At 56.2% G+C, this 139,036-nt stretch overlaps 5 protein-coding genes across 8 annotated transcripts in view; 1 reads left to right on the forward strand and 4 right to left on the reverse strand.

Moving 5' to 3' along the window:
- Positions 1-8,213: 8,213 nt before the first annotated feature.
- Positions 8,214-31,494, reverse strand: ATP8B3 (ATPase phospholipid transporting 8B3). 2 transcript variants are annotated; one of them, XM_071578017.1, is made up of 28 exons: positions 31,418-31,494; positions 27,460-27,528; positions 26,783-26,874; positions 26,042-26,155; positions 25,018-25,116; positions 24,536-24,597; positions 23,687-23,759; positions 23,529-23,599; positions 22,611-22,693; positions 21,772-21,930; positions 21,223-21,311; positions 20,672-20,865; positions 19,820-20,028; positions 18,553-18,587; positions 17,992-18,139; positions 17,112-17,300; positions 16,380-16,492; positions 15,829-15,993; positions 15,365-15,476; positions 14,870-14,945; positions 14,338-14,479; positions 13,627-13,894; positions 12,916-13,139; positions 11,581-11,664; positions 11,056-11,295; positions 10,712-10,850; positions 10,303-10,433; positions 8,214-9,679 (listed from the first exon to the last, which is right to left on the reverse strand). In XM_071578017.1, the coding sequence occupies exons 2-28, from the start codon at positions 27,506-27,508 to the stop codon at positions 9,404-9,406; spliced, it is 3,636 nt and encodes a 1,211-aa protein (XP_071434118.1). In that variant the 5' UTR covers positions 27,509-27,528; positions 31,418-31,494; the 3' UTR covers positions 8,214-9,403. The 2 variants fall into 2 exon arrangements, with proteins under 2 accessions (XP_071434118.1, XP_071434117.1); XM_071578016.1 differs by lacking the exon at positions 31,418-31,494 and adding an exon at positions 30,907-31,042.
- Positions 31,495-37,487: 5,993 nt separating this feature from the next.
- Positions 37,488-85,333, reverse strand: REXO1 (RNA exonuclease 1 homolog). 3 transcript variants are annotated; one of them, XM_071577918.1, is made up of 16 exons: positions 85,031-85,333; positions 67,132-68,921; positions 63,721-63,822; positions 61,158-61,362; positions 60,071-60,234; positions 57,850-57,987; positions 55,336-55,459; positions 54,194-54,307; positions 52,187-52,324; positions 49,919-50,032; positions 49,263-49,336; positions 44,757-44,867; positions 44,224-44,339; positions 43,933-44,071; positions 40,993-41,113; positions 37,488-40,085 (listed from the first exon to the last, which is right to left on the reverse strand). In XM_071577918.1, exons 1-16 carry the CDS (start codon positions 85,209-85,211, stop codon positions 39,997-39,999), a joined length of 3,720 nt encoding a protein of 1,239 aa, XP_071434019.1. In that variant the 5' UTR covers positions 85,212-85,333; the 3' UTR covers positions 37,488-39,996. The 3 variants fall into 3 exon arrangements, with proteins under 3 accessions (XP_071434019.1, XP_071434021.1, XP_071434022.1); XM_071577920.1 differs by lacking the exon at positions 85,031-85,333 and adding an exon at positions 77,329-77,432; XM_071577921.1 differs by lacking the exon at positions 57,850-57,987.
- Positions 85,334-95,216: 9,883 nt separating this feature from the next.
- On the reverse strand, positions 95,217-102,968 carry ABHD17A (abhydrolase domain containing 17A, depalmitoylase). The gene is made up of 5 exons (XM_071577944.1): positions 102,880-102,968; positions 100,210-100,708; positions 97,870-98,064; positions 96,998-97,177; positions 95,217-96,134 (listed from the first exon to the last, which is right to left on the reverse strand). The coding sequence occupies exons 2-5, from the start codon at positions 100,518-100,520 to the stop codon at positions 95,909-95,911; spliced, it is 912 nt and encodes a 303-aa protein (XP_071434045.1). The 5' UTR covers positions 100,521-100,708; positions 102,880-102,968; the 3' UTR covers positions 95,217-95,908.
- A 1,835-nt stretch (positions 102,969-104,803) lies between these two features.
- On the reverse strand, positions 104,804-114,331 carry LOC139683243 (AN1-type zinc finger protein 5-like). The gene is made up of 7 exons (XM_071578185.1): positions 114,184-114,331; positions 113,589-113,782; positions 112,545-112,718; positions 111,484-111,565; positions 110,567-110,685; positions 109,008-109,118; positions 104,804-107,316 (listed from the first exon to the last, which is right to left on the reverse strand). Exons 3-7 carry the CDS (start codon positions 112,693-112,695, stop codon positions 107,168-107,170), a joined length of 612 nt encoding a protein of 203 aa, XP_071434286.1. The 5' UTR covers positions 112,696-112,718; positions 113,589-113,782; positions 114,184-114,331; the 3' UTR covers positions 104,804-107,167.
- Positions 114,332-133,930: 19,599 nt separating this feature from the next.
- LOC139683221 (nuclear receptor ROR-beta-like) overlaps positions 133,931-139,036 on the forward strand; it is a 17,034-nt gene continuing 11,928 nt past the window's right edge. Inside the window, exon 1 of the mRNA XM_071578130.1 lies at positions 133,931-134,316. Coding sequence (XP_071434231.1) covers positions 134,028-134,316 — 289 coding nt within the window. The 5' untranslated portion in view covers positions 133,931-134,027. The remainder of the gene's footprint in view (positions 134,317-139,036) is intronic.

A 139,036-nucleotide genomic window follows, 5' to 3' on the forward strand; every position in this document is an offset into this window, starting at 1 on the left:
GGAGGAGAGACTTGGAGCAAAGGATCTGGTCTTTCCCGGTGTTTGGCTCCACTTCTCACCGCTGGATTTCTGGTTGTGGTTGAGGAAAGGACACAGACAAGGCAGATCTGCTGGCTTTGTGTCTCTCCCCATCCACCCCTCGACACACACTATTGCCCCTTCCTGCCCCCCTTCTTCATCTCTGTTACCAAAGAAATTACAAAACCAAAAACCCAGCAACAGCAAAACCAAATTTTCCTCCTGGGAACCAACATTGGTGTATGGTGGGAAACTTAAAATCCAATGGATCTGGTGGCGAAATCCAGCCCTGGGTGTGAGAAGGGAGAAAACTCCCCCAACAAGACCCAAAGGGAAGAAAGACAATACCTCCCACCCCCCCCAAAAAAAAAAAAAAGGAAAACCAACAGAAACCACAACCAAACAAGCTCAACTGCAAAGACTGGCAACTTACCAAAAAGACACCAGATTTTTTTTTTTTTGTGCCAATTAACAACCTGCCTTAAAATGCGAATTTCTGGAGCAATGGTACTTAAGCTTCAAAGGGATCGTTTCCTCCGAGCTCTCGATGGTGACTTGTGCCATATAAAAAAGCAATCACGTGGCCAAACCTTTACAATCAGCCTTGTCCCAGCCCCGCGGGCTCCTCGCCAGAGTGGGATGTCCTCGGGAGGAGCAGGAGGTGCCGCTGGGGACAGGGAAGGGCTGGGAGAGGCTTGGGGATGGATGGGGAGGAAAGATCCCCTCCTTCTCCCAACAGTTGGGGAGAAAAAAGAATCCTCCAAAACCAACCATCAACCGAAAAAAAAAAGGGACACTCTTGAATTTATGCGGGTAAAACAGTCCCATCTGTGTTCTAACGCTACAGTTTCTTCGATTCACTTTATTTTGCGAGTGATCAGTTGTGTCACAGGAAGGCACCTTGTTGAAAAGAAGAAAAAAAAAAGAAAATGAAAGGGAATGTGTTCACCAAAAAAAAGAAAAAAAACAAACGAAAACCCAAATAAAGCACCCCAAAAACAGAGGAAAGAAAGGACAAAAGAATGAAGAGAGAAAGAAAAAACCCTGCACATGGAGCCCAGAGGACACCCAAAAGCAAAGAGCTCCTGGGGTAGGTGGGCGGTGCAGGGGCTGGGGGTGTCACAGTGGACTCGGGCACACCAAACTAAACCAATGGATTGCTGGAAAGAGAGGGTGGGAGAGAGGGCTGGAGAGAGGGAGACACGGGAAGGGGCAGTGCCACAGTGGGGTTTGCCACCCACATCCCAAACACTGCTGGCAAAGCGACTCTCATCCCCCAGGATCCCGCTCCCACCACTCAGTTTTTCCCCTAATGTTGTTTCTTCTTGTCTTGTCGTGACGTGGTGATGATGGTGGTGGATTCCTGAACCCCATCGAGTAGTATTCAAGGGCTGAAAAGCCAGGAAGGGGGCCTTGGTTTGGGAAGTGAAAAAAACACACAGGAAAAATAAAATAAAAATAAAATGGGAAAAAAAGGAAAAGAAAGAAAATGAAAAAAAAAGAAAAGAAAAATAAAAAAAGAGTAAATGCCACAGGCCCTCAAGGATGCAAAGACATTTCTAGTGAGAACCCAAGACTAAAGGCTACCTCACTTGAGTTTTCAATTTTTGTGATTTGAAAATCACGTCTGATACCAAAGATTTTGTTGCCTTGTCTGGTCTGTGCTGGAAACGCCACTTTCCCTGCTCCCCCCCTGGCCAAGAGCCCCCTGCCAGCCCCACCCCAGCCCCAGCCCAGCCCTGAGGGTCCCCAGAGAGCGAGGGAGAAGGCGAGCGAGCGGCTCCGGGATGGCAGCATGGGAGATGAGTGCCTTTTTCTTGTACCAAAGGTGTGTGGCCATTTCTTTGCTCCTCTGCTTTGACCCTGAAGACTCACTATTACCTCAGCTCTCCGAAGGGACAGAGTCCGACAGCTCTTGTAGTCTTTGGGTGTTGGGATGAAGGAAAGAAACCCAACCTTTGTCCTAATTGAAGAGAAAACATCCCCCTCGCCGCCCGCTGTGGGAAAGGTGCTGGTTCCCAGCATGTCCCCCCTCTCAGATGTCCCTGTGTCCCCAACTAGGGTGCCTCCATCCAGCCCCTCTCACCCCCAGAGCACTGATCTGGTGTCTGGGGACACTGATCCCAGGGAAAGGCTTTGCTTCATGGCCAACTCCAGCCCAGCTCTGCGCTGGGACCCTCATGAGGTGACAACATGAGGAGTTTCTTCACAGGGTGTTTCTTCCTTTCTCAGCTCAGACCTGGGCTTTGGTTTCCCTTTTTGGTAGCACAGGAAGGGTTTGTGGCATTTCTGTTTGGAAAGACAAAGGCAGGAGCAGTGGAAAGCCTCACCTTCCTTAGGGAATGGTCTGGAGCTGTGAAATCCTTTAGTACGAACCTTTTCCGTGTCTGCAAAGGGGCGTTTTTGGCTCCTTGGGGAAGATCAGAGCAGCCAGGTCTGCTTGCTTTGCCTCTTGGCTTTATCCAGAGGCAATAGAAGGACCTGCTGGAGAAGATGCTCTTCCACAGCAAACTCCAGGATGCCCAGTTAGGGAAAACTTGGGTTGAATTGCACCCACCTGGTTCAGGCTCCTTTTGACTTGGACCAAACTTGCCCAGGGCCAACCCTGGTGTGATTCTTGGGGTTGTCCTGGTCAGGGCCAGGAGCTGGACTTGGTGATGCTTCTGGGTCACTTCCAACCCTGGAGATTCTATAATTCTATGATTCTAAACCCCCTGGTGAGAGCAAGCCCATGTGGGACCCCCACAGGGTGCTCTGTCCCACTGGGCAACCTGAGAGGGCAGGGCAGAGCCCCCCCAGCCCCATCACCTCCCTGGCCTCCCTGGCCCCTCCACACTATTGCCTTGGCTATGCCACCCCTCTTCTACCCCATCCCCACATGGCTTGTGATACCAAAGACGTTCTCTATGCAGGAGAAAGCCTTCTTTTCCACCCAGCACAGACCTTACAAGCCTTTGACAATGTTCTCTGAAATACCTCAAAATATTTAATGTATAGTTTATGTGATAAAAAAAAATTACTTAGCTAGTTTTTGGAATTTGTGACTTGAAGCTTTATACTGTTAAATTATAATTTTGCAAAAGACGGCATGTTCTTATTTCTTTGATGCGTTCAATGGGAGACATATTGAATGTTAAGGAAATGAAAGCTGGATAGTTTCACGATTTAAAAAAGAGAGAGAGAAAGAGAGAGAGAAAGAGAGAGAGAAAGATTAAAAAAAAAGGACCCTTGGAGTTTACAGATTTCATATTTAAACAAGTCCTTTAAAAAAAAAAAAAGAAAAACAAATAATGATGAGGATACCTTTGCGTTCAGATGTGTTACTTTTCTCTGAGTCATGTCGTACAAGAGTATTTATTATATGTGTTCTGTGCTCAAATGTAATTTAAAGAAGACAAAAAAAAGACAAAAAAAAGAAGACAAGATGAGAATTTGATTTATGCATGAAAAAAATATACTCTTTCTTGAAGTAATGTAATAATTATTCGGGGAGGGGTGGTTGGGTGGGAGCGGGAGGGGATGAACTGTGCTTTTCTTTGTCCACGAGTTTTTGGTTGATGAAGATTTCTCTGCATGGATCATGGTTCTTTTCCAACTCTCAACCACGGGAAAGTCGTTCTTTAACCCCTTTGGTTTCTTGTTCACCTCTTTTCCTCCTCTCCTCTCCCTGACAGTCGCTGGCAGCGTGGGGGAGGCAGGGGCTGCCCAGGCACCCCAGGGAGGGTGAGGCACATGGTATGGCATCATGCCCAGCAAACAGGGTAAGGGTCTCTGGGACCCACCCCCTGCCTCCCCCTGGGGTCTGGCTCCTCACTGTGCTTTGTCTTTGACGGTTTTTGGTTGGTTTGGTTTTGGGGTTTTTTTCACTTTATCCAGCTCTGTGGGTCAAATCCCAAGTGCAGAGGAGAGGAGGAGAGACAATCAGCCTCCACGACCTGAGCTGGCAAAGCCATGGGTCATCCTGTGTGCTCTGAGACAAGGGAAACAGCCGCTGGCACCCCAAACCTTCCCTCAGGTCTGGGACCTCTCCAGGGCATTCCCCCAAGTGTCTGTCCTTTGGGGCAGCCTCACAGACCTTCTCTGCCCTTGCCCTGCCTGACAAGAGGTGCTGCTGCAACGCCCACCAGGACCCAGGGATGGGCTGCAGTGACCCATTCCTGAGATTTTTCTCCCCAAGAATGTGGTTTGGGTCAGAGACACCCCCAGCAGTGTCTGCCCCTGCCAGGCTTTCCTGTGCCACCCAGCCTGACTCTCACCCTGCATGGAGGCACCTGCTCTGGCTGAAGAAGGGGAAGGGTCCAGCCAGTGGAAGAGGTCCTGGAGGACCCCAGCCCATTGGCAGGGGACTTTGGAAGGTCTTTGGAGCTTTCTGCAAGTGTCCAGAGTCCATGCCCTGAATGGTTGCACTCACTGTTCCTTCCTCCCGCTGCTCTTCCTCCTTTCCTTGCCTAAGGACATGAGAAGAGCAGCAGGAGTCACATCTCTGGAGGTCAGAAAGGTGCTGGGGGCCAGAGGAGGCAGTGGTACCCACTTCTTTCACTTTCCTGCCATTCCCAAGGCATTTACCTGAAAATGCTGGTTCCTCAGCCCTCTCCAGCCTCTTCATCGCTCCGTCCTTCACCTCCATTACTAGAGATGGACCCAAAGCTCAGCCCACTGTGAGGAAAGAGATCTCAGCTTCTTTGGGCCCCACCAAAGTGGCCCTCAAAAAGCAAGGAGAGTTTTTCTCCACCTGCATCTCTTGACTAATGCCCTGTCCCTGCAGCCTTTGCCTTCCTGAGCAGCACCAAGATGCTCATGTGCTGGTGGGAGACATGGACACACTGACTGAGGACCTGGGTTTTAGGAAGAGATGATGTTGATTCCATTCATCTACTGACCAACCCTCCTGTCCTCCAGAGGGCTTTGCATCCTCTCCATGTCCCATTTCCTCCTGCAGAACCTTTCCCAGCATAAGAAGCTTTGGTGCTTGGAGGTCAAGACCTCGATTCTAACTGCAAGAAGGTCTCACCAGGCTTGGATACATCTCACAGTCACAACTCCTCAGACCTTACAGAGACCAGTTGGTTTCCATCATGGCTTGGGAGACCCCAGAGAAGAAGATCTGAGCTCTGTCCCCTGTCCTTGAGCCCACCAGGACCCACTGGGTCAGCTGAGCCCTGCCCACGCCGGGTCCGGCCATGCCTGCTGCCCACAGCAACCAAAATGCCTTGAGGAGCAACTTGCCACGATACCAAAGATTTTTTTCCCTCTGCAGGTAATGACAATCCAAGCTCTGTCCTAAAGACAATTCTCTTGACCAGGGTTGCAGCCAAAGGGTTTTTTTGTGCTGTGGGAAGCAGGATCAAAACCAGGGCCCAGGGACACTCCCACAGGTGATGGAGGATGAGGAAGAGGAGACCTGGGATCTCCTATTGAGACCTGCTGATTCAGCCTGGCCACTGTCTCCTATTTCAGTTGTGGAAGTTTTCAGGGATTTGGGTCATTTCATTACCTCTGAGAACTCACAGTCTCTCCATCTCTACCTTGGGGGGAAGTTTTCCATTGATGGCTTTCATACTTCCAGCAGTGGGGCAGCACCATCCTGCCCTGAGCAGGAGGAATGTGGGCTCTTGGGCCTGCCCAGCTGGGTTTTAACCATTAAGACCCCACTGGGGCACATCCAGAGCTGAGCTTTTCCTGCTCTAAGAACATCAGCACAGAGAGGTTTTGGAGCTGAGAAACGGCTTCACAAAAAACCTCGCTCCTTTTTCTGAACATCCAAAGTCTGGGTAGGGAGGATGATCAGGTCCTTGTGACCTCTCTCCTCAGCCTGTTTTGGGCACAGTTGGGTGTTCCCCAGCCCCACCATACACCCCCAGCACCGAGGCTGCTCCTTTCCCTTCTCTCAGGGGACTCCCAGCAATGGAGTTGGACCTGTGGGTGCTGCCACGTGGAATGCGGCTCCTCTTGTGTCTTTCTTTGGGGTTTTTAGGGAGAGGAAATTAAAAATGCAAAGAACAAAATTTGGGTTTGGCTTGGTTTATCCTCCCCCTCCACCATTTTCAATTTCTAAAGGAAAGAAAGAAGTCAGAAGGCCAGAAAGAACCCCCAGCCTCGAGTCTGCCAGCCCAGCCCCCTCCAGAAAACATTGCTCATTTTTCTGTATAGCAATAGGTGACACTTGCCCTCATCCCACACAGTCCAAGGGCCACATCTCTGAGTTTTTCAATGACTTTTTTCTTCTATTTCAATTAATTTATTTTTTTTCTGCTGCTTCATTGTTACTCTCATGGGATAAATTTTACTCTACAGCGAAATGCAATTGTTACTCCTCTGTGTCTTGCAACTATATTTGTTTAAGCTATTTACAAACGTGAAAAAAAGAAAAAAAATAAAATAAAAAAGAGTCTTATGTGTCAGGCACTTTATCCAAACTGTGCTGTGTGCTCTGGAGTTTGTTCCTTGTTCTTTGCAATGACTCATGCAGGGATAGTTATCAGGAAACTTAACTCTATCCTGTCAACAGGTTTTAAAAGAGAGAAAAAGAAAAAATCTCTATTTGTTCATCCTCTACTGGTCATGACTGTGTTGTATTTCTGCAGCTTTCTGTTTCTTCAATAAATTATTTTCTAGTCATTCACCCTGGTGTGTGTGTCCCACAGGGGTGGGGGTCAGTTCCCTCCCCATACCCCATTTCTACCACCTCAGTGCCCCTCCCTAAACCTGCACTGGCAGCACCAGGAGGCAGATTTGGGGATCATGCCCCACCAGCTGGGAAATGTTTCTCCCATTTTTCCACCTGGTAGTTGTAGGGGGAAGACTGTTCCTAGAGGACAGACTTTTATTTCTTGGCACCATCCAGACCCTCCTGGCCAGAGCCCAAAGAAAACACTTAAATTCTCCCAACCTCAGAGCAGACGAGGCCAAAGCACTTGTTAAACAATCCTATGGAGTCGTGTGAAGCTGCAGGCAGGGCCAAACCCCTGGAGCTGATTTAATTCTGTCTCTTTTTACCCAAATATCTTGTGCTCCTGTTCATTTTGCCACAACACAGGTGCTGGTGGCACACACAGAGGGGCCACAGGACCTTTCATAGAATCATAGAATCCATTGGGTTGGAAAAGACCTCTGAGATCATCAAGTCCAACCCTTGGTCCAACTCCAGTCCCTTTACCAGATCATGGCACTCAGTGCCACGGCCAAGCTCAGGTTAAAAACCTCCAGGGATGGGGAATCCACCCCCTCTCTGGGCAGCCCATTCCAATCCCTGAGCACTCTCTCTGCAAAGAATTTCTTTCTGATCTCCAAGTTCAATTTCCCCTGGCAGAGCTTGAGCCCATCGTGCCCCCTTGTCCTATTGCTGAGTGCCTGGGAGAAGAGACCAACCCCCACCTGGCCAGAACTTCCCTTCAGGGAGTTCCAGACAGTGCTGAGGTCACCTCTGAGCCTCCTCTTCTCCAGGCTGAACACCCCCAGCTCCCTCAGCCTCTCCCCACAGCACTTGTGCTCCAGTCCCTTCTCCAGCCTCGTTGCTCTTCTCTGGCCCCACTCCAGCCCCTCAAGATCTTTCCTGAACTGAGGGGCCCAGAACTGAACACAACACTCAAGGTGTGGCCTCCCCAAGGCAGAGTCCAGGGGAAGGGTCACTGTCCTGGGCCTGCTGGCCCCGCTATTTTTGATCCAGGCCAGGATCCCATTGGCCTTCTTGGCCACCTGGGCACACTGTTGGCTCCTGTTGAGCTTCCTGTCCCTCAGTCCCCCCCAGGTCCCTCTGCCTGGCTGCTCTCCAGCCACTCTGTGCCCAGCCTGGAGCACTGCAGGGGTTGTTGTGGCCAAAGGGCAGGACCTGCACTTGGCCTTATTGAACTTCATCCCATTGGAATCAGCCCATCCCTCAAGTCTCTCCAGATCCCTCTGCAGAGCCCTCCTGCCTTCCAGCAGGTCGACACTCCCTCCCAACTTGGTGTCATCAGCAAACTTGCTGATGATGGACTCAATCCCCTCATCTAAATCATCAATAAAGATGTTAAACAGGACCTGACCCAACACTGACCCCTGGGGAACACCACTGGTGACCGGCCCCAGTTGGACACAGCCCCGTTCACCAGCACTCTCTGGGCCCGGCCCTCCAGCCAGCTCCTGACCCAGCAGTGGGTTTCTGTACAGCTTTCACCCCTCATGGCATATTTATAGAGATTTACAGGAGAGGAGAGGAAAGCTAAAATCCTTTTAAATTAAAAAATAAGAACAATTAAAAGGGTGACCCAGTCACCAGTCAGTTGTTCACACACAACTTCTCCAGCAGGTACAGAATGTGTAGGAATGTGCCAGGCAGAGCTGATCCACGGCCCCTCAGTGCTTCAACTTCCCCCAGAAGTACTTTTTGGGGCTTTGCAGAAGACAACCTGTGGCAAAATGTTGACCCCAAAGGGACCCCAGTCCTGGAGGAATGGTGTGGAGGTGGCACACAGTGGACACCCTGCACCTTGTGCAGGGATGACAAAGGTGAGGAGGTGGGAATGGTGGGAGGGATGAGCAGAGCCTGCAGGAGCCAGACTGGTGTGGCTGGAGGATAAAATCCTGCAGGTGACCAACAAATCCCATGTGGATCCTCCTCCAGAAATTAGGAGGAATTTTGAAATTACACCGCTCAAGTCTGAGCAACCTGGTCTAGTGGAAGGTGCCCATGGCAGGGGGAAAGAGATGAATTTTAAGCCCTTCCAACCCAAACCACTCTGGGATTCTGGGATTGTGTGATCTGTTGGGATGATGCAGGTGAAAGCCACAGGGAAGAAACCAGCCCTGTGTGGGGAACACAAGACAAAGGTCTTGGTGCAGCCACTGCAGCTCAGCCCACGGTGTGGGTGGGATGAGCAGAGTGGGATGAGCAGGGTGGGGGGCTGCACCCACCCCCAGCCCCCAGTGGGCTCTGTCAGGGTGGTTCATTAATTCAGAGTGGGGGGATAATGACTGTGGGGAGCAGCCAGGCTCCCAGCCTGTAGCAGGGGCAGCCTCAGGCAGGAGGGAGCCCCAGCTCTGAGACTGTCTGGGATGCCAGCCAGGGGCCCACAGGGCAAGGGCACCAGCCTGGCAGCAGCAGTCAGTGGCTTCCATGGCTTTGCAGGCTTCGGCACACACACACACACACCATGTGGGGGTGATGTCCAAAGGTCCCTTCCCCCTCTGAGTGAATGATCCTGTGGTTCTGTGGGATGGAGCCACTGCAGGACACACCCCAGGGCTCAGCACCCACAGCTGCAGCTGGGCCAGCCCCTCCTGCAGCCACGAGGGCTGTAAACCCACCAAATTAGACTAAAAGGTAGCCCATAAGAGGAGGGAACCAGTCAGATGTGTGCCTTTGGTGTTCCTGCCCTGTCCCAGCACGGTGGGAGGTGGGTGCCAGCTATGCCAAGGGGCTGTGGTGGGGGGACACAGCTGGGGTCCCCTCTGGGATAGTGCTGTGGGTGGCCTTGGCTTGCAGGCTGTCCCTGTGGGTGGCCATGGCTCTCACGCTATCCCTGGGGGTGGCTCTCAGGCTGGCCCCGCGGGTGATGAGCCCAGCATAGCCCTCCTGGTGGGAGAAGGCGTAGCTGGAGTGGCGGCGAAAGGAGCCATAGGGGGCATGGGCCCTCAGCTCCACCGAGGGCTCTGGCTCCTTCCTGGCCTTCAGCTGGATCTTCTGCAAGGAAATGGGGAGATCAGGACTGTGGACACCTCCCAGGAGAGCCCTCACCCCAAGGGGGGACATGCAGGAAGCGTAGGGGCACCTCCACAGGGACAGTTTGGCTCCCAGTTTCAGAGCACAACCCGATTTTCTGTGGTGGGATGAGGAATGTGGGGACCCTCTTAGGCATCTGCAAAGCTCTTGGAGTTCTGGAGCACCATCTCACCCCCTGCTCCCACCTGAGACTTTTGTACCACCACAAAAGTGTAACCCACAACCCAGATGGGAATAAGCTCTACCAAGGCTGGGGTGGTACCAAGACCTGCACCAGACTCCAATGCCTCCTTGGGGGTCCAGGGGCCAGTTCCTCACTGTAGCCCAAGCAGACCCTCCTCGAGAGCTGGAGCAAGTCTCTTGGCCCATGGCCTCCTGCTGGGCCATGGAACAATTTGGGAAGAAGGCCCTCGGGTCAGAATTGGGCACCAATGTCATGAAAGACCATCATGAGTGGTGCCACCAAGGAGAGGTGACATATCCCACCATTACACTCCTGGCTTCCTGCGCATCCTCACCCTTCCCAGACACCAAAACCAGTGGGTGGCAATCCCCCCACCAATGCCAGCCCTCCCAGCCCTCACCTGCTGGATGGTGGGTTTGCCCACGATGGCACGGAACGAGTGGACAGTGAGAGAGGGGATGGTGTTCACCACCAGGGACAGCAGGACCACGAGCAGGACGTAGGGGTCAGTCAGGGCATTCCAGCTGGCATCTGTCACCATGAGAATGTGGGAAGTAATGTTAAAGTAGGGAAGGTGGAGAGGACAGAGGGAACAACTGCTGGGGGACAGGTCCCCACCCAGGAAGGCGTTGACGGGTGTAAAGAGGAGATGGCACCTAAACTGGAGTCAAAAATCCAGCCAGCAAGATGGGGAAGTGGCAAATGGGAGATGATCCACAAGGTGGGAAACAGCTTCATAGCACCAAGGCCAGGCTGGGCTTTCCTGGCTGGGGAAGGGAAGGACCATGGGGATCCCCATAGCATCTCACCTGGGAAGGAGAAGATGGCAGGGGCTATCCTGAAAGCATCAATGCTTTGGGTCAGGAAAGAGAAGAGGCAGAAGAACAGCAGGCTGGCTGTGACCATCAGAAAGGACAATGCTGTCCAGAACTTGGTGTCCAGGATGATCTGCAGGGACAAGGGCAGAGCACACTGTGTCTCACGGGGGCTGTGGTGACCCTCTTCCATTCAGCCACTTGTCCCACATTCCTCCTCCATCCCAGGGTGATCATCCCCCAGCCATGAAGTCTCTGGGGATGGTGGCAGAGCCCAGGGCTGCAGACCCTACACATCTGCTGTGGGGTGAGAATGGGGAAGGGCAGGTGGTGCTCACCTCCACGAGGACTGACAGCAATGCTGACACAGCCACTGTGACAGAGAAGGACTCATAGTCCCCAACAGCTTTGCTGCCAACATGGTCCTTGAAGGCCCAGAGGGCGATGTAGAAGCTGGTGAGTGAAGTGCCAACCCCGTGCAGGAGGGTGACACCAAAAATGCGGTAGTTGAAGAGCTTGTCCTGCTGCCCAATCACGTAGAGCTCAGGGAACTCCAGGCTCTTCTTGGCACTCACATCCTGCCAGGAGCATCACAGAGGGATACAGGGACTGGGGGACCAGGATGGGGCCACCCCACCCAACACACCCTCTGAGAGAGCTGCAGAACATTCCCTTGCCCAGTGGCTCTGGGGTAACCAGGAACAGTCACCCAGGACCTGTGGTGAGCTCCAAATGACCATTGAGCTGCTTGGTACCAGCACAAAGGGCTGTGCAGATGGGGGGCAGGGTTTGCCAGGTTCATTCCCACCCTCCAGGGATGCAGCCTCCAGGCACAGGGTGGGATGAGCCCCATGCGGCCATACCTGCTCCAGAAGGCCCACGGACAGCACAGGGTAGGAGGTGTAGAAAATGTTGTAGAGTGCAAGGAACCAGCCCTCAAACAGAGGCTGGAAGGGAAGAGGAAGCAGCTGTGAGCTCAGAGGTGCTTTGGAAAGTCAGAAAGGATGCCCAGGCCCCAAGGCTGAGTCCAAGGGACTCACAACCAAACATGGACATTGCCATGAACTTGCTCTGGGCTCTGCATCAGCCCCACTTTGTGTGTGGGGCTGTGCTACAAATGAAAACAGGGCTGGAGCCCTGCAGTGCTGGCCAAGTCACACTCCTGGCCCTTGGGATAAAAGCTCCTATTTTGGAGGAAACCACGTGGGATCTTTCCCTGCATCTGTCCAAGACTGAGCTGCAGCTCACAATGACACCTCGAATCGCCCCAGGGGGATTCTCCCAATCCAGCCAGATAAAAAGCAGACACCAGTTGCATCCCAGCCAGGCAACCCCAAAAAACTGGACATAGCAAGGGACAAAGGTGACCAGGGAGGTGAAGTGGACGCATGACCACCAGGCACAACCCCTGCAGGGGATCCTGGGCAGGGGTGGTTTGTAACACAGGTGTGACCCCTCTGTCTTGAGTTGAGCTGGCAAAATGCCAACTGCCCAATACAGAGTGTCAGCCTCCCTCCCCCTGCTGAGAAAAGGGAGAAAGGAAAAAAACCTAGAAACTTCAACTAGGTTTATGCTTCAACTAATCATATATATTTATATAGAAAGGAGAAAATTAAAAGAAAACTACAATATAATACACACTTACACAAGTTAGATATAACAATTTTATACCTCCCACCAAAACAAGATATCATTACTTTAGATTCATAAAGAACCCCAAAAGACATCCAGCAAAGAACAGGAAGAAAGACAATAAAATGTTTCTACTTCTCTGAACTAAAACAAAATGGGAAGTAGCAGCCAAGGCCCAGTACAGCAGGACAGAGCAGTGTGTCCTGTCTCCACTGCAGACATGATGGAACTGAGAGAACACTTCTACTCTACTGTATTCATATCTCAGGTTTGTGTCATCAGGTATGAAATATTTCTTTGGTTACTTAAGTCACACAGAATCACAGACTATTCTGAGTTGGAAGGGACGCACAAGGACCATTGAGTCCAACTCTTAAGTCAATGGCCCACACAGGGGATTGAACTCATGACCTTGGCATTATTACAACCAAGTTTTAACCAACTGAGCTCATCTCAGGTGACACCTGTCTCTCCTAATCTACGTGGATTCTCTGACCCTGCTAAACTGAAGGGTAGTTAAAACTAAAGCCAAAACTACCCCCCCTCCAAACCCCTGCACCCCTCACCTGAGCTGTGAATCCGCTGTGGAAAGCGAACCACACCTGGGCCATGAGGCCAGCGAAGGTCTTGTAGAAGAAGCAGCGGAGGAACTTGCAGATGCGCAGGTAAGCCCAGCGCCCGTGCACCAGGAGCAGCCGCTGCAGGTGGCAGAACTGTGCCAGGGCGTAGTCGCTGCACTGCACCGCCTGCAGCCCCTCCAGCCCGCTGATGCCCACCCCGATGTCTGCGGCTGAGAGGACAACAGGGTGGGAAACACACCTGGGGAGGTTTGGGGTTGGATTTCCCCATGGGTTGTTCCCGGGTTTGCGGGCAGAGGGTGAGCTCAGGAGTGATGGGCAGAGGGAAGAAGGGCCCTGTATCCCATGGGGATTGGCATTCCAGGCGTGGCTGGGTGTGCAAAGAGCACAGCCCCACATCAGGGCTGCTGGGGAGGGGCAGGGGCATCTCTGCCATCTGCCCATGTTGGGGCTTGAAGTTTCCTTGAGGTTCGTCCCTGATGTCCAAAGCAAGTGGTCCACCCTGCCCTTGTCTGGGCTGGTCTCTGTCCTGTGCCTCTCACTCCCCTCCCAGCACAGCAACGTGGGGAACTGGTGTGGGGATTCCCCTCCCCTCAAATGGGAGAGTGAAGTGATGGACATGGCAGACTGGGGTACCACCACTCCCCACCGGTGGGATGCCCCAGCCAACCCCACCCTTCCCGCTGTCTGAAGACTCACTTTTGATCATGTTGACATCGTTGGCCCCGTCCCCAATGGCCAATGTGACTGCATTCTTGTGCTTCTTCACCAGCTGCACAATGAGGGCCTTCTGCTTGGGGGTCACCCTGCAGCAGATGACTGCCTGGCAGCTGGTGGCTAAGTCCACGAAGGCCTTCTCCACCTGGCCCCCCTGCTCCTGTGACCCCTCAGTGCTGCCACAGGACAGCCACCGCCATGGCCACCCCTTCTGCTCCTTCAGCATCTCTCCCGTCTGCAGGATTTTGTCCTTAGGGGAGAGCACAGGTGGTTGGGACCTCACCCACAGCCTCAGAGTGTGAGACCCCTCAGCTCCTCAAGGATGCTCTTAAATCTTGTAAACACTACAAAAAAGGTGACTCCAGTTTTCTCCAAGTTCACCACACAGCAGCACTGTGACCATGAGGCCAGTATATCCCAGTATGACCAGAAGAGCATGTGATGACCACCTGGCCTGTGTCACTTGGTTGGGCAGATGTGGTCAAAGCCACCCAACACCAAATGACCAGTGACAGGTTGTTCCCTTCTCCAGTCTTCCCAAGCCCAAATGGGATTTTCCCACCCCTTGGGCAGGAGGGGCATCACATCCTCCACGTGTTGGTGCCACCCAGGACTTTGATATCAACCACAGAAGGCACAACCATCTGCCAGCACAGCCAGGGAACAGGGAAGACCACCCAGGTGCCACTTTACCAGGAAGTCCCCGCTGATGATGATGGCTCTCCTCTCGTGGCACGAAGCCTCTGGGTGCTGCTGGGAGAGGTGGCTGCTGCCTGTGGCCTCCCCGTGGCCACTGAAGTTGTTGTTGCTCGCCCAGAAAGCCTGGAGGATCTCTCTGTGTGAGGATGGGGTGATTGGAACTGAGTTGAGGACACTGGGCACACTGCCTGGCTTAAACTGAGATCTACAGTGAGCCAGGGAGGTGGGACTGGTACCCAGTGGTGGGAACAGGGGAGACTGAGAGGCCACCCCAAGGCTCACTGGTGTCAGAAATCAGCCTCTCTCCCTGTGGTTTAGAGGCTGGAGAGAAGTTTAAAGCTTTCTGCTGAGGAGGAGCCTGCTGTGAAACAGATGGGGAGGCCTGGAAAAGGACCTGCAGGACCACAGACACACAGGGACAGGGGAGGAGGAGCCTCTCTGGCTGAGCTGAGCTCTGTCCGCCCTGCCCTCAGGTGTCCTCAGCAGGGACAGCAAAGTCCTGAACCAGAAGGTCACGGTCCCTCACCTGATCTCCTTCTCCTCCAGGATCTCCATGTCATCTGTCAGCAGTTTACAGGCGTAGCCAATGTTCATGGCAGTCTCTGCAACACAAAGGTGTCAAAGGTTCTGCTCTCCCTCCCTGACCCCAGGGCACCCCCAGCCCTCTGTCCAACAGCCCTGGTGGGCAGCAGCTGCTGGGGCTCTGCTCCAGCTCCAGCCATCTCAGAGGTGGCTTCCCCTGCCTCAGTTTTCCATGGGTGGCCTGGTCTGTGGGACATGCTGCTGTTGTCAAGGGTCCCACTCCCAGGGTCCCTTCTCTCTGGCCACAGAATCACAGAATCACAAAGGTGGGAAAAGATGTCTGTGACCATCAAGTCCAACCTTTGATTTAACACCACACTGTCAACTAGACCATGGCACTGAGTGCCACATCCAATATTTTCTTAAACACCTCCAGGAGTGGTCCTGGGAAGGGAGAAGCTGAAATGGGTCTGTGGGGTCTGTGGCTCCCTCCACTGACCTTGTTTGTCTCCTGTCAGGACCCACACTTTGATGTTGCCCAGTTTCAGCAGCTGGATGGTCTCAGGGACTCCATCCTGCAATTTGTCCTCAATGGCCGTGGCCCCGAGCAGCTGGAAGGAGAGGGAATGGGGGGCATGGCATGGGGTAGGGCAAGACATGGAGATGGGAATTACCCCTGGATTAGGAGGGAGAATGGGTGGCATGGCACGGGGCAGGACAAACTAAAGAGCTGGGAATCAACCGCTGGATCCAACCAGCAGCTCTCGCTGTGTGTGGACATGACCTGACAGGGATCTACCACAGTGTCTATGGACATGTCACCAAGTCACATGTGGGGGTGAACCCCACCTGTCCTCCCACCCAGGGGATGGGTGTTGGGTTGAACACCTCACCCCCTCATCCTGGAGAGCCAAACCCCACTCTCCTGCCCTCAGTTCCTCCCAACCCCTGTCCCCCTCCCACCTGCAGGTTCTGCTCCATCTCCTCGTACAGCCTGTCCAGCTCCTGGGCACGGTCCTGCAGCAGCACAGTGGCCTCGTGGTGCCTCCTGCCCCACTCCTGGTACTCAGCCTCGCTCACCTCCTTGCTGGCCATACACAACGTCCTCAGAGTCTCCTCTGCAAAGAGCTGCAAGGATGAGACATCAGGACTCCCCTCCCTCACCATCTCACTCTCACAGTGACCAGGGCATGAGAACAGCCATCATGGTCAGGGCCAGGGACACTCCAGGACTGGAGAGTCTCTCTCAGGGCTCTGACTCCCTCCCCCATCTTACACCAACCCCATGAGTATCCCTGCACTGCAGCTGGTTCATGCAGAACACCAAAGATGGGTTTGATGCCCTCTTACCCCCTGTCCCACATGCAGATGAGGCTCCCAGAGCAGAAGGAAGAAAGGACCAAAGAAATCCTGAAGCAGAGGGAGAAAGAGCAGCAGGGAGACTCCAGGACACCCAGCCCAGAGCCAGCAGGAGAGAGGACAGTCCTTTCCTGCCCTGGCTGGTGTGGACTCACATCCAGCGCCCTCTCGGTGAAGGCCTCGCTGGGGCCCCGTCCCTGCAGCCTCTCCAGGATCATGGTGTCAGCACCCTTGGTGTAGAGCCGGATGGTGCCCTGGGGGTCTCGCACTGGAGGGAGGGGCAGCACAGCTCAGGACCCCTCAGGCACAGCTCCCACCCACCAACCCTCACAATGGCCCTGCTGGCCCCTGTTGGCCCCCAGAAGGCACCGCAGGGCTCGCTGGCACTTTTCCACCCGTGGCCATAGGAAGCACAGGGATTTCCTTGGATCTGCCCAAGGACTGACAGTTCCTCACACACCTCCCCTGAGCCCCAGATTTACTTGCTCTCTCTTGGCTGCTCAAACCCTCCTCAGATGCCTTCACCGAGGTATCAGGGTGAGCAAAACCGCAGGGATGATCCAGGTGATCCTTAGGAGCCCCTGTGCCAGTTTTGGTCACAGAATCACAGAATCACAAAGGTTGGAAAAGCCCTCTGAGATCATTGAGTCCAACTTGTGACCAAACACCACCTCATCACCCAGACCATGGCACTGAGTGCCATGTCCAGTTGTTTCTTAAACCCCTCCAGGGACAGTGACTCCACCAACTCCCTGGACAGCCCCTTCCAGTGCCCAGTCACCCCAATGGTCAGTCACATCCATCCCGGTGCCACCCCTTGCAGGGCTGAGTACAGAAGGGACCCTCCACCTTCCTGGAGGGGCTCCCTGAGCTGCCCCACCCCTCACCCAGGACAGACATCCTCTTGCGCTCGCTGTTGAAGTCCAGCATGGCCAGCACTTGGTACATCCTGGTCCTGCCCAGCTCACTGATGGTGATGGTGTCCTGTGTCCGGGCCAGAAACACATACCCCAAGCTCCTGGCTGCCAACACCAGAGCCTCCTCATCTGGGGAGGCTGCCTGGTACACCAGCTGGTCTGCAACAGGAAAGGAGGTTGGACATGGAGAACCACAGCCAGGCAAGGCTTGGGCAGCTGGAACACCCTGTTCCTGCCCAGCTCCAGCATTAGGTGTGGACGCAGCAAAGTCTAAGCTCACAGGCTGGGGAAACTTGGCCTTACTTACTTCTTCTGGGGGGGAACTTCAGTCAAGGGATGGAGGGACAGGACAAGAGGAATGGTTTCCACTGCCAGAGGGCAGGGTGAAATGGGATATTGGGAAGAACTTGTCCCTGTGGGGGTGGGGAGGCCCTGGCACAGGTTGGGCAGAGAAGCTGTGGCTGTCCCATCCCTGAGAGTGTCCAAGGTAAGGTTGGACAGGGTTTGGAGCAACCTGTTTTAGTGGAAGGTGTCCCTGCCCATGGCAGGGAATGGAATGAAATCAACCCAAACCATTCTACGATTCCCTGATCCTTTTGACTCATTGTCCCAGACAGGGCAAGTTTTCTCACAAGGCTGGATTGTCCCCCTGTGCTTCTGTTCCCACTGGTGAGCTTTAAAACAAACCCAAATGCCTGTGTCCATGACAAAGGGACAGTGGCAGAGCCACTCCCGGGCTCTCACACCCCCTGCTCCCCACAGTTGAGCTTACTGGGAGATGCCAGAACCCACCACAGCCCCAATGCCTCGAGGGGCAGCTCAACCCCCCTCCCTGAGCATGCCAACCCACCTCCCCTCTGCTCCACCATGACGGTGTGGCACAGGGCCAGCAGCCTCAGGAACTCCCTCAGCACGGGGTCACTGTCCCTCTGGGCAGCTTCCAGCAGCATCACATCCACCTCCTGCTCCCCAGGGTGGTCCCAGGCCAGCCCCAACCCCTGCAGAGGCACAGGCAGGTGGGGATGGAGATGGAGATGATGGAGATGAGATGATGGAGATGATGGAGATGAGATGATGGAGATGATGGAGATGATGGAGATGATGGAGATGGAGCACAGGGGAGGTGACACAGCAAGGCTGAGCTGGCCCAGACCCAGGTCAGAGCCTGAGCCCACACCAAGGGGCTGAGTGTGAAAAGGGTGGAAGAGCAAAACCAAACAACCAGAACTGTGTTTTTTCTAAATCCCAATTCCCTGTCCTTCCCTGGCAGCTGAGGATGGGCAAACTCTGCAGCCTGAGGGAGCACAGGCCACTCTTGGAGCCTGGGACACATGAGGCTGTGGTGACACTTGGTGACACTTGGTCACACCTGGTGTCCCTTTATGTTCCAGGGGAGGGGGGAGTTACTCACTGGTGGCTGTTTGTTCTCATGGCCTGTGCCTGGACCTGCCAAAATAAAAATACTTCAGTTAACAGGGAGTGGCACCAGTGGGACGTGGAGCAGCTTCTCTGGAGCTCCTGTGGGCCAAAGGATGGGCAAAAAGGCCCCAGTTCAGCATCAGTGCCAACTCCACTAGGATATCCGTGTCTAATTATTTTGGCTTTTGGACTGTTCACACTTTCAACATGCATTTAATGTTAAAAATTCAGCTCTACTTTCCCCAGCATTTCCTGGGGCATTGGCCAGAGGCTGCTGGGATTGCAGCACAAGGTGCTGCTCCACAAGGTGAAAGGACAGGCAGGGGAAAACTGGGTTATTTCTGCTTTAAAACTTTGCTAGACTTTTTTTCCACCTTCCTTTTTGCTTTTATCACTGTCCATTTGTCTCAAGCACCTGATAGTTATCTTGAGATAACAAGAGCTCCATGCTAAAGCTCTGGCTCACTCTGCCCACTACATTTCACTAATTAAGATCCCAAAAGACAGCCAAAAGCTCGAGTCTGTTTAGTGAGAAGAACAGAAGGAACTTGACAATTTTCAAGTTTTTAAGGGGAAACCAAGCAGAATCATTAAAACTAATAATAATTTTTTAAAAAATTAAAATAAGAACAAAGTGCAATTATACACATTCACTCTAATTAAATAACTTAAGAGGAATGATTATTTCTTTGCCTCTTCCACAGGTCACCTGAAAGCCTCAAAGTGCCCAGATTTGGAAGCCAAGCTGGAGATTCAGCAGGAAACACAAAGAAAAGCAACAGCTCCTTTTTATCTATGAGACCTTAACAGAAAATAAAAATCCATGGTCTTCTCTGTCCCCTCTCCCACCTCTGTCTGGGCCAGCATCAGCTGATGGTTCCAGGTGGGACCCACCTCACTCAGACTCTGTGTTTGCCACAGAGCTGTGCTGGGCTCCTACCCCAGGGTCCCTCTTTTCATCAGGGAGAACCATCCTGATCTCAGCTGAGTCTGAGCCATGAAACCTCTCCATTGTGGGGGGCAGAACTGTGTCCTGATTCCATGTGCTGGGAACACCAGAGCAGTGTGACCTCAAGCATGGTGGCCCCACAAAGCACCAATAACGTAGGAGATGAGAACAAGCTGAACTCCTACAGCTCCATGCTGGACCACTAAGACCCATCCACACTCCCTGAGCTTCCTGGCAATCCAGGAGGAGCTGAAAAAACCAGCTCCAGGCTCACATGAGCCCCTACAAATGTGCTTCCACCAAGTGTTACCGTAGATGGTGCCGTTGACGCAGCATTTCTTGAAGCTCATGATGTTCTGGGTCAGGGTGCCAGTCTTGTCCGAGAAGATGTACTCGATCTGGCCAAGCTGGTCATTGAGGCTGGTACTTCTGGCTTTGGCTGGAATGTCCTTCACAGCATAATACATCTCCAGGTCCCAGTTGATAAAGAAGCTGTTCACCAAGTAGATGAATTCCAGCCTTGGGAGAAGAAAACAGGGAGAAGGAGATTGTGGTCCGCACATCCCAGGGGCACTTGGGGACCTCACCTGGGAAGAAAGGGCAGGGGGGAACTCCCCACCTGGATCCCATTGCTCTGGGCTAGGGGAGACAAGAGGGGGTTTGCTCCTTATGACAGGTTTCCAGAAGGTTCATCACCCACCCAGGCACTGGGGCTCCCCTCTGGAATTCTGGCCCTTGAAAAAATTCATAGATCTGAAAATGCAGTGAAGGGCCAGAAAGTTTTGAAACTGATTTTTCCAACAAAATTGTAATTATTTCCTGCTCACAGCAACTGTGCCCTTCTCTTTCTCACCCTGGGAAGCACCACCTTCACCAGCCTCACCCTCAGCCTGCCCACGACTTCCAGCATCAGAACAGGTCTTGGATCTCTCCTCTGGTTTTTCCCTGGGAAGATCTCAAAGCACATCCTCAATTTTTGTAGGACGCACCCCACCCATCCTTCCCCTCTCCTGGCAGAGGGACCACATGGGAATGACTTGGTCCAGGTCACAGGATCTTCAGTGCCCCCCAGTTTGGGGCTGTGACCCAAGTGCCACATGATGGGTGAGGGCAGGGGAGGAGGTGCTGAGCCCTCACCACTTCCAAGCTCTGTGGTCCTTACGTTATATACATGGACATGGGAATGATGATGCTCAGGAGGATGGTGAAGCCCCAGAAGTTGAAGAAGGCCTGCTGGGTAGGGGTTGTGTTCCTGTAGACAGCAGCCAGGTAGCTGTGCTTCTCCTGGAATGCCCTGGCCCAGAACCCAGAGGCAACGGCAAGGCACAACGACGTGACCAGCAGCAGCAGGAAGATCTGGGGAGGGAAGCCAGGATGGGAATGTCCCAGAATGGGAATGTCCCAGGATGGGAGCATCCCATCACAGAGCCCACCAGACTCTTTTCTAGGATCAATGTTCCTTTGAGCAACCTGGTCTGATGGAAGGTGTCCCTGCCCACAGCAGGAGGTTGGAATGAGATGGGATTTAAGGTCCCTTTCCAACCCAAACCATTCTCTGATTCTATGAATATGTTAAACTCAAGATATTTTGGGGAAAATACTGCAAGCTTAAAAAAATCAGCATCACCCCAAGCAAGCAGCTTGTCATGAGGAGCCTTGTGAGCAGCCCCAGGGACTGGTGGAGCAGGGCAGAAGTGTTGGCACCACACTCACCACAATCACCAGCCGGTCCATCATGTGATCCAGCTTGGTTTTCTTCCTCTTGATCTTCCCACAATTCCTCATAATTTTGGAATCAAATCCTGGAGAAGAAATATTTTAAAAGTGAAAATGCAAGTCCACAGACCCCAGAAGGTTGATTTCTGATGATGGTTTCCTCCGTAACAACCTCTCCCCTCCTCTGAAGGCTTTGGAGGACCTCATTCCTTCCCCAGCAGCATACTCAGAGCAGTGCTGCTCATACTCGATCTTCCCTCTACCCATGGCCAAGCCCTCTGCACTGAGCCCCAAAGGGAGAGGATCCAGACATGGTGCAGGTGGGATATACTCTGGGATGGGTAGAGATTTGATGCCACCACATCATGTCCCTGCCAGCGAGCCCAGCACCAGCAAGGCTCAGGACAAACATCTGTGGGCTTGGCTGGGGTAGCAGGTCCTCCACATTGTGTCAGGTGCCAACAGGACCTGCCAGTGCCAGAAGTGCTTGGGCAGCTTAGAATCCTGGGTGTTTTCTGCTCCCCCTGGGCTGGGCATGGCTCTCACCTGCATAGATCACGAGGCCGTAGCAGAGGTCGGTGTTGCGGATCCTACAGCCCCTGAGCAGGATCCTCTCGCTGTCCAGGGAGTGGGTCTGGCCCCTCCACTCCAAGGTGCCTGTGAAGCTGTGCATGCGGCTGTTGGGCTCCTCACACGTCACTGTCCCTGCAGGGGGAGGCACAGCTCAGGGGGGAGCCACAGGACCTTCCTCAGCCCCTCCAAAGATGGATGCTGGGGCTCCTCGAGGACATTCGGGCTCTATCAGGGCATCTCTGGATGCAGATGGGGTTTGGGGCTCCTCAAGGACGTTCAGGATCTGTCAGGGCATCTCTGGGTGCATCTCTGGGGTTTGGGGCTCCTCGAGGACATTCAGACTCTGTCAGGGCATCTCTGGGGTTTGGAGGCTCAATTTCAGGCTAAGCTGAAGGTGCTGGGAGGTTGGTCAGTCCAGAAACTGCACAGGGACATAAACTGTAGAAGGTACAAACACAGCACCCTTCATGCCCAAAGCCCCTGAGAGGGGACACGGAATCCTGTGGAGAAGGAGAGGGCAAAAAAATCCAAGGTCCAAGCTCAGGTTTGGGAACCAATATATTGATTCCATTGGGAAAATCAGGATCCAGACCAGGGGGAAGGTGCACAACCCTGATGGACCCATCACAGAGCCACTTGGCTGGGGAAGCATCTCCACTCAAGGTCTTTGGCACCTGGCAGGTGGGAGCAATTGATGCTTGGACTGATGGGGACAGAGGGGACAGAGGGGACAAAGGGGAGAGAGGCTTCCAAGGTTGAAACCATCCCATCCCAGCAAGATGGCCCCATTCTCACCCATCCTGGAGACCCACCATCAAAGGCAGCCATGCTCTCCTCGCTCCCCAGCTCCTGGTGGGTGACCAGAAGGGCTTGTCTGAACTTCAGGTTTGTTTCCCTGTGAGTAAGAACCAGGGAAAGAGAAATAAAACAACCCTGTTAATTCTGCTGTCAGACCCGTGGGACAGAGGTGGCCATTAATTATCAGGTGATTACAGGAGTGGTGGCAGTGAAATGCCAGAGAGGAACTCATTGTGACAGACTTGTGCAGGAATAGCCCTGGCCCAGGGCCCCTGCCTTTAAATCACCTGCAGATGGAGGTAGGAGGACAGGCAGGGACTGTCCTCTGCTGGGCTGGGAGGGACTGAGAGATGGAGAGACAGCCACAAGCTGCTCTGAGGAAACCTCAGGAGAGCTTTTGGACTCTCATTTTCAAAACCGGGGGCTCAAATCCAATTTCTAGGTTTGGGGTTGGGAGGATGCTCCACATCCCGTGGTTTCTGCTGAGCCCTCTCAGGGCTCCTGACCCTCCCTGGGGGGTCCCCAAGATGGGAGTCTTCAGCCTCTGCCCCTCTTCCCCTGTGGCCATGGGGGTCCTGTGGCCCCTCCTCCCTCCATGGCCATGGGGGTTTCCTGTCCCTCCTCCCTCCATGGCCATGGGGGTTTCCTGTCCCTCCTCCCTCCATGGCCATGGGGGTTTCCTGTCCCTGCTCACTCCATGGCCATGGGGGTTTCCTGTCCCTCCTCCCTCCATGGCCATGGGGGTTTCCTGTCCCTCCTCCCTCCATGGCCATGGGGGTCCCCTGTCCCTGCTCAATCCATGGCCATGGGGGTCCCCTGTCCCTCCTCCCTCCATGGCCATGGGGGTCCCCTGTCCCTCCTCCCTCCATGGCCGTGGGGGTTTCCTGTCCCTGCTCACTCCATGGCCACAGGAGTCCCCTGTCCCTCCTCACCCATCGATGTCAGCTGTCTCCACGTAGCACAGGCTGCTGGGCTCGGAGCTGCACAGCAAGAGCATGTCAGCCTTGAGGAGCAAACAGGGGGAGAGCAGCAGGGTGAGCCCCTCGCTCCTCACCAACCCACCCTGGTGCCCAGCCAGCCCCGCACTCACCGGCACGAAGCTCTCCTTGTGCAGCCGGACGATGTCCCCGACGCGGATGTCACACCACCTCTGCCGCTGGAAGCTGCGGGAGAATTTGGGGACACATTTTGGGCCTTGCAGAGGAGAGGGAATGAGGGTGTGGGTGTTTCTGCCCATGTCTGTCCCAGATTCCTGGAGGAATGGGGTCTCCAGGTGCCTGTGCCACCGCAGTGACCTCCCAGCTGCAGGACTGAAGGGTGGCTGAGCACTGAGGGTGGCACAGGAGCCACCTGTCACATCCATAGCTCAGGAGACAGGGACCTCCCAGCACATCACAGCAAAGGGGGCTTTTTGGGAGCTGTTGTCCATGGCTGGAGCATGATCATCCCTACAGGGGAATAGCTGGACCTGCAGCAGGTCTGGGGGTGATGGGTGTGCAGAGCAGGGACAGTCCCACCAAACCCCTCCTCAGCTCCTCAAGGGTTCTCAGCACTTCAGATGAAGGGAAGGGAAGTTCTGGCCAGGTGGGGGTTGGTCTCTTCTCCCAGGCACTCAGCAATAGGACAAGGGGGCATGATGGGCTCAAGCTCTGCCAGGGGAAATTTAAGTTGGAGATCAGAAGAAAATTCTGTGCAGAGAGAGTGCTCAGGCATTGGAATGGGCTGCCCAGAGAGGGGGTGGATTCCCCATCCCTGGAGGTTTTTAAACTGAGCTTGGCCGTGGCACTGAGTGCCATGATCTGGTAAAGGGACTGGAGTTGGACCAAGGGTTGGACTTGATGATCTCGGAGGTCTTTTCCAACCCAGTCTGTTCTGTGATTCTCAGATCCATTGATCCACAATGTGGCAAACACAGGTACAGCTTCCCAAAGCTCCTCACCTCCTCCCAGACAGGATGTCACAGGGTCTGCTGTTGATGTTCCTGTCACTTTGGTGACGGCCCTGCACAGAGGGGACAAAAAGGGGCCAAAGGAAAGGGGTGGCACATGTCAGACTCCTCTGTCCCACCAACACGCCCCCCTGAATGCCACCACCTGCCCCCTCAGCCTCCTCAGCCCTAGGGGAGTGATCAGAAGATGTGGTTCTGATGAACAGAGACTCTGAATTCCCCTCAGGTGACTCTGGGGACCTGACTGGCAATAAAATCAATGGTTAAGGTTTTAAAGATGCCACACATGGTGGTCTGGACCCCGAGGAAAGCACTCAGGGGGTCACATCCTTCCCAAGGGAAAATACACAGGTGATTTGGATGTCGTGGAGTTGGTGATGCCTCAGGAATGATGAATGTTGGTGACTCCTGAGCTCCTCAGTGCAGCTTAGAGCCAGGACCCCCTCCAGGCCCCACATCCCCCCCAAACTCACGATGTCATCAATGAGGTCCCGCAGGCCCCGGATGAGCAGGAGGCAGCCCAGGGGGAACAGCAGAGTGTACCAGGGCAGTGTGGAGATCTCAGGGAAGGTCTAGAGAGGGACAATTTGACACCATGACACGACTTTCATCCCACCTTGGGACACCTGAGGTGACTGAGCAACTCCACCTCTCTCCCCATCCAGCACCTGAGGGTGGCAGGAACCATCTCAGGAGCATCAAATCAACATCTCTGTCTACAAAGAACTGGTTCATTTTGACTTCCACCTCTTTTTGAAAGGGAATGTGTGAAATGTATGGTGGGTCTCTGAGTCTGGAGAGCTGGATTTCTATCTTGGTGATCTAAATGAATTTCATGGAATCCCAGACTGGTTTGGGTTGGGAGGGACCTTAAAACCCATTCAGTGCCACCCCCTGCCCTGGGCAGGTACACCTTGCACTAAACCAGGCTGCTGCAAGCCCTGTCCAACCTGGCCTTGGACACTCCCAGGGATGGGCCAGCCACAGCTTCTCTGGGCACCCTGTGCCAGGGCCTGCCCACCCTCATAGGGAAGAATTTCTTCCCAATATCCAATCTATCCCTGCCCTCTGGCAGTGGGAAGCCATTCCCCTTGTCCTGTCCCTCCATCCCTTGTTCCAGGTCCCTCTCCAGCTCTCCTGGAGCCCCTTTAGGCACTGGAAGGGGCTCTCAGGTCTCCCTGGAGCCTTCCCTTCTCCAGCTGAACACCCCCAGCTCTCCCACCCTGGCTCTAGAGCAGAGGGGAGTCCAGCCCTGGGATCATCTCCGTGGCCTCCTCTGGACTCTTCAGCAGCTCCACGTACTTCTGCTGCTGGGAAACTTTAATAACCAAATTTAACGTAGGTTAAACCCCTCCCAGTTCATGAAAGGGACTGAAAACCACGGAAAAGCAACATCCTCAGAAATATTTTAGCCCCAAGTTCCGTTTCTGAGCTCCAGAGAACCCTCCTTTGCAGACACCCCTCTGTCACTCACCCTTCCCTTGGTTTCCATCTCACCTGCAAGAGGATGACAAAGACAAAGTAGATGTTGGCCATCCTGTGAAACTGCTCATAGAGGTTCAGGGGCAGGAAGGTGAGGAGGTTGTACTTGGCTGTTTTGATGGCATTGCCCTGCAGAGGAAAGGCAGGTCACAGCCTCAGCAGGGACTGGCCACAGGACATCAAGGATCTGCTCTATAAATCCTAAAGTGTTCTGATGTTTCTGGGACTTTTCGTTTCTAGGACTTTCCATTTCTAAGAATTTTCATTTCTAGGACTTTTCATTTCTAGGACTTCTCATGGCATAAGAGATGCCTTTAACAATGACTAAAGCTATGGTGGAAAAGGGATTTATTAGAGCAAAGGGCCACAGAAAATTGAAATAAAATATTTTGCTTCTGATCATCTAAAGCCCAACCAACTGACCTCAACTAGATGGTCATCATTTAGCTGCAAAACAAAGAGATCTGGTTTTATTTAATCAGAACTCTGAAAAGTCTTTTTATTGGACTGTCAGACTAAAGAAGTTTTCTTCACACAGTTGTGCTCCTTGTCTGGGAGTTCTGGGGGGCACTGGGGGGCACTGGGGGCACCAGGCACAAGGGAGCAGGCCCTTTCCTCACTGAGGCTGTGGATGTGACTCCCCACCCCACTGGAGACCCCTCTGGAGCATCCCTGCCGTGACCACCCCAACCACCACGGGCTCAGGACTGGGGGGCTGGGGAAGGGAGTGGCCCAGGCTGGCCTGGGTGGGCTCACCCTGTACTTCTTCTTGTTCAGACAGAAGGTAAATCTCCTCTTGGACTGTGTGTGGAACCGCTGGTCGTTGGCCCTCACCTCCCATGTGAAAGCTGGAGAAGCAAAGGGACACCACCAGCTCCACCAGAGCCAGGCCCTGCCAGGAGCTCCTGAGGGCACCAGGACTGCTGATGGTGCCACTGGGCTCACAGTGACCCAGGGGTGGGGTGGGATTTCCAGTTTGGGATGTGCTGCTGGAGGCTCATCTGGGACAGAGCTGGACCTTGGGGTCAGCTGAGTGACAGAGCAGGAGACCAGAACCTTCCAGAGATGTGGCACCACTGCCCACGCTCCCCATGGAGCCTCAGGCTCACCCTTTGGGCTCAAGGTTTGGTGTGGAGGTACTCAGGCCAGGTGCAGGATGAGTCCCCCAAGCGCAGCCTTTGCTGCTCTGAAGTCCTGCTCATTCCTATCCTCATTTCACTTTTGCTATCCCAGATCTTGCTCTCCCAATATTTTGCAGATCCTGCCAAGCAGGGAACACCCAGCAATGACCCCAACACCTGCCCCCCAGGTGCCATTCCATCCTCCCCCCAGATCTGCTTCTTCCCCACCTCACAACCCTCTCCCACATTCAACTTTCTCTTAAACAGCCTAAAAAAAGGAGAACCCCCCAAACCACACCAGGGCACACTGACCTGGCAGCTGCTTCTCCCCACATGGGCAGCCGGGGTCCTGCTCAGCCATGGTGGCCCCACTGCCAGGATCTGGGAACAAGGACAACCACATATGTCTGAACTGCTGAGCAACCACAGTGGGATCCCACTGGGATGCTGTGGCCTCCCAAAGCTGGGCAGGGCAGGGAAGGGACACTCTTCCAAGCAGCCTCTGCCCAATCTCAGCTGCCTGTGACAACTCCAAGACATTCTTCCCCTCTGAGGAAGTCCTGGGAAATCATTTGAAGTGGTGGTGAGGAGCTGGAGCTCTCCCTGTGCCCTTCAATCAGTGACAACATTTCCCTTACTCTTGGTGGCTCCTGACCTTCCTGCAGGGATGGGGGGGACATTAATTAATGTTTGTGAAGTGCTTTGTGATCCTTACATGAAAGGAAGCAGTGAGGGATAAAGCATTAATTAACTTATTATTAAATAATCCCACCAGAAATCTGTCCCTGCCATTATTTCTTATCTCACTTCTTTGATCATGGCTTTTTTCCCATCCTTTTACTGAAGTATCTCCCTCTCTCTTGCTCCTCATGGATATTGGTTTTCTCCAACATGGGCTGCTGCCCCAAGAAGCTTACAGATGCCACTAGCTGGGCACCCATCCTCGTCCCAGGTCACCTCATCCTGGGTCACTTCATCCTGGCTCATATCCCAGGTCAGAGATCCTGAACTCCACCTGGGGCAGCACCTGGGCCCCTGCAGCCAAGAAAAACCTTTGATCCACAACATCATCGCTCTTCACCCCCAAGGACTTGGCCTTTGCCACTGTCCTTGGATCCTACGTGGCACCAGAGCTCACACAGAGACTGGTTTGGGTTGGAAGGGATCTCAAAGCCCATCCAGTCCCACCCCCTGCCAAGGGCAGGGACACCTCCCACCAGCCCAGGTTGTTCCAAGCCCCATCCAGCCTGGCCTTGGACACTTCCAGGGATGGATCAGCCACAGCAAGGTTGGCAAGGCTGCCCCACAATATTTGGGACCCAGGTCTGAGGAGGAAGGGAGGGTTGCAGGAGCTGCTGTGTGTGGTGGGACACCCGTATTGCATGTCATGGCTCCCACTGTCACCTGTCTCACAAGTGACAGGGAGTGGGAAGCACAGGGACACCTGGAGGGGTGAGATTTCTTCTGTACAGAGAGGCCACAGAGGTCCCTGGTCCCCACACTGGCCCTTCCCACATTCCTTAGGCAAAATAGGATTTGACACAGGAATGCCAATCTCCGCATCTTCCCTCTGCTGTGACCCCACTCGTGTCCTTGTCCTGGGGACCTTTCCCTGCAGACACACAGTCCTGGGCTGGATCTGGTTGGAGAGGGACAAAGCAGGGACACCAAACCCCTCCATGCCCAGCTCCTGGCAGGCACATTTCCCTGCCTTCTCCTGGCAGACGGATGAGCTCCCCTGACCACACAGGTCCCTTCATCCTCAGGGACCACAAACAGGCCAAGGGATCCAGGCTCATTGGAGGCACCTGCTCCAAGGGGAAAATCCAGCAGGAGACAAGACAAACCTCAGGGTATCCAGAATGGAGAACACTGAACCATCTGCTCCCATCCCTCCCAGCCAGTGCCCCTTGGTTTGTACTGGGGAGGTGACAATCCCTGCCCTGAGCCCATCCCTGCAAGTGTCCAAGGCCAGGTTGGACAAGGCTTGGAGGAACCTGGGCTGGTGGAAGGTGTCCCTGCCCATGGCAGGGGTGGGATGAGATGGGCCTTAAGGTTCCTCCCACCCCAAACCATTCCAAGGTTCTACCCATGAACACTCAGGGTAGAGCCAGGGATGGCAGCAGGAGTCAGTCCTGAGCCTCCACCTCCAGCCAAGCTTGTGGTGATGAGGCAGGTCCAGATTCAAGCCTGGAAGTCCATGGTCAGGATGACAAAGGGGACAAAGGCCAAGATGAGGCATAGCTTGTCCTCTGGGACAAGACAGCCCCAAGCCAGGGGTAGAGGACTTGGCACAGGTGTGTGGCCAAGCTGGAGACAGACCCACCTACTTGGGGGCTTGATCTAGAACTGCCCTAAGGGCTGATCTTCCTGGGTGATGGGTGAGGTCCCAGTGGGGCTGCTCAGGGCATTAATGGCTGTTTGTGCCCTCAGGGCCCTGGCCCTTGGCTCAAAGCACCTTCTGACCTTGCTCCTTACTCCAGGACACCAGCAGTAAAGGTGAGGCTGCCAGTGAGGGTGCCAGGGTGTTTTCCTGGGCTCTCTCCTTCCAGACCAGCAATGGCAGGATCAGCTCAGACAAAGGGTCAGATCCTGCCCTGAGTCCCACCAAGATATGTGGTAAGACCTGGATTTGTCTGTGGTTGTCCTGGTCCCTCTTGTGCTCAGGATCAGGCCTGAAGGTGATGATCCATCATGTCCCCACCATGCCTGGCATCCCTGAGCCCCACTGTACCCAGTAAGGCTCAGTGGCTCCAAAGTGTCCCTGTTCCCAAACAGTGCCAAAAAAACCCACGGCTTATTGGGCACTTGCACTTGGCAGATGTGGGACACTCCATGCACAAGCAGTTGGGAAAGCTCCTCTTGTGGGGCCCAGAGCAGGGTGAGAGGGGGAAAAAGGTGATTCAAAGCAGTTGAAAATTAATTGCAAGGAGGTATCCAAGAAACCCGAGTTCCAAGAAAGCTCTCAACAAACCACACTCATCGCCTCAATAATTAGAAATAAACCCTGTGCTTCGGGGAGGCAGGAACAGGCTGGGAGTGGGTGCCAGGGCTCCCTGCCAGCCCCAGCCATATGGGCTGGTAGCCAGACCCTGCACTGGCCCCAGCCTGGAGCTCCCTGGGGCCAGGGAGGGTGCAGGACACCCTCTGACCACTGCCCCAACCTCAGCGAGCCCTGCAGTGATTTCATAACCCTCCAACTCAACCTTCCAACTCAGTGCCAGGACAAACCAGCTGGTCCATCCAGCCTGGCAGGGATTGTCCCATCCCTCTGGTCCTTGAGGCCTCTGCTTACAAAGAGCCTCAAGGTGCTGCCAGGTGCTAACGAGACCCAAAGCAGGGCTTCCTCACTACAAAAACGTCATTCTGGGCTATTGCAGGTTTGTGAGGCTCAGCAAAAGTCGGTTTTAAGCAGGGCTGGGCTCTGCGCCATGAGGGTTTGGCCCGGGATGGTGCAACACGTGGAGATTTATGTCCCTGCTGATCCCACCCGCGGCCACGGGGCTTGTGGGGCCGTTTTGTTCCTGAAAGCACCGGATCAGTGTGGGGCTGTTGCTCAGCGCAGGAATTAGTGCGAGCCGTGCTGGGCACCCTGGGGAGATCGGGCACAGGCAGTGCCGCACCGGGGGATCCCGGTCAGCCTCCTGCCCTCCCGCTGCTTCCCACACAAAAACCAGGAGCGACGGGACCAGCCTGGCCCTCCGTTCCTTCCTCGGTGTTGGCACCGTGACCATCCCCCTGGGCGCTGCTGTTGTTTACCTGATCCCAAAGTCTCTGATCCCCAGGCTGGGGACTCCCCCACCGCCAGTCCCGGGTCTGCCCGTGACATCCATCGCGACAGCCGACAGTGGCAGCGACACAGGGCAGGCCGAGCAGGTGGGTAGGTGCCTCCTGCTGCCCCGTCACTCCGGAAACGCCCCCGCGCTGGTGCATCACGGCTCATTAAAAGCCTCTCGGGGTTTATTTCCCCACTGCAGGGACGTGCCCGAGCCATGAGTTTCCCTCCTGTCGCCCTGTTTTTTTCACCCTCTTTGATGTGGTTTCAGGTGAAAAGGCGGCTCGGCCAGTCCCAAAACTTGGCAGTGCCCAGCATCCCACGGCAGCATCCTCAGGGGGGGCTGCCCAGGGTACCACCCTCCTCCCCGGGGCAGCTTCCCGGGGAGCCCCAGACCTGCCAGCCACGACCCCCCGCAGCACTCGCAGCACCCGCTGCCCCAGGGTGGGTGGGTGGGTGGTCGGTGCCACCCGGCTGTCCCCGCGGTCCCTGTACCTGCGCCGGTCCCCGTCTCCGGCCAGCGCCGCGCTCCTGCCACCTCGTCCCGGGCGGGACTGCTGCCACCCGCCCTGCCCCACGCGGGGACAGCCCCTGCCACACCTCCAGCCCCGGCTCCGCAGGGACCTGCTCGCTCTCCCCTCCTCCCTGTCCCTGCCCGTGCCCGCACACCCCGGCCGGGCACCCCCGGCTGCCTCTCTCGCTGCCCGGATTGATTGTCGGGGCTTAAAACAACCCGAGCCGTTCCCGTGGGATCCGCCACACGTGGTGTCACGGTCAGGGGGTCCTGCTGGGCAGGCAGGGGGTCCCAAACTGGGTGCCAGGGGCAGCAGATGGGCACGAGCATCCCCAGGGCAGAGACCAGCAGGTCTGGGCAGCTGAACTGGTCTCACTGGGGAGCACTGGTATCCCCTGCGCTCCCGGGCTCTGGCAGCAGCTCGACGGGGCTCGGGCCGTGCCTTGAATGCCCTGGAAAGTGGGAGAAGGGGCAGAAGGAAAAGGCTCGGGACCTCCAGGCAGTGTCGGCAGTGGGAGAGTGAACCGGGCTGGGGACAGAAGCTACCCCGGCTGGGGACAGAAGAGACCCCGGCTGGTGCAGAGGCGAACTCGGCTGGGAACAGAGGCTAACTCGGCTGGGACAGAGGCGAACTCGACTGGGGACAGAGGCCACCCCGGCTGGGGACAGAGGCCACCCCGGCTGGGACAGAGGCCACCCCGGCTGGGACAGAGGCGAACTGGGCTGGGGTCAGAGGCGAACTCGACTGGGGACAGAGGCCACCCCGGCTGGGGACAGAGGCCACCCGATCAGCGACGGCCCCACAGCCGGCCCGGTGCCTGCCCCGTGTCCCGCACTCCTCCCGCACCTCCGCAGTGCTCCCGCCTTCCCCAGTGCTGCATTAATTGCTGCCTGTAATTAACGGTGGGGACCCGGAGGCGATTGCCCAGCGCCGGCCCCACGGTCCGTAAGGCTTTTACTGTGCGGGCAGGAACGACTCCCTCGAGCTCCATGAACAGCACCCACTGTGTCCCCATGTCCCCACGTCCCCATACATGTTCTTATGTCCCTGTGTTCTCATACATGTCCTTGTACCCCCATGTCCCCATACGTGTCCCCGTGTCTCTGTGTCCTCCTGTCTGCACACATGTTCCTGTGTTCCCCTGTCCCCATGTCCCTATTCATGTCATGTTCCCATGTCCCCATATGTTTCCCCATGTCCCTGGGTCATAATATATGTCCCCATGTCCCCTGTCCCAATGTCCCCATGTGTGTCCTTATGTTTCCATAAGTGTCCCCACATGCCCATATGTCTCCCCATGTCCCTATGTCCCCTTGTCCCCATTCATATCCCCATTATCCCTGTAAGTGTCTCCATGTCCCCATACACGGCCCCATGTCCCCATGTCCCGATATGTCATCATGTCCCCACGCTCCCATGTCCCCAGACATATTCACACATCTGTCTCCCCATGTCCCCACGCATGTTCCTATGTCCCCATAAGTGTCCCCATACTTCTCCTTGTGTCCGTGTCTCCGTGTCCCCATACATATCCTCACCATGTCCCCATACATATCCTCACCATGTCCCCATATGTGTCCCCATGTCCCCATATGTGTCCCTGTGTCCTTATGTCTGCAAACATGTTCCCACGGCCCCCTGTCCCCATGTCCCTGTTCATGTCCTCATGTTCCCATAAGTGTTCCCATGTTGCCACATGTCCCTCTATTTCCCCATACATGTCCCCATGTCCCCTTGTCTCCATATCCCTGTAAGTGTCCCTGTTCCCATATGTGTTCTCATGTCCATGTGTCCTCATGTCCCCAGATATGTCCTCATGTCCCCATAAGTGTCCCCATACATATCACTATGGCCCCATGGCCCCATATGTCATCAAGCCCCCATGCTCTCATGTCCCCATACATATTCATGTCTGTGCCCCCATGTCCCCACACATGTTCCCATGTCCCCACACATGTTCTCATGTCCCCATAAGTGTCCCCATACATCTCCCCATGTCCCTGTGTCTCCCTGTACCCACAGATATCCCCACCATGTCCCCATACGTGTCCCCATGTCCCCACAGTGCTTGGGTGACAGTGGCAGCACCTGATCTGTGCCAATGGGGGCAGATTTGGGCGCATCCCCACCCTGAGTTGCTCCTCACCTCCTGAAAAAGGAGGGAAAAGCCTCTCCCAGGCCTTGCCCAAGGGGCTGGTTCCGTAATGAGCCAAATATACAAATTGTTGTTCACTGTCACAGGAGGCTGGTGATGGTGACACATAACCACAGTGGCTTCTGAGAGGGGTACAGCTCGAGGTGTGGAGCAGGATGGGACATTTGGGATGGTCTGAGAGAAAGCCAGTGGAGAGAACAGGCATGGCCAGAGTGGGGCTGGACTGGGGAGTCCTGAAATCAGGAGTTGGGAGGGACCTTAAAGCCCATCTCATTCCACCCCCTGCCATGGGCAGGGACACTTCCCACTGTTCCAGGTTGCTCCAAGCTCCTTCTCCCTCCCCTCCCTGAGCCCATCACCTGCCTGTCATCCCTGCTCTCTCCCACAGCGATCTCTGGTGGATCCAGGAGGAAGAATCTCTGGCCCTGGAGCAGCATTCACAAGGAAATTCAATGTTCTGGCCCTGATCTGCCGTGTCCCACCCTCTGCTCCCTCTGTGCCGGCGGCACGAGCAGCACCAGGTCCTGCCAACCCCTCAGTGGGCACTGGCACCGTTGGGAAGGGCCAGTGGCCCCCTGGGCACAGCAGGGACAGGCCCCAAACCACTCGCTGCTTCCGGCAGCAACGGGCCGGATTTGGAGGAAGGAAAGGGATTGCCACATCCCACCCCTGTGCCCCCCTGGTTTTGGGCACCCAAGAACCCACAATGCCAGCAGAGAGCGGCCGAGGTCACCCTGGTGATGGGGGCAGTGACATTTCACCAATCAATCGCCCCCTGCAATTAGTGACACACACCCCTCCCCGTGCAATTAAGTGAGCACTGGGAGGCCAGGGCAGGAGATGCTCCTGGAGCACCCCCGTGGCTGTCCCAGATTGTCCCCTCTCCTGCAACCACAATAACTGTTCCAGCTCATCCCCTATCCTGTCACTCCAGTGGCTGTCTCAGCTTGTCCCCTCTCCTGCAACCACAATGGCTGCACCATCTTGTCCCCTCTTCTGCAACCACAATGGCTGTACCATCTTGTCACCTCTCCTGCCACCCAATGGCTGTCCCAGTTGTCCCCTCTCCTGTTCCCCAGTGGCTGTCCCAGTTGTCCCCTCTCCTGTTCCCCAGTGGCTGTCCCAGTGCATCCATCCCCTCTCCTGTCACCCCAGTGACTGTCCCAGTGCGTCCATCCCCACCCCAGTGTCTGTCTCAGCACATCCATCCTCCCCCCAGTGGCTGTCCCAGTGCACCCACCTCTGTCCTGCCACCCCAGTGGTGCAGAAGCCCCTGGTGGGAGCTGCCTCTGGCAGACCCTGCTCTCACAGGGAAGAGTTAAACCTTCAGTGGCCTTTCCCACTCCTTGAGCAGCTCCAGGTGCCTGTTCCAAGTGGCCGAGCAGCTACAAAGCCCCACTTGTTTGGGGAAAATAATAATAACAATTTAGGAGCATTTCCCTGCAGGACAGGGGTTGTTTCTCAGCCTGGAGCAGCTTCAGCCTCCAGCTGGCCCCTCCCAGACTCCCCGTTGTGTCCCAAACTTGGGTCCGGAGGTGGTGGCAGAAGTGAGTGGTGCCCTCAGCACTCACCTCCAGCACCCAAAAACTCCCCTCCCAAAACCTGCACAACCAGTTGCCGATGCCCTTCCTCCTGCTCTTTGCACCCTCCTCTTCCACCTCCTCCCCTGTTCCAGCTACCCCTCAGCCCCCACAGACCAGGGCAGGGCACAGGGCTGGGCACTGATACTGCCCCTGTCTCCTGCCCACCACCAGCCTCTGCTCCCCAGTCTGGCCAGTTCCCCCCTCTCACTGGTGGCTGGAGGGTGCAGGTGGACTCTGGTCACTGTAGTGACATGAGTGTCACTCACCTCCCCCTGGGGCAGGTTTAGGGCTGGGGACAAGGACTGCCATGTCTGGGCAGAGCCACAGCCCCCCTGCACTGCACTGTGGGGGCACAGGGACAGAGAGGGGACACAGGGACAGTGAGGGGGCACAGGAACAAGGAGGGGGCGGAGGGACAAGGAGGGGACAGAGGGACAAGGAGGGGGCACAGGGCTATGGAGGGGGCACAGAGACAGGGAGGGGGCACAGAGACAGGGAGGGGGCACAGAGACAGGGAGGGGGCACAGAGACAGGGAGGGGGCACAGGTTGCTCCAAGCCCCATAAAGCCTGGCCTTGTGTCCATCTGTCCCGTCCGCATGTCTTGGCTGCTCCTCAGGGATCAGGGCTCTCCTAATCCTAAAAACCCCACCTGCCTCCACCCTCTACCCAGAGGAGACTCAGAGGGTCCCTGTCACCCTGCAGGCTCCAAAGCAGCACCGAAGCAAAGTGCTTTGGGCACCACACGTGTCCCCTGGTGTCACCTCCGGGTGTCAGTGCCCTTCCAGCACCCCTCCATGGCAGCAGGTGACCTGCAAAGGGGGGACACGGTGGGAGGACACGGTGGGAGGACAAGGCCCAGCCACCCGTAGGGGATGAGGTGGCACTGGGGGCTAATGCTGGAGCACCCAGTGCCCCAAAGGCTGGAGGAAGTGGCCGAGAACACGAGTCAGGTGTGACTTTCACAGCATCCTGAGCACCCCCTGCCACGGCGGAGCCATCAGCGGCCCGTTAAATAAAACACATTGCCAGTGAGGTCATCTAATGGGCCATTATTTCTTTATTTGAACTTTTTACCTTCACCTCTTCCTCTGTGCTGAATCAGCTCCTTCGCTTGGCACGTTAATTCCTGCCCCATTTGGCAGATTGATACGGGCTTTAGGGGAGCCTGGGCAGGGGGGGACGCTGAGGTTCCACTCCAGCTCCAGGACAGAGGCAGGAGGAGCCAGGACCCAGGAAGGGCTTGCAGGGCCAGGGCCCCCCTGGCACCCCCTCCTCGTGTCCTCCAGGGGTTGGGATGGGCCTTTGCAGCTGCCACTGGCACCAGTTCCCACCTTTTCCTCACGCTCCTCTGCTCCCCTGACTGCTGTTGGGGCACAGACCAGAGAGCTGGGAAAGGTGTGGGATCTGTGCAGAGCCCCTGGGGGGACCAGGAGGGATTAACAGCAGATACAAGTTGATCATGGAACAGTTTGAGTTGGAAGGAACCATAAAGCTCATCCAGTGCCACCCCCTGTCATGGGTAGGGACACCTTCCACCAGCCCAGGTTGCTCCAAGCCCTGTCCAACCTGGCCTTGGACACTCCCAGGGATGGGGCAGCCACAGCTGCTCTGGGCAACCTGTGCCAGGGCCTGCCCACCCTCTTGGCAAAGAATATTTCCCCAATATCCAGTCTATCCCTGCCCTCTGGCAGAGGAAGCCATTCCCTGTGTTCTGTCTCTCCATCTCTTGTCCCAAGTCCCTCTCCAGCTCTCCTGAAGCCCCTTTAGGCACTGGAAGGGGCTCTCAGGTCTCCCCAAAGCCTTGTCCAGGTGAACACCCCCAGCTCTCCCTGCCTGGCTCCAGAGCAGAGGGGAGTCCAGCCCTGGGATCATCTCTGTGGCCTCCTCTGGACTCTCCAGCAGCTCCATGTCCTCCTGCTGTTGTTCCCCAGAGCTGGAGGCAGCTCTGCAGGTGGGGTCTCACCTGAGGGGGGCAGAGGGGCAGAATCCCTCCTCCCCTAGTGACCCTGCTGTGGGGTCAGCCCAGGGCACAAGGGTTTTTGGGTGCCAACACGTGGCCAGGGCATGTGGAGCTTCTCATCCACCAACACCCCCAAGTCCTTCTCCCCAGGGCTGCCCTCCATGAGTTCATCTCCCAGTCTTTGCTCATGCCTGGGGCTGCCCAAATCCAGGTGCACTTGGACACGATGAACTCCCTCCTCCAGCTCGGGGTGTTCTAGGTAAGGCTGTCCAGGCCCTCCCAGCTCCAGGATGGCTCCAGCACTCCCCGATCCCGACCCAGCCACAGGCAGAGCAGTCCCAGACTCAGGAATGTGCATCTAGTCAACACCCTTTTATTAAAAACAATTACAAAAAGTTACAGGTTACAATCATTCTGTACAACCCAAACAGCTCCTGCCCCACCAAAGCCCTGGCTCTGCAGTGCCCTGGGGTGCCCAGAGGGCAGGGGGGGCAGGGGCAGGACTGGCTCTGACCACACCAGTGGTGTGGGCTGGACGTGGCTCTGCTTTCCCACAGACATTCCAGGAAACAGGGAACCTCCCTATACACCCCCCACTCCAAAAACCTCATTTTAGGGGGTCCTGGACTGTGGGGAAAGGAAGGGGAAGTGCTTGGAGGTCCCATGGCCTGGCAGGATTCCTGCCTGAAGGAATGTCCTGCCTCCCTCAGGCCCAGGGGGTGAGATCAAGCCAAGCAAGCAGCTCCCCTAGCAGGACACTGGGCCCATGTTGGGATGCTCCAGCTTTTCCTGGGAAGGAGCTGCTGAGGGAGGGCTGGAGAGCAGGGGCTGCCTGTCAAGGAACAGGGAACCCTCAGGGCAAGAGCCAGCCCTGAAACCTGCCATGGCTGCTGCAGGGACATTCCATGGCTGCAGCCAGGGCTGAAAATAAATGGGGCATAAACATGGGACAGGAGGCAGAGGCAGAACAAACCTTTCCTCCCCCGTGAGGAAGCACTGAACTATGTCTCTCCCACAGCCTGGGCAGGACCAGCACCATTCCCAGCAGGCCACGGGAGAGGGGGACAGGCCAAGGTGTCCCGAGGCTGCCTGGGGTGCAAACTCCATGGCAGGGGAAGGAGGGGCTGTAGAGCTGGATGTGGAGCACTGAGGGAGTGGCAGGGATTGCATTCCCAAAACCTGGGGCAAGAACAGGAACACAGACGGGCTCAGCAGGAACAGGAGCCTTTGCAGCCCCCACTTCTGGTGGCCCCAGGACAGCCTGCCAGAGAAGACACCTCCGAGGGCAGCAGAGGGATGGGGAGACCCTGCTAGATGTGCACAGAACAGCAGGACACCCCTGCCCGTGGCACAGAGCCCAGGCCATGCCCCCCACGGGGTGGGACAGGCCAGAGGACAAGCTGGGCACACACTGCACATCCCCAAACCCTGAGCCCAGTGCAGGTACAAAGGAGTGAGCAGGACATGGGTCCAGCAGCAACCAAAGCCCAACAGCTCTCTGGCCCCTCTGCCCCTCAGTGACACAGCCAGCCCATGCCAGGGCCACAGCAGCCACCACGGGACACAATTCCAGTGCCAGCAGGGAGGGTGAGGGGGTCACTGCTCTACAAGGGGGAGAAGCTGCTGCCTGAGCTCAGCTGAGAGACCCCCTCGATGGGGACTGTCCCACTCAGCTCTGCTGGCCCCTGACAGCACCAGTCTGGGTGGAGGGACAACCAGTGCCACCCAGTCTGCCAGAGCTTCTGCCCAGTCACACCAGTGTGACAGTCACACACAGCTGCTTTTCTTCAGGGGCCACACAGGCCACGACTGGGTCCTCTGCTCTTCTGAAACATTTAACATGTAAACCAGTTTAAAAGAAGAATTTTTACCTATTGCTTTAGCTCTTGCCTGCACTGAGTCCTTGCATGAGGAACAGGCTGGTGGGGAGCCCTTGGGTACAATCTCAGCTGCACCCCAGTCTCCCCAAACCCCTGATCCCTACACACAAGCTCACTGGGGACCTGCTGGAAGCTCAGGGTTGAGGAAGGACAGCCTGTCCTGCCCTGCAGTGCCAGAGTGCCTGCTCTGCTCCCCTGGCACCTGCAGGTGCTGCCTGGCTCTGGGAGCTTTGTCCCTTCCTCGCTGTCCCTGCATCACCACGTGGCTCCCTGAGGTCTGGGCAAGGTGTGACACCCATGGTTTCCCTGCAGAAACAGGTGCCAGCCAGCCCCCAGTGAGGAGATCACCTGGGTCACAGCAGGTGGCAACTCCCCAGTCCCACTTCATTCCTCTCCCAGCTCCCTCTCCAGCAGCTCTGCAGAGGGACTGCACCAGGATCTCTGCTCAGGTCCTCAGTCCTTGGCTCTTGCTCCCCAGTCACACACCAATTATGCAATCCACTCACTTACAGCTTCCTGTTCAACCTTCTTCCATCTTCCCCATCTCCAAACATTGCAGGAATCAACCAGCTTTGGAGTAGAGGCAATTGAAGTTTCACTTGGAAAAAAAAAGTACAAGATCTACCTTTAACTGAACCAAAATGATCCTTCTGCACATATCCAACCTACCTCTACAAGCTTCTCCTAGGAACCAAGAGGTTCTCTCTGGCTGTGCTACTCAAAACCACCTTGCTAGGCCCACAGGACCAGAGAATCCCTCAGGTGGAGCACAAGGATCCAAGAGCCCCTGCCTGGGCACAGGGACCTGCAGGTGTGAGCTGGGGCAGTGAGCTGTCCCCGCAGCAGTGCAGGAGTGCCCTGGGCACTGGGAGAGCTGGGGATGGTGAGCATGCTGCTGTGCATGGGTGGACAGTGTGACTCTGGGCATTTATTGCATTGCTTCATGAGGTGCAGGAGGAACAGGAGGGACACAGCGCCAGTCACCGCTTCACTTTGGCGTCCTCCTTGATCTTCCACACCATCAGCTCCATGCAGGCCCTGGCGTCCTCACTGGAGTCGTGTCCTTCCACTGGGGACACAAACACAAAGGTGGCCATGACCCCTCTGCTGCACATGGAATCACAACATCATTTAGGCTGGAAAAGCCCTCCAAGACCATCAGGCCCAACCTCCCACAGAACCTCACTGTGGCTACCAATCCCTATGACACAGGGCCACCTCTGCTGCTTTCATGAACACTGCCAAGGATGGTGATTGCACCACTGCCCTGGGGAGTCTGTACCAGTGCCTGACCACTCCCTCAGTGAAGAAATTTTTCCCAATATCCAACCTGAGTCTGCCCTGGCGCCTCAAGGTTTGAATCCATTTCCCCTTGTCCTGTCCCTGTTCACTGGAGCAGAGCCTGACCTACCCTGGCTCCCCCCTCCTGTCAGGAAGTTTGGAAGAGCAAGAAGGTCCCCCCTGAACCTCCTTTTCTCCAGGCTGAGCCCCCCCCAGCTCCCTCAGCTGCTTCTGGTGCTCCAGCCCGTTCCCCAGCTCCATTCCCTCCTCTGGACACACTTCAGCCCCTCAAGTCTTTCTGGTCAGCAGGAGCCCAGAACTGACCCCAGGATTTGAGGTGGGACCTCAGCAGTGCCCAGCACAGGGGGACAGTCCCTGCCCTGGTCAGGGAAGGCAGGAAGGAACTGGCCACACTTCACAGGAAAGTCAATCTCAGGTGACCACAGAAAGAAGGGAGGGCAGGACCTGGCCTGGGCAGAGCCACCCCTGCCCTTCTCACTCCATTTCCTTGGTCCCTACTTGGCACAGGGAAGGAATCAGCGAGCACTGCACCCTCAAAACAGGGGTCACCCTATAACTGTGTGTGGCAGAGAGTCCGTATGCTGCAATATTCCCAGCTTCTGCCCGGGCAAAACAGCTTAGGAGCAGGAGGAAGAGAGCAGAGGAAGGCAGAGCCAGGGACCCCTGGTGCTCACCGTTGTCCTGGATGATGCGCTTGAGGTAGTCGGCCATGAGTGTGCGCAGGGCCCGCTTGTAGGGCAGCCCCAGGCGGTGGGGGAACACAATGGCCGTGTCCACCACGGTGCTGTGGATCAGCTGCAGGCAGGAGGGGACACCAGGGTTACTGCCCCACAGGGTTATTGTCCACAGGGTTATTGCCCCACAGGGTTAATGCCCCACAGAGGTACTGCCCCACAGGGTTATTGCCCCATTCCTACACGGATTGACCAACCCTCCGGTCAGGGCTGTCGGCAACTTCCAACCCAACCAGTCTGGCAAGAGGCTGTGGCTGGGAGAAGGGTGACTTCCCCTTGGAGGGTACCCTGCCAGCCACACACCTGCCCCCAAAGCCCTGCCCGTCCCACATTCAAGGCAGCAGATTCAGGGCTGACTCACTTCATGTAACTCAGCAGGACAGGTCAATCCTTAACACCCCAGCCTGGAGAAGCTGGAATAACTGAGTCTCTCACAATTAAGAACTTAAACTGGGGAACCAGTTGCCTTCACAAGCTTGTAACAGCCTTTCAACTGCTCCTCAAGAAGCAGCAGCTTGATCTAGTGAGTGGCACCTCGCCCAGTGAGGGGCATCCTTGCCTATGGCAGGGGGTTGGAACTGATGATCTTTAAGGTCCCTTCCAACCCAAACCATCCTGAGACTCTGGGATTCTTAGATGTGGACAGAAGTGGAGAGGATGTGCAAGACTAAACTGCAGCTGACTCAGTACACACCACCTGCTGCTGCAGAACAGGCCCAATCTTCAGGGTGCAAAGCTCCCAAAATCCTCCCATCCCTTAGCAGTGAGTCAACAGGAGGCTTTTAATGAGCACTGCCTTAGCCAGGATGAGCTGGGACAGGGAGATCCCATCACTGAATCACAGAGAGTGCTTTGAGTTGGAAGGGATTTCCAACCTTCTGCCATGGGCAGGGACACCTTCCACCAGCCCAGGGTGCTCCAAGCCCCGTCCAACCTGGCCATGGACACTCCCAGGGATGGGGCAGCCACAGCTGCTCTGGGCAACCTGTGCCAGGGCCTGCCCACCCTCACAGGAAAGAATCACTTCCCAATATCCAATCTATCCCTGCCCTCTGGCAGTGGGAAGGCATTCCCTGTGTCCTGTCCTTCCATCCCTTGTTCCAAGTCCCTCTCCAGCTCTCCTGGAGCCCCTTTAGGCACTGGAAGGGACTCAAAGGTGTCCCTGGACCCTTCTCTTCCCAGCATTCCCAGCCTGGCTCCTTGGCAGAGGGACTCCAGCCCCCTAGTCTAATACTCCAGCCATGAAGTGACATCATGCTGGAGGAACTGGGGATGCTGACCAGAACCCTGCACCAGCGGGGTCTGGGCATGGCCAGGAAGCACCACCTGCCCAGGTCCATAATCACAGGGTAGGCTGACATTTTTTAACACTAATTTCTTACTCTCAGGCCAAGACAAGATTAATTCTTTGCTGTCAAGCACTTGTTCAGGGAGAGCTAAAGGAATGTGGATGAAGGCAATCCTACATCTTGAGTACAGGAGTAAAATGCAGAGTCTAAAAGACCAACCTGTGTGCCAGACCAAGAGAGAGCTCTGCACGTCTCAACACAGGATGGCTCTGACAGGACCCTGATAATCCCATCTCCTTGCCTGCCTCAACTCTTCTGGGGCACCAGCTAATATTGCAGGACAACCTGTAACTCCATCATTAACAGTTCCACAGCCCAGCTCCAAAAGTGCCCTGGAACAGCTGCACCTGAACAGAAACAACCTGCCACGCTCTTCAGAGTGTGAAACTGCCAACGTTAAGGATAATCTCTTCTGGGCTGCAGTCAGCTTTGGCACCACCCCAGGCACAATGGTAATTACTTATGTAGATCAGGAAGACTGAGGAAACAGGATAATAAAGCTTTAAATAAAACTTGAAGTGCTATCACCATTTGGAGCTGGCCAGGGCCATTAGCGAGATGTCAACTTTACTGCCACAGCCCTGAGCCATTAAAGCCTGACATCCACTGCCTGTCAGGCTCTGCTGGATGGCTCTGGCTCCTTCCCTTGGCACTGCCTGCAGTGCTGGGAGAAAATCAAGCCTCTCAGAGGCCAAGGCAGTCATCTCGAGCTGATAAAACTGTGAATGATGTTTTTGTGATGATGAAGCCTCTCCTGGGCTGGGAAAAAAGGGTGCCACGGAGAGGTAAAGCATTTCACAGGCATTTAAAGCCTCCTCTCTCTAGGCAGGGCTGTGGGCTGGCAGCCACAGCTGCTGCTGAAGGGGCTGTGGGATGAAGGATGGCTGGAGGAGGTTCTGGCTGTGAGCACAGAGCAAGGACTCATTCCTGTCTCCACCACAGTCTCTTAGTGGTCCTGGACAAGCCCCTGGGGTCCATGTGCAGAGGACAAGGGGAGGGGACAGACCTTCCTGGCAGGACAGCAGAGATGGCTGAGGGATGTGCAGACCAGATTGATGAGGGCCAGGCAGGAAAGAGAGAAAAAGGGTCAGAAAAGCTTGACCAAAGTAACACCACAAATCCCAGCAAAGCAGGCAGAGAACAGGACAACCATGGCAGGGGCGAAAGGGAAATGATTTGAGGTCAGTCACAGAATCATGGAATGGTTTGGGTGGGAAAGGACCTTAAAACTCATCTCATTCCTCCCTCTGTCATGGGCAGGAACACCTTCCACCAGAGCAGGGTGTTCAGACCCCCGTTCACCCCTGTCACCTCTAGACAGGTTTGTCACCCTGGGCAGCTACAGGCACTACAAGCTGGGGTGACACCATGAGTGACACATGAACTCACTACTGCACCACAGACAAGACCCCACCAGCTCAGAGATCAGATCTCCTGTGTCCTCCTGGTTCTTGGAAATAAACACTTCCTAAATTGCAAGGAGACACATAATCCAGAGGGAGATGTGAAGCCTACACACCAAGTGTCTTACCTTTAGTGCAAATAAGTCGCTTTCCAGGCTGTGCCCTATCAATATGGTGTCTGCACTGAACATGTTCAGGAGCACGGCCTGGACATCCCTCAGGGTGATGCTTGTGTTCTCCAGGTCCTCCTCTGTCACTCCTGAGAACCTGCAGGGCAAGAGGAGAGAGGTGGGTGTCCCTCACTGAGGGAACACCTCGAGGGCCCCGTGCACTGGTGGTCAGTGGAGTCTCAGCAAGCACTCCCAGCCATCCCTCCAAGCCCCTCCCAATAACACCCTCACTGGTGTCCTGGTCCTCACCTGGTGTTATAATCCACCACCTTGGAGTCTGGTTTGACGAAGGTGTCGTACACCACCTTCAGGTCCGAGTTGATCACAGTGACTCTTGTCAGCTCCAGCCCCTGCTTGGTGTAGCACTGCAAGGGACAGGGCAGGAGTGAGGAGGGGCACACACCAGCCAAGCCTGGCAGCCCCCTGGCTGTCCTGGCACCCTGCCTGCTCCAAACTGAGGTTTAAAGATAAGAAAGGCAAGGCAGAGGCTGGCACTGCCTTTTTGCCCACTGACATGGCTTAGGGTCAGATAGAGCCCTTCAGCCAAGAGCTGCAGCTCCCAAAATGCAGCACAGCTGGTGCAGAGAGGCCAGGCAGCAACACAGCTCAGGCTGTCCCCACATCAAATACAGCAAGCAGTAACAGCTAATTGGCATGAACAGGACCAATCTGATTTAGAATCCAGAGGAGAACAGAAAGGAGGAGGTCAGGAAGCAGAGCTTTCCTTCAGCCACTTGCATCCACACCCACAGCCTTCCCCAAAAAGCTTTGTTTTGACCCACCATTTCACAGTCTAAGGCATAGATCCCAGGGTACCCATCAGTTGTAGGCAGCTTCTCAAAAGTCTTCACAAAGCCATCCAGGCTCTCCTTTCTCCCATCATGAACGTGTTGCTTAAAGAAAAAAAGAAGTGGATGATTGTCAATGATAAGAACAACAATCCAAGAAGTCCACTTCAGTGAACCTCCACTTGAATAAAAAAAATATTTATCATTTCTAAATGTTAATGAGGAATAAGTTTTGCCTACAGTGGGCCTGAAAAGTTCACCACACCAGCAAACACAGCCATGTGCAACCCTAATTCCAAGGCCAAGCTGAGGTTTGGGTGGCATCATACTGACAGTGCAAGGAGGAGCAGGACATCACTGGGGACAAAGAGCTTTCAGTCTGGAGCAGAATTAGTCAGGAAGGGTCACACTGAGGTCTCACACTGATCTCACTGCAGCTCCTGGTTCCTGTGGCTGAGACATGCCCAGTGCAGGATTCCAATTCCAGGCATCCCTGTGTGGGCACCAGCACCAGGTGGAGATGCCACAAGAAACTGGTGTAACCGAGTACCAGAGCATGTCAAAGTGGGCATAAAATAAAAGGCACTGCATTCCAAATCCAGCCAGTTCAGACAAACAGGAGCTACAGCCCACAGCACATGAGGCAAGAGAGGGTATTTCCAACCACTTCTTATTCCCAGCTAAAGCTCTAAAGGTCAACAAGATCCAGCAGGAATACTCAGGGAGTGGTTTCACAAGTGGCTTAAGCCAATGCAAAGCTGAGCTGCTGTTGCAACAGGCACTCCCACGCTGCTCCACAGATCCCACCCCTGGTGATCCTGAGAGTTTTCCTTGCAGCAGGAGCTCTGAACTGGATGAAGTTTAAAGCGGAAGCAGGAACAGGTAATCAAGGGCAAGGCAGAGGCTGGGACTGCCCTTTTGCCCACTAACATGGTTTTGGGCCAGATTAACCTGCAGCACCACACTCAGGTGCCAGTCTCCCTCCCTTATGCCCCAGTGGCTTTTTGTTGTGTTTAAGTTTTGTCTGCCCCTAAATCTAAATGTAGTTTTGCACAACCACAGCAGCCTGGACACAGCCTCCTGCACCACGCTCAGAATCATGGAATCACAGAATCCTTGAGGCTGGAAAAGGCCTCCAAGACCCCAAAGATTATCAAGCCAACCCAGCACCACCACTAAAACATGTCCCCAAGTGCCACATCCACATGTTTGTTAAACACCTTCAGGAATGGTCATTCCACCACTGTCTGGGCAGCCTCTTCCAATGTTTTACAGTCCTTTCTGTGAAGAAATTTTTCCCAATATTCAACCTGAACCTTCCCTGGCACAACTTGAGGCCTTTTCCTCTTGTCCTGTCCCTGTTCCCTGGAGCAGAGCCCAACCCTCACCTGGCTCCCCCCTCCTGTCAGGGATTGCAGAGAGCAAGAAGGTCCCCCTTGAGCCTCTTTTTCTCCAGGCTGAGCCCCCCAGCTTCCTCAGCCACTCCTGCTGCTCCAGCCCCTTCCCCAGCTCCGTTCCCTTCTCTGGACACGCTCCAGCCTCTCAATGTCCTTCTGGTCATGAGGGGCTCAGAATTGACCCCAGGATTCAAGGGGTGGCCTCAGCAGTGCCCAGCACAGATCTCACCAGGAATCAAACTGTCCTGGTTTGTGCTGGGATTAAAGGCTGGAGAGGTGAGGAACTGAGGCCCTTGGAAAGCTGAAATGTGTAGGCAGAGGGGGAACCAGAGCAGGATTTGCATATTTTCCTGCACAGGTCAGTGCTGCAGGTGCAGCCAGAGCACAGGAACTGCATCATTTGAAGTTAATGAGGCAGCTGGGCCAACACTGAGGCCAATCTGTTCCTGGATCCAAAGACAGCACTCCTCAAAGGCCTCATGATTTGCTGCTTCCAGAAGCAAGAGGCCACACTTCTCCATCCTGCATCCATGGCATGGCTCCCACTGCTCTGCTGAAGGAATGGGCAGAGCACATCTGCAGCCAGAAGGCAGCAAACACTCCTCTCCCTTGTGGCCCGAGCCCTTCCCTCCCTCTGCAATACAGCAAAAACCCAGTCAGGGGTTTTTCTACACTGGCTTTTGTTCTGCTTCATCCCAGATCTTTCTGGCTGGGAGGGGGGCAGAGAAATTTGAGTGTTGTGTTCAGTTCTGGGCCCCACAGTTCAGGAAAGAGATTGAGGGGCTGGAGCGGGGCCGGAGAAGAGCAACAAGGCTGGAGAAGGGACTGGAGCACAAGTGCTGTGGGGAGAGGCTGAGGGAGCTGGGGGTGTTCAGCCTGGAGAAGAGGAGGCTCAGAGGTGACCTCAGCACTGTCTGGAACTGCCTGAAAGGATGTTGTAGCCAGGTGGGGGTTGGTCTCTTCTCCCAGGCACTCAGCAATAGGACAAGGGGGCACGATGGGCTCAAGCTCTGCCAGGGGAAATTGAACTTGGAGATCAGAAAGAAATTCTTTGCAGAGAGAGTGCTCAGGGATTGGAATGGGCTGCCCAGAGAGGGGGTGGATTCCCCATCCCTGGAGGTTTTTAAACTGAGATTTGCCATGATCTGGTAAAGGGACTGGAGTTGGACCAAGGGTTGGAGTCGATGATCTCGGAGGTCTTTTCCAACCCACTTGATTCTATGATGATTCTATGAAGTTGTTCCTGTTTTTCAGAGCAGAGAAGCAGCAGCCTGGAGTACCACAAAGAACAGCCACTCCAGGCCGGCAGCAGGAGAAGCAGCAGCAGCAGGAGCAGCACAGCTCCATCCTGCCATCTCCTGCCTCCCTTCCTAACTGCAGGAGAGCACCAGACACAGCACCAGGCTCTGGGGACACACAGAAATGCCTTCCACCCAGCTCTGACTCTGGTCACTGAGAACAGTGTCTGACTGCAAATATTTGCTGGTTTCAGTGCCCTTCTGCAAAGCTGAGAGATGCTGTGCTCCCCAGTATCCCAAATCCCAGTGTCCCTGATCTGAGCAGGCTGTGCATCCAACTTTAAATCCACCACAGGATGCTGTGAAAATGGGGGGCTTTTAGAAAGGGGGAGAGGGACTTTTTATACTGGCATGGAGGGACAGGCCAAGAGGGAATGGCTTACCACTGCTGATGGGATGTTGGGAAGAAATTCTTCCCTGGGAGGGTGGTGAGGGCTTGGGATGGAATTCCCAGAGAAGCTGTGACTGCCCCATCCCTGGAAGTGTCCAAGGCCAGGTTGGATGGGGCTTGGAGCAACCTGGGCTGGTGGGAGGTGTCCCTGTCCATGGCAGGGGGTAGAATGAGATGGGCTTTAAGGTCCCTCCCAACCCAAACCATCCTGGGATTCTGGGACTCTTCTGAAAACCAGGAAAGCCACAACATCCTGATCTGCAGCAGCACAAGAACAGGTGGCAGAGCTGGAAGATGCCAAGCCCCAGGGCACAGTGCCAGGTCCCACTCAGGGGCTGTTACACAAACTGTGTGTCTCTTAAAGGCCAGGAAGTTTTATGGTCTACAACAGCCCCTCAAAAACACAGGGACAGGTCATGCTTTTACACCCCCACCAAATTCTCTTGACTTTCATCCCTGTTGGATGTTGTTTTTTGAACTTTGACTAAAAAATTAATCTAATTTTACATTAAAAGAGAAGAAAAGTAGCAGCCTGAGCCCATCCATGCTTCCAACTGTGCAGGGCAGGCTTTTATGGTGCCCAGACAGAAAACTTTTCCTATTTAAACAAACCTTGAATTTCCTGCCTCTGGCTTTTGGTTCTCCCCTGCATGACAGTTCCAAATATAAAAATGCCACTAACACAAGTGACAAGGAACATCCCCAGAGACCTGAGGGAGAGGCAAAAGGCAGGTTGCTCTCTTCAGCCTATGGTTTGAAAGGATTGGTGATGCCAGGCTGGGACACCATTTGTCCTGCTGCCTAAGGAAAGAAAAACACACCTGTGCAAAGGTATCCAAACCAATGCTCACCTCTTTCAGAGGCACAAACTCCACTCCTGAGCAGGATTTTAATTCTGTTTTCTAGTGCTGGGCTCCCTCCTTCAGAGAAGTAACATTTAGGAGTTAAAACAGGCTCCTTGGGAAGGTTCCTCCCTTTGGCACAACAAGAGGGCAGGTAGCAAGCAAAGCTCAAAAAAGATATGTGACCTTCAGCAGAAAGTTACCTTAGCATGGGAATCTGGGGACGGAAAAGATGGGAAAAAGGTTTTGGCGCAGCGTTGCCAAGGCTCTGAGACTGCTCCTTAAAAGGAAATCCCTTATTTCTCACTTTTACGATTCACTGAACAACATGAGCTTTCGTGTATCCCTGAAGTAGAGGGACAAATCAAACCACCTCACTCCACACAGCTGAGTGCCAAACACTGGGTTTTCCTACCTTTGCATAGCAAAAAATACTTAAGTAGCACTTGTTGTACCCCATTAAGGGAAGCCAGTGTTCTTCTAGAGGCTTCAACAAGCATTTCCCAGCCACTGCCACTGCAAGCAGAGCACAAATGTCACTAAGAATACAAAGGTGCTGCTCAAGAACTTACTTTAGCCACCTGGCAGCCTGGTGAGCCCACAGCTCCAGAGCAGCAGCTGTAGTGAGTTTCCCATCCTCCTGGCACTGAAAGAGCAAGAGATTCAGAGTCAAAGAGTCTTGTTAACAAGAGACCCAAACTTCAGCTCTCACATGCAGAGATACCCTGGATGAGCACAGCAACAATATGGTGTCAAACATAGGGGGGAAATAACCCTGGATTCACAGGCAGCAGTCTGAGGAGTTTCAGTCTCTCATGCTCAGCCAGACAAACTCCAGAACCACCTGGATAATCTGATGGAAAACCAGAGCAAAGCTCAAACTAGGTTAGTGTCTCACTGCAAATGAATTCAACCAAGGCCAGCAAAGTCTCGTGGGAGGGACAGACCTCTAGTGCTCCCAGGCAGCCTCCTAAAGGGTGGATTTTTTCAAAAGGCTTTGAACAGAAAGGTTTGATTTTTCTTTTACTTCTTTTAAACACAGTGAACCAGCTCCAGCCCCAGTGTCACATTTTGGGGACTCTCCCACTGCCCAGCGACTCTGCAAGGCCATTTCAGCAGGGCCAGCAGTGACAGGACCACAAAGTGCCACCACCTGGGAGCATGGCAAGCCCCAAAAGGAGGAGCAGTGTGCCTGGAGGTGGAGCAGAGCCCCGGGGAAGGCACAGACCTCTCTGTTTGCGCAGCCTCCCCCAGTGATGGACACACTCCTCTCTGCGGACGCAGCTCCCCGAGGCCGAGACCATGTACTCGGTGCCACAGCGACAGCAGATCCTGCACGAGGCTTAGGGAGAGAGACACAACAGTCAGGTCACTGCAGAGCCCCACCTGCTCAGAGTCCCCATCTACTCAGAGCCCCCACCTGCTCAGCTTGGCCAAAGCACAGCTAAATCAGGCTGACTCAAGCCCCAAACAGCAGCAAAATGTTTCCTGTTAGAAAGGATTCCAAATGTTCCCAACTCCTATAAAGGCAAAGCAATCCCTCTGAGAATGCACTCCTGCAGCATCTGCCCACCTCAAACACTTCCCAGAGGTAAGTAATAATACTCTCTAATGGTTTTGGTCCAGCTGCACCACAGCTCCATCAGCATTTGCTGCACTGTTTCTCCATCCACAGCAAATTACGTTGGACTCTAACACAGTTATTTTAAGAAACAGGATAAATAAGTCATTCTTTGGCCATCAGGGCTAATGAAGTCTGGTTTCCAGGGGATCTGTGCCTTGTCACTTCCAAATGACATTTTAGTCCTTCCAGGGCACAGCTTTTCTGTGAGGATTCTCCAGCACCCAAAAATGGGAACACTCACAGCAGAGCCTGGCCCAGCAAGGGCACAGTCCCTCCCTGTTCCCTGCTGCCAGCTGGGCTTGTGCTGCCCAAAATTTGGAGAAGGGAGATGCAAAAAGCCACTGTAAAGTAGCTGACTATCATCCTTCTGATCTCCACACAATTCCCTGAGACCCAGCATTTAAGCTGTTACCACATTCCCAGCTCTGTGTAACACCAGTCCAGAGGTGGGCACTGCCCATGGTCACAGCATCAACTCAAGGATCCTGCAACATCTGCAGGAAACTACAGGAACATGAGCTCAAGATCACAAAAAAGAGCTGTCTGGTTACCTGGAGAAAAGGGCTCTAACAAATACAGCACTTGACAGTGTTAATGCAGGAGAGCTTTAGGCCAGGTTGCTTCAGCAACCACAGGACAGATGTAGACACAAGGTGTTAACATGGATGAGCACTTAACACACTCCAGCAGGTCTCTGCAAAGAGATGGTCAGAGCAGTGTGGAAAGGCACCTCCCCAACGATCCTCAGCCTGGGTTTTATCCCTGCTCAGCACAGCAGTGTCTGGGGAGCAGAAATCCTGCTACAAGGTCAGGAAATTCAAGGTAGAGCAGAATCCCATCCCAGCCTGAGGAATCAAGGCCAGGTTGGACAGGGCTTGGAGCAACCTGGCTCAGTGGAAGGTGTCCCTGCCCATGGCAGGGGGTGAGACTGGATAAGCTTTAAGGTCCCTTCCTACCCAAACCATTCTGGGATTTTGTGAACATTTTGTCCAGTTGCAAAAAGGACTTTGGGGAATGACTTGGCCCAGAGACGCCAAGGGATCCAGGAGAAAACTCTGCAACCCAAGCCAGCAGGGCAGGACCCACTGCAAAACCAGCTTGGTCCAATGCTGGTTCATATTCCAACAAACAGCAGCTCCTTTCCCTGGAAGAGGTGAAAGACATCAGGTGTGGAACAGGAGCCTCTTTCCCACCACTTCCCTTCCATGTATTGCCTTGAAGTCTAAACCTGAGTGAGCAAGTGCAGAATGTGTCTTCACAGAGGGGGACAAGGGCAGTTTCTCCAGGGAGACAACCTGCCCAGTTCCTGTTTGTTGGCAGCATAAAATCATGGAATTGCCAAGGCTGGAAAAGACCTTTAAGGTCCTCGAGTCCAGCCATCAACCCAACACCACATTCACCACTAAAACATGGCCCCAGGTGCCACATCCAGATACTGTCTGAACACTTCCAAGGGCGGTGACTCCACCACTTCCCTGGGCAGCCTACTCCAATGCTTCACAACCATTTCAGTGAAGAATTTTTCCCTAATACCCAAACTAAACCTCCCCTCGTGCAACTTGAGGCCATTTCTTCTTGTCCCATTGCCAGGGAATTAGAAATTAAAAACCTCACTCAGCCTCACAGCCACAAAGTATAAACCTTGGGTCAAAGATAACATTCCATGACATGCAAGCTGGAGAAACTCATCCACTGGGAACACAGCAGAGCTGAGTAGCCACACTCCTGCTCCCCATGACAAGGTGGCCTGTGGGGAGGGGTCACAGCAAGGAGGGGCTCATGGCTGCACAGTGAGACCTTCACACAGGCAGGAGAGGTGTCCCCAGCTGTGTGCAGCAAACCTTGCAGAACCAAAGACCCAGCAGAGCTTACAGTCCAACAATTTCTTCTCCTCTGCAGTGAAGAGGATGGCACGTCCTGCCTTCTCGGGGTGGGGCATGGGGTACCCATTCTCCTTGAGCTGCTCCTCAGTCATCAGGTAATCCTTGAGGCGCCGGTACAGGGCAGCTCCTGCACACACACACACACACACACACAGCTAAGTCACATCTGCTGGCTGTGGTTTTAAAAAGCCTCTTGGCAGGGATTCCCACTGTTACAGACTCGTTTCCACTGGTTTGGGATTTACAAGGAAATGGGTGTTGGGTGGTGGTTTTTAAGATCTGGTCATTGGTGCACAAGCTGATTTTTAACCACTTTGAACAGGCAGAATTAAGTCTGGAAAGCACAGCTGAGACAGAATTCCTCCAAAGGGCTCACTTCAGGCCTTTTTGTTACCAATGCAGCCATGGAATGGTTTGGGTGGGAAGGGACCTTAAAGCCCATCCAGTCCCACCCCCTGCCATGGGCAGGGACACCTTCCATCAGCCCAGGTTTCTCCAAGCCCTGTCCAACCTGGCCTTGGACACTTCAGGGATGGGGCAGCCACAGTTGCTCTGGGAATTCCATCCCAGCCCCTCCCCACCCTCCCAGGGAAGAATTCCTTCCCAATATCCCACCTAACCCTGCCCTCTTGTCCCTGTAAAGCCATTCCTCCTTGTCCGACCACTAAATGTGAGACTTCTGCTATATTAATGCTTTAACTGCTTGAACTGATAACTGGTAACAGCTCACAGAACATCCATCAAAGGCCACCCACAGCTCCCTAAAAACTTCATTATCTCAACCTTTCTTCCTGCTGCTGATTTCAGGCTGCTCATTTCATTTCACAGAATAATTATAACTTTTTTTCCCCTCTGCTCAATATCTTCCCTCGCTGCTGCGTTAAACCCTTCCAATACTGCTGTGTGCCCTTTGATGTTGCTTAGCTGAGCCAGACTGGCCCTTTTAAGCTTTCTCCATGTCAATTCCTCCTGCTCTGTGGCCTCCCTGGCTCTTCTCTGATCTCTTCAACAATTTGCCCGCATCTCTTGGCAACCAAAAGACCCAAAACCGATTTGAGCCAACATGAATAATGCTTGTGGCACAACCCCTGGCTACAATATGACCTTGCTGTGACACTGGAGAAGGGAAAGTGTGCCCTGCAGAGCTGCTGCAGATTTGTAAGTTTGCCTTTTAATCTGACAGGCACATTGTAAAGCACTGCTTCAGGGCAAGAAAGTTAAAGTACAGTAACACCCAAAACACCAGAGGCAGCTCTGAGTGGTTATTGATGCTCCACCAAAGCCAGGCTGAGAGCAGCGGTGACCTTGGAGCTGGAATGAAGGAGGAGGGCACTGGTCAGTGGTGTCAACACCCACCAAGGGACTCTGTGCTGCACTCAGGCAATAAAACCTAACACTGCCCACAGATCAACCCCAGCCCTTCATATCACAGAACCCTGGAATGTTCTGAGCTGGAAGGGACCCACAGGGACCATTCTGTCCAACCCCTGGCCCTGCACAGACACCCCAACAATCCCCCCCTGTCCCATTGTCCAAACACTCCTGAAACTCTGGCAGCCTTGGGGCCATGCCCACTGCCCTGGGGAGCCTGGTCAGTGCCCACCACCCTCTGGGGAAAGAACCTTTCCCTGAGATCCATCCCAACCCCCTGGCACAGCTCCAGCTGTTCCCTGGGTCCTGTCCCTGGTCCCAGAGCAGAGCTCAGTGCCTGCCCCTCCACCTCCCCTCGGGAGGAGCTGCAGCCCCCGAGGAGTCTCCCCTCAGTGTCCTCTGTCCCAGCTGAACAAGCCCAGTGCCCTCAGCTGCTCCTCAGACTCTTGCCCATCCCTGTGTCCTTCCTTTGGACACTCCAACAGCTTTATCTCTTCTGATATCATGGTCCCCAGACTGCCCAGGACTCCAGGCAAATGCACCCCCTGATCCTGCTCCCCCAGACACAGTGCTGCACCCCCAGCTCCACCTTACAGGCTGAAGTTCTGCAGGAGCAGGGTCTTACCTGTCAGGTCTTCAGCTCTGAGGTTCCCTGAGCGGTTCAGGGTGAAGCTGGTCTTGGCAGCAAGCTTCCCCCCCAGCACAGCCTCGTGGGACACCACCTTCTTGTTACTCGTCTCTGCAGAGAGAAGGAAGCAGCAAAAGGACAGAGATCAGGTATCCAGGTGAGTCAGTGACTTCAGTCCTAGTTTGGGGCACTGCACATGGGCAAGAGGAGGACTGTGTTTATCCTCCTGAATTCTTGCTTTGCTCCAGAAATAGATTCTCTGTGTGAGGTTCTGGCCCAGCATTCCCATTCCAGCACTAGGGAGAGTTTTCAGTTCACACTGTCAGGTCACAGCAACTTATTTTGAGGGCAACAAAGACATTTTCACAGTTTTTCCTAGAAACTCATAGCTCTACTTGCTCACTCTGCACTGACCAAGACAACTTGACCCCTCATGTACTGCAGTGGCATCACCCACCCCAGGGAGCAGCTCTGCTGTTGGGGCCCTGTAGATCAACCCCCCCACACTGAATCCTTTCACTTCTTTTAGAAAGGAGCTTCAGAGCTCTGGAATATGCTCAGCAGATCAGATAATGGCAGAGAGGGGCTTTTTACTAATCATTAACTGGCAGCCCTCTCCTAAAGGCCAGCCTCCCAAGTTCAGCTGCTCTGACTAATGGCCAGGAACATAATGAAGACAGAGGGGAGAAAAGGGAAGAGACCAGCGGAGAAAAAATTCACAAGAACAGCACAAATTGATTGTTTAATGTACCCTCTCGAGAGCCAATAATGAAATGTCTTAACCCTCTTCGTTTCTCTCTTGAAGCTTAATGTGTGTAACAGATTTCTGGGGTGATGGACGATTCTATCACTTTGAAGGCATCATGTGAAAGTTACTCCATTAGCAGAGCTTTTCATTTTAAAAAACTTGTGCTAAAAAAAAAATCCATGTGGCATTATCTCCATTTAGGTTCAGAGAGCCAACAAAGCGTTGCAGGACTCGCCTCTTGAAGGCCCATTAAAGCCTGCCAGGGTATAAAAAGCTGAACTGGAGCTGTTTGCCTTTCAGCATAATGCTGCTGAGAAATGGGGGCTGCCTTTTTAACAGGCTCCTGATCCAAGCAGGGCTCCAGGGATCCAGCCACAGGAGTGGTACCTACTGTGAGTGCTGGATGGGGAGTTGGGCACGAGGCTCCGGAGCTTCTTCAGGGTATTCACAGCCACGTTCAGGTAGATGTTGCGACTGGTGCTGCGCTCGTAGGCCACCTTCTCCTCTGCCAGGGCCTGGGAACAGCACAGCCCATCACCACACACTCCCCTCCCACCATTCCCAGAATCCCAGAGTGGTTGGGGTTGGAAGGGACCTTAAAGATCTTGTTCCACCCTCCTGCCGTGGGCAGGAACACCCCCCACTAGAATGATAGAATCGACTGGGTTGGAAAAGACCTCTGAGACCAAGGCCAACCCTTGGTCCAACTCCAGTCCCTTTACCAGATCATGGCACTCAGTGCCACGGCCAAGCTCAGTTTAAAAACCTCCAGGGATGGGGAATCCACCCCCTCTCTGGGCAGCCCATTCCAATCCCTGAGCACTCTCTCTGCAAAGAATTTCCTTCTGATCTCCAGCTTCAACTTCCCCTGGCAGAGCTTGAGCCCATCGTGCCCCCTTGTCCTATTGCTGAGTGCCTGGGAGAAGAGACCAACCCCCACCTGGCCAGAACTTCCCTTCAGGGAGTTCCAGACAGTGCTGAGGTCACCTCTGAGCCTCCTCTTCTCCAGGCTAAACACCCCCAGCTCCCTCAGCCTCTCCCCACAGCACTTGTGCTCCAGTCCCTTTCCAGCCTCGTTGCTCTTCTCTGGCCCCGCTCCAGCCCCTCAATCTCTTTTCTGAGCTGAGGGGCCCAGAACTGAACACAACACTCAAGGTGTGGCCTCCCCAAGGCAGAGTCCAGGGGAAGGGTCACTGTCCTGGGCCTGCTGGCCACGCTATTTTTGATCCAGGCCAGGATCCCATTGGCCTTCTTGGCCACCTGGGCACACTGTTGGCTCATGTTGAGCTTCCTGTCCCTCAGTCCCCCCAGGTCCCTCTGCCTGGCTGCTCTCCAGCCACTCTGTGCCCAGCCTGGAGCACTGCAGGGGTTGTTGTGGCCAAAGAGCAGGACCTGCACTTGGCCTTGTTGAACTTCATCCCATTGGAATCAGCCCATCTCTCAAGTCTCTCCAGATCCCTCTGCAGAGCCCTCCTGCCTTCCAGCAGGTCAACACTCCCTCCCAAACTGGTGTCATCAGCAAACTTGCTGATGATGGACTCAAACCCCTCATCTAAATCATCAATAAAGATGTTAAACAGGACCTGACCCAACACAGACCACTGGGGAACACCACTGGTGACCGGCCCCAGTTGGACACAGCCCCGTTCACCAGCACTCTCTGGGCCCGACCCTCCAGCCAGCTCCTGACCCAGCAGAGGGTACACCTGTCCAAGCCATGGGCTACCAGCTTTTTCAGCAGTGTATTATGGGAGACAGTGTCAAAGGCCTTGCTGAAGTCCAGACAGAACATGGTGCTCAGAGCTTCATCCAGCCTGGCCCTGGACATTTCCAGGGATGGGGCAGCCACAGCTGCTCTTGATTCTGGGGAAATATTTGGCTCTTAAAATACAGACTCCAAGTAGGACAGCAAAAACAATTGCCTGACAAGGAACTGAGTAATGAATACCTGGCACAAATATGTACTGACTTGAGCCTGCTCAGGTGAGTAAGAGAAAAAAACAATTGTATTTTAAACAAAGTGCTGGGAAAGGCATTTTCATGGGAAACTTGCCCTGAGACATTAAATAAAGCAGTTCTGGAACTGTCTGGGGGAAAGCTGGTTTTCCCACTTTGGTGCACTACAAGATCTTTACTGGTAAGAAAAGGAATATTGGCAAATGGTCACTCCTGGGATGCAACAGGAACATTTTCTCCAGGGAGCTGTGAGGGTGAAATCCCACAAGAGAAATCCTTGTGGCATCTCCTTTGGTTCCAAAACACACCACACAATGGCTCCTGTTTACCCAACTAACATTAATGGCCAAAGTTTTCCAATCAAATGTATCAGTGGCTCAACTTTGCTTTTGGAAAACCCACTCCACTGTTCCTGCTGCCTGAAGGCTCCTTAAAAGTCTCCTTAAAAGCCTTCATAAGCAGCAAGGAATAATTCACAACCAATTACATCTATCTCAGACACTTTCCTGTGCTCAGCACTTCAGTTCCAGGAGGTGTTTCCTACTGAACCAGAGCAAAAGGTCTTTTTGTCCAGCTGGATCAGAATGCACGTTCCCCTGCATTCCTCTTCTGGGGTTACTAAAGTGGATCAGGGAAGCTTTCCAAATGATAGGAAAGGTGGGATTTCTTACTGAAAGCCCCCACAGGAATTCCACTTCCTGCTGTCCAGTCTGGAATTATTTATTGCCAGTTTACAGAACTGTGTGTGAATAGGAGAGTTTTCACAGAATCATGGAAAGGTTTTGGCTGGAAGGGACCTCAGAGATAATCCAGTTCCCACCCCCACGTTTCTGCAAGCAAAAATCCAAGCCATTTTTCTGGATTTGCTACAATTTCAGGTCTTGGCCAAGGCAGGGGATGTTATTCCCTGCTGCCACCTCGATTCCTGAGAAGCAGGACCTGCACTGACCTTGTCAAAAGCTTCCTGGGAGGAGGAGCAGAACTTGAGGCACTCATCGATGAAGAGATTGAGATATCTCTGCCGGATGTTTGTTGGGACTTTAGCACCAAACTCTGTGGGAATAACAGGCCTCTGTAAGGTGGTGCTCTGGGGATGAGACAGAGAGAGAGAGAGAGGCTGGTCAGGCTCTGGGAAGCTGCTCTGAGTCTCTCCCATTTCCTGCTGTTATTCATAGTGGTGTGACTTCCTTTCTGAAAATCTGCCCAAAGCCAAACACAACTTGCATCAGTTTTGGTACTAAAAATACCACTTGGAGCTTCTGTGCCACCTTCAGTATTTTAACCATAAAAAACAACTGTGTTTCATTTTGCAACTCACCCAGGGGCCAAGGACTCCAGTGGCCTTAGTCACAGCTCTCCAGGCACACACAGCATTCCAGAGCAGGAAAATGCTGACATTCCCAACAGGAGATTCAAGAGTGGGATGGTACCAAGCCCTGTGCTCTGAACTGGGGCTGTGACCACATGACAGCACTGATGGGTGTCATGACAGGCAGTTTTTGGTCCTCTGGCTGTGAGGAGAGAAGGGGAGGCTCCTCCTGCCAGGCAAAACCATGGCCCTTCCTGTGCGATTCCTGTGACTTTACTGCACTGGGGCTTTTCTTCCTTGTTTAAAGTCAATTATGATGCTCCTGAAAGGATTTTCCCCTTCAACAGAACAACATCTTCTTCAGGAACAGAACCTTCATGTTGGACTGAGTTAGGACCTATCCCTGCAGCTTTCCAGTGGCCACCAGTTTATTCCCCAAATCACACCATTTGCCTCCTTTTCAGAAAGGAAGTTGTACATTCACCTCAAAAACACCCAATTGTTTCCTCAGTTCTTCTCCATCCCACTGAAGAGACACCCATAAACCAAACCACCTGCTGCAATCTGGAATGAAAACAGCTCTCTGGAAGATGTGAACACCTTTCAAGGGGAGCATGTGGTCCTACCTCAGTGGGAAAAGAGATCATTTCCCCCAGGAGATTTCTACTTTGATGAAGGGGATTTGGTGCTTCCCATTAAATATATGTATTTTCTCAGTCTCTAATGTAATACCCTTAAGCACCTCCGTAACTGATAAATATTTTATCCTCTCGGTTGTTTCTTTCACTTTTGATCAGCTCTGAGTTCTACATTACTGTGGTGGCTGTTTGGGTGAGTGAAGAAGAAAATAACTTTTCACTCTTACAGGAATAATCAGAGCATATTACCAAATATCTTGACACCATATATCATCAATAAGAATATCTTCAATCAAACCCTGGCACCAGTCCCATTCCTGCCACCCACTCACTGCTCCATGAGAAACTCTGCTCTGAGTGCCCTGAGTGTGTAAGAGGTTTCCCAGTGCTCATGGGGTAAGGAGGAACTTGTAGAATCACGGAATGGTCTGGGTGGGAAGGGACCTTAAAGTCCATCCCATCCCACCCCCTGCCATGGGCAGCCCAGGCTGCTCCTTTGATCCAACCTGGCCTTGGACACTCCCAGGGATGGGGCAGCCACAGCTGCTCTGGGCAACCTGTGCCAGGGCCTGCCCACACTCCCAGGGAAGGATTTCTTCCCAATATCCCACCTAAACTTGCCCTCCTTTCTCTTTCATCTTGAGCCTGTTCCCCCTTGTCCTGTCACTTTGTTAAGTGATTTCTTTGCTAAGGAACTCACAGCAAAAGTACCCAAAGGCTGGGCAGGTATCCCATACTTAAAAAAAGAAGGGCAAAAAAAGAAAAACAAACATAGGGTTTTTCCCTAAATATGAACACCAGCATGAAGTTCAGTGAGCACATCTTACTGTGTAGGCCACGGTGGGACATTATTCATAACCACCTGCCTCAGCCTGGCCCACAAAGCCCAGGAAGGCTATTAATCCATCCATGTCTTTGGACACCAGAGGCTCCGAGTCTCTGACCCACCCCTGGGCCCTGAGCAGGGAAGGCTCACTCTGGAGCAGCGATCAATATTCAAAGAGGTCACAGCAGCACTGAAGGATCTCTGTCTTTTTAAGCTCCAACCCTACAAGAGTTTAATTTTTTATACAATGCCATTGAGGAAAACCACAGGAAGAAACAAAGCCATTTAACCGACCCAATGAAAACACCAGTTCCAGGGAGTGCTGAGTTTGGAACAGCACAGTCAGACTCACCACCCCCAGTGGGGAATGACAGGAAAGAATTCAGATTCCCCTTACCTGTAAGGAGGGAACGTGGGCTACCCTTTTGGGCACGATGGTGCTGGTGGTCTTGGAAGCCATCCCAGCTAAGGTGCAAGCCTTGAGAGGGAGGGTGGGGGCTTCAGAGTCATTGGAAGGTGTGGCACTCCTGCCCCCAACAGTTGTCTTGCTGCCCCCAAGGCCTGCAGGGAACAGAGAACACCAGGTACAAATCCAGGCTGCCAAAAGGAACTCCCTACCACAAGCCAATGCTGCAAGCTGTGATTTTTTTCAAATCCAGGTCTCCAAAGGGATACAAATTGGGTAATTTTACCACCTTTCAGGCAGGGATGAAGGAACCTTCTGCCAGGAAAGGTGCCTCATTTCTGTTTGTTTTGGGGTAACTGAGTCAGCAGAGTTTAAGGAGGTGACTCTGTCACTGCAAGGCCCTGACTGAGTCACAACAGTGCTGAGTCCTTCTGACCACAAAGGGACAGCAAAGAGCATTAATTAGCACTTCCCTCCTGCTCCTGCCACCTCTGAAGGCTTAAATGAAGGGGGAATGAGGGGCAAACCCGGTCCAAGGAGAAACAGGAACAGGAAAGGGGATTGGTCTCTTCTCCCAGGCAACCAACAGTAGGACAAGAGGGCACAGGCTTGAGCTCTGCCAGGGGAGGTTTAGGTTGGATATCAGAAAGAAATTCTTTCCAGAGAGAGTGCTCAGGCATTGGAATGGGCTGCCCAGAGAGGGGGTGGATTCACCATCCCTGGAGGTTTTTAATGTGAGACTGGAAGTGGCACTGAGTGCCATGATCTGGTAATCAAAGTGGGATTGAATTAAGGGTTGGACTTGATGATCTCAGAGGTCTCTTCTAACCCAACTGATTCTGTGATTCTATGAAAGGCTGAATGAGGGAGGGGGACGGGGCTGTCTGTGCGTCCTCCTGCTGTTCAGAAGAGGATGGCTTTGCTCAGGGAAAGACCTTCCACTGGTCACCACCAGCACAGACTCAGGTCACGGCCAATGCCACCCATCTCCTGGCAGGAGAAATTTAACCACCAAGCAGTGTGTTTTCCCAGGGGAGCACAGCACAGAGATCCCAAACCCCACCCACCCATGGCTTACTGTGCTTGGCTGCTGTGGTGAGGGCGGCACTTGGCACGTGGGCAATCCTCCTCCTTTCTCCTGGCAAAGAGAGAGAGGCCTTCTGCACAGCCACGGCCAGCTGTGCCGCCTGCTGCTGTGCCAGCTGCATCCGCTGGTAGCACACCTCCTGTGCCGTGGGGCGCCGCGTCGGGGGCCTGCTGGGGGGCTGGCTGGGGGGGTCTGCCTGCACAGAGAGAGAGCTGAGGGTCAGCACTGCCTGCCCTGCCCATCCACACACACACATCTGTAAGGGTCAGCACCCCCTCCCCATCCCCACTCTCTGCCTGTCACCCCCACAGAAAGGTCTCTCCTCCTCACTCCCTCCGTTGGCAAGTACAGGGTTCTGAGAGGAGAAGGTGCCAAGTGTCTCCCAGAGCAAAACAGTCCCAGTCACCCATCAGAACCCCTGGCATTAATGATTCACCCTCTGGGAAGGCCTCCCAGCACATCCTCAGTGGGCAGGCGGTGTTTGAACTGCTTTTAATGGTGTGGTGCCCCCCATGCCTGTGACCAACCCACTTCTGGGCTCTGCCAATACTGAGCCTTGCACTGGCACACAAATGGAGCCCACTGCTGCCTGCTGTGGTTTATTCTGCAGTGAACAATCACAGAATCATAGAATGGATTGGGTTGGAAAAGACCTTCGAGATCATCAAGTCCAACCCTTGGTCCAACTCCAGTCCCTTTACCAGATCATGGCACTCAGTGCCACGGCCAAGCTCAGGTTAAAAACCTTCAGGGATGGGGAATCCACCCCCTCTCTGGGCAGCCCATTCCAATGCCTGAGCACTCTCTCTGCAAAGAATTTCTTTCTGATCTCCAACATAAATTTCCCCTGGCAGAGCTTGAGCCCATCGTGCCCCCTTGTCCTATTGCTGAGTGCCTGGGAGAAGAGACCAACCCCCACCTGGCCAGAACTTCCCTTCAGGGAGTTCCAGTGCTGAGGTCACCTCTGAGCCTCCTCTTCTCCAGGCTAAACACCCCCAGCTAAACAAAGTGCCAGCTGGTCGGCACTCCCCTCTGTGCTGAGCCCCCACAGCTCTCCCCCTGCAGCCCCCTGACCCAGTCCTGACCTGTAGCAGCTCCCACCCCTCTGCCCCCCCTCCACTCTGGGGCTCCTTCAAAGCCTTCCAATTTGTATTTCTGGGGTTAGAGCACCACTCAAACTGAGCTCTGAGTTTCAACCAGGCTCTGTCCCTGCCCACTGCCACAGGCACCTCACTGCCCCCATCCTGACCAGCACAAACAGGTTCCACTTGCACTTCCTTTGATGCCCAAATTTAGGCTGCAGGAAAAGTGCCAGAAATTATGTCAGCAAACACACAAGTTCTCCAGCATCTTTGAACTCTGAGGAGCAGAGAAGGGGCAATAACACGGCATTTCTGAGGCTGCAAATTGGGGGCAAGCTGGCAGCTCCTGCATTCCTGGGCTCTGAGGCTGCCACCAGCTTCTGGATACCAACCTGAGTGCACTCAGACATTAAAGGGTAATGACAGACTTCCAAGCAGGACAGGCCACTCATTTTGTGCCTCACCTTCAATTCCTTCAGCCCATCATTTCCCCTGCAGCAAAACCTGACCTCAGCTCCCTCCCCTCCTGCTTGCCCAGTCTTTGAGCTACAAATCATGAGCAACACTGAGCAAATATTCCACTTGGAGGGACATGGCAAAGCACAAGCCTCAGTTCTGGGTGGAAAAGCAGCAGTTAAGGGCTCACAACACCCCCTGAATGGAGGAGCTGAGACATTGCAGGGAATGCCAGTCCTGGAGCTGCCCAGGTGAGCTGCTCCTGAGCTCACCAGACCGGCTCTGTTTGCCCAAGCTGAGCCTGGGCTGGGGCTCACATCTTTGGAAAGCATTTGGGGATCAGCTGTCACATTAAGAAAATCTATTTCAAGGTTTGTACATGCCTAAAAGGTGTCTCTTTACGATAAATATTTGAGTTAATGTATTTCCAAACCATTTGCTTCAGTCTCTTATCTCTTCACTTGGGAAGAAAGGGCCCTTATCAAACCACATGAACTGGCTGAAGACATGTAGTTAAATAAAACATTGTATTGACCTCAGGGCTTCAAGTTATTAAAAGCAAAAAACCCTTTCCTAGGCAGAGAGGAAAGGAAGAACAATTAATTTGGACTACCCAGCTTAAATCAGTGTGTAAGTCTCCACTCTTATCCTGCTAGAACATAAAACTAATCTGGGCTCAGCACCTGGAGGGAAACACATTAAACCCTCAGAGAAAACATGAATTAAAATCCCAGGGGGAAAGGAATGAAAAGATCAGAATGCCTTCCTTGCCTTTTCTTCTTTTGTTTTAATTCTTCTCCTCTGTATTTTTACAATTGGGAAAGAAAAGTATCCAAACAGATACTGAGCTCTTGGCTGATCCAGAACAGATGTAAGGGGATGGTTTTCAACACCTGATTCCAGCACAAACAACTCACGTGCCCTGCCTGACCCTGGGAGTGCAGCTTTTTCCAGAGTCAGGACAGAAAATCCTCACCTGAAAGAATCTAAACTTCTGCTTCTAAATCTGCACTTACATTTCCTTGTTTAACAAGATGAGAGATCCTTCTTTTTTGGCCAGGAAACAAAGTAGTTAAATTATCTTCTGTCTTTTCTTCATTTGCTTCCTCTTTGGATGGCTGGAAAACAAAAGAACAACAAGCTTCCAAAACTGAACAGACTAAGATCCCTCCCAGCAGGGAGATGTGGAAGTGCCCTTTGGGGTCAGCCTTGCAGGTGAGAACACGTGGCAGCTGCTGAACCACTGACACCAACCTTGGTGTGACCCCAGGGGCCACCAGAACAGCCAGGGGACAGCAGTGACAGTGCCACTCCATGAGCTGTGCCAGGGCAGGGCCAGCACAACTCCAGGCAGTCCTTACCTGCCACAGGAGACCTGAACATCCCTCACCTCTCCTGGCATTCCTGAAATCCAGAGCTGTTTGGAGTGTTTTGGTTTTTTTTAAGAACTTGTTAAAGGTTCAAACACAGGAAAGTGGTTTTGGGAGGAGCCCCCTCAGAGAATTTTTCTCACCTTACCAACACAAAGATTTGGGCTTGCAGTCCCAGGACTGAGGACAAGGGATGGCCGATGACTTTCAGATTCCAGCTGAATGGTGGGGTGGAGTTGAGAAAACAGAAACCCAACACCTGGGGGTGGGGAGAGGTTGGGTTTTTTTTCCCCTGTGTGCTGGCTGGACTTTTGGGGCTTTTCTTTGGGCAGCTGCAGAAAAGGAGCCACTGCTTGCTGGTGAGAGCTCTTTTTTTCTGGCTCTGCTCTTTGCTTTTCCCCCTCCATCTCTGGGCACCCTGAGCTTCAGAGAGAGAGAGAGAGGAGAGTCACGGCTGCTTCGAGACACGCTGCAGACTTTTTTTTTTTCTTCCTGGGGACCGACTCAGACTGCCAGAAGATTCCTGGGAATTATCACCATTCCTCCACTCCCAGCCTTTCCTTCTTTTTGAACAAAGGACAAGGAGAGAGAGAGAGAGAGAGTCCACTGAGTGTCCACTCCTTGTCTCTGCGTCGCTGGGAAAAGACTGAAAATTCCCCTCACAGCCAGCCAAGGTGTGACACTGACACTGTCCATAAATAGAACTGCTCCAGGAGGAATCCACCGTTTGGGGGTTGTTCTCTTTTCTTTTTACTTTTGGTGCTGGGGGAGTAGTTTGCTCTGGTCTGTTTACAGTTATATCTGTATCTACATATATATGTGTATATATAGTAGTTAAGAACAGTTATCCCTCTTATATCCATTTTCTAATTAAGGTTCCTTTTTCTTGAATTTAATAAGGAGTGACATGACTACTGTGGAGGAATCCTCTCCTCTGTTTTTTTGTAAACATTTTGGTTTTTCCCTCAAACTAAGACAGAACTTGAGGCAATTCTCACACCCCACGTGACACCAAACCACGGTGCCCCCACCCCACCTTTGGGGAAAGGTTTCCCTGCAGGTTTGCCCACAGCTGAAATGCAGAACATGAGGTGACAAACCCCCAGGTCACACCTGCATGTCCAGAGCCCCAGGAGGAGGGAGCAGCACCTCTCCAGCCACAGCCACTGCGAGCTCACCCCTCAGACCTGCTCCCAGGACAGGGGAACCACCTGAAAATCTGTTCTGAATTCCATTTGGCTGGTATTTACACAAACCACACTTCACGGGTTTATTTTCCCAAACTCCAGCTGCTCCCCAGGCAATCTCACTTGCCATTTTCCAACACAACCCCTGGCAAAGCTCTGCGATGAGCCTGACAGCCTCTGGAATTCAGAGACAGCGCCCAAGGCTGGGTTTGGGGATGAGCTCAGACTATCCCTGGGATGAGCTCAGACTCCCTCCGGGATGAGCATTTCCCTCTGGACCACTTGGCTCTCTGGGATCTCCAGACTGTTAATTCAGTTAAATGCAAATAAAACTCTCACACAAAGCCATTCTTCCCAGTGGAAAAGCACCACACTACCCTGCACCTTCAGAGAATCCTGGAATATCCTGGGCTGGGAGGGACCCCCAGGGATCATCAGGCTCTGCAGAGGACACCCTGAAAACCCCACCCTGTACCTGACAGTGTTCCTCCTGGGAGAAGAACCTTTTCCTGATAACCATCCCAAACCTCCCTGACAGCAGGTCACACTACCCTTGTCCATGCCCAGGAGCTGCTCCAAGATCGAGGATTTGCCTTCCTGCCCCATAAAAGTCGGACATCAGAAGATGAAGGACAAATTGTACCTGCTCCTACTTCCCTGCCTCAGTTGCTGTGGGAGGATCACTGCCAGAAGCTGCTTTCCAGCCTTTTACACTGAGAATCAGGGAATTGTTAAGGTGGGAAAAGATCCCTAAGATCACCAAGTCCAACAGTCAGCCCAGCACCACCTCCACGGTCACCACTAACCCACATCCCCAGGGGCCACATCCACACGTTCTTTGAACACTCCCAGGGATGGCGACTCCACCACTGCCCTGGGCAGCCTCTTCCAATGCTTGACAATCCTTTCCATGAAGAAATTTGCCCAATATCCAACCTAAACCTGCCCTGGGACAACTTGAGCTCATTCCCTCTGCTCCTGTCCCTGTTCCCTGGAGCAGAGCCCAACTTCCCCCTGGCTCCCCCCTCCTGGCAGGGATTGCAGAGCCAGAAGGTGCCCCCTGAGCCTCCTTTTCTCCAGGCTGAGTCCCCCCAGCTCCCTCAGCCACTCCTGCTGCTCCAGCCCCTTCCCCAGCTCTGTTCCCTTCCCTAGACATGCTCCAGCAACTCAATGTCTCTCCTGTTGTGAGGGTTCAATTCTGTTTTAATCTTCAAAAATTACAGTCGTGCATCCTCCAGGGACTCAGTCAAAGCCTTTTTATTTAAATACTGTCTTTTTACCTTCTTAGTCTGAAACCTCTTGGACTGCTGGAAGCAATTTTACCCTCCATGTCTTGCTTGTAGCACCCACAAAGTACTCAGAGATCCTCATAAACTACCTGCAGTAAGAATTTCAAATAGGAAACAGCAATTTGGAGAGTCTTCAGAGTGTCCAGTGACAAGTGCATGGACTTGCAACCAACACACTGCCTGGGTTCTACCATTATGGTCCCTAAACTCTGCTGCAACAAAAAGACATTGCCCACATTGGCAAATTTAGCTTTGAAACCCATAAAGTTGCTCTCCGAAGCCTTTTCTCCAGCCATCCAGGCCACCATGGTCCCCTCAGGCCAGATGGAGACAGAAGTACCTGATAACCCTGACAACTAAAGGCCTTCCCCACCAATGGGAATTGGATCCTTACATTTCCCAGCAGCTTTCAATCCAGCAGGAAAATTCAGGTGCAAACTCTTCCAAGGATGAGATTCTTCCAACACATGGAGTCTCTCTCCAAGCCCTCTGCGGCTACTTGAAATCAGCTCCACTACTAAACCACAGCAGAATCTTTCCACCTCTGGAGGGCAGAGAACCACCCCCCAGCCCAGCATTACCTGCTTCCCCAGCCTGCCCTTGTCTTCAGTCTTCACATCTGTAGACTCATTAAAAATCCTGAGACACTCCTCCATGGGGTCTGACTCGAAGTCCACGTCCTTCTCCAGGATGGAATAGTCGATGTCATCATCGGACGTGGAGGAAGATGATGATGACTTGGCCAGCTTGGAGCGCTTCACCCTCTTTGTCCTCTCCTTGTCGCTCTCAGAGGCTGAGGCAGAGCCAACCCCATCCTCAGAGTCTGAGCTCAGGTGGGGCAGTGAGGCTGGCACAGCTGGGCCCTGCTCGTCGTCGTCGCCGCTCTCAGCCCCGAACAGGTCCACGTGGCTCAGACTGCGCTGCTTGTGGCCCTTCTTGGGGTCCCCTTTCCCCGCAGGACTGACCTTCCCTTTCTGCCGCTCCAGTGCTGCAGTTTTGGTCCCTTTCTCCTTGTTCTTACGGCCAGAGGGTTCCTTTCCATTTTTCACATCCCCGACTTTGCTCTGTGAGTCCTTCCTGCTGCTCCCCAGTTTCTCTGTGCCAGAGCCTTTGGTGACACCCTCGCTCTTGCTTTTTCCTGAACTGCTGCTGCTGCTGGACTTGGATTTTTCTTTCGTACGCCCATCCACTTTTTCTGACTTCTGCTTTTCAGGTTTCTTTAAGTTCCCATCTGTTTTCACTTTGACACTTTTATCTCTGCAGTTTTTCTCTTCATTCTTGCTTTTCAATTTTTCTTTTTCCTTGAGCACTTTGTCTTTTTCTGCATTTTTACTCTTCTCCTTCTTCCCAGCCTCACTGAGGCCTGGTGTTTTACTAACATCTGATTTCTTCCTTTTTGTTTTGTCTTTTGAATCTTTGTTTTTATTTTCAATTTCCTGGCTGTTCTTACCAGAACACAGTTTCACTGCTTTTGTGTTCTTCTCTGGTAAGTTTTTGGCCAGATTCTTCTGTGAGCTTGGCAGGTCTCCCCTGCCATGCTGTGCTGCTGCTTTGCTCTCCCAGGAAGCAAAGCCATCCAGTTTGGTGCTCAGCTCTTTGCTGGAGAACTCACTGTTTGACTCGCTTTCAGAACCAGCTTTGGATGGTGAACTTCCAGAAGCTGTTTTATATTCCACATCAGCCTCATCTTCAGAGGAGGAGAACTTGGCCAACACCTCGTAGTCATCAGGATCTTCACAGAGCTTCTTCTGTGAGGGAGAATAAGATTCCTCATAATCACACACCCTTTCCCTCTTGCCCCCTTTTGGCTCCTTGCATGTGGCTTTGCTCAAAAGCCTGGCTGAGTAATTGGAAAGGGGGTCATATTCCAAGTCTGTGGAAGGCTTAGAGTCATCAATGACATATTTATTGTTAGTGACAGTGCTACTGTATTTTTTATTCTGTATTACAGCCTTGGGAATGTATTCCAGAGAGCTCCCTTTGGCTCGGGAGGAATCCAAAGTGTACTTACTGGACCGGGCAGCAGCAGTGAGGGGCGTGGGGTTGTAGTCTGAGTTGTTGTTGAAGTTGTAGCTCCCTGGATTATACTCCAAGGAGGCAAAGGAATCATTCTGAATCCCAGCAGCCGATGCAGGTAAGTTGGAAATGAGTGAGGAGCCCTCTGAAGCACCAAACTCCTTTGTGGTTTCCAGCAGCTCCTCGTATTTCTTCTGCTCTCTCTCCACCTCATTCTTCACTGCCTCAATGGCCTTGTTGACCAGCTCCAGCTCCAGAATTCCAGGTGTCACGTCTGTAATGTCAGCCAGAGCTCCATCCTCCGTGTCCAGTGAGGCCTTGGGAAGCTCTGGATTGTAGGGATCATATCCTCGCTCTGCAAAAAAGGAATGGGAAATAATTTACTGCCAGCAATTCCAGTCAAATTGGCTTTGGAGGAAAATTAAAAGAGGGTTTTTTAAGGTCTGCTCTGATCAAAACCCAGTACTGGATGACAACCAAAAGCCACACTCTGGCACCACAGAGTAAATAAATATTGGATACCAAAAGCCACCAGTGTCTACACTAGACTGGGTAGTACAAACTAATCCCAGGACTAAGATCTATTCACAAAGTGCTTTCACTGCTCCTGGAAAAGCTCTATAAATGCAATATTCTTTGGGGCATCAAAAAATAATCACAGGATTAGGCCCAAGAGGAGCTGAGTGTGCACAGAATTATGTGTTTAATTCAACAGTGACCAAGGAAGAAAGAGGATGCCAGAAGAAGCTGTGGATCAGTTTCTCACTTCTCAGTGCCAATGCCCAAAGCCCACCAGAAGCCTCCAGGATTGCTCCAAGCTCAGCGTTTCCCACAGCGGCTGCAGGAAAACAGTCCTTATTTGGGACAAAGTGAGTGCTGCTGGTAAGGAAAATCCACAACAGGCCCCACAACTCACCCACACAGAAACCCCTCCAACAGGAACATGGAACACCCAGAACATTCCCCTTTCCACACAAGTGCTGAGGTTGTGCTTGGCCAGGGCTGCACAGCTCTTCCAACCACAGCCCCACAGGAGAGCTGATGATCCACCCTATGGAACTGCATGGAAATGCCAAAGGAACCTGCCCAAGGGACAACTTAACAACTGGGAAGTCCTTTAAAGTTCATCTCGTAACATTCATCTCCAAGAGGACATCAGAGCAGTTGTCCCAAGCATAAATGCTCTGCCATCATCCCAGGCTCTCCCTTCCAACTCATGGTGAAAAGGAGCGGGATTGGATGAGCTTTAAGGTCCCTCCCAACCCAACCCATGCCACGATGCCAACAAAACCAGCTCGTGTAGCAAGCTGGCAGAAGCTGCAGGTGTGCCAACATTTCTGACTCTGAACTGGCTTCAGTCGTTTTATCACAGTGGCTCTGGATGTTGATATCACAGAGGAACTTCTTGTTCTTTCTTACAAGGATAGTAGTAAAACTGCTTTTCCAACATGGATATGCAGATATCCAATAAACAGAGAGATAAAAGATAAAATAAAACCCTCTCAGGTTTAAGAGGGGTGAGAGAATTTCTTGTAAGTCATAAACACACAGTGGTAAAGGAGCTGTTTCCACCACTCCTACAAGACTTGGGGTTTTGAGGGGGTTGTTTGGGTTTTTTTGTGTGTGGCTTTGGGTTTTTTGAGAGAAAATCCACACAGGCATAGCCTCCTTTGGTAACAGGAACAGAACCTGTCCAGCAGTTGGTAGAACTGGCCCCTCAGGAAGCAGAATAACGGGTTAAAACAAAGGCAGTGGTTTCAGAAAATACTTCTTGGCCCCTTGGGTTTGCCAAGTTTTTTTCCAAACCAATTAGCTCCGGATTGAACAGAGACTCTGGGCAATCCCAGTGTGGTGTCACCACCTTCCAAAGGACTGTCAGAGCCAGAAATGTGGGGAAGAGAGGAACAAGGGGGTATTTCTACAAGCAGCTCCCCTCCAGCTGTTGCAAAGAGCTTTAGTGCTGATATAAAGAGCATTTCCAAAACCAGTGTGTGCTCTTCCCCTTCCTGACCCCCAGCACAGCTCACACCTGGGAAGGCAGCGAGGGAGGTGGCAAACCAGAGCAGTGGACGCTGGACAGACTCCAGAGCCTGCTTAGAAACCTGGAAAAAATGCAGGTAACATGGAAAAAACCAGCAGCAAACCCAGATGCAAATAGCAGCAAGTGTATGTTCAGATTATCAGGATTATTAGATATGAACATTAACCCAAGAGGTGATAAGAAGCAGAGAGCCCTCCACAGCCACCATCTCTCACCACTTTGTGAACCATCAGCTCCATGGTGAAGACCAGCTGAGGAGTCAGCCCTTACCCTCTGAATCCAGACTGAGACCTAAAACTCAGCACAGACATTTTAAGAACAGCTGAAAGCCTGTTGACTTGTGCAGCTGAGTATCAGGAGGCCTCCAGAGACAGAACACAGAGTCTGGACCTAAAGACTTGCCAAAATGAAAAAAAAAAACACCAAACCCAAACCACACAAAAGAATCATAGAATCAGAATGGATTGGGTTGGAAAAGACCTCCGAGATCATCAAGTCCAACCCTTGGTCCAACTCCAGTCCCTTTACCAGATCATGGCACTCAGTGCCACGGCCAAGCTCAGTTTAAAAACCTCCAGGATGGGGAATCCACCCCCTCTCTGGGCAGCCCATTCCAATCCCTGAGCACTCTCTCTGCAAAGAATTTTTTTCTGATCTCCAACTTCAATTTCCCCTGGCAGAGCTTGAGCCCATCGTGCCCCCTTGTCCTATTGCTGAGTGCCTGGGAGAAGAGACCAACCCCCATCTGGCCAGAACTGCCCCTCCCCTGTCCATGCAGAAAACCAAACTAATTTAAATGTATCAGGATCAGATAAAGCAGAAGACAACCCAAGCACAGACCTGGGGTCTGAGTCTCTGCTGTTCACCTTTAGGATAAAACTAATGGCACGTTTTGTGTGGATGGAATGAGCAGATGAAAACATGCATTAGAACCTCCAGACATGCCAGTAGGCTTTGAGACAGCTGGGCAAGAGCTCCTGGGAAGGAGTGGAGGAGGCCTGATGGGTCCCCCAGCGCTGCTGATCAAAGGCTGCCTGGCCATGAAGGACCCGGTAAGTGGCTCCACAAGGCCCATCAACACCAGCACCCCTGGCCACGGTGCATTTGCAGATAATGCAGAGGAAACACAGCAGGAGGGGGTTTATTTATGTAAACACACACACACATACAGAGAGAGCCATCAAGCCTCCAAAGTCAGAGAAATTCACCTGCTATCTCAAATCAGACCAGCTTTGCCACTGCCTAACTACCCTCCCAGGAACTGAGGGAAGGATCTCTTGGTGTCCAAGCCCAGCCCCACCCACGTCCCCTTCTTCCCACACTCAGAGGAGTCTGTTCATCTTCTTCTTTTATTCCTCTTCACTTCACTACTCTGGACGCTCAGGATGTGAAGAAAGGTCAGTGCAGGATGAACTACACTGGTTCTGATGTGCAAAGTGTCTGCAATTCCTGCTGAAGCAAAAGGAGGGAAAGGCACCACAGACTGAAGTAACTCCTATCAGAGGGAGGTTTTACATCCCTGAAGTTGTGTCAGGGGGTTGGGATGGATCTCAGGGAAAGGTTCTTCCCCCAGAGGGTGGTGGGCACTGACCAGGCTCCCCAGGGCAGTGGGCACAGCCCCGAGGCTGCCAGAGCTCCAGGAGCATTTGGACAAGATGGGATTGTTGGAATGTCTGTGCAGGGCCAGGGGTGGGACTGGATGGTCGTTGTGGGTCCCTTCCAGCTCAGGATATTCTGTGGGATTCTGCAACAGTCTACATTGTCCTTTGGGAATCACAAGATAATGAGACTTGAGATGCCAACTCCTCATGGGACTGTGAACGAAACTGCTGTCAGGGCACCCCTTACAGTACAAACTATCAGAATAAATTAATGTGCCTCAGACATAGGAAATAACCCTCCTAAGACATACAAAGGGGGAGTTCCATCAACACTACACCAAACAAGTTATTACTAATTTGCACAGGACACCAGTCAAGATTTCATTTAACCCAAAACCTCTTTAGAACACACCAAACTGAGCTGTGCTTGTGTCACTTCAGCAGAGAGAACACAGAGCACAGAACAGGATTCTGCCACAGAAACAAGGCTGGTTGTGTTTTTTCCTGGTTAGTGTCATGCTGGTTGTGGTACACAGGGCCTCAGCTAGGAGGTTTATTACAGAGCTGCTTCAACCCAGCAGCTCCTCACTGCACACTGGTCCTTCTAGTTTGGGCAACAGGTGAGGGCAGTAAACAAAGCTGACATTAAAGAAGAATGCTAGGACAAGGTCACCCCTGTGATGGTAACACTTATTTTACAGTGAATCACTCTGGAGAAAAAGATGTCTTGTCTTTTCCCAGCACCCTCCCACAACACACACCTGAGAGGCTTTAAATACAGAAATGCCCAAATGTGTGATGGGTTCTGATAGATGTAAACCTGCAGCTTTGGGAAGAGAAGTCCAGCTCTGGAATGTGGGACACAGAACCCTGGAATGGTTTGGGTTGGAAGGGACCTGAAAGCCCATTCAGTGTTACCCCTGCCATGGGCAGGGGCACCTCCCACCAGCCCAGGGTGCTCAAAGTTTATCCAACCTGGCCTTGGACACTTCCAGGGATGGGGCAGCCACAGCTGCTCTGGGCAACTGGATGCCAACCAACTGCATTCCTTCCAGACCCACCAGAGCCACTGAGCTGCTGCTGCTGCCAGACAAAGGGGTGGCAAAAATTAGAAAGTTCCAAATTCACAGCAATTAGGAATTCAAAACAAAAGGCTTTGCTGCTAAGCTGCAGAGGGACCAGAAAACATAGTGAATATTTCCTGACAACATTTAATGATGAGAAAGACATTGAGGGGCTGGAGCGTATCCAGGGAAGGGAACGGAGCTGGGAAGGGGCTGGAGCAGCAGGAGTGGCTGAGGGAGCTGGGGGGACTCAGCCTGGAGAAAAGGAGGCTCAGGGGGCACCTTCTGGCTCTGCAATCCCTGCCAGGAGGGGGGAGCCAGGGGGAAGTTGGGCTCTGCTCCAGGGAACAGGGACAGGAGCAGAGGGAATGAGCTCAAGTTGTCTCAGGGGAGGTTTAGGTTGGATATTGGGCAAATTTCTTCATGGAAAGGGTTGTCAAGCATTGGAAGAGGCTGCCCAGGGCAGTGGTGGAGTCGCCATCCCTGGGAGTGTTCAAAGAACGTGTGGATGTGGCCCCTGGGGATGTGGGTTACTGGTGACCGTGGAGGTGGTGCTGGTTGAAAGCTGCACTTGGTGACCTTAAGGGTCTTTTCCAGCCTTCAATATTCTGTGTTTCTGTGGTACTCAAGACCTGCCACTGCCAAAGCCACCCATTTCCTGGGCCACCTGCAGCTGGCAACAAAAGGTGCATTCATGGGGAGGTGGGGAAGGTGAGAGCTGGTTGGGGACTCTGGAGAGGGCAAAAAAAAGGAGGAATTTTTGTTTCACGTCATCGGAACAGCTTTGTTGGTTTAACAGCTCTCTGTGTTTGCTGTGCCAGCACTCAGCACATGGACAACCTCTGCAATCACACCAAAATTAGCACCATTGGAAAAGGATTTGATGCTTTTCATTTCATGCTTCACAGAAGAGACAGTGGCTCCTCCAGAACAAAATGTTTTACCAGAAGGTTGAGTTCTGTGACTCCTCAGAATTAAAGAGTGCAAAAGAAATGGCAGTTCTTGGCACAGAACTCATTTGCCAGTACCCAAAACAAATTCCCAACAATTAATTTAACAATAATATGCAACCACTTGGAAATAATTAATGCTGAGATTTAAAACAGTACATTTCAAGTAATTATCCCGAGCAAACGGGTTAGGAGGGCAGGGAAGGGGAGGTAAGAGAACAGTGTCTTCCACTTTAAATATAACCTTAGAACTAAGAATTTGTTTTGCTCCTTCTTTCTATTTTTAAATAATAAAGTTAATTATTAAAATTAAGCCGAAATAATCTTGTGCTGATCAGGAAACAGCAGGAAGAAGCAAGGTTTGAGAGGCATCAGAGCCAGAGCAGTCTCTGTGACCCCACTCCTTGGATTTGCTGCTCCATGGGAGGTGTTTAAAGCCACAGCACCAAAGTACAACCTGAACCCTCACAGTCATTTCTTTAGTGGAAAAAGGGATGCAAATATGAGAAAAGAAAGTCTTTTATTAGCAAGGCTGAAAGAAGCCTGAAGAGTCATCTCTCACAGAGGTATTTTTAACCCTGCTGGTTTCTCCAGATGGTGCTGCAGCCAGTGGAGCCACCTGTGCCCATGGGCTGAGCGGGGCGGGGGGGGGGTCCCAGAGGTGCCACAATCAGCACGGGGAGGGGTCACCCTGAGGGACAAGGGCAGCCAGACACCATCCCTGGACAGTCCACAGGCTGTTTCTCAGTGCAGCCATCCCAGTCTGCTGCCAGGAATCATGGAATCCCACAGGGACTTGGGTAGGAAGGGACCTTGAAGTCCATCCAGTGCCACCCCCTGCCATGGGCAGGGACACCTTCCACTACACCAGGGTGCTCCAAGCCCTGTCCAACCTGGCCTTGGACACTTCCAGGCATGGGGCAGCCACAGCTGCTCTGGGCAACCTGTGTCAGGGCCTGCCCACCCTCACAGGGAAGGATTTCCCTCCAGTATCCCATCTAACCCTGCCCTCTGGCAGTGGGAAGCCATTCCCCGTGTTCTGCCCCTCCATCCCTTGTCCCAAGTCCCTCTCCAGCTCTCCTGCCACACAGACCTGCCCAGGTGGGCTCAGCCCTGCAGGGAGCAGCTCCAGGTGGACCCTGTCCTTCCCACGAGCTACCAAGGAACGACTCAGTAGGAATGTGCCAGGGCTCATCCCACAAAGCAGCTCAAACAGCAACATACGGGGACACAGCAAACACCTCCTCATTTTACTGAAAAAGACACAGCTTTGGGCAATTCTGCCTCTGGCACAGCAAAACAAACATCTACAAGGCCCTCAAGCCACTGAGTGTGGCAGCTTTACCCTCTCAATGGCCTCACTGAGTCCTGGGGGGCAGCTGGGCCTGCCAGTGCCTCCCACAGCCTCGCCAGCCAAGGCCAGGCATGGAAAAGCCACAACAAGAGCAACGAGGCTGGAGAAGGGACTGGAGCACAAGTGCTGTGGGGAGAGGCTGAGGGAGCTGGGGGTGTTTAGCCTGGAGAAGAGGAGGCTCAGAGGTGACCTCAGCACTGTCTGGAACTCCCTGAAGGGAAGTTCTGACCAGGTGGGGGTTGGTCTCTTCTCCCAGGCACTCAGCAATAGGACAAGGGGGCACGATGGGCTCAAGCTCTGCCAGGGGAAATTGAACTTGGAGATCAGAAAGAAATTCTTTGCAGAGAGAGTGCTCAGGGATTGGAATGGGCTGCCCAGAGAGGGGGTGGATTCCCCATCCCTGGAGGTTTTTAAACTGAGCTTGGCCGTGGCACTGAGTGCCATGATCTGGTAAAGGGACTGGAGTTGGACCAAGGGTTGGACTTGATGATCTCGGAGGTCTTTTCCAACCCAATCCATTCTGTGATTCTAACAGGAGGGTCTGGCCCACACTGAACCATCATTTCCATCCTCTGCCACCAGCACTGACAGTCCCACCTGCTCCAGTGTGAAACAGCACCAAGGCCTGTGATAAATGGAGTGTTTTTCTTGAGGAAATCACTCCATTGGCACATTTCTCCCATGACTTAGGAAAGAACTGAGAATCACAACTGGTGCATTTGCCAGAGAGCAAAGGTTGGCACCCAAAATACACCCCAACTCCGTAGCCTGTCTCACTGTTTGAAAATCCATGATAAATTAATCTGGATATTCAATGCTTGGATTCTTTGGAGAACTTTCCATTCCCTCTCTCATTCTAGATTTAAAGTTATTCCTTAAAACACAAGAAAAGTTGATATTCTGTTTGGGGAAAAAATTAGTTAACAGAGACTTGGTTTTAATATTTCTGAGAAAAAACACAGAAACACTTCCACATTCCCTGTGTAAGCACTGGATAAAACTAAGGATCTACTCCAAAACTGAATTAGTACAGCAAGTCTTCTTCACAAAGGGAAAAAAAAAAGGTATATTTAAATATTTCAAGTATTCTGGTGTCTTCTTTTCTCTCTATTCAACTCCACCTTGAAAACTGACTGAGCAGCACCAACAAAAGCAGCTACACCCACCAATCCTTTAATTTCCAGCCCTTCTCTGGAGTGCTCGAGATAACTTATCTTCTTAACACCTGCCTTGTTTCTTTAACTATTGCAGGCGAAAAAAAGAAACCAAACCAACAAACCTACAACTGGACACTTGAAAAAACAAAGTAAAAAGCTAAAGAAAAGCACCTTTCAAACTGTATTAAAGTTTAAAAACCTGAGCTGCAATTTGTGAAGGGTTAAAATGAAAACGAGCTGGTTTTAAAACCTGTCTGGCTTCAGACAACTCAAAAGCCAGAATTAAAACTCTACTTCCTTCAGGACTCTGACACCTGCAGCTGCACAGCAAACCCAACTCCCTCAGCACAGTCCCATCTTCAACAAACACCCCAAATCCACAGGGAAATGAAAATTCTCCTGCCACCAAATCCCCCAAAGCCGAACTGAGCTGTAGGCACAGTCCATGGATTCCAGAGGCAGCAGCCTGAGGAGGACCCAGGTGTCCTGCTCAGTGAATGGAGACCACGTGGAAGCCTCCCTGGAGAAGCGGCTCCTCTCAGCCGCACCCCCCGAAACACGAGTCCACTCCACCAAAAACTTCAGGAAGAGTTACCTGAGCTGCCCGTGGTCAATAAACACTGCAGGTATTTGTTCATGCTGGATCTGCTTGGTGCTGCTGAGCCACCCTGGCCAGGGCTGAGGCACCACACGCTGCCCGTGTGCTGACACAGCACCTTCTGGGCGAGAGAACCGAGGCAGGACTTGCCGACCAAGTCCCGCCTTCACCCTCATTCGCTCCCAGCTCGGTTGGGCTTTGAGCTTCTGTGGGGGCTTCCTGCCCAAGTTCCTCTTTCCTAGAGCTGCTGCCATCTCCTTGGGCGACTTCCTGCCCTCCTGCTCTGCCCACTGCCCAGCTGCACACGCTGCCCTTGGCTCAGTGCGTGTGGTGGATTCCCAAACATCCATCCTCCATCCCGCGGTGTCCCCAGCCCAAGCCCAGCACCACCTGCACCTCTGCAGCCCCTCAGCCCGTGCTGTTCCAGCAGGGAAGGAGGTGCAGGGCAGGGGCACAGCCTGGGCATGCCAGCGCCTGCCTGAGCCCACACACCACCTCCAGCCTCGCCCAGCATGGAACATGGGCAGGGAAAACCCTGGGATAGGGAATTGTGCTCCCCATTAACACAGGGTTCATTGGGGGGGGGGGAGGAGAAGGGACTTATGCTTGTTTTACTTACGCTTATTTTGCTTCTCAGTAGTATAAAATTCACTGTGCAACATACAGCAAAACTCCCAAGGTACAGACCTGCCCTTAAAGATGCCACACCAAGAGGCCCCAGAGCCTCTTGAACCAATTAAAACAGCCAGGATAAGATAAATCAGAAAACATGTCAAAAGAACAAGGTAAGTCCAATCAGACCAGCTACAGTTGCCAACAAGTTCGGTTTGTGTAGGAATCTGAAATCCAGCTTACAGCAAAAAGAGCTAGAAATCTTAAACAGCAAGCCTTGGTCAACAAAGGCTGAGAGAAATTCCATCACCAAGAACACAAGAGGCTTGGTAATGCTCAACTTGAAGATAAGCTGTCTCCTACCTTAACATAAGAAAAGAGTCTAGAATGAATGCTATCAGACTGTGTTGTAATCCCCTGCTGTCTTCCCTCCATAAATTCCTGAAATTACCATAACCCTTCCTACCTATTACCACATGTCTCCCTGAAACCTTAAAAAGTAGTCAAGTGTTCAATAAAGGATTCCAGTTTTGTTCCCCATGCTGGGATCGTGTAGTTTTTGACCGTCTCAGGTTTGAAGCAGTTTTGAGCAAAAGGTAAAAAGTTCATGAGTGGAAGAGCACCGACTTCATCCCCAAAGACCACCACAGACCCCCACCCCAGTTCCCAGGAGGAAAAGCGCAGGCACAAGGAGTGGCACGGGGCGGAGAAAATGGAAATCAGTTCTTGAAACTCATTATAATAACTCTGCCTTCTCTAAGAAAATAATGTTTATGCATGAAGAAATAATAAATATGTATAGCTTACTTGCATATAAACCAGCTGTTAACTCGACCAGGTGTGCATGTTTCTGGAGGAGCCATGTACCTCTCTGTAACCTGACTGGATATAGGAGTTTTCTTTCCACAAAACAGGGTTTGGCTGGAGAGTGAAAAAATAATCAGAGGAAGTGTTCAGGAGATATTCCACAGTAGAGAGAGACCCTGAAAGAGCAGACAAAGGGCTCCTGCGAGTGCAGAGGAGCTCCCCAGCCTGGCACAGCTCCAGTGCCCTCAGCACCAGCCAGGTTGCTGCACCTGCAGCCTTCAAATCCTCCTGGTTTGAAGGAGATTTGCTCCCACCTCCTGCTTTTTAACTGGAGCAAGGAAGAGCCATGTGGGGAGACTCAGACCCAGGGCTGAATCTCCCCAGAGCCACAGAAAGACCAGAACTTGAAGTGTCCTCAGATCCCACTCCAAAATCCTGGCACATCCCCAGCTGCCCCTGCCCAACCCCAGCAAATCGCTGGCACAGCTCAGTTAATGACCACAGACCCCAAAGTGCTGGGAAGCCACGGCATGGAAAGACACGTCCTGACTTTTTTTTCAACCCTGAGATTAGCTCAGTCAGTTAAAACTTGGTTGTAGTAACGCCAAGGTCATGGGTTCAATCCCCTCTGTGGGCCACTGACTTAAGAGTTGGACTCGATGATCCTTGTGGGTCCCTTCCAACTCGGAACAGTCTGGGATTCTGTGATAGCCTCAATACTGAAAGCCTTACATTTATATATTTATACCTGCCTTTATTGTTAAGTGTATTCATATTCCAAGGCAACAGAAAAAGGCACAAACAATAAGCAGGTAAATAACAGATTCTCCTCTGCTTATCTTGAAAACCCGTCCAAACACACACACTGATGTATTTACCCCCAGTGGGTTTCTCAGTATTCATTTCAAAACTGAAGTTAAAAATCAAATGCACCGGTGACACTTTGGTAATGACTGTCCCAAAAAAAAAGCATGGGGGGAAGCAGAATTAACGCCCCCACACAGCTCATGGGCTGCAGCACCAACACTAAACCCCCTTTCCCCTCTCAGGGAAGTGATGCCAAAGGGTTTCCATCTCTGCTCAGCTTCCCTGAGGCAAATACAGTAATAGAAGCTCTTTCCCGAGCTACCTTGTACAACATCAACTACAGGGAGGAAAATTCATCTGGAAGACCTTTTTTTTCATCCCTTTTACAGATGGAATGAACCTGCACTGCAGTGGGAGTCAGACAAGGGCAATCCCACCAAGCCCAGCACAGCCCCTCAGCAAAGTGCTGTGTGAGGAACCTGACAATGGCCCTGACTCTGCAGTGACACGTGGCCGGAGGGTGATTAAAGTTGGGTTTAACATTTAAAGAGCCTATTTAGGTTTCACCAAGTATCATAGAATGTCCCGAGTTGGAAGGGACACCCAAGGACCATCCAGTCCAACCCGTGGCCCTGCACAGACACCCCAACAATCCCACCCTGTCCCTCAGAGCGTTGTCCAAACAATCCTGGAGCTCTGGCAGCCCTGGGGTTGTGCCCACTGCCCTGGGGAGCCTGGTCAGTGCCCACCACCCTCTGGGAGACCATCATGGTCACAGCCACCCCATGTGCCTCCCCTGAACCAGTGACAGACTCCAGAGTTCAAGCTGGAGAAATAAGCCCAAGGATTTTTCTGTGCCAATCTCTGGGCCCTGGAGAGCACCACACAAACCCATCCACACCTATCAAAGATGTGTCCAGGCCTGTCAGCACAGCCTTGTCCATCCAAATAGAAAATCCACACGGCAACAAAACCACTCCATATGCTTTGGACAGTATCAAAAAACTGCTGGGTGAGTCAGTGCATCTCACTGCAGAGTAAATCACTTCAGGAGGGTGCTGAAAGCCCAGCTCTTCCCATCTCAGAGGAACACAAGGATCAGGACTTGAGGGAACGGCTGGAGCTGTGCCAGGGGGTTGGGATGGATCTCAGGGAAAGGTTCTTCCCCCAGAGGGTGGTGGGCACTGACCAGGCTCCCAGGGCAGTGGGCACGGCCCCAAGGCTGCCAGAGCTCCAGGAATGTTTGGACAACACTCTGGGGGAGAGGGTGGGATTGTTGAGGTGTCTGTGCAGGGTCAGAGGTTGGACTGGATGGTCCTTGGGGGTCCTTTCCAGCTCTGGACATTCCAGGATTCCATGATCAAAGCAGGTAAGAGAACTCAGAGCTCCAGACCAGGACACAACTTTCTGTTCTGTCTTCAAAAACATCCACCCTCAACATCCTCTGACAGCCCCGAAACTCAGCAAACCAAAGACCTGCTTTCCTTAAGATATTCATGAAGAGCTGTATTGTGCCTCTTTTATGTCTTTCAGCATACTCAGGACCTGGACTTTAAAGAGACCTATTTTTCTTCTCTACAGCTCTTGAAAAGATGCTTTTAGGACTGAAGACAGTTCTTCCCTCCTCCTTACACCGCCTGCTTTCAAAGCACTTCACACACATTCAATAATCTTTTCATCCTGCTCTGAAGCAGGTGGGTTTTAGTCGCCTCAGAGATGGGAAAAGCACTTCAGCCAAGTCAGGATTAGAATTTGCAACGTCCAGATTCCCAGCCCTGCACAGAAAATTCCCCACCAGCACAAGTTCCAGCCCCTTCCTCAGTCTTCAGCCAGCCTGGAATTGCCAGGAGCCTCCAGGGAGCCACAGTCTGTTCCCACACAGGCTGTAAAACATGGGAGTAGATTTCCCATGCCAAGTGTGCTTTGTTTCAGGCCCCAGTTCACACCAGATGCTTCACAACAGCCCCCTCCTCACTCCACATGTCTGTATTGACTGAGCTGCTCTCAGAGAGGAAGGAGAGGGAATGGCTGGCACATCCAGATGGGAAAGCTCAGTCCTCCTGCTCATCTCCAAAGGGCATGGAGGCCTCTTCTTCCAGCAGCTGGGAGTACATGAGCACTGCATGGATAATTTGAAACATCTATTAGGAACACCTGAATTCTACATGCCTTGGGAATTCTGGAATGTTGAGGATGGGGCAAAAAAAAGAGGAATAGTCCTACATCCCACTAATTCCCCTCTTCACATCCTCTCTGCTCCTCCTGGCCCATGTCCACAGCCTCCTCCCACCACAACCTGCCAAGACCAGCTCCACTCTGTTTTCAAAAGCTCCTTTCAACTCTCCCAACTGTACCAGGGTTTTTTGGGGGTTCCTGCCAGTCCTCCAGTGACCCTCACACATCAAAGCCAGCCCCAGCCTGCAATCAATATGCTTAGCAGGCTGCTCCTTTAGATGTTATCCTTTTCTTCTAGGCACTATCCCAGAAAACACCAATCTGAGCTGCAGAGACCCACCTGCTTTGGCACAAAAATGATGCTTTTGAAGCTTATTTATTGAGTGATGTGATTAAATAGGTCAAACCTGCCCCAGTGCAGGGCTGTGAGGCTGCTCCAAACCAGACAGGCAGTTCCCCTAGCAGGGAGCAGGTCCTGGTGGAGGCAGAACCTGCTCTCAGGAGGTTTCCTGGTTCTGGCTGAGCTACTGCACCCTCTAGTGTAAATCCTACAGATCCTCGCAGGCAGCAGGAGCTTCAGGCAGGTGGGAAAGGAGGGGAGCACTTCAACCTGAATCCTGCTGAGGCAGCTGAGCCAAGCACTGCCCACAAAACAACTGCCAGAGTGTCTTCTGCTCCTACAGAAATCAGGACCCCTCCGTGGCCCTGCTGGAGTCCAATCCTAAATCCAGGGATTGCAGCAAGTCCATTGCTCATCTCCCATTTCTCAACTTAAACCATGGAATCCCAGACTGGTTTCAATGGGAAGGGACCTTAAAGCTCATCCAGTGCCGCCCCCTGCCATGGGCAGGGACACCTTCCACTGTCCCAGTTGCTCCAAGCTCTGTCCAACCTGGCCTTGGACACTCCCAGGGATGGGGCAGCCACAGCTGCTCTGCCCAACCTCCAGGGGGGAATTTCTTTCCAATATCCCATCTATCCCTGCCCTCTGGCAGTGGGAAGCCACTCCCTGTGTCCTGTCCCTCCATCCCTTGTCCCAAGTCCCTCTCCAGCTCTCCTGGAGCCCCTTTAGGCACTGGAAGGGGCTCTCAGGTCTCCCCAGAGCCTTCTCTTCTCCAGGTGAGCCCCCCCAGCTCTCCCAGCCTGGCTCCAGAGCAGAGGGAGCTCCAGCCCTGGGAGCATCTCTGTGGCCTCCTCTGGACTCTCCAGCAGCTCCGTCTTGTGTTGGGGTCCCAGAGCTGGAGGCAGCTCTGCAGGTGGGGTTAGCACAGAATCAGCATTAAAAAATAGCTGGAATCCAACCCTGAGCTGAGGCAGAACTGACAGATCCCTGTTCCAACAGCCATGCCATGCCCTGGATGCCAAGGGTTTGGGAAAGAGGCAGGAACAGGCACTGAGCCAGCCTTGGGATCCTGCAGAAACCAGGCCCACGCTACAGCTTTGGTTTGCCACAAGCCAGAGCTTCTCCAAGAGCCTCAGCAGAGCAGTTTAGGCTGGAGATTTGGGAAAATTCATAAAATAGAAAGGGTTGTAAAGCACTGACAGTGGTGCATCACCATCCCTGGAGTGGCACTTGGGGACATGGTTGGTGGTGGCCATGGTGGAGCTGCTGCACTGAGAGCTGGACTTGATCCTGGAGGTCTTTTCCAACCTCAACAACTCCATGATTCCAAGCAAATCCCCCTCCCTCCCCTAAACTCAGGTGCTTTTCCTGGCTCTCTGACACAGCCAGGCCAGGCCCAGCAGGACACTGGGGGGATTTTTCCTGCCCTTTCCTCTCAGCTCTGCCCCCAGCACTTCCAGGAGCCACACACACATTCCAGGGGCACCAGGAGGTTTCACTGCACACCCCTTTTCACTTCCCATTTCCCCACCCAAAGCCAGTCCCAGCACACCCAGTACAAACCGAGAGGAGACATTCCACAGATATTTAAAGACACAAAGGAATAGCACAGTGAAAGGTAACTATGGTATCACCTAAGGCTTTCAAACGTGTTATCTGTCTGTGACAGCCTTGAGAATGCTTCTTTTTTTTAAACTAAACCAGAGGTGCTGAGTTGATCTGGTGACAAAGAGACACAGACAACTCATCCTTTTCCAAACCTGTGGGCAACCCAAGTGTGGGAGTTTTGGCCTAAAAACCCTCCTTAAAGCAAGGAGCCCCAAAACCCATAAGCTGGGCTTTATTTTGGCAATTTCTGTTTCAGCTTTTAAAGAAAACTGACAGAAACAACAAAGCTTTACTAAAAAGAAAGCCAACAGGGATCTCCTGGGGAGAAGAGGGAAGGCTTTTCTCTCCAAACAACTCATAATGTGATGAAAGAAAACAACAAGAGCTGCTGGAAGAATGAACAATAGCTCACTATTGATCCTTGGGGGTCCCTTCCATCCCAGGCCATTCCATGATTCCCTGATTCCCTGGGTAGTTGTGCCAAGCTTGACCCTGAGATGAGCTCAGTCGGTTAAAACTTGTTTGTAACAATGCCAAGGCCATGGGTTCAATCCCCTGTGTGAGCCATTGACTTAGGAGTTGGACTCGATGATCCTTGTGGGTCCCTTCCAACTCAGAACAGTCTGGGATTCTGTGAACAGTCTGTATGTTAAATTCCGTGAATTCCTTTGGGATGCTGGCAGCGCTGCGCCTCACCCAACCCGCTCAGGGGCGGGTCTGGCTCAGCACAGCCCGACAGGACACCCGAGCACAGGCCCTGCCCCTCCGGCGGGCACGGCACCCGCAGCTCCTCCTGCAGGGATCTAACGGGCCGGGCAGCGCGGCTGGAACGCGGCCCTGACACCTCAGCGCGAGCGCCCGGAGCGACAAAGAACGGGGCGAGGGCAGCGCTGCGCTCCGGCAGCAGCTCCGGGGGCAGCCCCTGCAGCTCCGGCCCTGGGGACACCCGGGGCTACCCCGGGCCCCGCACACTCCGCAAAGCTGCCCCACACCCCGCGCTGTGCGGTGGGACAGACACCCCCCGCCCCATCACACCGTGGGGCTGAAAAGGCCCTGCAGCCCCTCCCGGGACTCGAAGGGCCAGCGCAGGGCGGGGGTCCCGCACAGAGTCCCCCGCGGAGGGAGCAGGGGAGGAGGAGGCGAGTCCAGGCCCGGTGGGTGGGCTGGGTAGGGCGGAGGAGGAGGAGGAGGAGGAGGGCGGGCACGGGCCTGTCCTTGCTGGGGGAGAACAGGCAGGGCCGGGATGGGGGGGCGGCAGCGCCGGGAGGGCCAGGACAGGGATGAGCGGCAGGACCAGGAGCAACCCCAGCCGGGGAACGGGAGGACGAGGGCGGGGGAAGGGGGTACCTGCGCCGCGTCCCAGCGGGGTTCCCGCGCCGGGCTCGCCGGAGGGTCCGCAGGGCGCGGGGGGCACCGGGGGATGCCGGAAGTGGCAGTAGGGCCTGCGGCACCCCCCGCCCGACCCCGGCCCGCCGGCGCTGAGGAACGGGCAGTCGATGCCGCGGAAGTAGCCGGTGGACCTGAGCATCCCGCCTGCGGCCGCGGGGCGGACCGAGGGGCCGCGGGCGGGCCCGGGACGCGCTCCCGCCTCACACGGCCGGGACCGGCCCCGCCGCCATCTTGGAGCGCCGGGCGCGGCGGCGAGGACCCCGCGACGCCGCTGCCCTCACAGCACTGCCCGCACAGGGCTGCCCGCGGCGCGCCTGAGCCGAGCGCCGGGCGGGGCTGCGGGAGGGGCGGGACATGGGGGGGGCGGGACATGGGGGGAGGGGGGACATGGGGGGAGGGGGGACATGGGGGGAGGGGGGACATGGGGGGAGGGGGCGGGACATGGGAGGAGGGGGGACATGGGGGGAGGGGGGACATGGGGGGAGGGGGGACATGGGGGGGGCGGGACATGGGGGGAGGGGGCGGGACATGGGAGGAGGGGGGACATGGGGGGAGGGGGGGGGACATGGGGGGCGGGACATGGGGGGAGGGGGCGGGACATGGGAGGAGGGGGGACATGGGGGGAGGGGGGGGGACATGGGGGGCGGGACATGGGGGGAGGGGGCGGGACATGGGGGGAGGGGGGACATGGGGGGAGGGGGGACATGGGGGGAGGGACATGGGGGGGCGGGACATGGGGGGAGGGGGCGGGACATGGGAGGAGGGGGGACATGGGGGGAGGGGGGGGGACATGGGGGGAGGGGGGACATGGGGGGAGGGGGGACATGGGGGGGCGGGACATGGGGGGAGGGGGGACATGGGGGGGCGGGACATGGGGGGAGGGGGCGGGACATGGGGGGAGGGGGCGGGACATGGGAGGAGGGGGGACATGGGGGGGCGGGACATGGCGGGAGGGGGCGGGACATGGGGGGAGGGGGGACATGGGGGGGCGGGACATGGGGGGAGGGGGGGGACATGGGGGGAGGGGGGACATGGGGGGGCGGGACATGGGGGGAGGGGGGACATGGGGGGCGGGACATGGGGGGAGGGGGGACATGGAGGGGCGGGACATGGGGGGAGGGGGGACATGGGGGGAGGGGGGACATGGGGGGAGGGGGGATATGGGGGGAGGGGGCGGGACATGGGGGGAGGGGGCGGGACATGGGGGGGAGGGGGCGGGGGAGGAAAGCGGGACACCGAACGGGAGCCGCGGGCATCGTCAGTGTCGCTCCTCACCCTGCACAGACACCCCAACAATCCCACTCTGTCCCATTGTCCAAACACTCCTGGAGCTCTGGCAGCCTTGGGGCCGTGCCCACTGCCCTGGGGAGCCTGGTCAGTGCCCACCACCCTCTGGGGGAAGAACCTTTCCCTGAGATCCATCCCAACCCCCTGGCACAGCTCCAGCCCTTACCTGGATCCCGGCACAGGGCACGGGGCTCAGGAGCAGCTGCACATCCCGGGCAGTCTCCGCTCGGTGTCCGTTCCCCGGCACGGCCCGTGTGGCACCACAGCCCTGCGGCCCCGGGGAGCGGTGGGGCCGGGCCGGGGCTCGGGCAGGGGGTGCCTGCGGGTCCCTCCCGGCTCGGGGTGTCCCAGGGGTCTCTAATCAGAGCCCGGCCGCTTTTGGCACAGCCCCGGACCCGCTGCCCCCGCTGTGGAGCCAACACAGACACGGGGCATGGCCTGTCCTGCTGCCCAGCACCCACCTGAGCCCCCTGAGGTCCTCTGACCACCCAGCACCCCAAGAGCTGCCTGACACCCTCCAGCACCCCGAGAGCCTTCTGAGCCCCTCCGAGAGCTCCCTGAGCCCCCCCGACCACTCCCTGACCACCCAGCACTCACCTGAGCCCTCTGACCACCCCCTGAGCCACCCAGCACCCTCTGAGTCCCCTGAGACCCTCCAGCACCCCGAGAGCCCCCCAGAGCCCCCTCTTAGCATCCACTGAGCCCCCAGAGCCCCCCGACCACCCAGAGCCCCCCAGTACCCTCAGAAACCCCTGATCCCCCCCAGAGCCCCCCAGCACCCCCAGAGCCCCCCAGCTGCAGGCAGAGCCAGGCTCGTGGCCCACCAGCTCAGTGCAGCCCAGAAACCCCACCAGGGACCACCATGGACCACTGCCCCCAGCATGGACCACACCCCAGTATGTCCCAGTATCCCAGGGACCACCAGGGACCACAGCTCCCAGCATGGACCACAGCCCCAGCACATCCCAGCATTCCCAGCATGGATCACCAGGGACCATGAGGGACCACTGCTCCCAGCACAGCCTGCAGCCCCCAGCATGAACCTCTGACCCAGTCCCAGCACAGCCCAGCATGGACCACCACCCCAGCACATCCCAGTACTCCCAGCAGGTCCCACTGCCCCATCCCATCCCAGTACTCCCAGCCCATCCTAGTACTCCCAGCACGACCCCTCAGCCCCAGCAGCCCCTCGGCCCCTGGCACAGCAGCAGGACATGGGGCAGGGGTGGGGAGTGGCCCCACAAGTCCCCTCAGGCCATGCACAGAACTGGCACAACACCCCCAACCCCTGTCCCGGAGTGTCACCATACCCCAAGTCACCCATGGGGACACTGAGGCACTTGGTGACAGAGCTTTGAGCTGAGCAGGGGCTCAGGGCTGGCCCGGGGGGGGGCGGGGGGGGTGAACCATGAGGGGCACCCACAGCTCCTGGGAATCACCTGGTGCTGGCCCTGCCCTGGAGCATCCACCCTCTGCAGGTTTGGGGGGACAGCGAGGACCAAACCAGCCCAGGAGAAATGCCATGGGGTGGAGTCAGCCCAAAGGGAAGAGATGATCCAGGAGAGCCTTGTGGCTTGGGCAGGGAGAGGTGGGAAGCTCCAGGGCCGTGCCAGGGAAGCTCCAGGACAGTGCCAGGGGTGATGCCAAGGAATCATAGAATCACAGAATCATAGAATGGATTGGGTTGGAAAAGACCTCCAAGATCATCAAGTCCAATCCTTGGTCCAACTCCAGTCCCTTTACCAGATCATGGCACTCAGTGCCACGGCCAAGCTCAGGTTAAAAACCTCCAGGGATGGGGAATCCACCCCCTCTCTGGGCAGCCCATTCCAATGCCTGAGCACTCTCTCTGCACAGAATTTTTTTCTGATCTCCAACTTCAATTTCCCCTGGCAGAGCTTGAGCCCCTTGTCCTATTGCTGAGTGCCTGGGAGAAGAGACCAACCCCCACCTGGCCAGAACTGCCCTTCAGGGAGTTCTAGACAGTGATGAAGGTGCCCAAGGAGGAGCTGCCCTTGGACCAGGGAAGGACGAGGGAAAGACAGCAAAAGTCCTGTTTCACAGGAGTCTTGAGTGGGAAAAAACCCACTCTTTTTTCCAGTTCTAGCACGTGCTGCTGCCTCCCCCCTGCCCGTCGCTCCCCAGGGTGTCCCAGCAGAGTCCGGGAGTGGAGAAGAAGGAGAGGACACTGATGTCCCAGCAGCTGCTGACCCCAGGAATCCTGAATAATCCATGAAAAGCTTCTGGAAAGCAGAAAACCCCAGGAGGTGCGTTGCCTTCCCTCAGCAGAAACATGCCCCAGGTACTGGGGGAGGGCTGTGCTGAGTTGCCCCCACACCCCCTGCCAGCTCCCTCCTCCCACCAGAGAGTGGAGAACAAGCTCATCTCCCCTCCCCTCAAAAAAGGGGGGGAAAAGGGTTTGTTTTTATGATATAGATAAATCTATTTTACAGAACTTCAGCTGTAATAGAAAGGACTTCAGAAAGACACACACAGGGCATTTCCCCTACTTATAAGTCTCACCCTGTGCTTCTTCGAGTCACAAACTGGCAAAAATAAAACAAAACTAAATAAATAATAAAATTCAATTTAATAAAATCTTCATTTTTGCCCAGTCCTGGACAGCCTAACATGGAAAACCTCCCCAGAACTGATCCAGGCTAATCTGGGCTGTGCTTTTGCCTCCCCACGTGGGAAGGGGCAGTTTGGTTAACTGGGATTCCCACTCAGCTCCCAGTCAGCAGCACTGGGCAAGGTCCCCGGGGTCCCTGAGCACCCTGAGGCAGCTCCGCTAAGAGGAGGGGCCCCCATAGTCACCCATCCTGGTGCATCCAAGCCCAGCACCCCACAGGAATCCCTCCAACCCCACTGAAGCCTCCTCAATCCACCAAGGGGTCCCCAAAACTGAGCTCATTCCCCCAAAAGCTGCTGCCCCCTCTGCAGAGACACGGGGGGTCCCAGTCCCTGCTGTCCCTCCTGGGCTCACACCCCATGGCCAAACCACCCAATTTAAGGAGGGGACCAGGGGTGGGACACGTGGCAGGGCTGTTCCAGGACCTCAGGTCCCCGTGTGGGACAAGGGGCAGCACGTGGGGGGCAGTTTTGCCCCTTTGCCTCCCTGGGAGAGCCAGGCAGGGGGATGTCACTGCAGGACCATCCCCACAGCAGCTGCTGGGTGACAAGGGGGGCCTGTCCCCTGTGACAGGGAGACATCCCACTGCTGAGTGGCAGCAGGGACACACTCCTGGTGCCATGTTTGGCATCCCCCACACATCAAGGATCCAGCCCAGGAATGTGGCTCTGGGTCTGCCCCGGGGGATTCTCCTGGTTCACCCCCCAGAGCAGGGGGTTGGATCCAGCCCTGGGGTTCCCCAGAACCTCCTCCCCACCTGCTCCCCCACAGACAGGTAAATTGGGTCGAGTTTTTGCGGGAAAAGAGATTAAAACAGATGAAAAAACAAGGCAGAGACGCTCTTGTGACAGGAGCCACCCTCTCAGACCCCACTCCCTGCTTCTCATTCCGCACCACCATATCCAGGCACCCCACGGGCACTTTCTGCTCCCTGTTGTGGGGGTGGTCACAGGTTTTCTCTGCATCCAGAGGGGAACTTTTCCATTGTCCCATCACAGCCCCCACATGAGGCGCCAGACAGGGTTTGGGAAGCTGGAGAAGGAAATGTGGAAGTGGGAGAATAGGGCTGAACTCCCAGGACGTCTTCATGTTGGGTGGCCTCTTCTCAGGGATGGTCTGGTCAGGGGGGTGAGCCCACCCCTGGGACCCCATCGTGTGACCCACCATGGGCCATGTCCCCTATGGGAGACTCCCCTGTCCGTGACACCCCAGAGCCTCATCCACATCCTGGGTCACTTCCATGGGTGCTTCAACCTCCCAGAGTTCTCTTGGCACCCCAAGGGGATGCTTCCCCCACCTCCCCTCCCCCCCCCCCCCAAAGGGGACACTCCAGCCCCCAGCATGCTTTGACCTTCCAAGGGGAAGCTCCAGCACCTCAGGGTGCTCCTGGTGTCCCAAAGGGATGCTCTGCCCCCCCCAAGGGGACAGTCCACCCCCCCAAACTACTCCTGGTGTCCCAAAGGGATGCTCTGCCCCCCACAAGAGGGCACTCCAGACTCTCCCCAGTGTCCCTGGTGTCCCAGAGGGATGCTCTGGCCCCCAAAGGGATGCTCTGGCCCCCCCAAGGGGGTGCTCCAGCCCCTCGGGGTGCTCCCAGCCCCTCAGAACTCCTGTCCCGCCCCCACCGTGTGTTCCAGTGTGCCGTTCCTGGTGCTGTCACCTGTCACTGGTCACCTGTCACCGGGGCTGTGGCAGCCCGTGAGCCTCCCTTGGCCTTCCCAGCCTCCAGGCATCGCTCAGGCATAGGATGACAAAGGGAAGCTCACAGGGGGCAGGGGGCTCCGAGCGCTCCTGTGGCTGCAGAAGAGAGAGGAGGGGAGGGCAGGGCAGCACTGGGAGCTGCAGGATCCAGGGAATCAGGGGATCCAGGGGAACAGGGGGATCACAGGAGAGTATGGGGATCCAGGGGAACTATGGGAACCCAGGGAGCTGTGGGAGTGTACGGATTCCAGGGGAACCGGGGAATTGCAGGGAATTGGGGGATCCAAGGGGAGCTGGGGGATCTCGGGGGAGTGTGGGGATCTCAGGGGAGTGTGAGGATCCCGGGAGAACTGGGGGATCCCAGGAGAGTGTGGGGATCCAGGGGAACTGGGGGAGCCCAGGGAGCTATGGGAGTGTGGGCATCTCAGAAGAGCTGGGGGATTGCAGGTAATTGGGGGGATCCAAGGGGAGCTGGGGGATCCCAGGCAACCTGGGCGATCCCAGGGAACTGGAGGATCCCAGAGGAGTGGTGGGATCCCAGGAGAGCTGGACAGTCCCAGAGGAATGTGAGGATCCCAGGAAGCTGGGGAATTGCAGGGAACTGGGGGATTGAGGGGAACTGGGGAATCCCAGGGTAGTGTGGGGATCCCAGGGGAGCTGGGGGATTGCAGAGAGCTGGGGGATTGCAGGGATTTGGGGGATCCAAGGGGAGCTGGGGATCCCCAGCCTGCCCCACATCTCCAGGAGGTGAAAACCAGCCCACAGGTCTCCCCGGTGTGACCCACCAGCCCTGAGAACCCTCCAGCCCCTGGGGATGTGATTTGGGATGTGGTTTGGGATGTGATTGGCATGAGGCGCCAGTGGGGCGATGGCCCAGCAGTGTCAGGGGTGCAGGGTGGGGGTCTCTGTGTGCCAACCCGAGGGTCAGGGGGCTGGAACCAGAGATGGGGGGGGGAGTGCACATGTGTGTGAGTGTGTGTGTCTGTATGTTGTGTGTGTGTGTCTGTGCAAGACTGTGCACACACCTGCGTACATGTGAATGTGTGAGTGTGTGTGTGTGTGTCTGTGTCTGTGTGTGTGAGAGTGTGTGAGTGTGTGTGTGCACACCTGTGTGTGTGTGCGTGTGTGTGTCTGTGCAGGGCTGTGCACACACCTGTGTGCATGTGAATGCACATGCAAGTGTGAGAGTGTGTGTGTGTGTGTGTGCGGCTCACACATCTATGTGCACACATGTTGGTGCTCACACGTGTGTGCCCAACACAGAGGCTGGAGGGGCCCATCCCATGATTGCCCTCCCAGGCCCGAGCTCCCTTCCTGGGACCCATCCCAGCTCAGAAACCCCCACCCGCCACCCCTGTCCCCCCCAGCCAGCTGGGCAGACTTGGGTGTCCCCACAGAGGGGTGGGTGTTCCCCCTAGAGTGGTGGGTGTCTCCCAAGGTTGTTGGGTGTCCCCCTGGGGCGGTGGGTGTCCCCAGGGTTGTGGGTGTCCCCCAAGGTTGTTGGGTGTACCCCAGGGCAGTGGGTGTCTCCCCAGAGTGGTGGGTGTCCCCCAAGGTTGGTGGGTGTCCCCAGGGTGGTGGGTGCCCCCTGCCCCCTGTGCCCCCTCCCCGTGTCACGACTCGCTGTCTCTCACCAGGGAGGTGCCGTCGCTGTCGGGGTGTCACAGCTCAGTGCTGCTCGAGGAGAGGGGACACAGACTCTGTTCCCTTGGATCTGCAACCATCCCTGTCCCCACTGTCCCCACTGTCACTTCTGTCCCCAGGCCTCTGCCTCCCTCTGGCAGGACAGAGCCAGGGGCTGCTGCCAGCGCATCCTCCCCTCTCCCTGCCCCTTGCTGTCCCCTTCCCTCCACCTCAGCCTCACCTGCCATCCCTCCTCCGCTGTCCTCCCCTCTCCAGCCTGACCACCGATGGGATCCTTCCCTTCTGCCCTTTTATACCATCTTTGTTCATATGACAAGCACGTGGAAAACCAGAGCAGAGCTCGGAAAAAAGCTCCTTAAGATGCTTTAATTCAGTTTCCTGGATCCCATGACTGAGCTCGGCCTCTGAACGGGGTCTCATGACTGTAACACGCAGGCCCCGGCCATCAAAAGCCTCATTTATGCCCCAAAAGAGACTTAAACCCCTCTTGGCTGGTCACCCGATGTCTCCCACCCCTGTCCTGGGCCCCTGTGTCCCCCTGGTGGGGGGTGACACTTGTCCTGACCCCACTCCAATGGGGAGGGACTTTGGGGACACTGGAGGTCTGGCTCTGCCCATCCCCTCCCCCCGAGGAAAGGACACTGCAGAGTCCCCTCCAGGCACCAACCCTGCCCAACCCTGTCCCCAGCACAGCCCCTGCCTGCCCCCAAAGAACAGCATCAGCTGAAGGGTCAGAGGAACCACCCCAGTGAGCACAGAAGTGCCATCCCAGTGGGGACAGAAATGCCGTTCTGGAGGGGACAAAAGTGCCATCCCAGTGGGGACAAAAGTGTCATTTCAGAGGAGAAAAAAGTGCCATCCCAGAGGGGACAGAAATGTCATGCTGGAGGGACAGAGGTGCCATCCCAGATGGGATAGAAGTGCCATCCTGGAGGGACAGAAGTGCCATCTCAGAGTGGACAGAAATGCCATCCCAGATGGGACAAAAGTGCCATCCCAGAGGGGACAGAAATGCTGTCCTGGAGGGACAGAAATGCCATCCCAATGGGGGCAGAAGTGCCATCCCAGAGGGGACAGAAGTGCCATCCTGGAGTGACAGAAGTGCTGTTCCAGTGGACTGTGGCCCAGTTTGCCCCCACCCTGGGCAATGCTGCACTGAGGACCCCCAGCTCAGCCCTCCTGGGGGCCCTCCAGCTCCCACAGGGGTGAGTGCCCCTCTCCCCCCTCACCTCAGCTGCTCCTGGCTGAGTGAGGGTGGAACCCGAGTCCTCCTGTGCCAGGAGCAATGACAGATCCAGACTCAAAAAGCCCCAACCTCCAAACCCAGCCACGGCTCCTCAAAACGGAGTTCACACCCAGCAACGTCCATCTCCCCGCGATCCCACATCCCCGGGCTGGCTCTACATTTTGGGGACCAGCCTGAACACTTCTGACCTTTTGCCTTGGTTTTAAACTCGGCCACAGTAAACAAAACCTCGAGGCACCCCGACATCCCCTCCCCTCCTCGGGCGGTCCCGCCGGCGCTGCTGAGCCGCCCGAAGCATCCGCAGGTCGACAGGAAAGCGCCAGCAGTAAGAGGATAAAAATACCCGCGGTGCAAACAGAACGTCTCTGTGCCGGGATTAGGCAGCCCTGGGCCAGCTGTGGCTTCCAGCACGTGTGAGCCCAGCGCTCCCAAACCGCTCGGGTTCTGTCCTGCGACGGGATGGGGAAGGGAGCGATGTGGGGGGATGCTCAGGGAGAAGCCAGACATCCCAGCTCCTGGCCCCCAAAATCCCCCTGGAAAGGAGGGAGGGTTCCCCCAAAGCCCCAACATCCACATCCTCTCCCAGCTGCAGCACCAAGGAAGGATCTCCTCTTCTGCCCCGGAGCACCTGCGGTGGTCCTGGGGGAGGAGAGGGATGCATGGGGAGCAAGTGGTCCTGTGCCCCTCCCCCGGGCCCCCACGGCTCCCAGCCCCAAACAAAGGGTGCATTGGAGAGCTCGGAGCCTGGGGGTGCAGCCGGGCCCGGATTCCCTAAGGAGATTATCCCTCCTCACATGAGCCGGCCCGGCCTCCCCGGGGAGGAGGGGACACAGAGGGGACAGGCACAGGGAGGGGGGACAGTGCTGGGAAGCCCAGCGAGGGTCCCCCGCGGGCAGGAGGAGGCAGAGCAGTGCTCTGCTGTGTGGGCTGGGGCCAGGGATGCCCCGGGGGCAGGAAAACACAGGGACACTTGGAACTGCCATTACTGGCGGGATTCACCCAAGCAGCACAAACCTGAGCCTCTGCCCTTCCGTGGGGCAAAGCTCCCGTCTGCTGGCAGGAGGACACTCCGGGACACACCCACACCTCCATGGCCAGCACATTCCAGGGATCACTGACGTTCCCACACAGCCAGTGGCACAGCTGGGCATGGAGCAGGTCAAAAATAAGGTTTGCTGCCCCCAGGCCCATTCTGTTGTCCCTCAGGACCACCCTGTGTCCCTCACTGTGCTGGTCCTGGCACACAGCCAGCCATGGGGATGTCTCGTGTGCCCTGTGGCACACCCACACCCCCCATGCCACAGCTCCCAGGAGGCTGAGGCAAGCCATCCTCCCTCTGCCACTGTGATGCCATGGGATCCTCCAATGACAAGGGACAGGAGCTGGCAGGGCAATGGGTTCCCCCCATTGTCCCCACACCCAACTGGAAGACCCAGACCTTTGCAGCCCAGTCCCAGGGGGCCAAGGGCACCCTCCCCCTCACTGGCACCCAGAGGAAGGTGACAAGGGTTGGGGATCCAGCCAAGGGCAGTCTGGGGGAGATGCTGGACAGGGAGAGAGCTCAGGGGCTGGACCCCAGGGCTGGGTCACAGGGAGGGACCTCCAGTTGGCCCCAGGGAAAGGGCACACACGGGTGAAACGCTAAACCTCTGCTCTTTATTCAGTGCCCGGTTCCCTCGCTCTGTTCCCCAAGTGAGTGCTCCAGAGGAGGTTTGCCAGGGGTGGCCAGAACACCAGGAGCGCTCTGGGAAGGCTGAGCAGGGCCAGACTGGAGGAGGTGTGGGGCAGGAGGGCACCTCCTCTGTGCATCCCCATAGTCCCCTCAGGGACACGGCTCTGGCCCGGCTGTGGGGCGAACTCCAGGCACCGCCAGCGCTGGTCCCGGGAAAGCTCCGTGGAGAGCAGGAACTGCCACCTCCTTTGTCCCACCCCAGGGACACGAGGAGGGGGACAGGCCCACCAGCCCCTCTCCAACTCGCCTTATTGCTATGTCAGAGCAGCAGAGCAGCCAGGAGCAACTTGGGAGTTCACTGTTCTGGGAGAGGGGACGAGCACGTGTCCGAAGCCAAGGATCCACCGTCGGGGGGTGGGCTCATGTCTCTGGGGCAGGGGGAAGGAGGGGCTGCCCCAGCAGGGCCTGGGGTGCCAGCAGTGCCAGGGCTGGCACCGGCAGGGAGGAGGCTGTGCTTGTGTCCCAGAGGAAACACCGTCCATTCTCCCGAGCCTGGAGCCGAGGCTGAACAAACTCACTGCACCTCCAGCGGCAGGGACTGGGGAGAAGACATTGGGGGAACTGGGGGAACAAGCAGACCCCCCCTGCCCGCCCCTAGTTGCGCTGGCTGGGCAGCTCCTGGGAGATGAATTTCCGAAGGCGCTCGAGGTACTGGCTGTAGAGTTCAATGTCATTGTGCCCCGCCCCGTCCACCCAGAGCGGCTCCACGGCCTTGGGGCAGCGCTCAAACAGGGCCAGGCCGTGCGAGAAGTCGATGACTTCATCCTCTGTGCCGTGGATGATGAGGACGGGAGAGGTGATTTTGGAGATCTTCTCGATGCTGACAAGAGGGTGGGTTGGGGGAGAGAGGAGAGAGGGGTGAGCACAGGGACTGGGACACTTCCATTCCCCTCCTGCCCCCTTAAAAAACACCCCGTGGGAGAGGGACCAGGAAATGCTCTTTGATCACAGAACACAGGGACAGAAAGGGACGTGGAGCTCCTGCCACGGATGAGCTCCAGGGCAAGATCTGCCCTGGTATGACGGATGAGGAGCAGACAGCAGCAACAATATCCCCAGGGGACCACAGCACTGCTGCAGGACAACCTTCCGTTGTTGGGATCAGCCGTGCCAGGCTCCGAGCAGGGGAAGCACGGCTGTTCCCAGCCCGGCCCCAAAGGCCACATGAGGCCATGGGGACACAGAGCGTGGGCTGGTGGCTCCCCAGCCACGACTTCCGGCTTGGGGACAGTCCCCTGGGTGGGCCCCGCTGGCCTGGCTGCAGGGCAGAGGAGAAGGAAAAGCTCATTCCTCAGCACTGCTCCTGACATCTGCAGAGTGGGAGAATCCACAGGGAATTACTCCTGGGGCAGAGGGGTCCCAGGGCTTGTGACACCCAACAAAGGGCCAGAGGGACAGCCCTGAAGCTGGGGGGCAAGGACACTGAGACAGGGTGGCCAGGAGGTGATGTCAGAGGGGACTGGGGTGCACACAGGGCACAGTGACCCCAGTGAGGGTTATGACCCCCCAAGGGGACCAAATGTAGGTGACAGGACCCCAGAGAGGATGTTTAAAGCCTATCATAGGAAATGGGTCCACACTTGTCACCATGACTTCTGGCTGTGGGCAGGGCTGGTGTCCAGGACACAGCTGGTCAGGGCACTGCCCTGCAGACCTGACTGACCCTCTGCGTGGGGCACTCACTTGGGAAAGGCATCGAACCAGTAGGTCTTCTTGGTGTCGGGGAAGGCGACGCGCATGCCGGAGGTGAGCGGGGAGTGCAGCACGATGGCCGCGCACTCGTAGCGAGAGGCCAAGTCCACGGTGGGCACGGTGCCAATGCTCTGCCCGTACAGAATGATGTTCTCGGGGCTGATCCCATACCTGGGGGAGCACAGGGCATGTCAACAGCCAAACACCCAAGTCACCTCACCAGATCAGAGGACCATAGAGTATGATGGAGTTGGAAGGGACCTATCAAGTCCAACTCATGGCCCTGCACAGGACAACCCAACAATCCCACCCTATGTCTGAGATACAGCTCAGAGGGCACACTGCAATGGCCACAGCACTCTCCAAGGCTCCCAGGGGTATCTGTCCCTCTGGTCTTCCCCTGGCTGGGCCCAAGGCAGCTCCCTGCACACCTAAAGGACCAGGGAGCAGCTGGGGCTGAGCTGCCAGGTGAGTCATGGGTGGTGTTGAGGCTCTCCCTTGCCATGGACAGGGCTATGGGGGAGTTCACAGATCCCAGATGTGGGGGCAGCCCTCAGCTCTGGGTCACACTGCCAGCCAGGGCAGAGGAGGCAGAGCCTGGAACAAAGCTGCACCCCAAACCCATGAGCAGAACTAAGCCTTAGCCCGAGACAGTCAGACAAGGAGAACAGCTTGTGCTAAGGTCATGCTCTGCAGCATCAGGTCCCCTGGCTGCTCCTCCTGAAGCTTTCCAGCCATCCCTTTCCTGTTCCGAGCAGCCCAGGGTTCCTTTTCTGGGAGACTTCCTGTTTTCCAGCCTGCTGGATAACAGGGTTTTCCTGAGAGCAGCACAGACATCCTCCCTCCCTCCCTGCCCCGCTCACCGCGTCCGCAGCGCCTGCCACGCGGCGTCGATGTCGGAGTAGAGGTTCCTCTCCGAGGGCTTGCCGGTGCTCACACCATAGCCAGAGTAGTCGTAGGAGAAGATGTTGCAGTTGATGCGGGTGCCCAGCCCGATGTAGAAGCTGCTCATCTGCCCCAGGTCCACAGCATTGCCATGGGAGAAGAGCACCGTGTACCTGTGGCACCGGGGAGGCGGGAACAGCACGTTAGGATGGAGCAACGAGGCTGGTCAAGGGACTGGAGCACAAGTGCTGTGGGGAGAGGCTGAGGGAGCTGGGGGTGTTTAGCCTGGAGAAGAGGAGGCTCAGAGGTGACCTCAGCACTGTCTGGAACTCCCTGAAGGGAAGTTCTGGCCAGGTGGGGGTTGGTCTCTTCTCCCAGGCACTCAGCAATAGGACAAGGGGGCACAATGGGCTCAAGCTCTGCCAGGGGAAATTGAAGTTGGAGATCAGAAAGAAATTCCTTCCAGAGAGAGTGCTCAGGCATTGGAATGGGCTGCCCAGAGAGGGGGTGGATTCCCCATCCCTGGAGGTTTTTAACCTGAGCTTGGCCGTGGCACTGAGTGCCATGATCTGGTAAAGGGACTGGAGTTGGACCAAGGATTGGACTTGATGATCTTGGAGGTCTTTTCCAACCCAATCCATTCTATGATTCTGTGATATCCTGGCCCTTCCCTATCCCTATCCCTGGGAAGCGCCAGCCAGAACCTTTGCCTTGGAAGCAACAAACCAAACCACACAACACAAAGGGCCAACACCCCTCAGGCCACCAAGAAAGGTCCTCCTGATCCCCCCAGACCCTCCTGCTGCCAGGGCCCCAAGCAAGAACAGACAGCCCCAAAGGCAAGATGATGATTCTGTTCAAGTTGTTGAGTCTATTTTTGGTAAAAGGCTCAGGATTTGGGGCCGTTTGCCCAACGAGGATTTCAAGTAAGAATTCTGACAGTGGGGGTTTTTTTCTCTCCTGAGCCTGGCAAGACACCAGATGCTGGAAGAGAAGTGGATTGTGGGAGTGACAAGGCACAAGAAATTTCCACCACAAGGGGGAAAACAATGTTAATCACAAAAATTAACACTAATATTGGATTGATGGAAGCTTGGCTCCCTTCTGCTGAAGGGATGGAGCAGGACTCTCTCCCTGCTGTACCCGCCAAGCTGGTCTGTGACACCTGTGGCCAGGCTGGGCCTCCAATTCCATCCTGGATGCCCAGGAAGCCCCAGCAGGAAGGTGGTGGCAGGATGATCTGCAGGGAGGTCACACAGCCAGCAGGGGCTGATGTCCTGCGGTTTGGGAGGTCTGGCTCCCCTCTAGCCCACGTTCTCCCCTCCAGCCCTGCACCTTGGAATGCTGATCCACACTGTGGATACCAGTGAGCAGGGTCAGCTGAGGTGACCTGGCCTCCCCCTGAACCCCCAAACTGTGCCGCTGCTTGGGCAGCAACTGTTCAGTCCCTTCCCAACCCCTCATCCCAGGCAGTGGAAAGGGGTCTCAGTCCCCCACCCCAGGCTGCCCCTCTCCAGCTTCTCAGTTCATGGACCCATGGAGGTGACCAGCAGTGGGATGTGCCCAAACCCCTCCTGGGTTTCACTCCCACCACTCTTCTCCTTGAGGAATCAAATGTGGCCATGAATTCGACTAAACAGACCAGGCTCTCCTGGCTGGTACGGGCTGTTGTCCATCCCCACGGTCACTGTAGAGGTGGGACAGGGCAGGCAGCCAATGCAGCCTCCCCAGCACTCCCCAAGAGCCTCTCACAGCACTCAGAGTGGGAGCTCAGAGTGGAGCGTTACAACCCTGCCATGACACTGAGAGATCTGTGGGACAATCCTGGGAATCACACAATCATAGAATCATAGAATGGATTGGGTTGGAAAAGACCTCCAAGATCATCAAGTCCAACCCTTGGTCCAACTCCAGTCCCTTTACCAGATCATGGCACTCAGTGCCACGGCCAATCTCAGTTTAAAAACCTCCAGGGATGGGGAATCCACCCCCTCTCTGAGCAGGCCATTCCAATGCCTGATTACTCTCTCTGAAAAGAATTTCTTTCTGATCTCCAACTTAAATTTTCCCCTGGCAGAGCTTGAGCCCATTGTGCCCCCTTGTCCTATTGCTGAGTGCCTGGGAGAATCGCTGCATCCCCTTGCTCCTGCTGTAACCCCATTCCCGGGGCAGCCACAAGCCAGGCCGGTCCTGGGAGCTGCCTCAGGGGCCGCCTCCAACCCCCCAGCGGCAGGGAGAGGAGGGGAGTGTGCAGGAGGCCCTGGCCCGGCGCTGTCTGTGTCCCCGCCCTGCCTGCTGGCCCCGCCGCGGTGACTCACCTGGCGCCCGGCACGCAGCGGACGTACATGCAGCCGACGCGGTTGCCGCGGCTGCTCTTGGTGACGAACACCTCGATGTTGTCCAGCTCCCGCTGGGAATACTGGAAATCCGCCCGCTCCTTCAGGTGCAGCTTCCAGCGGCCCGCGGCGCCGCGCAGGGAGCCGGTGCTAGCGCTGCCCGCGGGCTCGGGCTCGGGCAGCACGGCGTAGGTGGGCTCGGGGGGCAGGAAGGCGAGCTTGGCCGCGATGCGGCTCGGGCAGGGCGGGCAGCAGAACAGGCAGCACAGCTGGCTGAGCGACAGCCCGTTCATGGCGAGCAGCAGAGAGAGAGGCGGCCGCGCCCGCGGCGAGGGAGGATCCGAGCGGGACAAGAGGCCGGGAATGACTCCCCGTGTGTCCTCAGCTGGCGCTGGGCACGGCGGGGCCCGGCAGGGCAGCGCGGCCCGGGGCGTGCGGCGGGGATGGGCTGTCCATCTGTCTGTCCGTGGGCAGCGGGAACCTGCGAGCAGGGTGGGCGCCGAGCGCTCAGTGACCGCCGGCCGGGGACACACGTGCTCGTGCCCAGCACGCCCCAACGCCCGCGGGCTCGGTGTCCCCCCAGGCACCACCCACACACCCACCCACCGCCCACAGCCCGCGCTGAGCCCACGCAGCCCCCAAACCCAAAAGCAAACCCAGCCCTCCCTCCTCCCACACTCGGCAGCAGCGCACACACACCTCGCCCCCGGCCCCAACACCCACACGAGCCGTGGGACAAAGGATACGGCCCCTCCAGGACCCCCCGGGGCCGGCACAGGCAGGAGGGAGAGCTGAGCGACCCCAGGGAAAAGGGGAGAGGGGAAAGGGGGGGGGGAAGCAACTATTTTCTGCAAGTTTGGGCACAGGCTCGAGCTGAGGAATGTCAAACCAGCCCACACCCCGAGGAATTCGCTCCATCTGCTTCCGAAAGGCTGGGAAAGGGGAGGAAAGGGTGGAATGGGGAGGCCTCACACCCAGGCAGGAAGCACCGCCGAGGTACTGGGAGGGAAGGGGTGCCCCGTGGTCCCCTAGGGCTGGTGACCACCCAGAGCAGAGCCGGGGCCACTGTGGCAGCCCCGGGTCTGGCACCCCACGTGCCAAGGGGATCCGTGCCATGCACCCCCCCCGGGTGGGCAGCCCTGCCTACCCCCTGCCCTCACCCCACGGCCGGCAGCAGGGTCCAACCCACACCCCACAACCACTCCACACCTGCCGTGGGGCCAGGTCCAACCCCCACACTGACTGTGTGGGACCCCCACCCCACACACAGTGAATGTGTGAGACCCCCACCCCCCACACTGACTGTATGGGACCCCCCACCCCACACACACTGAACGTGTGGGACCCCCACCCCACACACACTGAACGTGTGGGACCCCCACCCCACACACACTGAACGTGTGGGACCCCCCCATCCCACACACAGTGAATGTGGGACCCCCCATCCCACAAACACTGACCACACCCCCACCCCACAGCCAGAAGGGGATCCACACTGCACCCACCCGTGTGAGACCTCCCACCACCGACCAGGGGGTGCGTCCCTCTCCATTGGCAGGCACGGGACCACCACCCACCACACTGATCAAGGGGGACTGTGAGACCCCCACCCACCACACCAACCAGGGTGGGACTGTGAGATCCCCACCCACCACACACCGACCAAGGTGGGACTGTGGGATTCCCACACACTGACCAGGGTGGGACTGTGGGACCCCCACCCACTGTATGTAGCCCTTCCCTCCAGTGCCTGCTCTGGGCCTCCCACCCTCCCCTCCCCACACAACTGACCTGTGGGGGACACCCCACCACTCACCGGTGGGTCTCCCACCCCACTGACGGGCATGGGGACCCCCCATCCCGCTCACACTGACCTGTGGGGACGACCCCCGGCCCCCCAACTGCTCTGGGCCTCAGTCCCCTCATTGACCGCTGTGGGACCCCCCAAACACACACTGACCATTGGGGGAGCCCCCCAAACACACACTGACCGCTGTGGGACCCCCCAAACACACACTGACCGCTGTGGGACCCCCCAAACACACACTGACCACTGGGGGACCCCCAAACACACAATGACCACTGGGGGACCCCCCCAAACACACACTGACCACTGGGGGACCCCCTAAACACACATTGACCGCTGGGGGAGCCCCCCAAACACACAATGACCGCTGTGGGACCCCCAAACACACAATGACCGCTGTGGGACCACCCAAACACACACTGACCACTGGGGGACCCCCCCAAACACACACTGACCACTGGGGGACCCCCTAAACACACATTGACCGCTGCCCCCCTCCCATTCCGTGCAGGCCCCACAGCCCTCTCACCTGAGCGGGCCCTCCCCACCAGCTGCGGGGGTGTCCCCCCCCGCCCTGCCCGCGGTACCTGCACATGGTCCCGGGCCCCCCGGCCCCGCTCCCCGCGGTACCTGCACATGGTCCCGGGCCCCCCGGCCCCGCTCCCCGCGGTACCTGCACATGGTCCCGGGCCCCCCGGCCCCGCTCCCCGCGGTACCTGCACATGGTCCCGGGGCCCCCGGCCCCGCTCCCCGCGGTACCTGCACATGGTCCCGGGGCCCCCGGCCCCGCTCCCCGCGGTACCTGCACATGGTCCCGGGCCCCCCGGCCCCGCTCCCCGCGGTACCTGCACATGGTCTCGGGGCCCCCGGTCCCGCTCGCCGCTCCCGAGGCCCCGCGGCCGCTGCGGCCTCCCAGGCGGGGGCGGCGCTGGCCCGGCCCCCGCGCGGAAGTGACGCCATCGCCGCGCGCCCGTTGCCATGGGAACGGCGGGGCCTCATGGCCGGGGGTGTGGGGGGACACACAAAGCACGACCCTCCCCCGTCACCGAACCCCCCCAATGTCCCCGAGCGGGAGAATCTGCGGATATCCAGCCCATCCAACGCCGTGCCCGGGCAAAGTCACCCACGCAGGTGACTCTGGAAGGCGTCCAGGTGGGCCAGGCATGTCTCCAAGGACGGAGACTCGGAATCACAGAATCAACTCGGTTGGAAAAGACCTCTGAGACCATCGAGTCCAACCTTGGCCACAACACCACCTTGTCAACTCCACGGCCGCCCTGGGCAGCCATTCCAGGCTCTGCCACCCTCTGTGGGAAGAAGTTTTGCCTCTTGTTAAGGTGGAACACGTTGTGGTTTAGTTTGTGGCCTTTATTCCTTGTCCTGTCTCTGGGCACCACTGGACAGTCTGGCACTGTCCTCTGACACCCTTTGGAGATATTTGGGTGGATTGAGGGGATATTTGTGTGGATTGATGGGATCCCCTTTCAGTCTCCTCTAGACTGACCAGGCCCAACTCCTGCAGTCTCTCCTCATCAGGGAGATGCTCCAGACCCCTCCTCATCTCTGTGGCCTCCACTGGGCCCTCTCCAGCAGCTCCTGGTCTCTCCTGTCCTGTGGAGCCCAGACCTGGACATGGCACTCCAGATGTGCCTCCCCAGGGCTGAGCAGAGGGGCAGGATCCCGTCCCTGACCTGCTGGCCACACTCTTGGCCTCCTGGCCCCAGGGCACATGGCTGGCTCATGGACAGCACCCCAGGTCCTTTTGGCAGAGCTGCTCTCCAGCAGGTCACCCCCAGCCTGTGCTGGTACTGGGGGTGGTCCCTCCCCAGGGGCAGGACCTGCACTTGCCCCTGTTGACCCTCACCAGGTTTCTCTCTGCCCACTCTCCAGCCTGCCCAGGTCCCACTGAATGGCAGCAGAGCCTTGAGGTGCATCAGCCCCTGCCCCAGTTCTGTATCTTCAGCCAACAGGGGCCATTCCGTGCCTTCTTCAAGGTCATGGATAAACCAGTTGGGTCAGGCTGGGCCCAGTGTGGATCCCCAGGGACCCCCACTGACCACAGGCCTCCAACTGGACTCTGCTCTGCTGACCCCAACCCTGAGCTCTGCCCTTCCCCCAATCCTTCCCCCACCCCACTGTCCTCACCCAGCCCACAGCTCCTGAGTTTTCCTACCAGGATGTCACAGGAACAGCACCAAAAGCCTTGCTGAAGGTCACCCCTGGTGCCAAGGGCTGCCCAGACCCCCAGCATGGATATGGGAAGGGGGGAGGCGTTTGGGGCCTGTCCCCAAACCCCTTCCCTGTCCTGCTCCAGCCCTGTGAACACTACAGGGGCATCAGGGGTAAACCGAGGGGACCTCAGGGCCAGGGGGGCACCTGGGGGGACCCACACCCTGAAGGACCTCAGGGCCAGGGGGTACTAGCCCCCCATCCATGGCCCCTGACCAGGGCTTCCTGCTGTGCCAGGGGGGAAGAATCTCAGACTTCACACAGTAGTCAGGGTTGGAAGGGACTTTGGAGACGATCCAGTCCTACCCCTGGGGAGTTGGGATCCTGGGAGTCTGGAGTTAGTGACTATCCATAGGGAAACTGAGGCACAGACCCCAACTGGAGAGCACAGAGCTGAGTGAGGCCCACATGGAACATCCCTGCCCATAACACAGCACTCCCATGGCACATCCCTGCCCATACCAGCATCCCCATGGCACATCCCTGCCCATACCAGCATCCCCATGGCACATCCCTGCCCATAACAAAGCACCCACAGCGTCCAAGCAAACTAGACTGTGTTGTATTTACACTCATGGAGAGGGAGGGAACAGGAACAGGTTGGTGGTGGAGAAGCAGGTGGCTGTGTGGGGGCTTTCCCGCCGGATCCATGGGAGCTGCTGCTTCCCCGGGGCTTGTGGCCCTCGGCAGAACTCAAGGCAAGGGCTGGCTGCAATTCCTGCTTCCCCTGAGAGTGATGGATCATCCTCAACCAAAAGCTAACAGCAAACCCAGCCCAGGTGTGTCCCAGGATAACATGTGCAGCCACACGTGCTCTGGACCCGATTTCCAGATTATCCAGGAGGAATAGCCTGAGGGAAAGACTGGCAACAGGCAGCCTCACTCCTCTCTGTGCTGGAGGGGGGTTTGCATCAGTTTGGGGGGTTGGGATCCCCCGGTAACACCACAGGAAGGCAGCAGCCACAGGGTCAGGCTGCCACCTGCTCTGGCTGGATCAGACTGGGAAAACCAAACACCCAGGAGGATTCCCCCTTGCCGAAGGATCCCCCCCTTGCCGAAGGATCCCCCCCTTGCCGAAGGATCCCCCCCTTGCCGAAGGATCCCTGCCAGCACCGGGGCAGAACTCCCACAAGTAAGGCAGGAAAACAGCACTTGGAAGGAAGGATTGGCCATGATTTCCCCAAGCTGTTCCCTGCGGCTCCGCTCTCCAACACAGATGGTGACGCTTCCCAAGCATGGGACAGGCAGCAGTGGGGCACAGGCTACTCACTGTTCCCTGGGACACATCTTGGTTCCTCTGCCTGTGATACCCAGAGCCCCACAGCCTGCCCCTGCTCCCGGTGTTCCCAGGAATCCCCCTGGTGTGGAGGTGGCTGTTGCTGTCCCAGGAGCCGCTGCTCTGCCTTGTGCTGCATCCCCGAGCCCTGTGTGTTCCCAATGGCCCCAAAGCCCTCCACAAGCTCCTTTCTGGAGGGACAACAAGCTGGCATTTGGCTTTCCCTACACCTCCCTACACGTGTGCGAGTGTGTGCACCCCAGAGCCCTTCAGGTGCTTTTTGGGGTGCTCGAGTCCTCTGAGCATGTTCACTGTACCCCAAAGGTCTCCTTCTGCCTTCCCTTGCACCCAGGAGCCCTCCCAGAGTCTTCCAGCACCCCAGGAACTCTACAAGCATCTCAGTGGGCCCAGAGCACTCCAAGCACCTCTCCCTGCTCCCTGGGGCTCTCCATGGGAGTTTCTGAGCCCCTGCCTGTGCCTCCAGGCACCCCAGGCCCCTCCTTGTGGCTTTTCCCGCGTCCCGCAGCTTCTCCATGTTCCTTTCCCTTTGCCCAGTTCCTTCTGGGTGGCTTTTGGAGCATCTCTCATGCCAGAGAGCGGGAGGAGGCAGGACAGAGGGCAGTTGGGTGGGCTCCCCAAGCTGTCAGTGGGACCAGCATCGCCCATGGGGGAGGAAGGGACCCCACTGTCACCTGGGTGCAGGGACAGGTCCAGAAACAGAGATGTGGGGACCTGAGCTTTGTGCACAACCCTGATGAGAGCGACTCGTGTAAGGCAGAAGGCAGGGAGAGAGGAGAGAAGGGAGCGGAGGGGACAGAAGGGAGAGGAGGCAGCGCTGGGGGACACAAACCTCGCAGGGGAAGCAGACAGGGTTACCCAGGGGTGTTGGAGCATGGGAGGCTGGAGCAGGGGTGTCCCTGGTTCCCTCCCTGTGGAGGCACGAGGCAGTGAGTGGAACCTTCCCAAAGGTCCTGCCATGCCCACGTTGCTTCAAGCCAGTCATCTCCCTGTGCCAGCCCTGCTGCTCAGTCCCCTCAGTGCTTCTCCAGCGGCGTCACCGAAGGCAGGGAGGGGGATCTGGGGTGGCAGAACTGCAGAACCAACTTCTCTGCATCCAAACATCTCCCAGGGAGCAGATGGCAGCCTGGCTGCCAGGATCCCCCAGCTCCCGGGCTTACAGAAGGTGAGGCAAAGGAACAAAGTCCAGAGGCTGCTCAGAGACTCTGGCCACAAGTCCTGGGTGGCTTGTGGGACTCGGAGGTGCTGGGAAGGCTGCCCGGCAGAGTCGCGACGGTCCCACCATGCAAACCACCCAGTGAGGGACGAGTCCCAGGGTCTTTAGCACTGGAGCAGCAGGGCAGGACGGTCCCTTTTGCTTTGGGAAGCTGGTTGAGAACACATCAGCTGAGCTGGCTGTCAGACAGGCAGGAAGGGAGGGAAGGAACACCAACTGAGTGCCAAGGAGGTGCGAGGAGCCCCCTTGCCCAGGTACCAGTCCGTGTGTGCTGCTGGAGTCACCTTCACGCCACTGCTGGGGCTGGGAGGAGGAGGAGGAGGGGGAGGGAGGCTGGGAGGAAGGGGAGGAGCACCAGGCCGCATGGCTGCAGTTCGAGCTGCTCAGACCCCCTTCACAACTTCTGGATCTTCTCAGCAATAACAATGGGGTTCTCCTTGCGGATCTTCTCGGCAGCCTCTGCCTTGTAGTCGTAGGGGCAGGCGTGCATGTCGGAGTACCGGTGGATGGCACAGAACAGGTTTCCGCAGCGGCAGTCGAAGCCTGGGGGTAGGGAGAGCAGGGACAAAGCCACATCAGGCCCTGGGCAGCTGGGCAGGAAGGCAGCAGGGCCCCCCCAGCTTCTTCCTGCTGGGTCAGGAAACACCACCAGTGTACACAGAGGGTCAGAGGAGGAAGGGGTTCAGTGTCCCCCACAGCCCAAAGGGACTCGGTGTGGAGGGAGACTCTTTGCTTTCCCCTGGCTCTGCGTGCTCCAGGCAGCCCCAGCTGTCACGGCGGTAGGAAAGGCTGCCAGAGCAGCTGCTCTCCGTGTTCCCCAGGGACAAGGGACATGCCAGGCACTGCAGAGTGCCAGACTGCTAATCCAGGCCAGGCTCCCCAGGCAGCCAGAGAGGGAGGCGAGCCCTCGGAGCCAGCCCGGCTCCCCAGGGTGACACAGCAGCAGCTGCACTGACCAGCAGCAAGCAGCAGAACCAACACCACACTGGGATCACTTTTGAGCTATTTAGGCTTCAAAATTTCTTAATTTAGTCACTTCACTTGGGGACAATGCTGTTCCAAGTGCAACCATTAACACAGCACACTGGGAAACTCAGCAAGGAGTGGGGATGTGCTGCAGGGGAATCATGCTGGCAGGGAACAGTGCTCTGTCCCTACACATTCTCCCAACTCCAGGCTGTAGAGCCCACTAACACCTTGCTCCAAGGTGCCAGTTTACTCCTGTTTGAGAACACTCATTTTAACCTAAATAATGCCCTGAATACACAGGAGTTCTCTGCAAGCTGAATCCTAAAGGAGGAAACTTCTCACAGTTCAAAGTTCTCAAGGAAACACTCATCCAGGAAACGATCCTCCCTGCAAATCCAAAGGCTGGGCATGGAGTACCCTGCCCAGTTCCAGGTTTATAAACCCATACTATCTCTTAGGTCCAGGCCCCTGCATCTCCAGGGAAATTCAGGTTCAAACTTCCCAGTCCAGACTTTGCCAAAGCCTCCTATACTCATGAGAACAGCCAGTCCCTGGCTGCTGGCTGCACCAAATAGGCTACAGAGGCACGTACGACCTGCACAGCTCCAGAGTTAACTTTTTCCAGGCAAACACTAAATGCCAGAGATAATTTAGGGGAATGATGTTTTTATTAACAAACCACAGCCAAATTAATTGCTTCACTTTCCATGGGCCGTTTTCCCATTGAGAGCAGTGATCTGACATCCTCCCAGCACTTCTCTCTCCAGCTTTATAGTCTGGACACTGAGAGCCACCTGCTCTCAGGAAGCTAACAGTGGAAATCAAGCAGCAATAACAAATGGGATGACTCTGGGAGAGGGATTTTCCACTTGGACTTAACTCATTCCATGTCACTGTTCCAAAAGCTTTACCACAGACCTGAACAGGAGCAGATTCCGACCCACAGCAAGCGCTGCCTTCACTCTATAGCAGCTTTTGCCAAGCAGCAGAAATACCCTGAGAGGTGCTGCTGCATCCAAAAGCTGCCAGAACCCTGGCAGGGAGTGGGATGTTCCCCAGGCTGCCCCCTCAGCCAGGACTGTGGCAGAGCAGAGCTCCCCTCCCACCTTGCTTGCAGCACCTCGGCTTGTGATGGATTCGTGGGGAACCTCCAGCTGCTGAGTCCCCAAATCCAGCACCACCACAGCACCACCAGACCTGCTCCCAGGGCTCCCCCACCACACAGCTCAGGCCACAGCCAGGTTTTCCCAGAGCCAGGCACTTACCAGTCAGCCCAATCTTCTTCCGGCAGGTGAAGCAGCGGTTCTTCTTCGGTTTTGGCTTTTCCGAAGCGGTCTTGCCCTCAGCCGTGTTCTGGGATATCTCAAGCAGGGTACCTGAAACACAGGCAAGAGATTCACTGCCATGCTTGATACACCAGGCATTTGTTTTACTGCAGGAGGTGCTCGAGGCTCTAAGAATTCTGGATCTTTGCCAGACCCTCGGTGTGCACGTTGCCCTGGCTGGCAGACCCCAAACTGTGGGATTTGCCTCGTCCATGGAGACCTTACACCTCACACAGCCTCATGTTTTCTCTCTGTTTCAAATGCCTTCATTCCAAAGCTGGAGTGGCCACTGGACAGTCACTGCAGCTCAGCTGCTGTACAGCAGCACAACTGTCAGCTGAGCCCACAGTTAATCTCGGCAGGGAAAAAAAAAATAGTTAACCCCTTGTAAGTACTACTAATTATTTTTGCTGGCTCTTATGTAAGTGTTCCCCATATGTAGGTCTCAGAATGCTTTACACAGATATCCATCACTGCCTCTAATCTACCAAAGGGAAAACTGAGCTCTGAAAGCCAGATTGTTAAAGGTCACTGATGCTTACCAGGCTTTCCTCCAGTACCTAAGCAGGTTAGAGAAGCCAACAGAAGGGAGGAACTCTGGCTGCTCACAGATACACACCTGCAGTGCAGGCTGCTCTGGGGAGATCAAACAGAGACAGCTCTGTGGGGCTGACCCTAAACACCTTTCTAAAAACCACAGATGCAGAAGAAAGGGGCAGGCTCTCCCAAGCCTGTTCACCACACAGTCTCTCACCTCTGTGTTGTAAGTTGTCTCCTGGGCTTGCAGGCCAGGGATTACCAAACCCAAAATGCACAGTCATGTGCAGTGACTAGAGCCTGATTTTTTAGCAACTAACAGCTCTTGGGATTTTTTTAGCTTTCAATGCAAGCTGTCAGCTGAAGCAAAGGAGGTTCATGCAGAATCACCTGGTTATGGCATCAGCTGGAGGATATGCCCTGCTGGGCAGTGACCCCTGTGCTCCTCCAGCCCTTTAGGGTACCCACTGTTCTACCACCCACCCCAAGGGACAGGTACCCCCATCACAGGGGGTGACAATAACCAGGGCCCTGCTGTCCCCAGGCACTGTCACGAACACATCTTCCCCCTCCCAAGGCTCCAGTGGATCCCTCTCCCTCCCTCCCTCCCCCTCTCCCTCCCTCAGAACTGGCAGGGGAGCGCTGCCAGCGACAGGCTGTGGGACGCTCCAGGCTCGCTGCCATTCCCCGGGAGAGGCGTCACGGAAGATTATGCTCCTGCCAGTGACTCCGGGGCTGGCAGCTCCTCACCCTCAGCCCACAAAGCAATCTCTATCAGCCTGCCCTCGGGCACAGAATTTGCTCTCCTCCATGGCTCACAAGGGAACTGTCTCCTCCCCAGCTCTCGCCAGGTGTATCTGTCCTGCTGGGAGGGGACACCTGTCCCCTGGGTCAGTGGCCAGTGGCACTCAAATCAACTCTGAGATTTGTGTCACTCACAGTTGTGCAAAGGCCAAACCAACCTGATGAGGAAGATGCTGATGAGGCTTCTTCTGTCTTGCTGAACTGCTCTGTCTCAGTGCTGGTTTCCTCCCTGGATATGCTCATGGCCGTCATCTGATGGGTCACAGGAGTCTGAGCACTGGGAGCATTTGCAGCAAACAAACAAAAGAGCAAACACAAGGATTTCCCTTTAATGAACAGTTATGTGGGAGAGATCTTCAGCCCATAAGTTAATTTCCTTATATTCAAAAGTAGGTCAGGAGTACAGCAGGTCAATTCCCCTTGAGATCTGGGATCAAAGTTCTTTATAGGCATAAATAAACGAACCTGTGATGATTTCAGTTTCCTTTTCCACTCAATTCTATCTCATAGCCAAGGCTATAGCCCAGCCAAACAAGTCCAGGGGTAGGGCTACAGAGTTATGAGTCAGGACTGTAATGTGATGGTAGAACTCAGTGCAGCTCTGTCATCCTTCCCACCAAATGTGCCCCAGATCTCTAATCCTGTTGTCACAGGATTGTGATCATCACCAGGTGCTTTCACTTACAATCCTGGAATATCCTGAGTTGAAAGGGACACACAAGGATCATCAAGTCCAATTCCTGGCTCTGCACAGGACAACCTCAAAAATCCCACCACTGAGGACTGAGTCTAAACTAAAGAGCTGAGCACAGCCAGTGACAGACAAAGGTGCACAGCTCCAAGAGACCACTTAATTTAGTACCAACCCTCTGGCACCTCACTCTACACATCAGTCAGCAGCGTCATCATCATCATCAGGAATATCTCAATCTGCCAGACAACCAGGGTCACAATGAAGAGTTTGATCCATTCAAAGAACCCCTTGGCCAAATGACAGATGACATCCCACCCCTTGTGTCCCAAAGCTGGATTTCAGCAGGGCTGTAGATCCTCTCCCCCCAGACTATGCCCCTACCTGGCTGTTGCATCCTCAGGTGTGGAGTCTCCCTCTGCAATTGCTTCAGAAGCCATGGGGCTGCTGCTGGGACCACTGGGTGCTACAAGACAAGACCAGCCTTTGAAAAACGCCAGCAAGCTCCTCATGTGCTTGACAGCCAGAGAGAAAGCAGGATGGCTTTAAGCTCCTGCTCCCTACTGGAGTTGGGAGGGCACACCCTGGTTGTGATCATTCCCAGATCCCAACTCCTACACTCTGCCCTGGTCTCTGTGGTGGTAACACACCAGGGCTGTCTGGATCTTGAACCCAACATCACTTGACAACTTCTCTGAGGTGTAAGAAGCAGATCCTCTTCCAGCTTCAGCAGACACATGTTGGTTTGTGTCAGCTTAGGCTCTAAGTTGGAGTCTTAGAAAACCCTTTGTCAGGAAAAGCCATGTTCTTGATGCACAGTTTGGGTGGGTACTCATGGAAAGCCATGATTACACTCAGGAACAAACTGTGGAAGAGCACCTGAAGGAATTTCTCCCTGGCAAGTCTGTACCTGGGGCACCTGCACCACCTCCCAGCAAAAAACCAGCCTGCTCACAATGGAGAGAGCATCTTCCTTCTGCTCCCAGCTCTGGGATACACCAGCTGCAGGAAACAAACCTTTGAGGACATGGATTTTGGCTGTCAATACTGTTAAGGTAACAAAATTATACAAAGCAACCAGGCCAAAGTCTTCCCAAATAAAAGGTCATTGAGGGGACCCATTGTAGTTCCCAGCAGTCATGGAGCAGGGAATTGCTAAAATTTAGGACCACCATTAGCACAAGTGAAGTTCTATAGTCTGCTGGAAGGTGCTGATTGGGACAGGGCTTCCCAAACTGGCAGAACAGGGAAGAAAACAACTGCCCCCCTTCCAGGGAACAGAAGTGTTCAAGGGTCCTTGATTTAGAGCACTGGGTCTCCATGGAAAGGGAAAGGCCTATTTTTCTAGGAGGGGGTGAATTCCCTTGTGAGTAGTACCAGTTGCTGAAGAGAGTTTGCATCCAAACACCCATTTAAGACAGATTTCTCAGGCAAAACTCCTCTACCTGGGGGGCTTATCCGGTCACTGCTCTGCTGCCTCTGCAGGAACTCCTTGTAGCACACGGAGCACATCCCGTTGGTCCGGGGGCTGCCATAGAACCCACAGCCCGTGGTGCACAGCAGGGGCACCTGCGTCTGGTTTGTCTCCTGAGCCATCCTTGCCCCTCCGAGGCACCAGGCTGCAAGCAGAACAAAACCAGGACAGCTGTGAGGGCCATTGCTTGCTGCAGCTGGTCAGGAAGGAGCACAAAGGATCCGAGAGAGCCCAGTTCCAGCACGTGCAGGACAGCACAACCCCGGGGGCTCCCAAAATCTGTGCCCTGGGCCACCCAGAGCCAGCCTGGAAAGCCTGACAGGAACCGGCTCCTGGTTCTCCCTCCTGCCCCATGAGGGTCCCCAAATGCCCAGGGACAGACAAACACTGTCCCTCCATCAGAACAAGGAGTGCCACCTTCCACTGCTGGGAACACCCCCATGGAGATGCCCCTCAAATGCCCAGTGTCAGTCACATTTTGGTTTTCATTCAAGCCCGTGTCAGTTTTTTGGTTCTCAGGAAGGTGATGCAAGTGCTGCAAAAAGAACCCACTGACATGTGTGGGTAAGGGGAACATGAACACAGTTAGGCTGGAAATAAGGATAAGGGTTTCTTCCCAGCAGTGAGATGTGACTCCAAACCACCTTCCCGAGGAACAGCTGACATGATGAAACCTACTTTTAACTTTAGTAATAATTCCTTTCTGGATTACACATAGCCACCTCCAGCCCCAGGAACTGGCCACTTCCAGCCACACATGATACAGCATCCACAGGGCCAAACCCACCAAATAAGAAGCATGAGGAGCAAACAAAACCCACACACCATTAAAATGTGTGTGTGTGTATAACGCGGCTGTGGCCGCTGGCACAGGAGAATGGGAGAGGATGTGGTGGGCACGGGCGGCTCCAGGGTGGGCACAAAGCCGTGGGGGCACCTCCCAGCCGGCCCTTCCACGCTCCTACAGAACTTCCTCCACCGAGGGGGATAAACAAGACGAACGCGGAATCCTTACCGTGCCAGGCGCGTCCCGCGGGATGGCCGCGGGTCAGCCCCGCAACACCCTGCCCGGGGTCCCTTCCGAGCTCACTCCAGCGCTGCCATCCCGTTCCGGGTTCCCCACCGGCCTCTCCTCGGGCACCCGGGGGGCCCCACCGGGCGGATCCCTCGGGGGGCACCGACTTTGGCGGAGGAGCCGCTGCTGAGTCCCTGCGGAGAGAGCAGGGCCCGGCGCTCAGCCCCGGCCGAGCCGCTGAATGCCCCGGGCCGCGGCAGAGGGGGTGGCCGGGACCCCCTCCAGCCCGGCCGGGACCCCCTCCAGCCCGGACGGCCTCAGCCCTCGCTCGGCTTCCCCTGCCCGGCTCGGCTCAGCTCGGCCATCCCCGGCCGGCCGGGACCTCCTCCTCCTCTGCCGGGCTCAGCCCCCACTCGGCCCCGGCCCGGCTCTGCTCGTCTCAGCCGCCCCCCCCCCCCGCCCGGCTCGGCCTCCCCCAGCCCGGGCCCCGCGCCCCATGCCCGGCCCGCAGCGCTACTCGAGGCCGCGGCTTCGCGGCCTACGCGAGGCTGGAGCGGCCGGGCCGGCCCCGCTCGCCCGGCCCGGCCCCACTCACCGGCGGCCCAGGGAGGGAATGAGAGAGGCAGGGAGGGACGGAGGGACGGCGGCGGCCCCGCGCCGGGCCGGGCCGGCCCGCGAGGCTCAGGCGGGCGGCGGGCGCGGAGCGCTGCCCGGAAACATGGCGGGCGCGGCCCTGAGCGCCTCCCCCGGGGAGGGACGGGACGGGACGGGACGGGGGTGGGCCAGGGGAGACACCTCGGGTGTGGGGCTGCGGTGTAGGAGGGGCAGGGGGCAGGGGCGGGGGCTGGGGTGTCCCTACGAAGGGCTGAGGTGTGAGGAGGGGGCTGGGACACCCCGGATGTGGGGATTGGGGTCTAGGGGAGGCAGCTGAGACACCCCTGGGTGTGGGGATTGGGGTACAGGTGTGACAGGGTATAGGGGAGGGGGCTGAGACACCCCCAGCTATAGGGATTGGGGTGTAAGGGAAGGGGCTGAGACACCCCTGGGTGTGGGGATTAGGGTTAGGGGAAGGGGTGTAAACTCCCATCCCCCGCCCGGCTACAGGGGAGGGTGTGTAGGTGCGATAGGGTATAGGGGAGGGGTCTGGGACACCCCTGAGTATGGGCATTGGGGTATAGGGGAGGGGGCTGTGAAACCGCCCTGGCTACAGAGGAGCGGGTGTAACAGGGTACAGGGATTGGGGATGTAGGGGAAGGGGCTGTGAAACCACCCCGGCTAGAGAGGAGGGTGTGTAGGTGTGACAGGGTATAGGGTAGGGGGGTTGTGAAGCCCCCCAGAGTACAGGGGCTGGGGGATAGCTGTGATCGACTATAGGGGAGGGAGCTGAGACCCCCTGGCTATACAGGCAGGGGTAGAAGTGTGCCCCAGCTATAGGAGAGGAGGGTTGTCACCGCCCAGCTATAGGGGAGGGGGGTTGTGGCACCACCACCCACCGGCTATAGGAACTGGGGTGTAGGGGAGGGGGCTGTGACCCCCTTATCTTTAAGGGCAGGGGTATAGATTTGCCCCAGCTATAGGGGAAGGGGTTGTGACAACCCGGCTATACAGGGACAGTGGTATGGAGGAGAGGGGGCTGTGACACCCCTTCCTGGATAGAGGGGCAAGGGTATAGGGATATGATCCAGCTATAGGGTCTGTGGTGCTCCCTCCCCCGCCCCCCCCAAGCTATAGGAGCTGGGGCATAGGTGTGTCCCAGCTATAGAGGAAGGGGCTCTGACCCCCCCCTTGGCTATAAGGACAGGGGTATAAGTATCCCCCGACTATAGGGGAGGAGGCTGTGACACCCCTTCCCCCTCCCAGCTGTAGGGGTGGGGTTATAGGGGTGCCCCATCTACAGCTGAGCAGACTGAGATCCTCCCGTCCCCCTGAGCAGTATAGGGGTGGGACATAGCCAGAGTCCTCTACAGACAAGGGTCTGGGAGCCCTCCCTGCAGGGGCTGGGTCACAGGCTGTAAAGAGGGGCTGAGACCCCGTCCCCCAACCATAGGGGCTGGCACATAGATATTCCATGGCTGTAGGGGCTAGGACAAGGGGGGGTCTCTAGCTGTGGGGCAGAGGGCTGGGCACATGACATGGCACTCTGCCCTCTCTCCATCCATAGGGCAGGATGCAGCTGTAGGGCCCCCTCAGGCTGGGACACCCCCAGCTCTGGGTCTGGGGCCGTACCCCATCCATAGCAGATGGGTGGGATGCTCCAGGGGTCTCTATCTGGGCGGAATTCCTGGCTACAAAGTGCTCTCTTCACCCTTCACTGTGCCCTGGATGCTGGGGGGCGTTATTTATTCAAAGCTTTGCTCGGGTGCTGTTGTGACTCAGGGCAGACCCCGCAGGAAGAAGCGCCCACTCCCAGCTGTGCTGGGACTGGGGAACATCCAGAAGAAAAACTCACGGGAAGCCATTGCCAGGAGCTCTGTTTTGGGGTCTCCACCATCTCCCTACTCCGGGGGGCTACAAAGAGCTCTGTGAATGAGCCCTGAGCCCGGGCGGGCCAGGATGCGGGGTTCGGCTCTGGGCCGAGGGGCTCGCTCGGCTCTCGGGGTGCCCTTGGGGGAGCCCCTGGCCGCACCAGGGTCCCTGCGGGGACAGGTCGGGTTGTTTCCCGTGGGTCGCAGCGTGGGCACCCCCTGGCCGTGGCCACCAGGTGGCAACAGGAACCCACGGACGGGGGGCACAGGTACCCGTGGACGGTGGGTGGGCGCACAGGTACCCAGGGATGGTGGGCACAAGTGCCCAGGGATGGTGGGCACAGGTACCCGTGGACGGTGGGTGGGCGCACAGGTACTCAGGGATGGTGGGCACAGGTACCCGTGGACGGTGGGTGGGCGCACTGGTACTCAGGGATGGTGGGCACAGGTACCTGTGGTCGGTGGGTGGGCGCACAGGTACTCAGGGATGGTGGGCACAGGTACCCAGGGAAGGTGGGTGGGTGCACACGTACCCAGGGATGGTGTGTACAGGTACCCAGGGAAGGTGGTTGGGCACAGGTACCCAGGAATGGTGGGCAGAGGTGCCCAGGGATGGTGGGTGGGCCCGCAGGTACCCAGGGATGGTGGGCACAGGTGCCATGGGATGGTGGGCATGGGTGCCCAGGGAAGATGGTTGGGCACAGGTACCCACAACAGACAGTGGGAGCACAGGTGCCCAGACATGGTGGGCACACAGATACTCACGAACAGTGAGCACACAGTGCCCAGGGGGATGGTGGGCACAGGTACCCATGCACCCACACTGCACAGCCCTCCCATGCACCCTGCACCCTCCTGGGCATCCCTCACTCACTGTCAGCCCTGCAGAGCAGAGGGGATCCCTCCTGGCTAAAGAGTCACTCAGCAAATGAGAGTCCCTTTGCTCTCAGGGGTCCCTTGGCTATTGCAGACCAGGAGCTGTGGAGCTGTCAGCACCCTGATGTGCCCCTGGCTCCTGTGGCTCTCCACGTACCCTCCAGCACTGCCATCCTGCTCCCTAGGCCCTTCAGCTTTGGGGGTCAGGGCAGAGCCCCAGCAGCCCCGGCTGGGCAGGTGGAGCACACAGGCTGCTCTGCGAGGGCAGGGCACAGGAGACAGGGAGGTCCCTGGCCTTGAGGTCTCCAAGATCCCCCCATGGCTGGGGCAGCTCAGCAGGAGCGGGGGACACCATGCTGGGGAGGTGGGGGGTTCCAGGGCAGGCCGGTGGCGCCATCAGGGTTTTAAAACACACCTTCCCGTGGCGCCCTGGCACGATTCTCAGAGCCAAAGCCGGAGAGAGCTCCTGGACGGCGCAGTCTGGGTTTGTCCCTTCCCCTCCCTGATGTCCCCTCGCCCCAGACCAGCCGGTCCCCACCGCTGTCCCTCTCACAGCACCAGGACGTGCTGCTGGAACAGCGTCTCCCTCTGTCCTTGAGCCGAGGGAGCGGAGAGAGGCGCTGCCTCCATCCCCCCCGGCATCAGCCCCCTCCGCAGCATCTCTCCGCCTGGGTTATCTAATGGCTGGGGCACAGCCTCGAAATGTCACCCACGGCCGGGAGCGGAGCTGGGTGACACAGGATGGGAGAAACGGGAGCAAAACAGTATCGATTTCCAGCCAATTATCACTGTTACCAAAGCAGCGCAATTAAGGGATGAGGCGCACTGCCGGTAACCCGCCTGCCCCTCTGAGACGAGGCAGGGGCTCGGCAGCCCGGCTGGGGACACACGGCCACGGGCACGCACACACAGACACTCAGAGACAGGCACATGTGTGTGCGGCCACCCAGACAGACAGCCACACGTGCCCGCACACACAGACACACGTACATGAGCCTGCACACAGACACTCACAGACACGCACACATGTACGTGCCTGCACACATAGAAACTCAAAGACACACACACATGGCCACGGGCATGCACACACAGACACTCAGAGACAGGCACTCGTGTGTGTGCGGGCACACAGACAGACATATGCACATGTGCCTGCACACAGACAGACACACATACATGTGCCTGTACACACAGAAACTCGCAGACACAGACACACACACACATGTGCCTGCACACACAGAGACTCATACACATGCACACACAGACACTCAGAGACAGGCACACATGTGTGCGTGCAGACAGGCAAACACATACATGTGCCTGCACACAGACACACACACTCATGTGCCTGCACACACAGACACTCACAGACACACACACATGTATGTGCCTACACACCCAGACACAGACACACGTGTCTGACACACAGACACACATATGTATGTGCCTATATAAACACACGCACACACAAACACACATGTACCTGTACAAACACACACAGACACACACACATATGAGCCTGCGCACACATGCGCACACACACACAGAGACACGTGCCTGCACACACACACACACACACACACACATACATGTCCTGCGCACACACACACAGAGACACGTGCCTGCACACACACACACACACACATACATGTCCTGCGCACACACACACAGAGACACGTGCCTGCACACACACACACACACACATACATGTCCTGCGCGCACACACACACACAGAGACACGTGCCTGCACACACACACACACACACATACATGTCCTGCGCACACACACACACAGACACGTGCCTGCACACACACACACACACACACACACACATACATGTCCTGCACACACACACACACAGAGACACGTGCCTGCACACACACACACACACACACACACATACATGTCCTGTGCACACACACACACAGAGACACGTGCCTGCACACACACACACACACACACACACATGTCCTGCGCACACACACACACAGACATGTGCCTGCACACACACACACACACACACACACACATACATGTCCTGTGCACACACACACACAGAGACACGTGCCTGCACACACACACACACACACACACATACATGTCCTGCACACACACACACACACAGAGACACGTGCCTGCACACACACACACACACACACACACATACATGTCCTGCACACACACACACACACAGAGACACGTGCCTGCACACACACACACACACACACACATACATGTCCTGCACACGCACACACACACAGAGACACGTGCCTGCACACACACACACACACACATACATGTCCTGCGCACACACACACACACACGTGCCTGCACACACACACACACACATACATGTCCTGCACACACACACACACACACACATACATGTCCTGCGCACACACACACAGAGACACGTGCCTGCACACACACACACACACACATACATGTCCTGCACACACACACACACATACATGTCCTGCACACACACACAAACACACACACACATACATGTCCTGCACACACACACACAAACACACACACACAAACACACACACACACATGTCCTGCACACACACACACAAACACAAACACACACACACACAAACACACACACACTCACACTCACACACACGTGCCTGCACACACACACACACAGAAACACACACAAACACACACACAAACACACACACACACACTCACACTCGTACATACATGTCCTGCACACACACACACACTCACACTCGTACATACATGTCCTGCACACACACACACACACACAGAGACACACACACACACACACACACACACACACTCACACACGTACATACATGTCCTGCACACACACACACACACACACAAACACACACAAACACACACACACACACTCACACTCACACACACACAAACACACAGACACAGACACAGACACACACACACACACACACACACACACTCACACACACACACACGTGCCTGCACACACACACACACACACACATATGTGCCTGTACAAACACACTCACACACACCCCACGCAGGCGTCCTCAGCTCAGCGTTGCCTGCCCAGCTTGTTTTCCCCGCGGAGTTAATCTCCCCATGCCGCCTCACTACCTTGCTTTCCGTGCAGCCAAAATCTGCCTCCATCTGGCTCTCGCTGAGCCCAGGGAGGGTGGGGGGCGCTGGGAATGGCTGGCAAAGCACTGCCCGCGGCTCTTGTCCGACAAGGGACTGGAGCCGCGGGAACCTGGCTCGTTTTGCGTTCTCAGGGTCCTCTAAAATGTTTTCCCTCCACGTGCCCATCCCTCCTTCTCCCTCCTCCTCCCTGCTGCCCCAATGCACAGGGCTCTCCCAGACTGCCAGCTGGGCATTTGCCCTACAGCTGTTTGGCTTCCTAGACTCTTGCAAGATGAACGTTGGAGTCGTGCACCTCTGAGTTACCCCATGTACATTCCTGTCACTCAGTTTGTTCATCTGGAGCAGAGGACACTGAGGGGAGACTCCTCGGGGGCTGCAGCTCCTCCCGAGGGGAGGTGGAGGGGCAGGCACTGAGCTCTGCTCTGGGACCAGGGACAGGACCCAGGGAATGGCTGGAGCTGTGCCAGGGGGTTGGGATGGATCTCAGGGAAAGGTTCTTCCCCAGAGGGTGGTGGGGACTGACCAGGCTCCCCAGGGCAGTGGGCACAGCCCCAAGGCTGCCAGAGCTTCAGGAGTGTTTGGACAATGCTCTGGGGGACAGGGTGGGATTGTTGGGGTGTCTGTGCAGGGACAGGATTGGACTGGATGGTCCTTGTGGGTCCCTTCCAAATCAGGATAGTCTAGGATTTTATAATCCCATCACTGGTGGGTGGTGGTTGGGAGCACTGAAGATGCCAGCAGGGACCAAACCCCTGGCTCAAAATGTGGCCCAGGGCAGTAACAAGGATGGCAAAGAGGCCACAGCACAGGGATCCAGTGAGGCCCTGGCAAAGGTTGCCCAGAGCTGCTGTGGCTGCCCCATCCCTGGAAGTGTCCAAGGCCAGGCTGGACGGGGCTTGGAGCAATCTGGGATAGTGGAAAGAGCCCCTGCTCATGGCAGGAGTGGGGCTGGATGGGCTTTAAATTCCCTTCCAGCCCAAGCCATTCTGGGATTCTATGAACACCTATAGATGTGACATCATAGTTCCAGCATGAAGAGGATCAAACACCTCCAATCCCAGAGGCAAACCCAAATCCATGTTCAATCCCTGTTTAAGCAGACCCCAAATCATTCCCTTCCCACCCTGGAGCCTTGTCCCCAAGGGCTGTGCTTCCAACATCCATAGCACAGCTCAAGAGCAGCATCCCCAGCAGCCACCTCAGGAGATGCCCCACAGACAGCCAGGGAGGAAGGAGAATGTCTGGCTCTGGTCATATTGCCTTGAGAGTTGGCCAAGTTGCCCTTGGGAGGGAATTTATATGGAAACCCACAGGGGGTGATGACAGCAGGAGCTCTGGGCTCCTCATCTGGCCTTGGCCACAACTCCTCTACAGCTGGGGAGCCCTGTGCCAACTCTCCCCACTGAGCATCTCCCCTTCCCCAGGGAATCATAGAATCATAGAATGGATTGGGTTGGAAAAGACCTCCAAGATCATCAAGTCCAACCCTTGGTCCAACTCCAGTCCCTTTACCAGATCATGGCACTCAGTGCCACGGCCAAGCTCAGGTTAAAAACCTCCAGGGATGGGGAATCCACCCCCTCTCTGGGCAGCCCATTCCAATCCCTGAGCACTCTCTCTGCAAAGAATTTCTTTCTGATCTCCAACATAAATTTCCCCTGGCAGAGCTTGAGCCCATCGTGCCCCCTTGTCCTATTGCTGAGTGCCTGGGAGAAGAGACCAACCCCCACCTGGCCAGAACTTCCCTTCAGGGAGTTCCAGACAGTGCTGAGGTCACCTCTGAGCCTCCTCTTCTCCAGGCTGAACATCCCCAGCTCCCTCAGCCTCTCCCCACAGCACTTGTGCTCCAGTCCCTTCTCCAGCCTCGTTGCTCTTCTCTGGCCCCACTCCAGCCCCTCAAGATCTTTCCTGAACTGAGGGGCCCAGGACTGAACACAACACTCCAGGTGTGGCCTCACCAGAACAGAGTACAGGGGAAGGGTCACTGGTCCTGCTGGCCCCGCTATTTTTGATCCAGGCCAGGATCCCATTGGCCTTCTTGGCCACCTGGGCACACTGTTGGCTCCTGTTGAGCTTCCTGTCCCTCAGTCCCCCCAGGTCCCTTTCTGTCTGGCTGCTCTCCAGAATGAGCAGGAGCTGAGCCCTGACACCCTGCCTGGCCATCACCTCTTCCCTCTCCCGTGGCTCCTGCTCCTGCTCTGCCCCAGCCTTGCACAGCTAACACATTAACCTAGTGCTGTGCCAGCCCCCGGCCCCGCGCTCCCTGCCTGCGTGACACACATCTGGGCAAGCAGAGACATGTAGGGGGGCATCAAATCCTTTTAAAAGGCTCAGTGGGTTAGAAACCCCCTTGCAATTACCACCTTCTCCTTGTCTGGCACACACAAAGGACTCTCCAGGGCACTGGGCATGTTCCTGACAAACCCAGCGGCTGCGGGAGCCGGGAGGAAAGGACGGACGCAGGAGCCTTTTCAGGCACTGCTATTTGGTTGCAAACTGCTTAATTTCCTGAACAAAATGATATTTTTGTTGTTGTTGTTGTTTTGATGGAAAGGACAGCACTTTTTTAGCATGGTACAATCCCAGGGCTATTCATCCGTCACCACAGCAACGAGCTCCATCAATGGCCATCAGAGATTGCAGATGATTAGAGACAACATGTAAAAGGTGGAAGTCGCTGGGCACCTTGCAAGCCTCATCTTCCCAAATGACTTGAATTATCCTCATTATTTCTCCCCGGCCAATTCTCTCCCCAGACCACAGGAGACGTCGCTGTTATATAAACACGGGAAGAGCCAAGTTATGAGAGCGGGTGGATGAGAAGTGAACGATCCCTTCTGGTGGGGACTGACCTGGAAAGCTCATGACATGGAGGATGAAACCCTTGAGATGCTGAGGGAACTCTTCCTGTGCCTGGAAGAGTCACAGAGCAGTGGGGCCACACTGCAGTTGGGGCAGTGGGGAGCATGGCCAAGATCAGGGTGGGGTGACCACAAGCTCTGCTTGTCCCCAGCCCTGCAGGACTTTGCACTCCACTCTGGTTCTGCCGTGAGCTGTGCTGCTCTACCCCAGGGGCACAATGAGGAGCTTGGAGTTAGTTTGCTCTTGGAGCACTTCAGGGACTCAGCCCACCACAACCACCTGTTTTGGGGGTAAACCAGAGAGAAGTGAGTCACTGGAGCCTGATGAAGGTGTGACGCATCCCAGCAGGGGGACTTCCCGTGGTGACAGTGTCCAGAAACATGGCAGCCCTGAAACTTTAATGCCTCTCTGCAGTATTCATGGTGCTTCCAACAGCAAGGCAGGAACGGCCTGAATATTTCATGGGTGGCTCTGCACTGGGGTTTTGGGGAAGGTTTCCTCCACTGCCACCACATCCCCACCCTGCCGTGGAGTCTGAGCCATCCTGTTTGGAAAATGGGTGATGATGGCCCAATTTGCAGCCAGAGTCCCACAAAAATGATCTGATTGGTTTATTTTGCCCCTGGCCAGGGTGGGAGGGAAAGGTCATGTCCTTCTGCGCATGTCTCTGTTCCAGAGGGATCAGCAGACCCCAGGAGCAAGGCTGGGTGTTCCCAGGGTGACTCCCCAAACTGGATTTGGTGGATGTCCCCCATCCCAGGTCCCAAAACACCATGTGGGAGGCCTGGAGTGCCCACACTGGGCTGGGCTGTCCTGTGGTCACTACAAGGGACAGGGACAGCAGATGTCCAGTCCTGTCCTCCTTGGTCATTGCAGGCCATCCCCTCGCTGGAGGTCCCTCTGCCAGGGCCAGGCAGTGGCACAGGAGGTGAAGGCCACCAGGGTGGCTGGGATCCAGGTCAGCTCCCTGTTGGGACATCCTCACAGTGAGCCAGTGTTGAACAGGATCCTGAGCCACATCGAGCCAGCCCAGGATGGCACAAGGTCCCCAGAGCCTGCAACCCCCAGGACATGGCAGTGAGGGGACGTGGTGGTGACAACACTGCTCTAGCACATCCCCTCTCCTGCACCCCCTTGAGCCCTTCCTGAGCAGATCCCTGCCTGCTCTCTGGGGGGCTGCCCGGGGGGCGCTGCCTCTGAAGCCCCCTTAGCTGGAGCCCCGAGGGCAGCAGAGCCCCCCTGGGCAGGGTCAGGGCTCCAGCACCCTTGTGGCTCCAGTGATGCCCTGGAGCCTCCCCCTCTGCCCAGGCAGAGCCTGTCCCTGCGCCGGTCGGGCCCTGGGCATGAGCCCTCCCTCCCAGCATTTTCCAGGGCCACAGGCAAAACAATGGGGCATCAGTGGACTCGACCTCCACCCAGGGACAGACCCCACCCCGAGCACGCTGATGGGAAGAGTGGCCAAGGAACAGGCTGAGTGTGGGTTCTCCCCGCCGGCTCAGCACCAGGTAGGATCAGCTTTGATTCCCTCCTGGAAGGATACTGGGGCCTGTCCTTGGAGCAGGGGACCAAGAACTGCTGTCACCTCCCCTAGGTGGCTCCCGAAGCAGGGACATGAGGGACAGCTCTGCCCTTGTGTGGGAGGGTGGCTGTCCTCGGAGCAGGGGCTGGTTCTGGAAGGTGGACCTCATGCTGTGTTTTGACTCCACGTTCCTCTGCTGCTGAAGCCCCCGTTGCTGTGCCCAGTGTCACACGAGATGTGAGGCACTGGCATCTCTCAGCTGGGCCATTTGTTCCCTCCAGGGGTCTGTGTGCTGGCTCCTGGATAGGGCTCATCCCCTGCCATCGGATCCCACCATGTCCCAGGTCCCCCTGCTCAGAAAGCACCCCTGGTCAGGACGTGCCCCCTGAATCCTGCCCACCCCCAGCTCCTCGGGCTCCTGTTTGCATTCCATCTGCTCCACAGCAGCCCCAGGGCAGGGAGAGAATGGCCAAAACCACAACAGGCCCTTTGCAGGGAGCTGCGGCTCTGATCAGGTTCGATTGGAGCCGATAATTAACAACAGGAGAGGAGATCAATAAGGAAAGCAGCTGTGCTGCAGCCGGGCACGGGGACTGGGATGGAGACAGGGATAGGGACCGGTATGGGGCCCCATGGAGCCAGGCTCTGGCATCACAATACCAGATCTCCACTTCCATTGTGCATCTCCAGAGGAGGAGGAGGATGTGAGACACACATGGAAGGAAGGGCTCTGCCAGGTCCCACAGGGAACCAGCCCCCAACAGGCTGGGGGTGCCAACGTGGGAAACCCCCTCCCCAAACCACCCACCCCCCAGACCACAGGGCACGTGTGTGACGGAGCCGGGGCTGGCGCTGCAGGGGCAGGGAGAGCTCCAGGGGTGGGAGAAGGAGTTAATTCCTACACCGAAAAGCTCTTTGCCGGCATCTCGTCTCTAATGGAAGAGTCATGTCGGATTAGCGGGCGGGCGTGCGAGGCGCCGAGCGAGCGCCCTGCCTGCCGGGCCCGGCCGCGGGGACAGCGGCGCAGCCATGCGGAATGGCAGATCTGGGCCACTGTGCCAGCGCCGGCGGGGGCCACGGGCGGCCCCGCAACGGCCAAGGACGGGCGTGGGGACCCCCAGGCCCCAAGCTCCCACGCCGGGTTTTCATCCCTTTGCGGCGCATCCCAGGGATGCTCTTCCTGCATCCCCAACCGAGCCAGAGAAAAGGGGTTTGGAAGGAAGGGCGCCCCATCCCTGGCGACGTGGCGGCGCAGTGGCAGCTCCCTGCAATCCAATAGCTGAGGGTGAGCAGCGCCCGGGTGATGGAAAAATGGGTCAGGCACATTGGACACCATGTGTTCCTCCCCCCCTTTCACGCTCCTTATCGCAGACCCGATGGTAAATAAACCAGCCCGTCTCCTCAGCAACACAGGCGGGCGCGGGGCTGTGCCGGGAGCGGAGTCCAAGGTGAGCCGTGGCTGCAGCCAAGGGAGCCAGCACGGCCAGCCGGATCCCGGGGGATGAGCGGGAACCTCCGGCCCACCAGCACAGCGAAGAGCAGGGTCATGCCAGCAGCCAGGAAGCACCATCCTGGGCTCTGGTGAGGTGGGAATGGTGGGGAAGGCCCATTGGTGTGGTGCTGCCTCTGCAAAGGATGCTGAGTTCCCTCAGGTTGCTCGCTGATTCTGGCAGAGCCCTAGATGGGACAACTCTAGCAAATGGGAATGGTTGTCACCAAGAAGCGTAGTGAGGTGTTCCAGACACCTTGTGTCTGAGCTGGGCTCTCCTGGGATCCATCAGCAGGGGCAATGGCTGTGAGCATCCCAGCATCCCTGACCCACTGACCCATAAAAACGGGGCATCCTGGAGGGGCCCCACTCTGTGTCCTCCCACCGAGCATCCCCCTCCACAGGTAACCCCCACAGCTCCCCAGGGGCAGGGCTGGGCCATCCCACCTCCCCTCCAGCTGTTTAAACCAGGCAGAGCCCTTTGTTTTCTGCTTTCATATTATTTAATTCTCCTCTCCTCACTTGCACTGCAGGGGCAGTGGCTAAGCCTGGGGCTTTGCTAAGCCGGGATCGTATTAAAAGAACAGAGAGGAAGAGAGTTTCTGGTGCTAAGCTGCTTGTGGTAACAAAGATGGATTTAAGGAAACTGCTCCCATAGCGATATTATTGCCCAAAAGCACCCAGCCCAGGGGAAGGCAGCTGGGGATGGAGAGAAAGGCCCTGGGATGGTTCCTGTTGGGATGCACTGGCAGCAGCACCACAGGACTGGGGGATCTTGTATGGGGCCACCAGGTGAAGCCCCACGGGGCCACAGCCAGGGATGGGACCCATAGCCAGAGCTGAGCCCCTCAGCCTGGGCCGGCACTGCTCGCTGGTGGGTGGCTCACCTGGGCTTTGGCTGCATTAAAAGCTAAGTCCTCCGGCATGGCTTTTTCCAGAGCAGCCGCCAAAAAGGTGCTTACGGGGCCAAGGTGGGAGCCTGCCAAGCGCTAATTAGGGCCGCTCAGCGGTGCTGGCGCTAATGCGCAACCTTTCCCCTCTGGGGACCGGGGTTTAACCGCAGCCACATCGCTCGGGGATGGGAGTGCCGGGCTTGGGGTGGTCGGGGAGAGGGGAGAAACCTCCTTTCCCTCCCCAAAGTGTGGCAGAGCAGGAGCTGAAGAGCCTCTCCTGCCCATCAGTGCTTGAAACCCCAAAGCAGCGGGATGCAGAGCGACCGCAGCCCGAACACGGGGAGGAGCCAGAGCAGACCCCCGGGCTTTCCTTTCTGCTCATTCTCTCGCCTTCTCTCTGCATTAACATGTTAACTTTGGCCAAGAGCTTTTCCCACTGACCTACTGATCTTTCCTATTTCAGTCCCTGGCATTAAGGGATTGCTGGGATTAACTTGCACTAAAGCCTCCAGATCAGCTCTGGAACAGGACACCCAGGTACGGGCACACTGGGCAGCCCAGGGCACTGATGGCAGGAGGAGGGAGCCCAGCGGTGCCCGGTGGGTGCAGCACCCCGTGCTTGAGCATCTCAGGTGCTACCTCCTCCTGCTTCTCCCATTCCCAGGGTTTTGCACCTGCTGTGGTCAGGGCTGGGCACCCACACAGTGATGGGGAGGGTGGGGATGCCCAAAGCCCCCCAGGGACAGATGGGTGCTCTGAGGACCACCCTGCACCCAGCCCATGAGATGCTGCTTGCAACCAGCAGCTTCCAAGCCCCTTTCCTGAGAAGCAGCTGGTTCCCATGACAGAGATAGGGTGGGATGCTCTACCAGCACTGTCCTCCTGTCACCCACCCCACCCCAGAGTCCCACAGCTGTCCCTGGCCCAGCTCATGGGTGGGGGATTCTCCTGGCACCCACATAGCTTCTCTGCCCCCAGCTCAGCGCTGCAGCCTCCATGGGCACCTGCCTGCACCCCATGTCCTCTGCTGGTCCCACAGGGTGATACCCCAGTGCCACCAGCACCCAGAACCTCATTGTTGGTGGCAAGGATGGGTCTGATCACCATCTTCACGGCCCTAAACCAAGGGCCATTTTTTTGTAGTATTTTCACAATATTCTACTCTGGGGGCAAAATAAAACCTCTAAATATCCCCTTTTCACTGCAGTTTGGAGGCTCTCCTCAAAGGCAGGCTGCTTTTCTGCCTGGAGGGACAGCCTCAGGGAGTCCCCATCTCACATCCCTGTCCCAGCCCCGGGGATTGTGTCCCTGCCACGTGCCCGTCAGCCCCGGGATCCCCGTGCTCGCCGCCGGGCGCAGAAGAATTGGCATCACATGAAACTCGGCAATTTTGTGTCTGGGAAGTTCAAAAAGATGGAGGCTAAGGAGGGGCTGGAGGGGGTGTAGGAACAACCCGGCTTTGAAGGTGCCTGGAGATTAACTCAAGGCCATGGTTGAGGCTCGGAGACTTTTACAGCAAAACCTCATTAAGGAGGGAGCGGAGGGAATGGGGGGAGCCAGGAAATCTTCTAAGCAGGAGGAAAAATGTTTGATTCAGCAGAAACAAGTGGGAAAAAAGCCCCCTCGAGTCCCCCCACTCCACTTTTATCTGTCCCGGGGGGATCGGGGTGGAATATGAAATCTGCCCCTTTTCTCTTTCCTGTTTATCTCCTAATTATGACGCTGGAGATTCAGCAGCGCCGAGCGGTGCCCGGGCCGGTGCTGAGCGGGGGCTGCGCTGCCCCAGCTCGGGCGGTGCCGGAGGGAGCTGCCTGGGGACCCCCTCTGCAGCCCCCGCCGCCGGGCTGAGCCCCCCGGGGCAGAGGGACGGAGGGGGCAGCGTCGGGGGGCGGCGCCAGGGCTCTGAGCCCGGACCAGGGAGATGCTGTCTTTGCCCCCTCCCTGGTGACCGCGAGCAGGGAGATGGGATCAGTGCGGGGGCGAGGGCAGGCAGGGATGAAGGCAGAGACCCCTGGGGCAGATGCTGCAGCCCCCCGCGGTCACCCAGCACTCGGCACACTGACCTACTTGGAGCATCACTGCGCCAGGGGGTGTGGGGAGGGGATGCAGGCAGGGATGGGGGTGCAGGCAGGGAATGGGGATGCAGGCAGGGATGGGGGTGCAGGCAGGGATGGGGATGCAGGCAGGGATGGGGATACAGGCAGGGATGGGATGCAAAAATGAATGAGGTTGCAGGCAGGGACAGGGATGCAAACAGGGACAGGGATTCAAAAAGAGATGGGGATGCAGACTGCGATGGGGATGGAGGAAGGGATGAGGATGCAAACTGGGATGGGGATGCAGGAAGGGATGGGGATGCAGGAAGGGATGGGGTTGCAGGCAGGGATGGGGATGCAGACTGGGATGGGGATGCAGGAAGGGATGGGGATGACACACTCCAGCTAAGTGGTCAGGGGATGCTCCATCCCACTCCACGGGCACCCACAGCCACTGCCCGAAGCAGCGCCCGGTCCAGCCCGGCCATGACTCCCCCCCAGCCCCGAATGAAGGCTCAGCAGTCACTAATTGCTTGGGGCACCCCTGGGGGTGCAGGGCGAGACCGAACACTCCTTCCCCGGCAGCTCTGCTGGCCGCGGCTGCAATTAGCCTCGTTATCCTGCGCGGCCGCTGATTAGGGGCCGGGTAATTGCTGCGGCGTTGGGTGTCCCTTAGAGCCACATGGCAGCAGCTATTGCATAAGCACCGGGTGGGCGTTACGTGAGCGTGAGCGGGTCAGGCCAGCCCGGGGGCTCCGGTTACACCCGAGCCCGCTCCCTGTCCGGCCGCGGGTGGGGACGGGACAGCCCCACAGGGCCTGTGGGACTCGGCCGTGCACCACAGTGCTGCCTCAGCTTTCCCCTTGTCCACGCTCTGCTTTGTGTTTGCAGTGTGCCCGAGTGGCACTCACCTCCACCACGGCCCCGCAGCTCTGTAGCCCCACAGCCCTGCAGCCCCATTGCCCCATAGCAGCCCCATGCCATGGCCCCACACCTCAACCCCACAACCCCACAACCCTGCAGTCCCACTGCCCCACAGCCCCACAGCCCCACACCACAGACCCATGTCATGGCCCCACACCATGGCCTCATGGCCCCACAGCCCCACAGCCCCTCAGCCCCAAAACCCCACAGCCCCATAGCCCCAAAGCCCCACACCACAGCTCCACCTCATGGCCCCACACTGCAGCCCCATGACCCTGTGGCCCATCAGTCCCAACATCCCAAAGACACATGGCCTCACAGCCCCACATCACAGGCCGTGGCAGCCTTTGCATAAGCAGTGCTGTGACACAGCGACTCATGCTGCTGTGGCAGGGCCACGTGCCCAGCACCATTCCTGATCCCACTGGCTGCCGGGATTGGCACAGGTGGTAAAGCCACATCTTGTCCCCATGGTCTGTGAGCCCTGGCCCTGTCTGGCACAGCCAAGGCACCCTCATCCTGCACTGCCAGGGTGCTTTGGCAGTGGGGTTGGCAGGGAGGGTGACATCGATACCATGGAGAGGACAAAGCAGTGGGACCCTGTCCCTGAGTAGGGGGAGCTCTGTGGTGTTGGCCTCACAGCCAGGGGGCCACAATAAAGCTCAGTGGTTGCAAGTGCCACAGCCCCTCTGTCCCCACTGCCCACATCCACATCCCAGCCTGGCATGGGGAGACAGGAACCACCCACCCCTGGGACTGTGGGACAGAACCCCTGCCCAACTCTGAGGCTGAGTGACAGGAGCCCTTCCCAGACCTGAGACTGGGGGACAGGAACCCCTGCCAAGCCCTGGAACTGAGGGATGGAACCCTCACCCAGCCCTGGGACCGGGGAACAGAACCCCTGCCCCGCCCTGGGGCCAAGGGATGGGAACTGCACCCAGCTCTGGGACTGGCAGATGGGACCCCTGCCCAGCCCTGGGGCACAACCCATGCCAGCACCTGAGGATCAGATCTGGGGACACCAGTGCTGTGGCCTCTGCCAGTGGGTTTCACCCCATGACCCACTCCCCTCCAGGCAGGTCAGTCATTCACGACGGGAAACTGAGTCACAGCGAGGAGCAGAGCCTGAGGGTGCCCACGGCAGGGAGCCCATGGCAGAGCCACTGCGGGGCCAGCTGAGCCAGCCCAGGGCTTGGTGAGCAGGGGACAGCTGGCACAGACCCAGGGGCTCCCTGGTCCCTGAGGTGGGTGAGGGGCTGCTGGTGGATGATGGGTGATGCTGGTGGGGGATTCTCCTCTCACTGGGTGGGGCGTGTGCGACAGAAAACAGTGAATAAGGAGTGATGGTGTCATCCCGAATTCCTGCTCACCTCCAGGCCAGCCAGGGACTGACTGGGCTGATCCTGGTACTGGAGCCATGCCAGTGGTGGCCACTTCAACACGGCCACAATCTGGCAGTGCCCAAGCATCTGCCCTGGCCCTGACCACAGAGAATTGGTGGTGAAGCCAGGATGGGGAGAAAGAGAAGGGCTGGGTGGTGGCAAGGGCAGGTTTTACTTCTTATCGCTTCCCAGTGCCCAAGTAATTTCTGTGCTGCTGATGCCCAGGGCCACTGGTGCCACCTGCGATGGGCTGCATCCAGTCCTGCTGGAATTGTGCCCCAGCATTGCCCTGGGGGTGCAGCTCTGGCCACTGAGCTGGGGTCTGGCAGCACCCAGGCACCTATGGCAGCTCTGGCCTCTCCAGTAATCGCTGGAAAGGGCACCAGTGGATACTGGGGTGAGGGTCTCTGTACTGGTTGACTGACAGCAGAGCAGCACCAGCTCCCACAACAGTGGGAGGAAGGGGAAGAAGGTTTTTAGAGGAGGTTCAATGGCCTCCAGTGCTGCCACAGCTGAAACAGCCCTGGGCAAGGGGAGGGGAGGTCGCTCCTCTCTCTGGGGCAAATACTACTCCAGGGACTCAACCAACAGTGAATTGGCTCCACCTCATGCTGGCTTTGATGGAACCAGGACCCCAATTTAAACCTGGCCAAGTCTGTGGGGTGAGATCTTGCTCATGAGAAAAAGGACCCTGATCTGCTGTGGCCTGTCCACCTCCACCGGCAGCACCCACTGCCTGCTCAGGTGCATCTGCAGCATCTCCTGCCCCAGGACTGGCCAGACTGTGGGTGCTGGGCTGGGCCCGGCACACGAAGGGTTAAGGGGCCGGCGGCGGGAGCGGGTGCGTGGGTCCCGCGTTGCTCACGGCAGGTGTGGTGCCGCTTATGTAACCTCATACTTTTGGGTTGTGCCGAGCACTCCGGGGAGTATTTTCGCTCTCGCTCTGGCGCGATTCGGCCGCGACTGTCCCAATAGCATCTATCGGCGACCGCCTTTTGGGAGGGGCGAGTTCGCCGGGGCCGGACCCTGCGTGCCACGAGGAGTCACCGCGTTGCTCCCGGTCTCAGTTTCCCCATCCGAAATGGGGCTAATGAGGGTGACCTCCTTCGGGCAGCTCCCGTGACCCCGGAGGCCGGCCCCGTCGGGAAGCGCCGGGATAGGATTCCTGGCTCTATCCGGGGTCGCGCTTGCAGGAGCCGCTCTGGAAGCGCAGCCCGTGAGGAGCGAGCTGAGCCGTCGCCCCGCGTCCCGTCCGCGTGCCCATCCATGCGGAGTGCGGCGGGGAGGAGGGAGCAAAGCCGCGAGAAAGGAGCGATTCCGATCGGCGAGATCAGCGAACCCGTTCCCAATCTCCATCAGCAAAATCATGTCAGACAGCAGCACTGGAGCGCGACGGGCGGCCCGGACCCCTCCGCCCACTCCGTTCCCCGGCCCGCGTCCCCCTCCCGGCCACAGCCGCTCCCGGGCCCGAGCAGAGCGGTCGGCACGCGGGTGGCAGCACATAAAGTGCCACCACGGCTCAGCCCCTGCGCCAGAGCAGGGGGCAGTTCCCCGAGCACTGAGGAGCCCATCGGCATCGCTGCATCGCCGGCTCAGCCCGCGGTTTGGGGTGGATGTGGGTTGAAAACACCCTCTTCTTCAGCTGTGATTAAATGGTTTAATTTGAGGGTCTGAGGGCTGAGGTGACCCCTCAGGGCCAAGCTGTGAGGGCAGAGGGGAGTCCAGGGAGGATGCAGCGATGTCACCTGTGTGGTGATGGTGGCTGCGTCTGTGCCCATGGTGGGTGTCACCTCCATGCCTGTGGCTGATGTTGTGGCCATGGCCATGTCAAACTCCCAGCCAAGACTGATGCCATACTCGTGCCCATGGTAGATGCCACACCCATGCCTGTTATGGATGCCACATCCACACTCATGGTGGATTCCAGATCCATGTCCATAGTGGATATTGTGCTCATGCCCACGAGAGGTGGCCTGTCTGCCCACAGCAGGTCTCCAGGCTGGTGCCACTGTCCCCAGGACCCACATGTCCCTGGGCATTGCTGAGCACCAATTGTCCCACTGGCACCTGAGTCTTGGCCTGACGTGACCGGGACCAAGCACCTCCACCACATGATGTGGCACCAGCAAGGACTCTGGTGACCTGGTGCAGGAGTCACACCACAAACCCCAGCCAGAGGACTTTGCCCTGTGCCAACACCTCCGGCTCTGCACCACAAGGCCACGTTTCGTGGTCCAGAGCCACTGCACAGCTCCATCCTGGATGGATTCCAACACACCATCTCTTTACCCCCATCATCCAGGGCACGACCTGGGGCCCCACAGCCACCTCTGTGCACCCCAGCAGGAAGGACAGGGTGGGAATGTCTCACTGCCACCTCCAAAGCTTTTCACCAATTCCATGGTGTGCTTCCCAAACCCCAGGACTCCCAGCTGAGATGTCCCCTCACATCTCAGCATCTGCACCTTGGCATGAGGACAGGGGGCAGCTGTACGGGGGTCCCGGCGCTGCCCACACCCTCCCCAGCGCCGGGGGATGCTCCTTCGGCAGAGCTCCCCGCCCTGGCCAGCCGGAGAGTTGTGGTGTCCCCGTGCCCAGCACGGTCCCCGGCGAGCACAGCGGGGCTGCGCGGGAGCGGAGTGAGGCAAGGGAGTGGTGATTCAGCGGGACACGCAGCCGGCCCCGTGCCTGGGCGAGCCGGGGCAGGACGGGCACCGGCACGGCCCTCCTGGGGGCGGGTAGCGCCGGGGGGCAGCGGCGGGCACCCCGCGGCCACGGCGGGGCGGGGGGCGCGCAGACTTCGGTGCCGGGGAGGCGCTGGCAGCGGCCGCGAAGCGGCGGGCGCCGAGCGGCGGGAATGGGGATGGAGAAGGAGGAGGACGAAGGGCAGGAGGTGGGGCTGGAAGTGAAACCGATTGGGGGGGGCGGGGCGGGCTCGTCATGTGAACGGCCGCATGCTCGGGCAGAAGTGGGTCACGGCGCGGCGGAGGGGCAGGTGCCAGAGCCGCCCGGTGCCGCCCGGTGCTTCCCGGTGCCGCCCGGTGCCTCCCGGTGCCTCCGCTCCCCGCCGCGCCCCGCGCCGCTCCGGACCCCTGCGCCCCCACATGCGCCCCCCGGCGCCCTGAGCGCGGCGGACACGATGCGAGGTGAGTCCGGGGGGGCTGCGGGTGCGCGGGGACCGGAGCGTGGTGCGGGGACAGCGGTACAACTTGGCCCCAGTGGGGAACGGGGGGACCCGCATCAGCCCCGCGGAAGGGAACTGGGGGACCCGACGTCAGCCCGGCCGGGGGAACGGGGTGACCCGCAGCAGCCTCGCCGGTGAGGGACGGGGGGACCCGGAGCAGCCCCGCGAAGGGGGACGGGGGAGATTCGGCGTCCGACCGGACAGGGTCAAGGGGGAACCCGCATCAGCCTCGCTGGACGGGGGCAAGGGGGGACACGCACTATCCTTTCGGAGGGGGGTGGGAGAGACCCCACATCAGCCCTGTCGGGGCCACGGGGAGGACCCGCATTAGCTCCGCTCGAACGGGACAAGGGGGGATCCGCACCAGCCCCTCGGAACCCACACCAAACTGCTCTGCCTCCTCCGACTCCCCCTTCGTTAGGAATAAAATTCTTGTTTATTTTGCTTCGCTTTCCGACGCCGGCTTAGACCCGCTCTTAAGCTTTTCCTAGCACTAAACCCCTTAATCTCCTCTTCAATATGTTGGTCCCACCAGGGTTGGATTTATTGTGTTTTTCCCCCCTTTTTCCCCTCCCCCCGGCATGGGGGACAGTTTGGGAGACGCCTGCGAGGACGGGAAAGGGACCAGGTGCAATTTTGTGTGCTCCTTGTCCAGGGCAGGGGTGAGTTGCAGCAGCGCCTGCCTGGTTTAACCTGCTACCAAAGGCAATTCCAACTTGTCACCCCTCTGCTTTGCCAATCAGGCAATGGGGAGGAGGAGGATAGAGGGAGGAAGGCTCCGGCGGGACGATCCACCGGGGCCTGGTGATGGTGACGCAGTGGTCGCCAGACACGGCTCTGTTCCTACAGAACTGCTGAGACCTCACACCCTGGGCTGGCATTGCCATCTCTCCTTTAAGGCGTTTTTCCATTATCACCTGCCATCCCCGAGCCCTTCACCAGGCCAGGACTCACTGGTGTCCCTGCGTAGGTGTGTTTGGGGGATGCACATCCTTAGGTGCCTTTTGGGGCGGGGATACCAGGACGTGCCTCCCGGAGCTCCTCAGCCCCCGTTTGGTGCCTGCTCGGCGGCCGCGAGCGCTGCGGCTCTGCCAGCGCCGCACTCTTGTGTAACGGTGGGGCCGGGCCGGGCCAGGATGGGCTGAGCCCCCACATCCCCTTCCCACCCCGACACATCCCCGGATTTCACCTTTATTGGTACAGAGGGAAGCTTTAACGCCTAATTACCAATACGCCTGGCTCTTACGTAGCACTTGCACAGCCGGCACCGGCTTAATTAGCAACTAGATGAACTTTTCCTTTTTTTATAATTTTTTTCCTTTCCCCCACCAATTATTGTGTGCTGACCCTAATTTAGAGCCAAACTCCCCTTGACATCCCACCATTTCCTCCAGTCAGGGTTTTTCCCGCAGTCCTGCGTCCTCATCTCTCGAAGCCCAAATGCTTCATGGCGACGCCAAATTGACCTAATCTCTATTTTCTTCCCCCAAACCGCCCCTGCTCTGCCCCATTCCCCGGGGGGGCCACAGCAGCTCCTCGCTCCTGTCCTTCCCTGCGCCACAGCTGCGCCGGGGCCGGGGAAGAGGCTTTGCCTTGTATAATCCTATACGGTTTCCAGTCCTCCTGCTCACTTGTTTTGCAAGCAGCGTGGCGAGGAGCGTGCGGTGGCTCGGCAGCCTTTGCGACTTGTCCTAGTGACCTAGATCTGTCATTGGAAAAATCAGAGAGGGCGGAGGAGGAGCTTCCCTGCCCGTTTCGGCGGCGTGCACACGCTGGCGCTGCCCAGGGCGCCCGGCACCCACCGGCCCTTCCGCCACGACGCTACCCCCGCACCGGGCACCGCTGGGGTGGGGATGGCCCGTGCTTGTCACTTCCCAAAAATAAGCCTGGAGGAGCAAGCTGTCCACTGGCCTTATGGGGTCCTGGCTGTTCCAGTCAGGATTTGGAATCGTCGACCCCCATAACCCCAGGGAGGGGCAGCACCTAGAGGGTGAAGCGCAGTGATGGGGAGATGGTGGTCCCTGTCTCCAAGCCATCCTCCCTGTCCCTCCTCCCTGTCAGGTTTAACTTTGAACTCGGCTATTTAAAGAGCTGCTAATGTCTAAATCTCCCCCGGTTTATCAGATGTGGTGAGCAGAGCTGCTCTCCTGACTTTATTTAGCCCCAGGGAGATAATTCCACCCCCCCCCCCCTCCCCGATTTAGCTGCAGGGCTGGAGGGGTTCTCCTTCCGCCTCCCGGTATGTCCCCACCCCGGGCTGGCAGCAGGTCCCCCTCCCCGCTGCCTCACCTTTGCCATCCTTCTGCGCCAGCCAAAGTGCAAAGGGCTGCGTCCTGCGCCATTGGGGCTGGCCTTGGCACGGAGCTGCGTGGCACGGGAGCTGGTGAACCAGAGCAGCCGGGGCAGGAGCTGCCATGGAGGCTGTGGAGGAGACACATGCTCACCCAACAACGCGATTTCCCAGCTGGGAACACACCCGGTGCCATGGACAGGGAAAAACAACACATTGCCGGGGATTATGGTGAATGTGAAGCCCTCTGGCTGTGTGGCCATGAGGGAAGGTGGCCAGGGGTTGGCCTGGGGCAGGGTAAGAGTGGCTGAGCCCCCTGTTCTTGCCCAAAGTTTCCAGGAAATGTTGGCTAATCAATTAGGAAATCAGTTCCCAGCTCCATCATCCCAGCCTGGTTCAGGGCTGCAGTTGTGTCATCTGAAGTTTCCTTATTGCCTGCATGGCCCCAGTGCTGCTGGTGCTGCTGGTGTCCCTGCCCCTGGAGCTGGAGCTGTGAACAGCATTGGTCTGGCACATTTGGGGTTCCCTGGGATACATGGATGGGAATGGAATTTGCCAGCTGAAATTCCAGGGTGCTGGGGGACCGCGGAGTTCTGCAGCACAGGAGTCTGTTTAAAAGCAAAACCAACAGTAGATGTAAAGGGGTGATTATTCCCTTTATTTCCTTATTTATTCCTACCCCACAGCCACTGTCCCAAAACACAACAGTGGATGGAGGCTGTGGGGAAGGGCAGTCACTCCTGGGGTCAGAGGTTGCTGCAGGACATGCAGAAAAACGAGCCAGGTTTTAGGGAGGGACTGGGGAGATGTGATGGCATATCGGTGGATGGCATTGTCTCCTCCGACAATGGCATTGTAGGTCCCTGCATGTCCCTGTGCAGCCTGGACTCATCCTCCTCCCCTTCTCTGCGTGCTGAAACCCCTGGTAGGGGACAGCCCGTTGGTGGTGCAGTGTGGGAGCGTCCTGGTGCCCGGGCTGGGGCTGGCGGTGCCGGGGGCTGCGGGGCTGCTGTTAATTACCGGAGGTGCCCGTCCTGCGGCATCGATCGAGCGCGGCAGCGGGATGGGGCACCGACCTGCTTTCCCAGCAGGTTCGCTGGGTAATGAGCCAGGGCACTGGGGAAGCTCCTGCCCCAGCAGCCTGGGGGTGTTTGGGGCAGGGGTGGCCACAGGGGCACGGACCCACCTCCGAAACACTTGGGGCTGGAATGGTCACCCCCTGCCTCTGGTAAGGGGCACCACGGCCTCATGTGGCCGCCCAAGGGAAGGGATGGTCGTGTCCTGCCCCCAGCCCTGTCGGGTGATGGATATGCGGGTTAGTCCTGGGGAACTGCATGGACAGAGACCTGCCAGTGCCCCCCAAACCACTCCCCTCCCAGGAATCCTCACCCCCCAGCCGGGGGCACACAGTTGAGATGCTGGGAGAGGGGGCAGCTCCAAAGAGCCTCCAGCAGCTGCGGGGATGCAGCATGTCCTGGGGTTCGATGCGGTGCTGAGGGCTGGGGCGATTCCCCCTCAGCAGTGAGATCGTATGGCCGAGGGGAGGGGTGGGAGGAGGAGGAGGATGGAGCTACCATTCTCTGTGCACCACAGAGGGAAGGTCCGGAGCGCCGTGTCCGGTTCCTGCAGGGCCTGTTTTGTTTTGTTTTGGGGTGCAGGAGGGATGCCTGCCCTTGGGGCGGAGGCGACAGAGAGGAGGGCGTGCCTGCGCGGGACGAAGGCCGAGCCCTGCTCCGGGGAGGGTGGCTCTGGCTGCCGAAACCACCAGAGCCTCCAGCCTGCTCTGGGGGAAGCGGTGCTGGGCAGGAGGGGACACACACAGCCAGCTCTGGGGAGTGACAGCGACCGGGGGGCTGTGCAGGGACAAACCTGCGTCCCCCACAGAGAGCCGCAGCTCAGCGTGGCAAACGCGTGTCCCCAGCTGGAGGCACCCCCCAAAAGCCCTCCAAAGCCCCGTGGCCGGGGCGGGAGGTGGCGGTGCCACTCTGAGCGCCGGCGCTGCCCCGGAAAGGGTTAACAGGCACGGTTACACAAGCGCGTGCGGCCACGGGCAGAAAGTGTGTCAGTGGGCCAGGCTGGTCCCGCCGCGGGGCCACGCGCAGCCGCCGCACCGGGGGCATCGCCCCGCACGGCCGAGCCCCGCACCGTGCCACGGGGCCACTTACATAAGGGCCGGCCGGTAGCAGCGGGTCGGGAGTTGGGCAAGAAGTGTTTACTGTGGGAGGAGAGCAAATACCACTGCCGGGACATTTTAATTGCCGACTGCAGATCATTATTATTTTTTTAACCCTTTTGTTTGTGTTGGGGTTTTTTTGTTTGGTTTTTTTTCTATGCTCCCTATTTTAGCTCCATTGGCCTCAGGGTGGTGTTTCCCTTCCTGCCCCTCCCCAGG

This window comes from Pithys albifrons, chromosome 27 (genome assembly GCF_047495875.1).
Source record: "Pithys albifrons albifrons isolate INPA30051 chromosome 27, PitAlb_v1, whole genome shotgun sequence".
Classification (NCBI taxonomy): Eukaryota; Metazoa; Chordata; class Aves; order Passeriformes; family Thamnophilidae; genus Pithys; species Pithys albifrons.

What these genes read in the sequence shown, in the direction of transcription:
- ATP8B3 (XM_071578016.1), bottom strand. Translation starts at nt 30,976, where the DNA reads ATGTCACGGGCAGACCCGGGACTGGCGGTGGGGGAGTCCCCAGCCTGG. An exon ending in GGGACCTCATTGATGACATC is followed by an intron (nt 24,598 to 25,017) that starts GTGAGTTTGGGG and finishes CCCTCTGTGCAG; the next exon opens with GGCCGTCACCAAAGTGACAG. An exon ending in CGATGTCAACATGATCAAAA is followed by an intron (nt 13,140 to 13,626) that starts GTGAGTCTTCAG and finishes TTGTCCTCTCAG; the next exon opens with CCGCAGACATCGGGGTGGGC.
- REXO1 (XM_071577918.1), bottom strand. Translation starts at nt 85,211, where the DNA reads ATGCTCAGGTCCACCGGCTACTTCCGCGGCATCGACTGCCCGTTCCTC. An exon ending in AGGGCAGGCTGGGGAAGCAG is followed by an intron (nt 63,823 to 67,131) that starts GTAATGCTGGGC and finishes TTTGTTTTCCAG; the next exon opens with CCATCCAAAGAGGAAGCAAA. An exon ending in GAGGCTGCGCAAACAGAGAG is followed by an intron (nt 49,337 to 49,918) that starts GTCTGTGCCTTC and finishes TTGCTCTTTCAG; the next exon opens with TGCCAGGAGGATGGGAAACT.
- ABHD17A (XM_071577944.1), bottom strand. Translation starts at nt 100,520, where the DNA reads ATGAACGGGCTGTCGCTCAGCCAGCTGTGCTGCCTGTTCTGCTGCCCG. An exon ending in TGGCAGGCGCTGCGGACGCG is followed by an intron (nt 97,178 to 97,869) that starts GTGAGCGGGGCA and finishes GTGCTCCCCCAG; the next exon opens with GTATGGGATCAGCCCCGAGA. An exon ending in TGGTTCGATGCCTTTCCCAA is followed by an intron (nt 96,135 to 96,997) that starts GTGAGTGCCCCA and finishes CCCTCTTGTCAG; the next exon opens with CATCGAGAAGATCTCCAAAA.
- LOC139683243 (XM_071578185.1), bottom strand. Translation starts at nt 112,695, where the DNA reads ATGGCTCAGGAGACAAACCAGACGCAGGTGCCCCTGCTGTGCACCACG. An exon ending in TGACCGGATAAGCCCCCCAG is followed by an intron (nt 111,566 to 112,544) that starts GTAGAGGAGTTT and finishes CTTGTCTTGTAG; the next exon opens with CACCCAGTGGTCCCAGCAGC. An exon ending in GAAGAAGATTGGGCTGACTG is followed by an intron (nt 107,317 to 109,007) that starts GTAAGTGCCTGG and finishes CCCTACCCCCAG; the next exon opens with GCTTCGACTGCCGCTGCGGA.